Source organism: Amblyomma americanum, chromosome 4 (genome assembly GCF_052857255.1).
Source record: "Amblyomma americanum isolate KBUSLIRL-KWMA chromosome 4, ASM5285725v1, whole genome shotgun sequence".
Lineage (NCBI taxonomy): Eukaryota > Metazoa > Arthropoda > Arachnida > Ixodida > Ixodidae > Amblyomma > Amblyomma americanum.
The window spans coordinates 222,470,659-222,593,507 of record NC_135500.1 but is presented as its reverse complement, the minus strand read 5'-3'; the positions used below and the strand labels follow the sequence as shown (position 1 = coordinate 222,593,507).

Sequence of the window (122,849 nt, the reverse complement as noted above, 5' to 3'; positions counted from 1 at the left end):
GATGAAATTTGGCGGACTGGCTTGAAATAGCATCAAACAGACAGTTACAAAGTTTTACAATCATGTCTTCAGTAGTTTTTATTTTATCATTGCTTATATGTTGATCACACATTCCTTTGCTCATGGAAAGCCCAACGTGACAGCAAAATGTGTTATGTGTCTGTAAATTTTTGTAATAGCTACTAAGAAGTATGGTCTAAACCAAGATTCTCTGAATTTATTTTTAAATTTCTCGGCTGTTTTTCTAAACGACATAGTATGCACCTTCTGGTTTATGTTTAGAATGTATCATGCTCCAATTATTGTGCAATAAAAACGGTGAGCCTAAATGGTAAATCTGACTCTCTCTTGACGTAAGGCACATTTCAGTAATCACAACAAAACAAAAGGGATTAAAATCCATGCTCCCATTGCTGTGCTATGCTTTCCACGAGCAAGGTGATGAGCTCAAAACAAACTTTCGAGAAAACAAGCCTGAAAGTTCTAAACTAGTACACACTGTCTATGTGTAGATGCTCACAGATATATTTATTTTGACTGCTTAAGAGTTTATTTTCAGGTGAAATATTTCAGTACAACACAGAAAGAGTGTTGCAGCTACCAAAAAGTATACTTTTCAAAATCGACTTTTTGGGGATTTTTGCAATCTGATCCCCACATCCCCTCTTAATAACGGCATGGATTCCAAGAGAAGGCAAGCATAGCAGGGGACGGCAGAAAATTAGGTGGACAGATGAGATAAAAAGTTTACGGGGATACGGTGGGCACAGCTGGCAAAGGACAGGGTTAATTGGAGACACATGGGATAGGCCCCTGCCCTGCAGTGGGCGTAGTCAGGCTGATGATGATGATAAATGTGAAGAGACAGACAAGCTCACTCTATTTGCTGCTGCACTTGTTCAAGGCTTTGCTTAGGTGTGTTCCAGAATTTTGCTTCGAGATCAAAACTGAACTGCTTGAAACTGGCAAAACGCACTGCTCAGCTTGAATGAAACGTGTGGAATATAAAACAAGCAAATGCACACTGCTTTGCCTTTACAAGTCCAGTGATGTTGCCCAGTGGACACCTTGTGTTTCAGTGTATTCTTCACGCATATCAAAGAATGTACGAATGTTTCATTACAGATTCGAGCAATTAATGCACAGTGCATTTCACCCTGGCTCAGTAGTGCTGAAAAAATTTCACCACAAAGAAATAGGAATGAGACAGCCAGTGACCAGTGGCTCCGTTGTGAAAAATTTATTTCAACAGTGACTGAATGTACAGCTGGAGAACAAGGATGGTTTCGTCCAGCTGAACCTCGCTGAGCTCTATCTTGGAGGTCACATGTTTGACATAGGCCAGCTGCTTCCTTTCGGGAGGTGTGATCATTTCCTTCACCTGCCAGAAAAACAAATCCTCAGCATGGAAATCATTTGAACAGAACAGCATGATAGACACAATGCTTGAGGGAACACAAATACTGAAAATTTAATTTCTTCAGTGGCATACAATAACTGTTCCTGTCAAAATCACCTCTGCAAAAATGAGGGGATGCGATTAAAACATCAACCAAGTTTTTATTGCATGTGGCCACAGCATAATCCACGAAGCTTAAAAGCGCCAGTGCAGGGAGACAAGCTTGGGATTCGGCATTCACAAGGAGAAAGCCACCGCCTCGGATAATGGCAGTGGGGAGACAACATTTTGGGTCCCACAGAAGAAAATGGAAACTTTTGAAAAATGATGAGATTACTACTGCAACCTGGCACAAGTAAGCGTTGTTAACTCTTGAGGCACTTTGTACACAACAGTGCACATTACAAACTTTTTCAGGGAGTGCACAACAGCTAGTGGCGATTTTGTTGTTTCAGACGAATTTAGCACCATTTATACCCTAAACAGGGTGCTTTTTATGTCAACTTGCAAATGCAGTACATCGGTCGTATTTCTCAAAAGAGTGAGCTCGGTAGCACATCACCCGCTATTTTCAAGCAGATGGGTTTTTTCAGCAATAATATCACCTTTTTCTGCATTCCTAGAGAAATGTGCATCTTTGAAATAAACCATATGGACACCCTGATCCCTCGAGTACTGATCAGACAAAGCTTAGTGTTTCGATATTACATTTTCCGAACACTGTGAAACTTTGTATGAAGTTTGGTATGAAATGCCCATAAAAGAACTACCATTGGTGTTTTGCGGTGCAAACCAAACCAGTTCTCTTTCTTGAGGAAATCGTAAGCAGTGTCTGAAAGGGTTAAGCATGACACATTCAAAATCTGCATGCTGAGGAAGATACCCAAGCAGAACATTGCAGCTGACGTCAAAATTTGTACATCCCCACAGCTGCCAAAGTGGTCGAATAAAATCGGTGGTAATGTGCTACTACTGCAGAGAAGGAACTCAACGTTATGGACCATCATCATGACCATGGTTCTTACATCATACCAGAGGGGAAACTCGCTTGAAAAAGTGACTAGTCTCAGTAGCCACTGTCCAGAATGGACGCACGGATAAAGCTGAGCCCGTTAAACGGTGTGGCGGGTCACATCACCTAACCGTAACCCATAATATAATTTGTACTTAGATTGGAGACAGAGAATGCTCCTCTTCACGTTTAGCACGAACCAGTCCATGACCTTCCATGAAGTGCAGATGAAATCTCACTCTTGCCTTGATTTTAGCCACCAATCAGATAACCTTTGCTTGGTTACTTCTGCCTGTTTAAGATCTATTTTTCCTCCACTGTCCTTAAATCCGAACGCTTTGAATAAATCAGTCCCGTTGCTTTCCACTGTAGGGCGAAGCTCTTTACAGAAAAGTATACAGGTGTTCAGCCGTTTCCTCCTCCTCTCCACACGCACCAGGTAACGGGTCTGTCTCTCTGTGCTTGACTTGATACGACTTAGTTCGCAATACTCCTGTCCTCGTTTTGAACAACAAAAAGCTCTCCCTAGAAAAGTGCAATGGGGAACTACCTGGTACGACACTCTTCATGTCCGAAAAATTCACCTAGAATTACCGTATATATTTCCTGCTCTAATGTTCTGTATGTTCCCAGTGCTGATTTTGTGTGCAAACCTGTTTCCCACAGAGCCCTCTCGATTTCTTTAACCTTCTTCTTAAACAATAATTCCTTGTTTGCCCCCCCCCCCCCCCCCCCTCTTTTCTACTGCTGTGTAAATATTTGCTTGACCATTTTCAGGTTTGCTTTCTCCATTTTGTGTTGACATTCCTCATGCACAAGTAATTGGAAATTTTCTCTTACCCACGTCTCAAATCTTGCCTTCCTGATAGCTTTCCCGCTCTCGAATGCCGTCCATTCAATATCACACTGCAGCCCCCGATTTGGTGTATTGCCATGTGCTCCCAAAGCAAGTCTACGTGCCCCACGCTGCTTAATTTCTTACCTCGCTTGAACCTCTGATCTCATGCACAGGACTGCATTGCTACAAGTGAGACTAGGAACTAGCACCTCTTTCTAAATCCTTCACATCTATTCCATAGTGCCCTATTGATGGATGCTTAAGGACAGTGACGCCATCTGGGATAAGCCAATAAAAGCTGTTGCCATATGTCACCACTGTCCTCTGAAAAGCTTTTCTCTTTTTTTGCTTCTTTTACCTCCCAATTTATTTCACGGACTGCTAGATTTTAGTTAATGGGTCTGTTTCACTGATTTTGTTGCCAGGCAGTTGTGCGTTTATCAACAATCTCCAAGTCTGCAACTTGAACAGAGTTTACATTAGTGACTGCAGGCTAGGCATCGCAGCAATCTGTAGACAACGGAATTTAGGCCAACTCGGACGGCCGTTTTTGCAGCGTGAAGCACTCAAGTCAGCAAGAGGGCAAGGGCGCCAGCACGTGGGAAGGGGAGACTGAAAACAGACCCCTCGCCACCTGAAGCTCTTAGCGGCACCAATGATTCACCCCGTGGGGCATTCGCACCATGCTCTCTCTCACCACCCACCCTCTTGCGCCTTCTCCCCTGCTGCCTTCTTGGCCGTGGTGGGGAGAGCGGGTAAGTAAGCCGCCTGTCTTGTTGGGAGGCTTCGAATTCATCGACCGAGCCCATAACCCGAGCCGCTTGGGCAGCCATACTGAACTGCGGGCACTTTTGGAAGGCTCCTCTAAGCAGAGTGTGGTGCACATGGGCGCTTGTCCCCAAAGATAGCACGCGGAAAAAATAGAAAGCCGATGTTTGCATTCTCAGACAACCATAAGGCGGTCATACCGGAGGCTTGTACCACTCAAGTCTTTTCAGCCACTAATGCCAATCAGCTCACGCTAATTAATGTGCTACACCGCTAAGATTAGCCCGACCAGTTTTTTGATAAATGGACCCTATGGGAAGTTTTCAAACTGATAACATCAAGACCTCTGGGTCATAACAGGATGACCCGTGGAGGCAGCTGAGTTTGCAGGTTGCCATGCAGTGGGACATCCAAATCTCTCCCCGCGTGCCGCTGACTTGGTCCCTGTCTTCAGATTTTCTAAGCGGCGCGTCGTGTGGCCCCCACCCCGGTGACAGTCACCCGGCTGTTCTAAAACAAACACCAAATGCTGCTGGCAGAGGTCTGCTGAGCCAAAAAGTAAAAGCAGTAAAGGCAGCGAGGGGCGCCAGAATGGGACCCACTCTGCAGACAGTGCGTGCGCGTCGCACACCCCGGCGCATTGTCTGGGGTAAGTTTTATGGCTTCTGCAAACAGTGGTGTTTCGAGGAAAGCTCTGGGGATGCTTGAGGAATGAAGCTCGCATGAAAGGCTACTGGCAGCCACCCGCTGGGTGCTTGCGAGAATGGTCGTACAGACTCGTGCTGCTAGAAGGCAGTTATTGAGCTGTGTTTGCTCTCTTCTGGCCAGCGGAGCTCAGATGCCACCCTGTATCTGTGTTTGTGTGTAGTTTGCTGTCGTGTCAGTGTTGTTTTGGGACTTTGTGGAAAAGCACTTGGTGCTCGTGAGTAAACAAGCTCGTGGGCTCCGGCATGCCACAGGTCCGTTCAATTTGAAAGGAAATGCTCCATTTGGCTCTAAGAAACTCATTTCTGATTGGTCACTAAAATGGTCCCCAGAATGCTGGGCACAGGATTTAAGGAGGCGTTTTGGGGCCAAAAAAGGGTGACTTTGGCAGGGGCTCTAGGTGGAGAGTCGGAGTCGTGAAAGTGCAGACAGGGTCAAGCTTTGTGCTGGCCACGTTCCGAAGAATGAGGAACCCCTACACGTAGCACAATTTAGGTCGGTCAGGCAGGACAGAGTTTCGCAGGGCAACCTCTGGCCTGATGCTCCCAATTGCTCTTTATGTTAGCGACCACCATGGTCGATGTGTAAAGATTGTAAATAGTTTGTAAATAAATTAAGCTGTACATTTCTGCCAAGAAGTCTACGGCTCATCTCCCTCCTGCAACGTGTTGCGCCTAAACGGACCATCGTCTCCACCGAGGACCGACACTGCAAAGCAACTGCAATAAAACCACCACCCACCTGCACTGGCCCCCTGGGACAGTGGACACCTCAGTCGCACTTTAAGATACATGGCGGTAGTGACAGACGTGTGCTGCACGCGTTGGCATTCACAATGTTAGCAGAAACGCAGCACTGAAGCTATAGACCGTCGGCGTTCTTGTGTTCATTGACATTAGCGTTGACAACGTTCTAGACTTAAGTTTAAGTGAGGCATCTGGCTGTGAGAGCTCTAACAGGAGTACAGCGATGTGAGCACAATTGGAACTTATCTTGCATGGTGACAAATGGAGTCCTGCGTATGCCTGCATGGAAGCGGTAAAGGTGGTGGTGTCGCCCTTTATCTATGACGCCAATACGTAGGTGAGGTAATTGATGAGATTACTCCTGACATGGAATGTTTTGGATCGATACAAAAAATTTCATACTTGTTGTCCTCTACAGACAGCCAACTGGCTATAAGCGATATTTCTTGGCTAAATTAGAGAAGGCGCTGGAAATCTGTCAACCTTATGGAAAACCATTCTTTATAATATATTGGGTGATACTGTGATGAAGACGAAGCTGGCAGTGGTGCGGGATGGAGCGCTCGCGCTAGGCCAGCGGCCATGAAATCATCTCTTGTCCATCATTCATCACACCTCATTCTTCGGCTGGCCGCCACATAATATCAACACTAATACAGTTTCTAACGGCACTCATTCACGTGACTTTAAACAATCTTACTGCATCGTATGGCTATGTAAGCACTATAACAGGACCATCTCTAATTACTCCCAGTTGCTCTACATCTATTGTATAATTCTGGCACACTTTCGTGTGACATTAGTGATCAGTCGTTTACCTCTTTTCTTTGCAACGCATCCCCTGTCCCATAAGGCACAAGATGGCAATTATTTTCAACACAGCAATATAAATAGGATGTCACTGAGTAAATTTACAGCTTGAATTCAGCAAGCAGATTGGTCTCTGGTGTATCTAGAGCATGAAGCAAACAAAGCATATGACAGATTCTTAAAAAAATTCAGCAATTGCTATGACTCTGAATTTCCCCTCCAGAAATCAAAAAAGTGTAAAAAGATAAAAAAACCGTGGATCGACAGTGCACTATACAAAATGAATACAGCTAATAAAATGTTTCATCGATTTCTTTCCACTAAAGACGCGAGCTTCTTTGTTAAGTTCAAGAAATTTTTGAAACAGACTTACTGCTTATATAAAGAAGTCGAAGTTAAAATATTATGAAATCAAGGTTTCGAAAATAACAGACAATGCTGCAAAAATATGTTTACAAGTTAATTCCCTCAAAGGCAGAGGCCAAAACTCCCCACAAGAGGAGCAAATGCTGCTAAACAATGCGGTCCTTAGCGGAAAAGAGTAAGCAGATGAAATGAATAGTAAGTACTTTAGCAATACGGCAATGCATCCTCCAATACTAGGCACGGTGGCACTACCAGCATGTGGTGGCTTAATCCCTTTGTCTTCATTGTGCAGACTGTTATTGGAGTGCTGCTTCAAACCAGCACCAGCACCAGCAGCCTGCCCAAGGAAAATGTTTCTGACCGTGCATCCAGCAGCTCGAACTTCCACGTGCAAGACGCACTGACACAGCTTCTGGATTGCTGGCCGCAACGACCATCACCGGGCACATGCGTAGACCACTTCACATGCGGAATTCTACCAGCGCCACCGCAAATCAAGAGCATATATGGCCTCCCCGAATAGATCAGAAAAAACTTTGCTGTCCACCGATATAGGAGGCACCCCTACCTTCCCAACTCAGGTATGAGGTGCTTAACGGAACAATGGCGCAGATCAAGTGACAGGAAAGCAGGAGAGCACACACACACACAAGCGCCAACTTACAACAGGTATGAGGACCCGCGAGGGAGTAGGGGGCTCCACGCCTAGAGGCCTGTGTGGCGAACCTCTTAATTGTTCAAGGCCTCGGTCGCTAGACGGATGGCTTCGAACATCATGCTGACACTGGGCACGGCGACACTACCGGCATGCGGTGGCTTAACCCTATTGCCCTCGAAGGAAACCATTTGGAAAATGTTTCCGTTCAGATGTCCGCTTCCTACTAGCACTGCCATGCCCACAGCTTGAGTGTTTAGTGCCTGGCGCTACAGTGTTTCTTGGGAAACTGCTACTGTATTAGGAGGAGACACTAAAACCAACCCTGGCCCTGATCTGACAGAGATTGCAAAACAACTCAAGATCATTGCTAATGACATAAAGGAGAAATGACTAACAGAAATAGAGAAGAAATTAGATGCATTTTTTGTGTTAGAAAACAAGATAACATCCTGCCATAGTGAAGTCTCACGTACGTCGAAAATAACTGACACACTAGAAAAACGCACTGATGATTTGGAAAACCACAGCAGGAGATCGAATTTAATTGTGCATGGCTTAGAAGAAGTGGAAGGAGAGAACAATGAAACCCTTGAGCAGGCTGTCAACAAAACAATTATTGAAGATACCCTAGGGCTCGATCAGGTCACCATAGAACGAATTCACAGATTAGGCAAACCACAGAGCAGCAAGAGTCGACCGGTTATCTTTAAGCTGTTAGACTCAAGGCACAAAGCAGCAATATTGAAAAACAGTCACAGACTCAAAAACACGTTTTTCTATCAGTGAAGATTTTTCTCCCGGAATTCCTGGAATCGGAAAAAACCCCTGGGCGAGCGTGAAACAGGAGCGGGATAAAAAAGACAAGGTATCCGTAGCCTTCGACAAACTGTTCCGTCAACGGCCACGCATACATCTGGGACTACGAGAGCAATACCAGAGTGCCTCTGGAAAAAAAAAGATGAAAAGAATGATGAAATTCCGCAGCAAAAGAATACAGAACTAAGCCTGCCAATGACTCGATGGGGAACACGCGCAAGGAATTGAGGATTATCAATATCAATGCTAGAAGCGTTATAAAGTCGAATCCTTCGAGTGCATTATGCTTGAACACGAACCAGGTATAGCTGCGGTTACGGAAACTTGGCTCTCTCAAGATATCGGCAATGATGAAGTGGTTCCACCAAACTACGAAATCGTCCGAAAAGACCATGCTTCCCGTGGTGGTGGCATTGCTCTTATAATACAAAAACACATTCCATTTGTCATACTTTCTGAAGAAGCAGGTGCGGAAGCTGTTCTTTGCAACAACACTAACATTATTATCGGCAGCTTGTGCAGAAGCCCTTCCTCTGGTCACGATTGTATATCTGCAATTCAAGATTTCCTCCAGAGGTATCGTAACTCTCGAATCATTCTCATGGGCGATTTTAACCTACCAGATATCGAGTGGACCACCATGCATCATTCTTCACTTATCTCAGACGCGGTAATCAATTTGATGATAAACTTTAACCACCAAATAGTTCTGGATTCCACATGTGCACAAGGCTAAGCAAAAAACATTCTTAATTTGGTTCTAATCAGTGATCATTTCTCCGTGTTGCAACCCACATCATTGAAGGCATCTCGGATCACAGGATACCAGTTTGTCAATCACCTCTTGAGTGCACCATAACATGCCACTGTCCAACCACTACCATAAACAACTTTGCAAAGGCAGACAACAACAGAATACTAACCCATCTAGCACATGAATTCGACAGCTTTGCCGAAAGGGCATTAGACCGATCCACAGACCTATATAATATTTGGCTTAGTTTTAAGGACACTACTTTATGACTAGAAAGTACATTACTGTATGACTAACTTTATTCCGCTAAAGATCAAACGTGTAGGTAAAAATAACCCTTGGAACACAAGAATGCACAGTGTCAAGTACAGAGCTATCAAGACCAAGGGCAGAAGTGAGTGGAGGAAGAGCAAGCACTGTTTAAAAGCTGAAGCGAAGGACCACTATTTCAATGTGACTCTGCCAAGCTGTTTGAAAAATAATCCACACAGGTTTTGGAACCATTTTCGTGACTACAAAACAGTGCCTTCCGGGCTGTCTCTAGAAGAATTACTGCCAATATGTACAACGATTTTTCTTTTCAATTTTCACTAAAGGTAATGGTATAAGCCTTGACCCCTGCCTGCATTTCGCCACGTATAAATACTCGACATCTCTGAATTAGGGGAATTTTTTATCTCCTCAACCTAGATTCCTAAAAAGCAACCGGCCCAAATAATACTCCAAATTAGTTTGTAAAGAGGTATGCGGAATGGCGTAGCAAATACCACAGTGCTATCTTTTGAAGGTCTATTTCATCTTCAAAATTACCCAAAGGTTGGAAACTAGCAGATATTATACAAATTCATAAATCGGGAGACACTGCTTTACCCTCAAACTATAGACAAATCTCCCTTACAAGTACATCATGCAAAATTCTTGAACATGCCATTTCGAAGCATACAACCGCTTTTATAGATCGAAATAGTATAATGACACCTCACCAGCATGAATTTCGACGTGCACTATCTATCAACCATTATTCAATTAACGGAGGTCGTACATAATCTAGCACTCAGCATTAACAACGGTAGCCAGACAGATATTTTAATGCTTGATTCTTCTAAGGCATTTGACAGTGTATCGCACCATAAATTGCTAGGAAAACTAGAAAACGTTATCGGGGATGAGGAATTACTTTCTCGGTTAAGAGACTGTTTGTCACATCGTTCTCAGTTTGTAGTTTTCTAGAGTATGCCCCACCCAGAACAGTTCCCGCTACTTCAGGAGCTCCTCAGGGATCAGGCCTTGGCCCGCTGTTATTTCTGATTTTTATCAATGACATAACTAATGGCATCAATTGTAGCATTAAATTATTTGCAGATGACAGCATTCTTTACAGAACAATTAACTGCCTCGAAGACTATCTCTCGTTACACAGTTCATTAAAAAAAAATAACTGAATGGTGCACTCACTGCATGGCAAATGACAACAAACTTGCAAAAATCCGTTCGTATGACCATAACAAGAAAAAAACCCGTCATGCTTTTCTCACACTATAAACAGCACACCATTAACGAACGTTAAACACTGCAAATATCTTGAAGTCGCGCTGTGTCTTCTGACCCCAGGTGGGACTCTCACATTGCTAATATCACGTCTGCTGCTTTATGGAAACTTTCGTTTATGGCCTACACAAGCTTCATAAGGCCAGTTTTAGAATATGCAAACACAGTTTGTTTCCCCCAGTCAGTAAGTAACGTCGCAAAATTAGAGGCTATTCAATACAAGGCGTTACGAATATTACATAACAAATACAAGCACATCGATTCTCCGAATTTGCTTGCAGCTTCATTCGGCCTTGCCGTGTTATCACCAAAAGCCACAACTACGGTGAACACGCTACTACAACTCTTGTGTCTTTGAGAGCCACAAAAAGTTGGAGCTAGCGATACTGATGGCGATATGAATAACAGAAGCTCGCGGCAGAGGAAAAAAACTGTCAATGATGATGATTGATGATGACCCGTGGCCTCAAACGCCATCTGTGAGCGGCTCCTGGAAACTCCTGTGCGCGTGTGTGGCCTCCGCGATCAAGCACACTGTTGCTTGCAGCCGGAGCTGATCGCGGAGATGGCGCATGCATTTCGAAGGCTATTCCCGCGTAGGTTGTGGAAAGTTGGGGTGCGGCCTTTACATGGGCTCTTTTTTTTTTTTATACACATTTCCTTCCAGAAAACAGGGTGCAGCCCTTACACGCGTTTATACGATTGCTTAAGTGGCACCTTCACACAAAGGAGGAACGCAAAATGATTTCGTAAATTACAGAGCAATATCAGTTTTATCGGTTTTTGAAGTGAAAAGCTCCACTACGCCAGCTTTGCAAGTTTGACCTTGAATGTAGCCAGAGGTCAAACAAGGAAGTGACCCGAACCACGTTATAAGTGAAGGAAAATGAATGAAGGAAAATGAACGTTGGTTTTATGTCTCACATTGCGCCATTTCCCTTCCCCAAAAAACCAATTTCTTTTTCAATTTGGCTTTTTGAAATTATCTCCAGGGTTTGCGCCTCGTTCGGAACTGGATTTGTTTCCATAATACAATAATAAACAATGAGCAATAATAGTTGTAAATATCACTGAAGCTGTATTCAATATATACTGTCTTGTGTGAGCGTCTTTAATGTCGTTTCGAAGAAAGCAACACGTTTAAGAAATAAAAAAATCCCACTGCTGTGCATGTGTCAGTATGGCTATCTATGGAAACCACAAGTCGCTCCGTCGCGCCAATCAGTATGAGGCCGGCACGATGAAGGGAATGATTGATTTACTGGCTCAAGTGCTAGAACGTCTGATGGCGTGGAGCCGAACGACGTGTGCCGCTGGCACGTGGAGCGAGCTCGATTCCACCGCACTTTGGCGTCATCATCTTCGACGGCTGGTGCTGCTCCTGCTGCGTAAGGCCGTGGCTGCTGCTACAGCTCAACCGCAAGCGTAGCCAGGGAGATGCAGCTTTTCGCTTTCAACCAGGGTTAACCAGAGCTAAACCACCAGCAGTTTTTAAAAAGATATGGCAAATGTGCATAAATAATCATTTGAGTAAGTTCCTGCTAAAATATCATATAATCTCACCATTTCAATTTGGGCTTCAAAAATATAAGACACCTGAAGAGGCCCTACTCAATGTGAAATCATTAATTATAAAAAATTTTGAAGCAAAAATGTATACTCAGGGAACTTTTCTTGATTTAGTGAAGGCCTTTGATTCTGTTAGCCACGAAATTTTGCTTTATAAGCTCCACCAGTATGGAATTCAAGGTGTTGCATCAGACCTTATCAAAAGCTATTTGTCTTTAACATACCAGTTCGCAAACCCCAAAGGAGAACGCTCGGAAAACCTAGAAATAAAACTTGGGGCACCTCAAGGTTCCATATTAGGACCCAACCTTGTAGTTATGCATAAATTATATTACAGAGGTAAACTATACACCTGATATATCTTTGCTGGCAACACGTTTATTTTTTACAGGTGAATACAGTGAAATCCACTTATAACGATATTGAGAAAACCGAAAACCTGATCGTTATAACCAATTATCGTTATATCTGGACCGGCAAAAAAAAAAGCAAAAAGAACACACCTATGTACTCCCCAATGCATGTAGGTATTACCCGCATGCATGTAGCCACCGCCACCAGTGCTCCTGTTAAGGGCGCACAGCATCTTGGTGCTCTGCCAAGTTCGCCAAGGGAGCTACCCCCACCCCCTCCGGAGCTCCTGTCAAAAGGTAAATATGCTGCAATGTCATCAGCGCACAGCATCTTGGCGCGCTGCCAAGGACTGCACTACAATGCAAAACGGGGGAATGCGCAAGAAAAGGACACGCATAAAAAAAAAAGCTAATTCTCAATGATCTCGGGCGGAAACTACGGCTATGTGAGAGAGCGTTGTGTGGCAGTGGCCAAGCAAGCTCCTCCCTCCAGCGATTGTGACAACGATAGCACTTGGTTCCCAAGGCCGTAGGCAATCCCTCACGGATTTCGACACGCTGGTCTGTTCGGGGAGTTTTTACCTCATTCACTTCAAAGTATTTAATTTTTTTTATCAAAATTTCAGACATTTTGGTGCCAAACACGATATGGTCGACCAGAATCCTATTGTTGTATCCGTTATATCGCCGGTAATTGTAGTGTTATATAAGGTTTATTTTATATAGGAGCAATGGGAGAAATGATAAATCTAAAGAATTTGAAAATTATAAGTGATATATCGTTATATTTGGTATCGTTTAAGTGGATAACACTGTATATGCAGGATGTACAAAAGGCGCCAAAATTTTACCTGTCTCACTTGTCTAATTCACTCGAGGAAAATTGTTTACAACTGAACACGCACAAAACAAATTTTATATTTTTCAAACCCGTTACAAAGTTGGTAGGAAAGCATCAAACTTAAATTCAGTATGAAATATGTCGCTCAGGCATCAAGACAAATTTTTAGCTGTCTGGTTTCGTGAAGATTTGTCTTATATTAATCATCTTATAACTTATTTTGAAGCAAAAGCTTCACTACGCCAGGTTTTCAAGAGGTTAATGTAGTTCCGTTTATGACATTGAAAAGCTTTAGAGGTGACGGTGGAGCAGAGTCACGTAGGCCATGGTGGCGCATATATGCCAAACCAAGATGGTGGGCCACCACCCGAATCTCACGAAGGTCAAGGCCAAATTGAAGCGAACACTTCACTACGCCAGGCATAGGTAAAAAACCAGATGTATGTGTTAAAACGAGACAAGGAGGGCAATGCCATTAGCAATATGGGTAAGATAGTTAAAGTAGTCGAAGAGTTGTACACAAATCTGTACAGAAGCTGATGTAATCAGAACGTTAACAATAGAGGAAGTAAAGAAAGCCTTAGGAGCACTGCAAAGGGGAAAAGCAGCTGGTGAGGATCAGGTAACAGCAGATCTGTTGAAGGATGGAGGGGGGATTGTGCTAGAAAAACTAGCTACCCTGTATATGCAATCCCTTATGACCTCGACCGTACCAGAAACTTGGAAGAACGCAAACATAATCTTAATTCATAAGAAAGGAGACGCCAAGGGCTTCAAAAATTACAGACCGATCAGGTTACTGTCCATTGCCTAGAAGGTATTTACTAAGGTAATCGCTAACAGAGTCAGGGCAACCTTAGACTTTGATCAACCATATGATCAGGCAAGCTTTCGTAAAGGATATTCCACAATAGGTCATATTCACACTATCAATCAGGTGATAGAGAAATGGGCAGAATATAACCAACCCCTATATAGCCTTCATTGATTACGAGAAAGCATTTGGCTCGGTGGAAACCTCAGCAGTCATAAAGGCATTGCGGAATTAGGGTGTAGATTAGCCTTATGTCAAAATACTGGAAGATATACAGTAATCCCTCGCTATAACGAAGTCAGCAGGACGGCGAAAAAATTCGCTATAAGCGGTAATTCGATATAAACGACCACCCGAGAAAATCTAAAGCAGTCGAGCTTTAATTGCGCCGCAACAGCGAGGAAGTCAAAAATACAATGTATTCGGTGAAGCAAAACTTGATTCAGGTGCAAAAAAGGCAGTGAGTTTTGGCTGTTTCAAGTTCTTACCGGTCGTGTGCAACCCCTGCTCTAATCTGACCAAGCATTGCACGAGGCTGCGGTCGCCGCGCCCATGCATTCAACCTTTGGGGTATTTCAAATCGCAAAGGCAGTGGCCGCTTTTATGGAGGTATCTTGAGGTATTTCGAAGGCAGTGGCTGTTTTGATGTGGGGGGGGGGGGGGGGTCACGGAAATGCCGTGGCTCGAGTCTGAGGTTGTGTTTGCTGTGCTCAAAAATTAGCCGCTCATTGTAGGTACACAGTGCGATCATGAAAACTGAACGCTTTTGCAATAGGAGCTTCGTATGATTACTGGGCAATTTTTTTTCCCAATGTGTACAGCTGTGAAGTTTGCAATTGAGTTTTTCGGCGTGAGTTTTTTGGCGCACCGTTGTCGACGACACTGTGCTAATTCTACGGATCGAGTGTCAGTGTTCGCGCAGCGTCGCGTCGGCACCGTTGACAGATGTGTAGGAACAAAATTCAATAACCCTACCACACATTTAGACTGTTTGTCTAGTCGGATGGCACGAATCAAGCATGACCGGCTCGAGAAAATCGCAGGGGAAACACCGTGGTTGCTTTGACCCGCCATGTTGACAGCCTGACTCGCCGCTGGCGACGCTCGGATTTTTCATGTTTTCGGCAAGTTATCGATCTATTTGCACCGTAAAAAGTGCAACGAAGCTAGGAGCGGTGTTTTATTGCGATGCATGCCGATTATGACGAGCGGCAAGCAGATTTCTAGACCGGCTTCCCCAAAGTCGTCTTCCCGATTTGTTAAGGCGCGAATATTAACCGACGTAACGCAAGCGCGCGCGCGCGCGCGCACGCTGCGTTGCGTTGGTGAAACAGCCCCGTCTATAGTTCGACGCACTGCAGCGGCCAACGTAACCGGCGGCTGCCAGCGTGCCCCGACAGGCCCGGCGCAGATTTGGCTCCTGCTCCAATTGCGTGACGGCGCCGCCGACCGCGTCGACCTACAATGCATCGTGCGGAGAAAAATGGCGGATGCCAGTGCGAGCGACGTGAGTGGCACGAGCTGCCCGAATACTGAAATTGTGCGGGATATCATTGTGGAGCGGTTTATCGAAGCCATCAAACAACACCCTTGTGTATACGACACCAAACGGCTGGATTTCAGAGACCATTAGAACAAAGAGAACGCTTGGCAACAGAAGGCGAAGCACCGGTCTCTCCACGATTGAGTTGTTCCCGTGGAGAAAGCGATCTTTCGCACATACATCGAGCGCCTGCTCTTTCGCTGCAAGCGGCGGACTAGTAACACGAGAGCAAGTTTCTATCGCGCGGATAACACCCTAGCCATGTTTCATATAGAAGCCGCAATGCTCTGGATGGAACGAGAAACGGATCAGGCGACGCAGAAAACGGCGCAAACGGAATTCAAACTGCCCGCGTGTCGACGATCGGCGCACGAGGTGGCGGTCGTTCTGCGCATGCTCCGAAGCGGCGCGCGGCGCCTGAGCGCATCTAAGTACAGAGGGGGTGGCGCTTCGGCCAGCGCAGCGAAACCGGCGTATCACGACTGACTTCGAGCGACGCGCACCAGCGCGCTGAACACGTCAGACTATAAATGCGTTTCAATACCTCCTCGCGTCGAACACGGCAAAGGGCGTGCGACCAGGCAGCAGCTCGACAACGCTGTTGTTCACACTTGCAAGCCGCCTTCTCGTTTGAAGCGAAAACTCTCGGGAATGACGTTTTTGTGCGCTTTCGAGAGTTTCGTCTGCTTTCGCCGATGTGAAGCGGTTAGGCTTAGCGAGGACTACGACAGCCAGAGAGCAGCTAAGTTCGTCGCCGAAAGCTCACCTCGCTCGCTACTCGCAAGTGTGAATGGACTCATAATCAGAGGGACACTTTCGTGCTTCTTGGCATGTCTCAGTGCCAGAAATGTTCTTTAGAGCGGTAAAATTTTGCTCACCGAGCGCACCCCATGGAATGCTATGTCGCAAGTCTGCCCGCGGTCTTTTGGCCACTTTTCGGCATCGAAGAGACCACGGTTTTCTGGCATCGCAAAGCGCCACGAAAATTTTATTTTCGTTTGGATTCTATCACGGGGGACACCAGCGACGCGACTGCGACCGGTTCGGGCGCACTTCCGTTCGCATCCGCTGTAAACAGCTGGGGGCACTCGCTTACTCGTTACTACGCAGCTCATCGGTCGTAGGTTTGGTACTTTTGTGGCCTGTTCTGTGCCTGCCTGAGACTAATTCGTCGGCTTTATTAATTTGACACTGCATGCGCAAAAGGGTCGCCGCGGCGGCGGCGATGCCTCCGCTCGCCACTTCGCTTTAAGCGGGTCAAGCTCTTCGTGCGCTTCGAGTAATGCGACCTAAAATGCATGCATTTGGGTTGGGATTGGAAGAAATTTAGAATAAAACGATATTTCGAGTAAAGCGATTTCGTTATAAAGAGGGATTACTGTATATAGGAACTGCACAGCTGCCATAGTCCTCCATAAAGTCAGTAATAAAATTCCTATAAGGAAGGGTGTCAGGCAAGGAGATACATCTCGCCAATGCTATTCACGGCCTGTTTACAGGAGGTACTCAGAGGCCTGAATTGGGAACAGTTTGGGGATAAGAGTTAATGAAGAATACCTAAATAATCTGCGATTCACTGATGACATTGCCTTGCTGACTCACTCAGGAGGTGAACTGCAAAACATGATCAATGAGTTAGACAGTTGTGAAGGAATACGTCTACTTAGGGCAGGTAGTGACAGCTGATCCAGATCATGAGAGGGAGATAACTAGAAGTATAAGAATGGGGTGGAGTGCATATGGCAGGTTCTCTCAGATCATGAATAGCAGTTTACCAATATCCCTCATGAGAAAAGTGTACAACAGCTGTATCTTGCCGGAACTCACCTACAGGGCAGAAACGTGGAGGCTAACAAAAAGGGTTCAGCTTAAGTTAAGGACAACGCAGCGAGCTATGGAAAGAAAAATGATAGGTGTAACGTTAAGAGACCGGAAGCGGGCAGAGTGGGTGAGGGAACAAACGTGGGTTACTGCCATCATTGTCGAAATCAAGAGGAAGAAATGCGCTTGGGCAGGGCATGTAATGCGAAGGCCAGATAACCGTTGGTCCTTAAGGGTAATGGAGTGGATTCTAAGAGAAAGCAAGCGTAGCTGGGGGCGGCAGAAGGTTAAGTGGGCGGACGAGATTAAGAAGTTCGCAGGCATAGGGTGGGCGCAGCTGGCAAAGGACCAGGTTAATTAGAGAGACATGGGAGAGGGCTTTGCCCTGCAGTGGGTGTAGTCAGGCTGATGATGATGATGAGTGCAGTTCCGTTTATGACCTTGAAAAGATTTAGAGGTCAAACTGTGGAGCAAAGTCACGTAGGCCAAGGTGGTGCCTACATGCCAAACCAAGATGGTGGGCCACCCCGAAATCTCTCAAAGGTCAAGGTCAAAGTCATATAGAAGTCATATAGATGTCATATAGAATAAAAGGAATTTCAGTAAACAAGCACATCAATCATGAAGATAGATACTCTGCTTGACAACGGGTGCGGAGCCACCGTCTGTGACGTCAATGGAGAGCTGTGTATATATACCAACGGCGAGCCAGTGGGGGTAGAAACCGGTTTTGCGATGTAGGAGGAAGAACATTCTGCCGTGACAGCGCCGGAAAGCGAAGGTGCAACGTTTCAATGAGGCCAGGAAGAAACACCGTGCTGAAGAGACAGAAGAAGAACAAGTGACATGCGTCGAGAAACAACGGAAGAGCGCTACTGCGAAAAAACAGCAGAAAGTGCTTCAGGTGGTACGTCTTACCAGCTACGTAGAGTCAGAGGTTTCTTTCGCTTCTCACCAGGTTTAACCAAAGCTAAACCACAGCTAATTTTTTCACGTTCTGTCGGCTGCATGAGCTATATAGCTCCACTTATCTCTATTTGGCTGAAAAAAAACTTTATATTGCACATTATTTTACCCACGACTACTTTACGCAATATTAGTGTGGGGCATTACGATAAAAGAAAATTACGACAGGCTGCTTGTGCTGCAATAACGCATTCTACTTCTATCTGAGAGCTATAACGGAAGAATAAGTGACCTGCCAACCCCGCCGCTCTTCTTAAAATACGATTTACTACCGGCCAACACAGTATATTACTTTAAACTGATGCAATTAATTTACAGAAAAAACTTTACACTAGACATACAGATATAATCTCCAAAATATAATTTTCAAACCCATGCATATAGAACAAGAAGGGTTAGAGCTAATTATGGAAAACAGGACCATGATTATCAGGCAACGAGGCTACTTAATCATGAACGCCAAATCAATCTAACACTACCATTTAAGCCTTTCAAACTGCAGTATAAATCATTTTTAATGACCAGCGAACATATTTTATGTATACAGCGCACTCGTCCGAGCCTGCTATCAGGCTTCATATAATTTTTCCAGGTTTCTGTCCTGATGTTACGAGCTTCAAACCCTTTCCACATCCAGATGGATGCTGATCCTTTTTCTCACCAACACGTTGTAGTATTACATGTTTGTTTCACAGAATAATCCCTAGCCTGTATGTGTTTTTCATGTGTTCCTTATATTATATGTTGTACTGTTACACCGTGATTGCATTTCAAAGTTGTACCTGCTGTCAACTTCAGATGTAATTCAAGGCCTTGTTAGGCTTCAGGCCTTTTGCCTTGTCTTCCACTTACATTTGGAAGAAAAAAATACAGTGAACTGCACTGAAAAACTACCCTTCACGAGACATTTGTGTTTGGCAGGATGCACCGGAAAATTTTTTGTATTTGTGTCCCAATCATAGCTTTACGCCAGGGGTTCACAGTTCTTTTTAGCCAAAAGGTGCTGAAAAACTCCACGTCCCGGCTGCTGTCCCTCCCAGTCTCACATGCTTGTAAAAAAAGACACACACCCCATCAGAAAAATGCCCAAATTCAATTAAATAACGACTGGCAGTACAGTGAAACAGTCGTCTATAAGCAAGTACAGCATGAGTTAACTCCAAAATAAAGTGGGTAAAGGAAACACGGCAGGTGAGGCATGCATAAATTTAGCTTCTTGGAGAACCCAGTTTGAGAAGCCCTGCTACACCACAGATTTTGGGAATTCATCCACAGCACTACACTTCCTTAAATACACAGAGACAGCAATCTCACCTCCTCAATTTGCTCGGGCGCAGCGCTGTTCTGTTGCATGGAGAGCACAATGAGGTCCACCCGCTGCTTCTTGTCGACCAGCCTCCTGTGCTCTTGCGTGATGTGTTCCCTCCGCAGCACCAAGTTGGTCAGCGCCTGGTAGCACCACTCCAACACCTGACGAGTTAGCTGCGCAGAGAATATACGTCTCCGTTACAGCATGGGAGAATGAGATTTCCCGGAGTGAGCACCTTGGTGCGTAGCTTAGGCCACAACAAATGCCAGACATTGTTCTATGGCATTTTTTGCAGCTCATAAAGGCTACCTGAAGAAAGAAAAGGCTCACACTTCAGTTCTGCGCTTAAAGAGCGTGCGTTGCAAGCCATGTCACAGTTTAGCACCAAAGATCGTTCACAAGGCATGCGGAAGAACGCGTCCCCATCGTTTTCTGCAGGATCTGGCTTATTTCTTGCAGATGCCAACAACTGTATCATTATGAATCATCACGCCATGAACTGCTATGCCACCTTTAGGACTCAGCGAATGTGTAGCAGCAATTACAAAAGTGCACAAATTTCACTTTTGGGGTTAGTGCTGCGCCCTGAAGGTCAGAGAACCAGATTACGATGCAGGTGCTAAAGCCATTGCGCATTAATACTAGCAATACAGTATAACCTCGATTATATGGCTTTCACGGGGACCGCGCGAAACCATTGTATGATCTGGGCGTAGTATAATCGAAAATCTCGCACAAGTGATGTATTCGCATTAAGAAACGTGCCCGCAACTCTGGCTTTCAAAAATTAAGTTATTTTCCCCACGCATTACAAATGCACCCGTTTTCATTCTGCGAGGATTAGTTCTTAGACTGTGTGCAGCCAGGCCTTTTGGTGTCGAAGACACGGCTTTAGATGAAGCGCATGTGCGCTCCCGTCCTTGCACATAAAGTAGAAGTCACAAGCGCCTCGAAAACAGCGATTTGAACGACACATCAGAAATATGGCTGTTACAACCCTTCGAAGACGTTTTGCAGCAAGCAGTCTGACCAGATCAGCGACATGCCTCTCTGTTCAGAGTTCCTCTAGAACCGCCGCCACTACGCACCAGAAGGCAGCAGTGTCTGCAATAGTAATTCACATCATAAAGAAATAAAGAAAACACGATGTTCGCCTGCGATGTGAATGTGTCGGCGACGTGCTTTCTGCAGTGATGTGCGGCCCACTGGCTGACGCTGCGGCACTCGCTCCTGGCTCACTCGCTGTCGCTGAACCTAACGTATCCAGCACCGAAGCCAGAGCTGAAAGTGGTTTCTGTGATGTTTTCGAAGGTGAAAACGGAAGTCAAACTCCAGCCGTCCCGATGCATAAAAAAACCCGTTTATTCAAACATACAATCATGTATATATATAACGAAGAACAGAAGCGCCCCCTAGGGAATAAAGAATTCAAATGGAAACCGAAACTGAATACAACATACTCCCCCCCTTATTCTTACTGATTACAGTAAAGCCTCATTAATTCGGCCCCCGTTAATTTGGACGCGCCATCTGGTCCCGTCAAACATGTACATAACACTATGGCACGAAACTCCCGTTAATTTGGACATATTTGGCGTACTTCGGTTAATTCAGACAGTTTGTGAAGTCGTGTTTAAATCGCACCGCCAGCGATGGCGTCTCTGATTAGCGTGCACCGATCTCAAAGGCCATGCTTGCATGTGCTGGGAATGCCGAAAGGCCGGAAAGACGTCAAGGCCGCAGCTGAGTTTCCCCTTCCGGTGGCGATGAAAGGAAACTACTTGATGATGAAATCGGGGTTTCTTGATGACCCGGTGGTTCTACACCACCCACACCTTCCACACCTCCCAACCAAGAATGTCACGCGGACACTTGCTGTCAGTGTGACATAAAAGTTCAGTCACAATTTGCCGGAACACAAAAAAAATCACACAACCGTGCACACACACACGCATATTGTGGTTAATTCAATCCGCACACAGGGGTAGAACACCAGTCTGCACATTCCAGAACTTGCCATGTCCGTTCTCTGAAGATTAACTGCCAAACTAGCCTTCACTTCCCCCCGTGACTACCGCAGTAAGCTAACTAGTTACCCTAAAAAAAAAATTACACCTACTATTTAATCACTCGTTTGCGGCTATAGCAGAGGAAACTGACGCAAACACACATCAAAGAATTATCCTAATGTCATTGTTCCTGGCATTCTAGACAAGAGAGCGCATCAGCGCACTTGTTTAGTGACCCTTTAATATGCACGACCTCTAGGTCATACTTTTGTAATGCAAGCGACCAACGCATCAACCGCGCACTAGTGGGCGCTGAACGGGTCAGGTATGTGAGCGGGTTGTGGTCTGTTGCGACCTTCACTTTAACCCCAAATAACCAAGTATCCAGTTTCCCCAGTGCCCAAACGACTGCAAAAGCTTCTCTTTCGATTGCCGACCATTTGGTCTGAGCAGGGGTCAATTTCTTGCTCAGAAATGCAATCGGCTTCTGTTCCCCATCAACAGACTGCAACAGACATGCTCCTATCGCCACCTCCGAGGCATCCGTTGTGAGAAGGAACTCCTGGTTTTGATCAGGTGCGACCAGCTCCGGCAACAACGCCAGTACCCTTTTCACCTCACCAAACGCTTCCTCGGCCTTCTCATTCCAGGGAATGACATTCGGGACCCGCCTGTTGGTGAGGTCCGTCAATGGGCGAACTACCTTTGAATACTCCGGTACATATTCTCGGTAGTAGTTAAAGAGGCCCAATACGCTACGCAGCTCCTTCTTTGTTTTGGGTGCTTTCAGTTTTGTGATCGCGCTTACTCTCTCTGGGTCGGGAGCATGCTTGCCTGATCCTACTACATGGCCTAGGTATTTTACCGTTCTCTGCGCAAACTTGCATTTCGCAGAGTTTGCCGTTAAGCCTACTTCTCTCAGAGTCTCAAGTACTGCCTGTAGATGTTTGATGTGCTCCTCCCAGGTTCCCGAAAAGATGGCGATGTCGTCAATGTATGCCATTGCATAGGAGGAATGTTCTTGTAGGATTTCGTTCATAATCCTCTGAAAAGTTGCTGCCGAGTTTCGCAACCCGTACGGCATTACCTTCCAAGCATAGAGTCCTTGAGGTGTTGCAAACGCGGTATGCGACTGTTTGTCTAAGGCGATCTGCCAGTATCCGCGAGTCATGTCCAATACCGATATGTAGCTGGCACTTGCCACTTCGTAGAGCATCTCAGTCATATTAGCCATAGGGAAGCTGTCTGATTCAGTAACTGCATTCAATTTTCGGAAATCAATACACATCCTTACTGACCCATCCTTTTTGGCTACGCATACAACTGGATGTGCGTACGAGCTGTCAACTGGATAGACGAAGTCCCATTCTAGTAGTTGTGCTACCTGACGCTCTATCTCCTTTCTGAATGCGAAAGGTACCTTATACAGGTGTGACCTTTCTTGCTTGGTGTTGGGAAGCAGCGTTATTTTGTGGCAGCCCACTTTGCATCGACCTGGGCGCTCGGAAAAAACTTCAGACGCCCGCGTTATGACTTCACAAAGCTCAAGTCTTTGTTGCTGCGTCAACGCTTTATCTGAAATCTCGAACTTTAGGGATTGGTTCCGCATTCCGCGATGTGGAGTCTCATACACCTCACCAAACTTGCTGTCCGAGTCGAAGACAACTCCCACATTCTGGGTTCGTGCTACGTAGGGTCGCAGCCTATTTGCATGCACCCATCTGTTTCCCCCGTCAGTGTCAAGAATATAGCTGTTATCTCTCTTCCTTTCCTTTATAACAGCTGGTCCGCGCCACTTCGGCTGTAGTTTACCCACCTGGCCGCTTTCTAGTATGATGACTTTATCCCCTTCTCTGAACTCTTTTGGTCTGGCCCTAAGGTTGTATTTGGCTGCATACGACCTCTGTATGGCCTCTGCCCTTTCATCAACCCTTTTCGCGGCGTCATTCATCCGTTCCCTCAGCTCGAGCAGATATTGAGCGGCTGGTTTATTCAGTCCCGTCGGCGGAGTCCACTCACCAGTCCACGTTTTGTGGAGGATATTGAGTGGTCCATGTGGCGCCCGCCCGAACATTAGTTCAAATGGTGATTTGCCCGTTACGTCATGCGGTACCTCCCTGTATGCCCAAAGCATGCATGGAATGTGCCGGTCCCATTCTCTCTGATGATCATGTACGACATGTCGAAGCATAGCCTTAAACGTTCCGTTCCACCTTTCCACAATCCTGTTACTCTGAGGGTGTTCCGGAGTGGAAAACCGCATCTGCACCCCCAGCCTCTGCATGAATTCTTGAGTTAATTTGGACACAAAGTTGGTTCCTTGGTCACAGCAAATAAGTTCAGGAGTCCCATACCTAGTGAAAACCTCTATTAGTGCCTGGCATGTAGCCTTGGCTGTCAGATTTTTGAGTGGTATCACTTCTGCCCATCTCGTACACAAATCAACGACGCTCAGCGCATAGCGGTGTCCCTGTGCTGACCCGGGCTCAAGTGGTCCTATACAATCGAGGAACACTACCTGAAAAGGTGTCTCTGGTCTAGTTAGCGGTGTTATCGGCACTCGATCTCGAACAGTCGTACGTGAAAACACTTGGCACGTATGACAGCTGCGGCAGTGCTCCTTCACGTCAATTACCATCGTTGTCCAAAAGAACGCACTTCTAAGCCTCTGCTTGGTTTTCTTTTCTGAAAAATGCCCTCCACTTGGTCTGTCGTGCGCCAGTTCGAGCACTTCACGTCTTCGCGGCTCTGGCAGCACTAGCTGTTTGTATAACCTTCCATCAATCTTTTCTTCACGGAAAAGCATCTCCTCCTGCACTACCATCCCATGACTACCTTCTCTTGCCTGTCTCCACGCTTCTCTCAACGATAGATCGTCTCGCTGCTCCAGTTTGAAGTCTCGAACCCTCGACGTAGTTTCTACCACTACTTCTTCCTGACCTACTGCAAAAGCTGGCACAACTATTGGCTCCGCATTCTCGTTTTCCTCGAACTCGAGTGTAATCTCTGTTTTGTCCTCTTCCAATCCATGTGCCGTGTTTACCTCTCGTTCAAGAACAGCTCTCTCTTCAGCCACTGCCACCTGCTGCTTTTCCATCCCTTCTAGCATTGCATGCGTTTCGGGTGTGAGCAACGCAACTACACCTTCAGCTAGTTCTGCGGTGACTGCACATAGTATTGGCAACTGCTGATTGACTGTTTCTCCTTTCGGTACTAAAGACATAGGCACATATATTAAGTCTGCCTCCACGATCTGTCCAAAAGCACCCCTCAGTTTTATTTTATCGGAACAGTCATTTCGACACAATAGAGGCACCGTCTTTGCCCTTAACACTGTAATCTCCGCCCCTGAATCTACACAAGCTTCTGCCTGGTTATCTCCGATTTGTAACCTTACCCTGGTAAGAGAGTGAGCTTTACTCAATTGCTCAAGTTTAGCCGTCCTTTCCAGTTCGGATTCTAGCTTATCAGGAACCAACATTTGAGCTCGTGCTACTAGCTTGCTCGCGTCCTCCTTAGACTCTGTTGCGTCCTGTCTTTGCTGTGCACTTGGGCAGTGAATAGAGATGTGCCCATATTTCTTGCAGCGAAAGCACTTCGCCCCTGCGTGTCGATTTTTACCTCCGGAGTTAGGGCTTAGGATTGGCGTCTGTTTTTCCCATTTCTCCCCACCTTGATGTGGTGGTTTAACACCTTCGAACCGCTCCATCGGTTTGCCTACCCGTCGACTTTCCTCGAACGTCTCCGGTAATCCGGCAATCTCATCGGCCGTAAGCCAGTTCCGGTTCTCATTTTGCATGACATATCTCCTCACTTCGTCTGGCAGCACTTGTTTGAAACGATCTGCTATCATTAAGCCTTTCAAATCCTCCAGACTTTCAACCTCTCGACTATTCACATAGTACATGAACATTGTCTCGAGCTTGGTCGCTACCTGATGCCATGAGTCACCTTGCTCCTTACGTACCGCCATGAACAACCGTTTGTACTCATTCGGAGTCATTTTGAGCTCTTTTAGAACCCTTTCCTTAAGCTCCTCGTATGGCATTACCGTTCCGTTGGACTCGCTAGCTACAAATGCCCTCATTTTCTCAGTCAGAAATGGCAATAGGATAGCCCCGCAACTTTCTTTAGGAATCTTAAGGGTCTCTATCATTGTGTCTACACTTCTGAACCATGCGGGCACTAATGGGTCCTTTTCTGGCATAGGAGCCAGCACCGCTCTTAGTTCTTTTGCGTACTCGCCCAACTTTGGACCTGACCGCTGTCCATGCTGCGCATCCAGTTGCGGTGGAAGTTGCCTTTGCCTCAATTTTATTTTTTCCAATTCAATTTGGAGCTTCAATTTTTCAATTTCGAACATTTGAACCTTCTGCTCTTTTTCCATTAGCAAAGCTTGCGTCATATTTCCCAGTGTCCGCTCTGTCGTTAGCACCGACTCTGATGACACGAGTTGCTCAACAGGCTCTAGACCATTCCCCCCTCCAGCATCCATCTCTGCATCAGTCATTATAGCGCTACCCTATAGCGAACGACTACTACACAGACATGGCAGTTTCGGAGAAAGCAAACAGGTGTCCTACCTCTTTCGATGCTCCGACGACCGCAGCGCTGTCAATCTCAGCGTGATGTCAGCGTGATGTCAGCGTGATGGCAGTCGCGCCTTCGTGCGCGTGATACCTGGATGTGTCTCGTGCGCGGTGGCGATGATCTGAGCCGTGAGGGAGGACGGAACAACGAGGCGCTCTGCACGCAGTAGCAGGTTGCCAACAACAAAAAGTTCTTTACGAATAGGGAAGAATGGTTTCGCCTTTTCTGGTATGGTGTTCTTTGATGGCCAGGAACTCAGCATGAATGACTTAATGGTTTCCAGGCAACCGTCGAGGGCAGCCTGCCTGAACTTCTCCTTTGTCATGCAGGCTGGCTCAATGAACGAGACAATTTCTTCCTCCTTAGCAGTCTCTGCCTCTGAGGTGGGTGCTGGCAGCCGAGAAAGTGCATCTGCTACAGTGTTTGTGGACACCTTGCGGTATTCAACAGTGAAATTGTAGCAAAGCAGTCGTGCACTCCACCGTGCGATTCGGAGTGGGCGTCTTCCACGTCCTTGTGACAACAGCGAGGACACCAGTGCCTGGTGATCTGTCCGAATTGTGAAATGGCGACCCCAAAGGTACGTGTGCCCAAACACATGCAAGTGCTTCTCTTTCACCGACTGAATATTTCTCTCCATAGGCGACAGTGTACGAGATGTGAAAGCGACTGTGCGGAGCTTGTGGCCACTTTGTTGCTGCAGGACTGCTCCCAGCCCACAGTCGGACGCGTCGATCGACACAATGACCGGAAGTGACAGATCGAACATCTGGAGGACTGTACTCGACGATAGCATTTCCTTAACCCTCCTGAAACTGCTGTCTGCTTCGGCTGACCAGATGAACGGCTCATTTTTGCGAAGTAAGATTCTCATAGGGTCGACCACTTGTGCCAAGTGTGGAACAAACTTTGAGTAGTATTCTACGATACCCAGGAACGAACGGAGGGCGGCGACATCAGTTGGCACTGGTGTGTTAACTATGGAGTCTACTTTCTCTGGAAGTGGCGATATACCACGTGCAGTGACCTTATGCCCTAGAAACACAAGTTCTGGAACGTCGAAGAGCATTTGTTCAGTTTCAGACCTGCATTCTTGATCTTTCGCAGCACGGTCTTCAAGTTTTAAAGGTGTTCTTCTGCGGTCTTGCCAAAAATGAACACATCATCAATGTAGAACAACACGCCAGGGCAGCGGTCGAGGATTGTTGCCATCACCTTCTGAAATGCCGGTGGGGCAGAAGCCAACCCAAAGCAAACTCTTTTAAAACGGAAAAGCCCGTCATGAGTGATGAACGCTGTCAGATCCCTGCTGTCAGGGTGCAAGGGAACCTGATGGTATGCAGAAGCCAAGTCAAGTTTTGAGAAGTGTGCAGCGCCTACCAAAGCGTGAAGCAGCTGCTCTGTGTGGGGCAATGGGAAACTGTCTGGAACAATAGCTTTGTTCGGCTCTCGAAGGTCTACACATATCCTGATGCTACCATCTTTCTTGTCAACAACAACAATGGGGGACACCCATTCAGAAGCATCGATGCGCTCGATAATGTCAAGGCTCAGCAACCTCTGAAGCTTGGAAGCTACAGGCTGCACGCCTTGCCGCGTCTTGATGCGATGCGTGAACCCCTTAGCAAGACCCAGCTCGGGGCTGAAAAGCGAACTGAACTCATGTGCTAAGGCTGGTGGAAGATCTTTGTTACGGGGCTTTTAATTAAGAGCATTTAAGAGCAGAACCCTCAATGCAAAGATTCAAGGCTTTAATGCCGTCAAGACCGATCAGACAAGTTCCTCGGTGAACAACATAAAAACGTAGTGACACTGTGCGGCCTTTAAACCGAACATCTGCCTGGAAACAACCTAGCACGGAAATCGGTCGTTGAGAGTAGTCAAACAGAGTGACATGTGGAGCAGGCAGGAGCAGAACGCTCTGAAAATATCGACTGAATTCTTGCTCCGACAGGATTGAAACAGACGACCCTGAATCGACAAGGAATGTCAAAGTGACATTCGCGACTTGCACTTGAATATGAATTCCGCTACGCGCGGAATGTTGCACAGTGAAGACTTGCTCAGCACTGCTAGATGACGAAACATCTTCATGAAATTCAACTTCCCATCCTCGTCGCCAATGTGACGTTTTCGAAGGTGAAAACGGAAGTCCGACTCCAGCCGTCCCGATGCATAAAAAACCCGTTTATTCAAACATACAATCACATATATATATATATATTTAACGAAGAACAGAAGCGCCCCCTGGGGAATAAAGAATTCAAATGGAAACCGAAACTGAATACAACAGTTTCGAACTAGCTGCCGATGACCACAGAAATGTATGATCTTGTTACTGCCTATACAATAACTTCGTGCTGGTATGAACGTACAGTTCACTTCCCTAATGCCTTTGCCAGCGAAGCGTGTGGCATCTCTCATTCCGGATGGCTCCCACAGGCCATCGTATGAAGCGGGGCATGCATATTTTTACAATGTATAACTGACGCTTTTAATGCATTATCTTTATGGGAAATTCACTGGGCCCATGCCAATTCATCGTAAATTCGGGTCATTACATGAACGGGGGATGCATAATTGGGGTTCCAATGTACCAGCGCAAACGTGGATGGTCCCAAGCTCTAGTGAGCACCATGTTCAGCAGCACAGGTTATGCTCATTAAAGTGGTCCTTGCAAATGTTCCCATTTTTCACTTTTACACATACTTACATTAGAGGACTGCAAAACCGATGTCAACTCCTGGTTATTTACTTTATTCAGTGTCCAGGAGTATAGTTGGGCCTATTGCAATAATCTTCCCATTTGTCTTGATGTGAAAAGCTGAGTTTGGTTAAGGAACTTGAAACTGAATGAGCAACCTTGATTTTGCACCATGACAGTTGAATGCATAATGTCAAGCACAACTAATTATGGACATAGGCCTTGACTGGGGTGGCTGCAACAAATATGAGATTTTCTTCTCATGTTGCCTTCAAGAAATTTGTGCTTTGCATTCTATTTTTCAGATGACCACTATTGGTTTGGTTTGGTTTGGTTTGTGGGGCTTATGGTTTATGGGGGTTTAACGTTCCAAAGCGACCCAGGCTATGAGAAACGCCGTAATGAAGGGCTCCGGAAATTTCGACCACCTGGGGTTCTTTAACGTGCACTGACAAAGCACAGTACACGGGCCTCTAGAATTTCGCCTCCATCGAAATTCGACCGCTGTGGCCGGGATCGAACCCGCGTTTGTGGGGCTTAACAGTGGCACAGGTCATAGTGGAAGGCTCTGGATAACTTTGACCACCTGGAGTTCTTAACATTCACTGACAATACACAGTACACAGGCTAAAGGCCTGTGTACTGCGTATCAAACCCGCATCTTTTGGGTCAGCAGCTGAGCACCATAAACACTGAGCCACCGCCGTGGCTCATCTAATTGCTTTTGTAAAACCACTCCAGACAGTAAAACATGGACAACATGGTGAACTTGGTTAATTCAATACACCAGATAATTTGAAGAACTTCTGCGGTCCCATAATTCTTAATGTTAACTTTACCCGATGATTCGAAGCAGCGACCTGCCCGGCTGAAACAAAGATATGGGGTGCTATGAGGGAGTGCCCGAAACCCAATTTCATCGGGAACCCAGTGAAGCGACAGCTCATTGGAGCCACGAGGCGATGCTGCAGAGCGATGCCTCAGCTCCCCATACTTTCAGCACAGAAACTGGCCCACGATATATGGTCACGAACTGTAAAAGACAGCGTCAGCAGATGAGAAGACGTGCTTCACTGCAAAGCAGCAGACACAATAACAAGTTTGAATATACCCGATGGTCAAATCCATCATCTTTTTTCATCTTCAAAAACCCATTGACTTCGAAATTAACGAGGTTTTACTGGGGCTCAGCAGAAAAAGGTAGAATGCAAGAGCAGAGACAAAATGTAGAATGTAACTTCTTGCTGTACCTGGGGTATGTCGACGTGGAACAAGTATATCATCCTGGAAGGGGCATAATCCAGTGTTCTTGGAAGTTCCTGCATGAAAAGGGTAGGAGGCAAGTAAAAGCTCCGACCTCTGAGAGACACTAAGGACAACTCCATCCTGTCGTAAAAATCAAATCAGTGCTTCTTTCCGGCTATGGTCCCAGAGCAAAAGATGCTAAATCGCATTTCAAAGCTACTCTATTCAAACTTGTGATGTCCGCACTGAAAAGGAAGTGTAGCCTAGCCTCAAGGATCTTTGCCACTAGAACATCGTAATCAATTGATACAGGCCAACACAAATCTGTCCTCAGTGTCCCTTTAATTGGTCACATCCTGAAGAATACTCTTAAACCCTTGTTTGCCAAAAGTGCACAGAATTTTAAACACTGAGCTGTGAATAAAAATGAACTGCGGTGAAATCTGGACCTTGTATTTTGCATGGATAAGATAGTTAAAGTAGCCGAAGTGTTCTACACAAATCTATACAGTAGTGAATGTAATCAGAGCGTTAATGAGAGAGACAGTAGCGCACAGCAATGCATCATCCTGCCAGTAATGAAAGAGGAAGTATAGAAAGCCTTAGGAGCAATGCAAAGGGGAAAAGCAGCTGGTGAGGATCACGTAAAAGCAGATCTGTTGAAGGACGGAGGGGGGATTGTGCTAGAAAAACAAGCCACCCTGTATACACAATCCCTTATGACCTCGACCATATCAGAAACTTGGAAGGACGCAAACATAATCTTAATTCATAAGAAAGGAGACGCCAAGGGCTTGAAAAATTACAGACCGATCAGCTTACTGTCCGTTTCCTGCAATGTATTTACTAAGGTAATCGCTAATAAAGTCAGGGCAACCTTAGACTTTAATCAACCAAATGATCAGGCAGGCTTTCGTAAAGGGTATTCATGATGATAGTGGATTTTTACGATGCAAGGGCACCTGCGGCCAAAGAGCACCATTGCACAAGGCATTTTCGACTTCTCAAGGTGGGGTCAAAGACCCATGTCCCAAGCATTTCACCCTAAATAAGCCGAGCACCAGACGAAGGGAAAGCTTGTACCCACTGTATCACCGGTGTGTAGCCGGCGGCACTGGGGATCGAACCCCGCACCTTCCGCATGAGAGGCGGATGCTCAAACACTCGGCCACCACTGCGGTGTAAAGGGTATTCAACAATAGGTCATATTCACACTATCAATCAGGTGATAGAGAAGTGCGCTGAATATAACCAACCCCTATATATAGCCTTCATTGATTACGAGAAAGCATTCGACTTTGTGGAAACCTCAGCTGTCATACAGGCATTGCGGAATCAGGGTGTAGAAGAGCCTTATGTGAAAATACTGGAAGATATCTATAGCAACTGCACAGCTACCATAGTCCTCCATAAAGTCAGCAATAAAATTCCAATAAGGAAGGGTGTCAGGCAAGGAGATACATCTCGCCAATGCTATTCACGGCCTGTTTACAGGAGGTACTCAGAGGCCTGAATTGGGAACAGTTTGGGGATAAGAGTTAATGGAGAATACCTAAATAATCTGCAATTCACTGATGACATTCCTTGCTGGGTCACTCAGGAGATGAACTGCAGTCCATGACCCATGAGTTAGACAGACAGAGCAGCATGGTGGGTCTAAAAATTAACATGCAGAAAACCAAAGTAATGTTCATCAGTCTAGCAAGGAAACAGTGGTTCAGAATTGACAATGAGGTGCTGGAAGTGGTAAAAGAATACGTCTACTTAGGGCAGGTAGTGACCGCTGATCCGGACCATGAGAGGGAAATAACTAGAAGGATAAGAATGGGGTGGAGCGCATATGGCAGGTTCTCTCAGACCATGAATAGCAGTTTACCAATATCCCTCATGAGAAAAGTGTACAACAGCTGTATCTTGCCGGAACTCACCTACAGGGCAGAAACGTGGAGGCTAACGAAAAGGGTTCAGCTTAAGTTAAGGACAACGCAGTGAGCCATGGAAAGAAAAATGATAGGTGTAATGTTAAGAGACCGGAAGCGGGCAGAGTGGGTGAGGGAACAAACGCGGGTTAATGATATCTTAGTAGAAATCAAGAGGAAGAAATGGGCTTGGGCAGGGCATGTGATGCGAAGGCAAGACAACCGCTGATCCTTAAGGGTAACGGAGTGGATTCCAAGAGAAGGCAAGCGTAGCAGGGGGCGGCAGAAGGTTAGGTGGCCGGATGAGATTAAGAAGTTCGCAGGCATAGGGTGGGCGCAACTAGGAAAGGACCAGGTTAATTAGGGAGACATGGGAGAGGCCGTTGCCCTGCTGTGGGTGTAGTCAGGCTACTGCTGATAGTGGTGATGATGTATTTTGCAGTCAGTTCCGCATGTTGCAGGTAGCGCTTAAAACACCGCCACGCCTATTTTCCAGCAATATCTTCTGCTACACTGGTCTCTGAACATGGTTCATGAAATATTCGCCTTGTCAGGAAACAGTCATAACACCTCAATAAGCCTAGGGTTCCATAGATGGCAGTGTTAAGCTGGCTGCCATAGTCATTTTTCATTCGTTCTGTGGTGGGTTCACCTAACTACCTTGCTATATACTACAGCAATTTTGAACATTTTTGTGTCCTGACCAGTTGGCCATGAAATGTGGCCCCAGTCTTGAGGCATGGCCACTACCAGACAGCTCAGCTAGACACAACAGCTCAGCTTTGGAGAGCCACAGAATTTAAGTAAGTGAAAGCTCGTTAATTCGAACCTTTATAATTTGAACTTCTGGATAAGTCGAACTGTACGTTTTGGTTCGGCCGCACTCCATAGGAGCCTATGTAAAACATAGCTCGTCAATTCGAACCTGAATGGGCTGCGCCACCGATAATTCTAACTATGCACTGCCACACCTGGGTGGCCTGCGCACGTGACAACCAAGGGTGGCCTGCGCACGTGACAACCACCTCTTTGGAGGAGATGTGGAGAGGGCAAAAAAGGTCACTGGCGAGGCGCTATACCGTGTAAACAGTTGAGGGTGGGAATCGGTTGCGTCACAGCATCTCCGGCACTTCGAACCCGAAACTACGCAGTTGGGCTTCGGGAAATCTAGACTGCCTAGACTTCTGCGAAACCAACGATTTGGAGTTCACGCAGATGTTTGCTACGCGTCTTTGTCTTGGTTTTCCGGTTCCCTTTACGTCACATTCCGTGCAATTAGCTGCAGCCATAGTGATCAAGTTTCGTGGTATGCCTTGGTGTAATGATTTAGAAGTGTCATCCGTTAGCGGTAATTACGACAAAATGCTTCAAGAGGAGACTGAAACCATGCGTGAAGTCGGCACCGGTGTGTTACTGAAACAGAATATCGCCAAAAAGCATGCTCATTGGTTTGGCAATTAGTGACTCGGGGCCTGTAAGGCTGGAAAATTGGGCCACGTACGTGCAGCTGTACTAGCGACTTCCGCCTTTCGACCTAAACCGGCGTGCATCCTCAGTGACTAGCAAGTGTGAATTTGCGAGTCCTGGAGGTTGCAAAAAAAGCGGCAGCCGCAGGACGGTTGTGCGCTGCTAGATTTTTTTTAGCCTTTCGACCTCACGCTCAAAGGTGACTGCATGCCCTTCGCGACTCCGGTGCGGCCCTCCCTTGCGCAAGTTCGAATGCGCTGAACGCGGCCCGCCTCTTCTTCACTTTTAAAGGCGAAGTACAGGTCCTGCAATAAGTTCGGGCTTTAGAACAGAAGGTGTTGGCCGTTGCCTTCCACAAAAAAAAAATTGCAGGTGATCAGAGAATGTTTTAGAACAATACACAAGGATAATTTCACTACACGACTCTTCCCAATCACAGAGTACCGCATATTCTGATCACTTTCGTTAGTTCGAACTTCGGTTAATTCGAACTGCGTTAGTGTTCCCATGGAGTTTGAAATAATGAGCTTGTACTAAAGTGACGTATAGTCACGCCCGGATATTTGGAGTTACTGGCTATATCGGACACACACATCACCCCCTTGAAAATCATGTGCATAGGGAAGTCGTGTATTATATCGAGCTCCAATTTCGTCGGTCGTTCCATTTACCGAACAGCGCTCTGCACCCCTGAAAATTGCGCTTCTCCAAACAGTGCTCTTCGGTGACTTTTTGAGCATGGCGGCAGGTTGGCTGCGCAGCTTTGGGCATCTGGCGGCAGTGTTTACGCTGTGAAACTGCGCAATGGGGCGAATGCGAGGTGTCCTTGAGGGTGTTCTTAGTTCCCTTGCAAGAATTCATTTTTCACACTACATTGCTGTCATGCTTTGAAGTCAGCCCAACTCCATGTGGTGTGCTTCGCTGCTGAAGGCATTGCGCAAACCAACTGTACTTTAATGAGATTATTTTGTTTATAGTGCACTGGTAACAGGATTTGTCACCTCATGACAGGCAGTGGCTAGTTCCAAAGCACCGTCTGCAGTGGCTTCGATGTGAAGCAGGTTAGGCCTAGCAACACTTAGTGAGGCAGTGCGCAGCCAGCAAGTCACTAGCGTGGGTGCAATGTATTTTTGCTTCTCAGTTACAGATCAGCTTACCTATTGCCATTTTTATATATCGAATTTTTGATACGTTCAACTACGTATTTCACGATCCCCTTCGTGTCTGACATATCTGTGTTCGATTGTATGAATCTCCTTGAATTAATCACAGAAGTTAACAGTATCACTTTCACAGCACGCCTCTTGCGTTCAGCAATAAAAACTTGACATGGCAAAAGAAATTAGCAGACCTGCACACATACTGCTCACATTTAATTCAAGATCACACAGCTGATGAGTGCACTACTCATGGATTGCAAAAAAATAAAAAGCAGCACTGTATTTTACAGCTTTGATTTCAAGCAGTCAAGTGGCTACCTATCACTGCACCATCACTGTCTCTAATACCCGTGCCAAAAGCCCATGAGAAACGCTAGTAAATGCTTAATGTCTTTTTGCTAATGCCATTATTTTCGGAGTTCATGCTACAAGTACAGATTTAATGTCATTATATGTATGCCATGATGACGATAACGGCTACAAGCGAGTCAAATATAAACAGTCCTAATGAGCAAAAATTCTCGGGAAAGTTGTCCAAATGCAGCATAAAGACTATATTGCACAAAAATTTGCTGTTCTTGGCTGTCAAGTCAAAAAAGTAGCCTTAAGGGGAGACGCAGGTCTTGAAATCATCAAAAAATGCGAAAATTTCGATTTTGCAAAAACGGCACATTCGGGATCAATACACTCTAAAGTTCTTGCCTAAAAAGTTTAAAGGCCTAAATTCAACCTCCAACTACTAAAATATCTATATATTTTGCGACTAAAGCATAGAAATCGTGATTTCGGAGTGAAATGAGGCAGGACTTCGCGCCCCTGCCATCCCACGACCACGTGCCCGATGGACGCCATCTTGGTTTTGTTTGAAATAAGGGCCCTTTCCCCATTACCTGGCATTACTCACTACTGTGAAATATTTTTGGAACGTTCACATTCCGCAGTTTTTTGAGGCCTCTACAACGACCACCGAATGGCTGGCGTGCGCACTTCAAATGCGATTTTCTCAGCTTCGAGTTTTTTGAAACATGATTGTCCTTACGGAGGTTTTTATAATGTTATCATGGTGCAACTTCAATACATTTTACATTGTTGATTCAGAAATAACTATAATGTGGAGCTATTCTGTTTTTGTTTGGCTGAGTGAAACATTACAAATTTTGTGAACCATAATGTGAGCTAACTATACTTCATAATTATGGTGCTTGAACGAAATTTAACATTTTTAAAGATGATGTACTTCAACAACAATATAATTAGCATAGCTCCAGATGGCAGATATTTGCCTACAGCCCCATTTCAATCACAACCAAAAAATGTTGAAACAAAGTGTCATAATGACCAGCAAGAATTTAATTAGTTAATCTTCAGTTATCTTTCTATAATATGGGAACTAATTGAGACACTAATATTTTTGAAAACAGGAAGAAGAAACACATACACACCTAATTTCATTACGATATCTTTAATAGAAAGTTCATTTCAAGATCCGCATCTCCCCTTACGTTCGCACGTCAGCCAGCAATGTCAGCACACAAGGCGAGGGTACGTCAGAAGTGCCAGCCAAAATGGCGCCATTTGCATCGAAAATGCAGTAATAGATACCTCATCTAAATGAAAATTATCAATAAATAATTTGCTTCTTGTTAGGAAGCTGCCTGCTTTTCTGCGCATAGAATGGGGTCGAGAGTACGCATTTCTTGGGCGAATGGGTTGTGGCGAACTCGGTAAGTTGCGAATGGCGGCAAGGCTAATGTCATTAAATTTTCGCGTGCGGCACCCTGTGAATGCCATTAGAACTTAAGGCAGTAAATACTTGCTGGCATTAAATTTGCCTCATATGGCACAGGTATTAGTTGTGGTTGGTCATTTGACAGAAAGGTCAAAGTGGAAAATCAGAAAATTACCTGAATGCATCAGGAATACACCAGACGCAACATAACAAAGTGACCACATGGCATGTCGAAAATTGTCTGCACAATGAAGCAGCTCACAGCTGTTTCGTACCTGTGCCATGATGAACTTTTCCTGGAGCATTTTGTACGTCCACTCCTTTGCATCCCGAGCAGGAATCATTGCAAGCTCTTCGATCTGTTTCTGCTCAATGTACTTTTTTTCAAGCAGCAACCTGGTTAGCAGAGAACGGCAAGAAGCAGCATGATACAGTAGAGACGAACTTGAAGGGACCAGAAAATTTGTCTTAAGTTCGTCTTACAGAAGTGCCCTTAAAAAAGATAAGTGAGCATGCTACCTGCTACACGAAAAAAATTAATACAGTTAAACCTGGATGTAACAAACCTCCATATAGAGAATTCCTCGACATTACGAAGTTTCCGAATTCCCCAAAGTCGCCTCCTTTGAAGCGCGTGTATTCCAGACCTCCATGTAACGAAGGTGTTGCGGCGGCTGACCTTGATATAACGAACTCGCTACGCCGACTATCGGTGAGCTAGTGCTGAGCTACTCAAAATTTAGAACCAGGCAAAAGTTTCATGATGATAAAGCACAAACTGACGTGAGAAGTACACTTAGTGCAACGAGTGACCGCAGCTGACAGAACGCGCTGTGAACTAGCGTCGTTGGCGCATCTCCAGTGCTCTCTATTGGAACGTCATACCACGTGGCATTACAACCGCTCATGCTCAGAAGCAGCAAAAAATAGGGCATAGCAAAAAGGAAACAAAATGAGCAGTGCATGCCCATCGCCACCGCGCGGTTGCTCGCATCAGTCCAGCGCCAATAGCTCTCGCTCATCGGGAACGGGGAGGGCGAACAGCGCCACGATGCAAGGTGAGGAGTCCGTTCCCTGGGGCAACAGCAACAGAGATGGGCAGACCGAGAGAGGGAACATGCAGGAAGAAGCATATGGCCCCTAGATCTACAGTGGCAACGCGACCGCGCGCGCTCTCCTCTAGCACGGTTGCAGTGTCCCTGCATCCCCCACCCTGCCCACCACACTTGTAGTGGTGTTGTGCGAGCCGCGGCAGAGGTGGGGGTGTCTCCGCGTTTATGACTTTGAGTAACGGGATTTTCTGTAAACATTTTCAAGGTGTTTTTACCTACATTTATTGCTTATCTTGGTTTCCATTATGCATTGTCTTTTCGAGTCTTCTCGCAAAAACTGCATGTAATGTAAACCTGAATGTAACAAAAATATTGGGACTTTTTAAAATTTCGCTAAGTTGAATTGCACAATAGCCTTTCATTGCGAGGATAATTGCAAAAATAGAATTTATTGAAGTTGTGCATGAAGCGAGGTGACGAAAGAGCATAAAATAAGCTCATGTTACACTACTAGAAAATGGCACTGGTCTAGCTTTTTTTCATGTCTTGTTTTCTCACTGTATTCCCAGCTATTTGTGCATGTGTGTGCGTGTGGTTTTCTGATTCTTGCTTTCCATTCTGTTTGAAGTGCCTCAAAGGAGCCCAGCAGGGTAGCCGTAAGTCTGTCACTTAAACTAAAGAGCATTCCGAAAAGCTTCGTCTTTGGTTTTAGTTATTTTTTTTCGGTTTCCATGAATAAACACTAACAGCCGCAGACAACACAGCCCCAAATTATGCCCATGGAAATAAAAATACCCAAGATATCTTTGCTTTGGCGATACTGCTGTCACAGGGTGTTGTGCCCCACCGCGTGCTCTGGCAGTAGCGAACGCTTCACTTCTTTCCTTGTGGTGCGTCAGTCATCACGGTTCCCATTTCTTGAAAATCTGTCTTTTGCCTCCCTGCGCTTAGTTCAAAAACATCCAAAGCGAGGAGTGCCCTTCAAATAGTCACGTGGTGGCTTGCCGCTCTGCCATAATATGTAGAAATATGCAGAGTGAGCTTTGAAATAGTGTGGTTTGCTCACAAACCGAAGAACACTTGCAACAAAACACGATGGCGTCTCACAGATCACGCGAAAAAGTGTAGGTCCATGGATGTCATGGGACTGCAAAACTGGGGAGTGAGGCAGACACGAGACCTTTGAGAAAGGGGAATGCTCTTTAGTGCACCTTTAACTTGCTCCTCCTGTAGCATAGCCATTACCAACTCCACAAGCAAGCACACCATGCGCAGTGCTGATATCTGGCCATCTCTGCGCCGCCATAATATGTGTTGCGATGCTGCGTCAGTTGAAAATGCGGCGTCGGAGTTCTTAAGCCGCAAGTCAATGAGCGGGTGCACCTCATGTGTATGCACATTTTACAGAAGGCAACGCGCAGCACATGATGCACATGCGATGCCAGCAAGATGCACCCTGCCTTTTTTGCACCAGCAAAAAGCTTCCACCCAAGAGAACACACTTCCTCAAGATGGCTTCTCCGCAGTTTTGTGCGAAAGAGCATGGAGACCATCTTACGGTGGTGCCACTCAGACTCCACCTGAATGCCATCATTCTGGTTTGATGGTTTGCGATCATTGCAAAAGTTCATCTAAACTGAAAGACCCACAAAGCAACTCGTCTTATGCGGATTTTAAAAAAAAATTGAGTTCTATGGGAAACTGACCAAATGGTTATACACTGTTCACCTTTTCTGAGAATTCATCTTAACAAGAGTCTAGTATATTATAGTTTGTCAACCAACCTTTGGTGCACGTTTGTCCAATCCCACACGCGATAAATGCTACTTTAAGCCAAGCCAGTAAGGTTACAAACCGTCTGAACACTTGCTGATGCTGAATGTGTTAGTCACAAAAAGACTACTAGTCTTACGTGCTGCATAACAAAGGGCTTACTCTTCACTAAAGCAGAAATTGCCCAAAGCACAACCCAATAAGCTCAAAAACTTCATCAATGGTTTCAACAGCTGTTCCAACAACAGTTTCAACAAATGATTTCAAGAGGATCAATTGCTAAGACGACAATCAAATGACTGAAGCTCAAACTTCTGGGTGTAGTGCAAGCACATAACCTCCTAGAACTCTGTGCCGCAAACTATGAAAGTCACTGCTTTTGACAACGCCAAGAAGCAGACATCATCAGCATCACCATTTGATGCTCAAACGCATGCCATGATTCAGTAGGTGGCTGAACAAGGTTTGTAGAGATGTATCTTTGAATTAACAACAAATTAAAGAGCAATACAGTACTTCAGAAAATGTGTGCTGATAATATGTGCTATGTGAAGTTTGTTTCAGTCACATTTCCTTTTTCCTTTATCACTCTTGGCATACCCCTTGGTAGAACACATATTTTCAAATGGCAATTGAGTCGACAGTCATCACGACTCTCAGACTAGAATCCAAAACGTCACTGCAACATCGTGAAGTCAACTGCTATTAACCAGTTCAGTAATCTCAAACCAAGGAGTTTTCTGCACATTTCAGAGTTCTGAACAACCAAGAACTACCCGGATACAGTGACACAAATCTAATCTAAGAAGGTGGAAACCAAAGTGCTTACTTTTAAGAACTGCTTTTGCTCTTCATTAACGCTGCACTTCAGAAATGCCATAATTGTACTTGTGCTCTTTTGTAGAGACAAATACTATACGCTTCTTCTTTTGACTCTGGCACCAGAGACATCCAACAAGCTGCACTGTTTTTCTGACCACAGTATTTTTTTTTTCTACAAAATAAGCTACCTTTATAAATTACATAATTTGACACCAATTATGCTGCTATGACTGTTAATATGAAACACACAGCTGTGAGTACGCTGCACTTGAGAGCATACGGTGCTCCACTGACCTGAATGACCAGTGACATGATGGCTACTGGGCTGCCTGGGCAGCTATGCTCAATCAGTTGTGGAGTCATTATTAGTTCCAGGCCAACACAGGTAAAACTTAACATTGCTATGGTGACACTGACGCTGCAGATCAAAGATAACACCCTCTTTCAGGCACAGTGTTCAGCAGCTCACAAAAGGCATAAGCCCATGCATGATGGTACACATATGAAACCTAGCAGCCTGAATAAACTTGAGTTTCCCACCAGTAATTCTGCTTCAAACCCAGAGCTCCTACGTCTGGTATCTGTAAACTAGAAGACACATGCCTCACTCACAAGCTATGGCATCAGCTACTGGCAACAATCTCTGAGTTTTTGTTTAGTTTTGAGCACTAACTGCCACAGGTGAGGTCTTACTTTGAACATGTCCAATATTTGAACCCACCAGCCACCAGTTTTTTGAGCGCCAGTGGAAAGACTCACAACATGCATGACTCCAATAATAAGGCAGTGACATGACACACCTAAATATACGGCAGCTTTTGGCTCCAAAGCGGTCCTGAACAATGGACGTAAGGACAGCCTCAGCAAGAAGGCGCATTGCACGTTCCAAGTTGACACTGAACATGCCGCCCCGCTCATCCGTACGCCGCACCAGGAGCAAAGCATCATCCGCAATGAGACTCAGGTATGAATCTAGCTCCTGTAGGAAAAGAACAAGTGTACAAGTAAGCATGTTGAAATAGCACCCTTTCCGAAACACTCCATTGGAGAGAATAGACAGTCACAAAAATTAGTCCATTGTTGAAATGAGTGAAACTGCACTACAAAAACTGCTGGCGGTTTAGTATTGCTAACCACGAAATGTTGTGCGAAAGCAGTTTTTTCCAAGTGGACACCAAAGCCACGTACCTGAAAGCGCGACTGAAAGAGTGTTTCCTCTCTTTCATGACTTGCGCGCAGATGGAAGTCGAAGACAACGACATGCAATGCACAGCGCGAGACTGTGCTGCAGTGTAACACGAGACATGATTGGCTGCGGCAATAGCGTAGTGCTTTTGTGCAGTGGCCAGCGAAGCTGATCTGTTCACGCTGCCACGGGTTTGAAATGCAATATTTATTTAATTTCTCTAAGTTGGCCAAGGCCACCCTCATTCAAAGTCTCGTTTATTTCCCTCCATTCTCTGCATCATGTGACTAACTTCAGAGGTTTCATCACACACTGGCATTTTCCAGGTTAGGAGGCCAATAGTGCTTTTGTACTAAAAATTCAGTAAAGTAGGGCTTTGGAAAAAATACACCTTCCAGTAAGCCTGAATAGACTACAACATTCTACATCAACGCTGATGTTTCTAACAATAGTATTCATCCCAAAAGAACTCCCGTATGCATCCAACACTGTGGAACACGTTCCTTAATCTAAACCAAACATGCACTCACAACAGCTGAATCAACAACCACTTGCATTAGTCTAAACATGATAAGAGCCTGGTGCTGTCACAGACTAAAGCCCATCATTGTTCTGATACCAGGCATTTCAAATTCCCCAATGATGACGTCGTCACGATTATTAGTTTCTAAGTTAAGTTCAAGGAAACATGCAAAACAACTTTGACTGCAAATGCGCATGTTGAACAATAAGCTGTAAAAGGCATAAACTCCAAGATACAAGGCGCAACTTCCCCAACAGTCAATTCTTCTGAAAAGGCATAAGTACAGACCCTTCCTGAAACAAAAGCGCGCAGTAGAATGCACTTCACAGCTAAATCGGAGAACTGTTCGAGCTCAAATTTCGCGGAAAAAAAGCACTTGGTAGGCAGAATTGGTTTATACCACATTTGTTCGGGCTTCTTGCCTAACTCAATAAGAAAAGGTCGAATATTCGCATTGTCTGCGGCGATGACGAAACGAAACGGGTCGCTTTTTCAGCGATTGCACTGGTGGCGCCATCTTGTTTGTCGGCCATGGAGATCCAGCAAAGGAGGTGGGTGAGTGTTTTGCGGGAGGTTTGAAGATGCTGTAGCCCGGAAGACTTCAAACTTGGTGCGGTTTTGACCAAAATAAGCTTTCTGTGATCACTGATGAAGTAGTTGCTTAAGTCCTCAAACCTCCTATAAAAGACCCCGATCCTTCACCTGATCTCCATGGCCTACCAATGGGATGGCGCCGCCGTAGCAATCGCTGAGAGAGTGGCCTGTTTCGTTTCGGCATCGCCACAGACGATGCGAACATGAGACTTCTTATTGATTTAGGCAAGTACCCCAAACAAATGTGATATAAAACAATTCTGCTGACCAAATGCCATTTCTGTGCGAAATCTGTGCTTGACCAATTCACCAGTTCAGCTGTGAGGAGCATTCTATGGTGCGCGTTTAAGTGTGGAACAGTCTGTAAATTGAAGCCCAATAAAGCACACCATCCGCGCGAGATAGTAGCCGGGAAGTGCTCACAAAAAAATGTAGTGTTGTTTTATAGTTTTCTTTTTTACTTATGGCAGAGTCCTTAAATGCTCTTCAGCTTATGGTAAAGGCTAGGGTGCCTTGATGGCCAGTGCTTTCAGGGTGAAGACACCACTCTCGGCGGGGGCAAGTTGGGTCCCACTCTCCCATTCGGCTGCACTGAGCGCAATGCAGCGGCGTGCCGTTTCAAAGAGAAAACGGCAGCTGCCGTGTGGAATTCAGAAAATTCGGTATTCTACCAAGACAGAGTGGTACTAGAGATTGTTTAAAAAGTGAATTGGATTAGTTACTCCAAAGTATACAATCTTTCGCAGCTAATCTATTGATAAAATCAGCGCCTTGTGAAGAGTCAGTGCGCTGAAGTGTGTAGGTTCTCTTCCGTCCTGTTCCTTTTGCGCTGTGTTCCGTCATAATAGCATTCTTCCAACGTACCTAGCATATTTTAGTGCAATCTCTTGACCCGGAAACTCTACATTTTGATTACTTTTCCAACAATCAGGATTACTTATTTCGAGCAGCAGTTGCATATTCGCCAAAGACAGCCATTAAACAGCTTCTCGTTCGCCTTGAAATCAATTCGAGAAGGCGCCTTGTATGGCTGCTAATTTCAATAATTATGAAGAAGATGATGATGATAGCGAATTTTTATGGCACAAGGACATCTGCGGCCAAAGAGCGCCATGGCACAAGGTATTTTTCGTTTGCTCAAGGTGGGGGTGAAAGACCCATTTCCAAAGCATTTCACCCTGCCGAGCACCCTGCCGAGCACCTGGTGCCGAGCACCAGGGCCAGGGGAAGCTTGTACCCATTGTATTACCATGGGCACCCAACAATTATGAAGATTCAAAGTTAAGTTGTGCATTATACCTCCGTCCCCAGCAGAAACTGTTCTGGAAAGCAAGCATTTAGCATGCTTTATCTCGCATACTTTAAAGTTAACTGTTGGTCCAGCCGTCTGGTTTGACCAACGATTGCCATTTTTTTTTGGCGCACTGTCACAAACAAAGCGAAATAGCCAGTGCCCTTTACTAGTATGGGCAGAACACCCGGAAACACAACAGTCGCACATAGCTTGATCTCTGACTGCTGCATCACAGAACACGAGCTCACTTCAAGCAAAGGGGCGTGGCCCGATGGGCGAAATCGCCTGTTTTCATCTCATTTTCACATGTTTCGTGCGTTCTCCACCGCCCTTCTTCTCCCAATTAGACGCGCCTTGTTGTCATTACGCGTCGTGGCCTTTCTCCTCCCGATTACAGCCGCCTCGGTACACATCGCACCTTCTCCACCTCGCTGTTAGAAGTCGCACATTTTGTCTACCAGACCAGAAGCACTTGCGCCGATAACGTAGGCCAGGAAAGCTGAAAGGCGAGTGTTAAAACCTGCCAGGCCACATCAAAATTCGCCGAGTGCCTTCTACACAACCTGACCGCGAAGACGTTTCTCAATAAGGCAGCCATATTGTTTAGGCGCTCTTGCGGGTAAGCGAGTATGTGAAGCTCTTGTCACAGTGTTTTGTTCAGTTTTATCTTAATGCCACGAAGATTATAACCCCTCACCTCTCTCTACTTCTTTCCACCAGCTCACTACGAATATCCTGGCACCAAACCTATCTTCTGTGCATCAGTAAGCAAAGAAGTCGTGGCTGTGTGATGCCAACTAAAGGTGGCTTTTTTTCCAGTAGTGGTTTTTCCTTCCTTTTTGTGTCGCTTTTAAAGAAACAACTGCGCAAAAAAAGCTCTTTGCATTGCCGTCACGCAGCCACATCAGTAAAATTCGTCACACGTGTTTCTGGGCAACCATGTCCTAGAGATTACTTTATTTATTTTCTTGCCTCTTTCGATGACAGCAGCAGAGATGAGAGCTTGTCTGTCGTGTTCAATAGCCCGCGTCTTCCTGCACACTTCACCTCAAACGTGGTTTTCCAACTAGCCCAGACCCATTCGTTAATGAGAGATCTATTGCCCTCCCCGACGACTATCGAGTGATGCAACAAGCCAGCGTCTCTTGGAAACTGGCGCAGACGGTTCCGTGGAAGCGAGTAAGGCTTCGGCTCCTCTTTGTCAGTTTAGCCTGGCGGGGCAATGGTATTCAAAATAAGTAGTTATCAGAGGCTGATTTTGTGAGGTCTCTTTGTGAATCAGTCCCTTTTAATAATTTTTCTTCATGTTTTGAAATAAAGAAAATAAACTGTTTAGTCGGGGTGTGCAAATACTGTATTGAAATTTTCAAATACGAATCGAATACAAACATGAAGAAAAAATGGCTTCGAATATCGAATCGAATATCTGGTCAGCACAAACAATAAATTCAAAAAAGATAAACAAGCAAACATTGTTGCTCATATTTTTTTCAAAATAGTGTATGGCCTTTGCAACTGAAATGAACAAAACTAGACTGCCTGAGCACCCTATAAAAAAACAAAAAACATGGTGTGCACAGAAATGTATCCTGCTTAATTGAACAGAATAACAGTATCCGACCTGTAATGTGGTCATGCAAAATGAAATCCATAACATAAAAAGACTCGAAACAGGCCAGTAAAACCTCATTAATTCGGAGTTCAAAGAATCGACAGAAATGCCCGGGTTATTCGAAGGTTGATTTATAAAATGCCCTGTGGCCCAGAAAAAAAAAACTGCCGAAAATGCGGTAGTCTTATGAGGCGGCTCTATCGTGCAAACACCTGTAAGCCCGTGACGAGCACCGAGTTTCGGCATGCTAGAAGACATCGCGAACGTAAGCGAGGTGGGAACACACACTGACATCGGAATGGCGAGACTGCTTCTAAAAAGGACAAAAAAAATGACCAGCGATGTATCAGCCAGTGTCTGAAAGCAGCACGGTGCTGAGATTGGACTACTGGCGAATGCACGAGCCGACAGTTTCCATTGCCAAGGGACAGTGGCAAAGCTCAGAAACCAAAACTACGTGGCCAGGTTATTTTTTTAACCTAGTGACAGGGGTCCTTCGAACGTTGTCACACATGCTGTTACACCCACTTAAGAGGTGCAAGGGTTACAGTGCACCATGCAATAGGCGGGATTTTTACAGGATCGCTTGCGCTGTTTCGACACCTCGACTCGCCCCTGCGGGAGCCTCACGTGAAATTCCACAAGTAGGCTTTCCCGCATAGCGTAGTTGACCAAAACAAGATGGTGGCGGTCACGCTCAGAGAGTTATTAAGGTGACAGGACGAATGCCATGGGTGTGGGCATTCATTATAAAACATATTACGGAAGGATAAAAAATGGCAGTGGCTTAGCTCGGCTATGCCAGAATATACGTAGTGAGAGGTACGTTTCCCTGGCTAAGCTTGTTGTGGTCACTGTTAGGTTTAGCAATGAGAGCAGCTATGCTGCTCGGCAGTCTGGCATCTTTGTTTGGCAAGCCGTTCCTCTCTCTGTTCGAGCGTCTCCGCTGCTCTCTTAGCCTTCTTATGCTCATTCTCTCTTTGTTGAGTAGCCAACTGCCAGGCGACAACCTCAGGATCGAAAGAGTTAATGTTCTCTTGTCTATATCGCCGTTTAGCAGCGGCTGGACTCTTCTTCTCTGCATCAATGTCAAATGTTGTGATACAGCCGCCCATACATCTCCGCCCTTTATACGCAATGCTACGCATGCGAAGCGCGGTTCGGGTGATAGAGTGGCGTGCGTCGAGGCGGCGATGAAGTGCGCGGCCACAGCGATGGCTAAGCGCACGGTGCACCTGCTGCTCTTCTCCAGTTGCCATGGTAATGGCGCATGCGCACAATTGGCCTCTCCCATGCACCACGAAATGCTCGACTGGTAGACCAGTGTAGCTCTCGCTACAATAAACGCGGTTTCGCATTGCAATTGTTAGAAGCGGATCGTCCCCCATCTTGTTCGCAGCACGTGCGGTATGTGGGAAAGCCCACTTGCAGAATTGTGCACGAGGTCAAGCCTAGCGGCATCGCAATGCGATCGGTCCACGCGATAAACGACGGGGAAGAAAGAGAACAGGGACTTTGTATTGTTTTCCTGGAACATTGAACTCTATATTCAGATAATTTACCCAGATACTGCAGTTTTGCCACAATCGAATTTACGAAAGTGGCTTCTCGGTACGTGTGGCCGCAAATGAATGCCAATGTTCGGGACTGGGTGCATGCCTGTGCTACTTGTCAACGAGCCAAGGTCTACCGCCACCCTGTTCCGCCTGCCACGTTTTTTCTCCCACCTGATGCCCACTTTGACACGGTCGACGTAGTGGGACCCCTCCTGCCTTTTCAGGGTCAACGCTACTTACTTACCTACGTGGACCGGTACACTCAGTAGCTTGAAGCTACACCGCTTCCTGATACTTCGGCCTCCACCATCGCATCTGCTTTCCTGTCCTCCTGGGTGGCCTGCTTTGGCTGTCCATCTACCATTATCACAGACCATGGTCCCCACTTCGAATCATCCCTCTTTGCTGAACTCCTTCACCTTGCCGGCATGATTCGCCTGCGCACCACAACCTACCACGCCTAGACCAATGGCCTGGTCAAATGATTTCACCGCTTCCTCAAGGAGGCCCTCACCACCCAAGCATCGCCAATGCAATGGGTTCAGCACTTGCCTATTGCCTTACTGGGCATAGCTCTGCCTGCAAACAAGACCTCTGCTGTTCCACGGCTGAGCTTGTTTATGGCACTTCCTTACGCCTCCCGAATGACTTCCTCGGTCGGCCATTCACCCTCACCTCCCCATCCCACCGACTACAAACAACTTCCTCATGAAGTATTTCGCAACCATCAACCTCAACCGCTGCATCCTGGGCCCACTCATCAAACTTGCATCTCCTCTGACCTCAGGACGGCTACGCATGTTTTTGTGTAGCACGACTCCCGCCGGCGCCCACTTCAGCCGCAATGCCGCGAGCCGTTTCGTGTTCTAGATCTCCGTCTCAACTCATACAATCATAGATATGGACGGCTTGTCCGATGCTATAGCCTTGGAACGGCTGAAGCCTGCCTGCCTCCTTAACAACACCGCCTCTCCTTCCACCACCACTCGTCTCTCCGCCACTACCATGGTACCGCGCAGTGTTCAATGGCACCCCAGTATAACTCTCACTCCTCGCTTTGGGCGGAGCCCTGTAGCAGCACCCTCTCTGGATGAGTGAAGCGGCCGAAAAAGACGAAGTGATACAAGCAGCTCGTGCTCCGAGATGGCACTCGGATGATGAAGAGGAATTAAAAAAACCTGTTCTTGAGTCCGCGACCGACTGATTCGGGTCCTTCCTCCCGACGGGGCTCAACAACAGCATCCAGAATCTGTAGGGCTTTATAGTTCTCATAATCCTCTGCATGTACCACATGTCTTAAACATCCTGTGATGGCTTTCCGTCCGCATGAGCAGCTGTCGATGGAAGTGAGGCAGCAATGATGGGGGCACGCAGAATGGGCGTAATTACAGCAAGTGTGCAAGATTCTGCGCTGTTTTCACGACAGCCACTTGAATCCTGCACAATACTTGTCTGTTGGGATCTATAAATTGTGTTTTTAAGCTGTAGGCGAAAAGGCAAACTTGGATGACAGAAAAATTTCTAACATCTCTAACTGGTTTGGCCAGTGCTCTATCAATTCTGGAAAGATAGCTGCTTGACATGCCACTGCTGTAGAGGAAGAGAGAGAAAAAATTGCATTTCACAAAGGAGGAGACTGAGTGCTCGCAACTGGAATTTCCTCAGCAAGGCATTCAAGCTTAGCTGCATGGCTTGCAAGCCGCAGATTTTTGTTTAAAATTATAATAAATTTAAGCTCCCTCAAGTCATACCAAAGACAGGATTATGCTTACCACAGAAACCGGCTGTAAACTAACACATAATGGCACATTTAACCTGCGATCAGAACATTGTACTAGTAATGTCGGTCCTCAACACTGCTGCATAAAATTTTGATATTTGATCCAACTTTCTCCTTCAAGGAAAAGTCATGTCTCTGGGAAACATTTTCATCGCAAAGAACACTTAATATTTCCTAGCTGAGTCATGTCATTCAATATAAAAAAAAAAGGAAAAAAGAGGCAGACAGCTTGGATTAAAATGATATAGCAGCTATGTGTTAAGGTTCCACAAGGTGATAGCCACCAATGGTTCACTCTGTGAATCTCAAGAGTTGCAGCGCTCTTTACAGACACTTATGCACCCTTCAAGCTTCGACAATAAACCAAGCCATCTAGGGATTTCCCAGCGCTAAGCAAATGCTTTGGTTCAGCAGCTTTTTATCACTGAAATTTTGCTCACACTGCTCATAAGGAAGCGAAGGGTAGCATATAGATTATAGTCTTTTTTCCTTCTTTATTCATACTGTCAGCCCTGTTGAAGGGCCATTACAGGAGTGGAAACCACGCACAGAAAAAAGAAAAAACAAAAAATCCAACAAATCAAATAAGGTTAACATGCAATGCATACAAACAACTGATCACACTGGATAGCAGATACGTATGAATTAACACTGATTACACAGGACAGCAGCAATGTATGCAATCCATACAGCTCACTATGGCACACACAGACACAATGCGAAACTCAAGCTTTCTTAAAGATAATTGAAAGATAATGCTACTTAACACAGACAAACAATAAGTGAAAAGCGCATATTGGTAATACCCTGCACTCCCGGAGTATGTAACACTGTGTTAATTATTCAAAAAAGCATTGAGGGAATCAGACTTAACTAGTGAATCAGGAAGCACGTTCTATTCCTTAATAGTTCTAGGAAAGAAACTATACTTAAATGCCCCGCTATGGGTTACTGGAGGCGGAATATACCGTATTTGCACGATTGTAAGTCGACCTATTTCTCAAAATTTGAAAATAAGAAGTGGGGGGGGAGGGGGGGGGGTCTACTTACAATCAAAACGAAAACATGGCACTATAAGTAAAGGCGAGACAAACGAGATGTCGGGCATGCTACAGCGTGGTTGCATTTTTGCTGCGCGGCTCCGTCACATCGCTCTTGGTGCTGGCCTTGAGCAGCTGCTATGTCAACGCGCAGAAATGGCATCTCCTCCCCCCGTGGGCAGCGGCCGATGGCGTCTATCGATAAGCATCAAACTGGCACCCAACACTCCCTACACGTGGCTGCAGACTGCGGCTGCTGATACGCGGCGGCGGCCCGATAACGCAATCGCCTTCTACAAGAAGCTAAAGCATCCAACACATTTTCTTTTTACTTTCAAATGCGTGCTCGGCGCTCAAAGGAGCGCTGATAGTTGATGGAAGGGCCGCTGTACCAATAGAGGCGGCGCCCCCCCTCGGAATCGCAGCGGCACCGGGGAGTGTCGGTAGCCGACGGAAGAGCTGACGCCATTCACACGTAGTTTCTCTTTGGTTCTGACACATTTGACTACTGCCGGTCGTGTTTCACAAGTTTTAATGTAGTGCTTCGTCAGTCATCATTTGTGCTCCATGTCCAGTATGCCACCAGCGCTGTTCACGGCTACATTCAAGATGGCTGTCATTCTTTACGCCGAATAAACGAACAAATGCGCGCCGGACCACAAGTTCGACGTTCGCAACGGGTGATACAGGTGTGGCAGCTGCAGCGAGGAAAATTTTCAGCTGTTCCACGCGATGCCGTGATGTGGCTGTTTGCGAAGTGCGGAATTTTGCTGGACGACGATGTTAGAATGACGTGCTGTGGGACCGCAGCAGCGATCAAGACGGCAGCGCTAGTGAGGACGATGGCGAAAGTGTGGACGAGTAGTCCAGTGACTAACACATTTTTGTTTTCGAATGTGCCCATGGGCATGGCCGCGCGCGGCAGCCGATAGCGGCTGGCGATAAACGGCGGCCGCTGTATCATGCTATCGCGTTCAACTATTCAAGGCCAAGCTCAAACAACCTCGAAGTTTTTTTTTTTTTTTTTCGAAAATGTGATTTGGGAGGGTCGACTTAAATTCAAGTCGACTTACTATCGTGTAAATACGGTACACGCTGTGGCGGTGTCTAGAGGTTTCATTAGTAAGAATAACAAAATATCTGGCCCTGTTGATGTTTATTTCGTCATTTACAGTCGAGCCCACATATAACGGCCCCACTTAAGACGAACTTTCGCTTATGACGAACGAGACCTGCGCGACCGTCAAAATATGCATTGTTTCAATGGCACGAAATCACACATATAACGAACGTCATTAAGCCCCGCTGATCGGTTACAGCGAACGGACGGCGTAAACCCGGCGCCATGATGCGAGATAACCTGCCTCCAACCCCTTTGTGCGCCCGCAGCGCGACATGATTTCCCGAGCCTCATCGTGGGCGAACTGCCCGCCCCGTTTCGTACCGCTTTAAAGTCAGCTACCCTTCCCCCGCCCCCAACAAGACCCTTCCAAGATCGCCCTCCCGCCCCTCCTCGCAACTCCGCTCCCCTCTCCTCACTCTTTTGCAAATCCGCGCGTGGCCTCCGCGATCAACCACGCTGCCGCCGGTGCCGACTGTGGAGACCACGATCCGTGAAGCAGGCCTTCTGTGGGAGCCAAGAGGTGGCCGCACTGACGCTCACGGACGCCCCTCGTTGGTCTCTCTGCTGGCGCTGTGCGTCTGTTTCTTTAGCTTGATTGGCTTGATTGCCGCCTGTGCACGTTGCACGTCTACCCCATCGCGCGCTTTTGTCACTCTTGTTGCGGTGCGGACGTTTCGTTGGCTTCGTTCAAATCTCGGGCCCTGGTTGTAATTCGGGATGGCGGACGGCAACACCGTGCCCATTTCCATTGTATTCAGCGGTAAATGAAGATGTCTTTTTTGCAAATTTGTAACCCCCCTGCTGTAACACCTTCGGGCAATGCAGGGTAATTATTGAATAAAGAATAAAGAGATGATGAAAGCAGCCAGGTGACGTCCACTGGCGTGCGGAACTGCTTCCGCAATGCTGGCTTCGTCGACAGTGTCTGATGCCGAGCCTGATGCTTCGGAAGATGACCAGCCCAGTGGCGATTTGTGGCAGCGCGTTGTCGACTCCGACATGGGGGGTCATGACATTGGTTGGGGTGATTTTATTTCTGCCGATGACGTCAGCGACACCGTGGAACCGTGCACGGATGAGGGCATCGTTTCTGAAGTGCGGGACGAGAGTGACGCGGAGGAATCAGATGAGGATGAAACTTCGGAGCCAGCACCCATAAGCGCACCTGTAGCAATGGGCTACATAGAGAACCTCAGACAACTTTTCTATGCCAAGGGCCTCAGCGAAGAGCACGCTTCTGCTTTAAATAAACTGGAAACCTCCCTCATCGGATCTACGCTGCAAAAACAGACGTCCGGCACGAGCTTTTTCGCAAAGAGAAAATTGTTTTTTGACAAGCAACTGTCTTTAAAGCTGTGGTCCACTGACTACGAACTTCGGGATATAACGAACAGACGCCGCGTGACGCTCATGTTCGTTGTAAGCGGGCTCAACTGTATAAGAAGAAACAGAAATATCACCCTGTCATACTTGCTCCTTATTTCTAAATTGGGGAAGTTTGCAAGATGACATAACTTTAAAGGGGAGTGAAATCGACCATATTCGTTCAAGATAAACCGTGAAGCTAACCACAGAACATTTTCCACTTTGTTACGGTTTTTCTCTGTGTAAGGATCCCAAACAATTTTCGCGTACTCAATTATAGGTCTAACCAATGTCCTATAAGCTAAATTTTTAATTTCAGGCGATGCACTCTTGAAATTGCGCCTTAGACTCCAAAGCGCTTTGGCAGCCTTATTACATGTTTCCTCTGTGTGTCTATCTATTCCATCTCAAGTCGCTTCTAAAATTATTAAACCAAGATATTTATGCTCCTCTACCCTTCCAAGCTCTTTTTCGTACATGCGGTACGAAAATTGCAGGATCATATTTTTCCTAGTAATAGACATGCATACCAAATTTATGGGATTGATTACCATTTACCAAACATACCAAAATTTCCTCATCAAAGCCGGTCCTAATGAGAAACAAATTAAACAGAAGCACTGCTTTAGATAAGCACTGTCAAAATCCACTGAAAAAACAAGTCAAACAAAATTTCTGAAATCTGCTTGACACTGCCTAAAGTATAATTTTATCTCCAATCAATGAAACAAGAAAAGCTGCTGGCACAAACATCACCTGTGAGGAGATGTTGATCTCTTTCTTGAGAGCCAGGTGGATCTCACTGCGGCTGACAGGGGCACTGAACACGTCCTTTGGATGGGACCGGGTCTCCGACAGCCGCAGTATGGTGCGCACGACTTCTGCGGCCTTGCTGCCCATCCGCTTTGACACTGCCTGTACTACCGCCTGGTCTCTGCAACAACAGCATTGCTTTGAGAGGTTATTAATGTGACATCACTTGCATGGCATGCCTAGGAGCGCTGCAGTGTTTCCCTTTCACCTGAGCACTAGTGGATCCTTGTATAACAAGGTACAATTTCTACAAATGCCAATGCAGTAAAATGCGCTGAAATTTCAAAAATCTTACACAGAAAGGTATCATGCCAAGCCTGTGAAGTGAAGTGAACATAGCGTGAAGAAGAAGAAGGGCATTAGCCTAGCCGCACTGCCATTGCTCACAGCGAGAGCCCACTGACTCTGACAGACCAGGGACAGTTTCGCCGCTGCCCAAGCGCTAACCTAAGCCCCAGTTACATTTGGTGGAGGTTCAGTTTCCCATCCTCTTACTGCCCTGGACCTTTGCAGCTGCACGCTACCGGCCCCCAGTATGCCCAAAGACGCCAACTGCCAAGCCATGCACGTGGGCTCAGCAGACCTCTGTTCCAGCTCCCTCCAGCAGCGGGACCCCGCCCTCTTCAGCGGACCCAACAATCATGACGTTGAAGACTGGCTCACATCAGCAGTCTTTCAGATGCTGCTGTCGCAAGATCTCTGCAGAGTTGCTGAAGTTGTCAGTCTCTGCCACAGCTACGACGAGCTGTGCAAGCAGAGGCCACTCGCTCGCCAGCACGCCATGCCTGTCAGTTGCACCCCACCACTCGGCGCTAATCACACGCATTAGACTTAGTGCGTGAGAAAGTTGCAAGTCAGCTCTCACTTCTGCCATCCCACTCCAGGCCATCTCCATACCTGGCGCCTGAACTGTGCAATGTCATCAGCGAACAAGTGGCTTAGGCCTTTCCACGGGTCCTTCCGCCTGCATAAGCACAGCCACCCGCACCTGTCGCTGTGCCCCTGACCTACGCTGCTGCCATCGCAAGGCCGAGGCCACCTAACTACCGCAAAACACACGCTCCTCTTCCAGCACCTGTGCCTCAAGTTCCTCACGCGCCGACGCCTTTTTTCCGACCGCTTCGACAATTCGGCAATCCATGGTGTATTGATGACAATCGGCCTATTTGTTACTCGTGCGGATTACCTGGTCATGTGGCCCGGCTTTGCCGTCGTTGTGTGCCAGTATCCGGAGTTACCGGTTACTGGCCTCCTCCAAATGGATATCGAAAACCTGCCGAGCCGCACACAGAGCCGCCCCCTTTCACCTGATCGCACCGCCTTCTCCACATCGCCGCTCCCTTTCTCCCATGTGTCAGCGCCCAGATCTTTCGCAAGAGGAAAAATAGATGCCACAGTTCCCGAGGCAAAAACACCGCCTCGACCGAAATGTGAAAGGCCTCAGTTATCTCCCACAAACATGATCGCAGTTTCTGTAGAGGGCGTTTGTTTTGGTGTTTGTCTACACCGGTGCTGCTGTTTCTGCCATGGCTGCAACCTTTTGCCGCTCCTTGCGAAAAGTGACGACCCCATTTTCTGGATTCTCACTGTGCATCGTAAGCGCGCGCAGGCTATTGCACCGTTCGCGACGTGCACGGCTCGTGTCGTTATTCAGGAGATTCTTTACATAATTAAATTCAGCATTTTGCCAACTTGTTCTCGTGAAATCATCTTGGGTTGGGACTTCCAGCCTCACCATAATGCAGTCATCAATTGTGCTCGTGCTGAACTCTAGTTCTTTGCACTCAGCGGTTCATCGAACCATGTGCCTTCTGCTGCTTCTGACAAAGCCGTCATTGTCAAAGACACTGACCTGCCAGCATGCTCTTCTGTTCTTGTGCCCATCACATCTGACCTTGTTCGTGATAGCAACGTATGTTTTATGCGCCGCAAGTACCTGCCCCGCAAGTACTCACCCTATCCGCTGGTCCTACCACATTGTTTGTGACCAATCCGTTTCTATATGCTTCCGCTTTGCATCGCGATGAGTGCCTCGGTACCGTCCAGTCATTCTCCATTGCGATGAGAATGACGATTCACAGCCCTCGACGTAGATGCCCTCAGCCCGCCAATTCCCGCGCTCGACACTTCGCCTACAGAGGTTTTCCTTTGCTCCATCGACACCACTCTTCCTGCACCTCAACGCACTAAACTTCTTGCACTGCTTCATCAGTTTTGTTCCTCCTTCAATTCACACCAACCCGCTTTGACCCGCATGCAGACTATCGCTAACCACATCGACACCGGTCGGCATGCCCCTCTGCGTCAGCGCCCATACCGTGTCAAGTTATTCAAGACCAGGTTGGCACCATGCTTCAGAGTGGCGTGACTGGGGCCTCTTACAATCCATGGGCCTCACAATCCATGGGCCTGTGGTTTTCGTGAAAAAGAAAGATGGCTCTATTCGTTTCTGCGCTGATTACCACCACCTTAATAAGATCATGCGAAAAGATGTTTACCCTCTCCCCCGTATTGATGATGCTCTGGACTACTTACAAGGAGTGGAGCTCTTCTCTCGATTTACACGCTCATTACTGCTGGTCCCCGTGGCAGCCGAAGATCGCCCAAAAACCACATTCGTGACCCCTGACAGCCCTATATGAACTTAACGTAATGCCTTTCAGCCTCTGTAATGCTCCGGCTACTTTAGAGCGCATGATGGACAACATTCTGCGTGGCCTGAAGTGGAAGTCCTGCCTGTGCTAACTGGAAGACGTGATCTTTTCGCCCGACTTTGAGACTCATATGTCCCGGCTCAAGCCTGTGTTGACCTGCCGAATTGCGGGCGCCGGCCTGCTGGTCAACTTAAAAAAGTGTCGATTTGATGCCTTTGCAGTTGTGGTTGTGAATGAGAATGGTGACCACATCGTCTCGGCGACAATCAAAACGAAATCCTCTGAAACGGCAGAAGAGGCGGCTATAGCCCTCGCCCTAGCACATACCCAAGGGAACATCATCCTCAGCGATTCCAAAATGGGTATGAATAATTTCGCTAAAGGGCGAATTACAAACACCTCCCTTAGAATCCTTAACGCAACCAAATTCTCACCAAATTATTCCGAATTGATATGGGTCCCAGCCCATTCGGGGAATCCGGGGAACGAGGCAGCCCACAATAAAGCCCGAGGTTTCGTCGACCGGGCAGTGGATGAGTCTGGCTCCCTGAATTTCACGAAGGATTCAATGATCACATATCATGATCTCACCAATCATTTTAAACTAAAGAGGAGAATTTTCCCCCCTCCAGACAAGACTTACTAAAGAACAAGAGGTTACGTGGCGTCGTCTACAGACGAGATTGATACGCACCCCATCACTCCTCGCGCACATTTATCCAGATCTTTACAACCCAAACTGCAAACACTGTGGCCAACGTGCTACCTACGATCACATCCTGTGGGACTGCAAAATAGAGCCACCTCCGGGTGATCTAGTTACAGCTCCTTCTCTCGAGCGGTGGGAGACCGTGCTAGCTAGCTCTGACCCCAGAACGCAAGTTTTGGCGGTGGAGTGGGCTGACAAAGTCGTCGAGGGCTATGTACTCTCGACCACTTAACGCGACCTCTTGCCAAGCTCTTCCCGGCGAATAAAATGTTTTACAATCAATTGCTGCTCGTGAACTGACAATTTTAGGCCACGTTGTGTCAAAAGCGGGTGTTCGTCCCGACACCACCAAAGTTCGTGCTGTGACTGCGTTTCCAAAACCTGTTTCCGTTAACGAATTGCGCAGCTTCCTAGGCCTCTGTTCCTATTTTCGACGTTATATTTGCAACTTTGCCACCATTGTTGCCCCTTTAACTCAGCTTCTCGGCAGCAATGTGGATTTCTCAAGTTGGTCGCCTGCATGCAACGAAGCCTACAACACCTTGTGCTGTCTCCTTACGGCATCATCGATCTTGTGCCGCTTTGACCCGCAAGCCCCGACCGAAGTACACACGGATGCCAGTGGCATTGGCCCCCGAGGCTGTGCTCGCCCAGTGCAAGTCTTGATTCAAGGAATATGTAGTTGCTTACGCCAGCTGCGCCCTCACAAAAGCCGAATCCAACTACTCCTTAACGGAAAAAAAAGATTGCTTGGCAATTGTCTGGGCCAAGGGCAATTGTCTGGGCCAAGGGCCCAGACAATTGCCGACCAGTTTCGACCTTATCTCAATGGCCGTCCTTTTGACGTGGTCACCTACCACCCTGCTCTTTGTTGGTTTTCTTCGTTAAAAGATACCTCCGGCTGCCTGGCTCAATGGGCTCTCCATCTACAAGAATATAACATACGCGTCGGCTGCAAGCATCACTCCCTGCTACCGGCCGAGATGGTCAGCATCTCCACCCTCGAATCTGCTGCACCTTTGCTCACCACCAGCGACATTCCTTCCGAGCAGCGTAAAGATCAATGGATTGTCTTTCTTCTCGACTTTGTGGAGAACCTGTTTCCCCCCTCTGTTTCAACGCGGCTGACCATCTCCATCGTCGTGCGTCAGGACAGCACCGGCTGGGCGAGGAGAGAAGTCATCCACATGGGGGGAAGTGGAAACAGCGACGGGAGCGCCACCTCATAGGTTACGCGAAATTCTGCGGAACCGGAGAGGGTCTCTTTGGGATCCGGTCAGCGTCACGAGAAGTTGCCGCCACACGTTCTCGTCACCTTCCGCAGCAGGCGCACGGAGATCCGTCGTGCCTTGCCGCTGGACTTCTGGTTCCAGGCAGCGAAGCGAGCACAGCAAAAGCGCGCTCTCATCACCTTCCCCAGCAAATGCTCAGGGATGGCTTTGTGCCAAGAATGCGGCGCGCACGGGAAAACCCAGCTGCCATTGTCGGCGCGTACAAATGTTCGCCGCCGATACTTCCGAAGTTGAGCCCTAAACCCAGCCGGTAAGTCGGAAGCACTTCTTATGTAGCCTTCTATTTCCGAGGAATGCCTCTTTGATGTTTTGTAGCTAGCTGGCCTGCTCTGTGTATTAATTGCAAGTGTAATAAATAGCATATGAGTGTGAACGCTTTGTCATCCTTCCCTTTGTCGCCCATATTTCCACAATGGCAGCCCAACATGTGGCAAGCTCTTGGGATGAGGGACGACAGTCAGTTCGGTTCATGGAATGCCCGCCCGGATTTGGAACAGCGTTAGGCCTGCCCCGATTTCGGAGTTGCTAGCAAGGCTAACATGCTTTCTTGATAGCGAGATGAGCGGAATAGCAGCATGAGGGAATTGCCGTGCATGCTACGCTTTTGATGAGTACTTCATCGATACACCTTTGGAAGGTGAACCTACGAGGTCCGCACATGGAGAGCGAGACCCGAGCCGTCCACGAAGAACAAGCCAAAAGAGAGTGAATGCGGAAGCTTGAAGGGTGGCCCGATTTTTCTTGTATATAGTTGTAAATATTTTCTGTTCTGTCTCTTTGGCTCTGGTAGCTGGGTGCCGTAATCAGCTGACTTGCATTGCAGCCGTGATTGCAGGAAAAGCACCGGGGCACTCCGACACTGCGGGAAGCGGTGGGCGTCGTTTCGCTCTGAAGTTGCTGGTATAGTAGCGAGCGAGTTAGGGTCACCTTGGTAGAAACTAACACCTCGTGGCGTTGTGTTCTAGCTATTGTCCTGGGCCCTTTGTTGGCACTGACAAGTGTCAGAGCGAGTAGGCCTAAGGCTCTTCGGGAGCTGCCTGTCGCTTTTGGAAGGACATAGTCATACCGTGGCACAAGCACGTGCAAATGGGTTTTCTTGTTTGATATGAATCTCACTAGAGCTGAGAAGTCTCGCTCAACTATAGAATACTTACTTTGTTCAAACGAACTTCGTATTTTTTTTGGCTGCGAAGCGAATTGATGATTTTGCGGAACCAGAGACGCTAATACAGTTCAAGTGAGCTTAACACCACCGTGCCGGAAAGCGAACCGCGAATGTGCCTCGGCCGAAGAGAGTCAGCTACATTCAAATGAACCGAGCGTTTGGGCGAAGCCAGATAGAATTGTTTGACACTTGCATTGCTCCGCATTTTACCAAATCGTCAGTTTGCGCGGTCTCCATTGCCCTTGATTCAAACTTTTGGAGATCATAGGAGCGATATGCAGAGTTCGAGAGAAGCTGCCCCGGCCTGCTGTCCATTGTATGGGTCCCTGCCTGCTGCCTTACGGCCGTGAGTCATCGAGCTGCAGAGTCTCCGGCGAGCAGTTCGCAGCGGCTAGGAGAGCGGGGGGCCAGCCCCCCTACCTTCTAACAAAGGCGCGTCAGCGCAAACAACACGCTCCCGGCACGCTAATTTTGCATGCCTACCGCGGGACAAGGATGGCTGCCCGGTGACCTTGCTGCTCATCGGATGACCCCAGCACCCCACCTGTACGGGCTGGTTTGCAGTCGTCACCGCAGTGCTCGTGGACACTTCGTCGTTGGCATCTATGAATGAGTTCAACCGCAGGCCAACATTTAAGGAGGGAGGGATGTGGAGAACCTGCTTTTCACCTTTGTTTCAACACGGCCAACCATCTCCATCGTCGTGCGTCAGGACAGCACCGGCTGGGCGATGAGGGAAGTCTCCCTCATGGGGGGAAGCGGAAACAGCGATGGGAGCGCCACCTCATAGCTTACGCGCAATTCTGCAGAACCGGAGAGGGTCTCTTCAGGATCCGGACAGCATCACGGGTGGTTGCAGCCACACGTTCTCGCCACCTTCCGCGGCAGGCGCATGAAGATCAGTCGTGCCTTGTCGCTGGACTTCCGGTTCCAGGCAGCGAAGCGGGCGCAGAAAATGCGCGCTCTCGTCCCCTTCCCCAGCAAATGCTCAGGGATGGCTTTGTGCCAAGAATGTGGCACACACGGGAAAGCCCGGCCGCCATTGTTGGCGCATACAAATGTTCGCCACCGATACTTCCGAAGTCGTGCCCCTGCCCCAGCCGGTAAGTTGGAAGCCCTTCTTACGTAGCCTTATATTTCCGAGGAATGCCTCGTTGATGTTTTGTAGCTAGCTGGCCCGCTCTGTGTATTAATTGCAAGTGTAATAAATAGCATATGAGTGTTAACGCTTTGTCGTCCCCTCCCTTTGTTTCCCTCGAGCATGAACCCCTCTGCGGTTAGCGAGCGGGAACGCTGCATCCGTGGAGTGGGAGTGCGGGGGGACGGAAGGCTGTCCCCTTATATTTCCACAACTTTCGCTCTGCCCATCTGCAGTTCCAGCGTCCCGTGCCCTCCGTTACCAAGCTTCACATTTTGCAATTCGTGATAATCTGTTTTATCAGTGTAACTATAACTCTGATGGACAGAAATGGCTTCTCGTCATTCCCCGACATCTACGGTCCCAAAACTGCACCTATTTCCACGCTGACCCGCAATGCGGCCACCCGGGATATTCAAGACATTCACTTGCATCCGTCTCCGGTACTACTGGCGAGGCATGTATAAGTTCATTCTCAAGTACATCCACGCCTGCCCGGCCTGCCAACGCCATAAACAATTGCCTCATCACGCTGCTGGCGAGTTGCAACCGCTACATTGACCATCTTGCCCCTCTGACCGTGTTGGCAGCGGTTTATACGGCCCTCTGCCGTACACCGCTGCTGACAACCATTGGGTCATTGTTGCCACTGATCACCTGACCCGGTATGCTGAAACCGCCGTGCTCCCAGCTTCTACAGCTCGTGATGTGGCGTCCTGCATTTTTTTAGTGCTTCATACTTAACCACGGTGCTCCTCGTGAGCCCTCAGTGACAAAGGAGGCATCTTCTTGTCTGGCATCATTAAAGCTCTGCTTGTCAAGAGTAATATAGCTCAGCGGACTTGTACAGCCTACCATCCACAAATGAATGGTCCAACCAAACACTGTAACCACACTCTGGGCAACATGCTGGCCATGTACGTTGCTGCCAACCACACAAACTGGGACCTCCTGCTACCACGCCTACATCACTGCTACCCAGTCCACAACCGGTTTCTCCCCATTTTTTCTGCTTCACGACCGGTATCCATCCGCCCCAATCAACACAGTTCTCCCATACCGCCCTGCCTCATCTGAGTGTACAACTGCTTCTAAAGCTGCCCAGCACGCAGAAGACTGCCGCCAGATTGCACAGTCGCTCACGACAGACACTCAGGGCCACCAAAAACACCGCCATGATGAAGGTCAGCTTGACGTGCCTATCCCACCTGGATCACTCTCCGGCTGTGGATATCTTCCACAGCTGCCGGCCTCTCCAAGAAATTTCTTTCGAAGTAGCATGGCCCCTACCGAGTCCTGGAGTGCACATCCTTAGTCAACTACATTATTTAGCGCCTCACACCATCTTCTGATCTCTGTCAACGTGGCTGCGAGACTGTGCCTGTTAAATGACTCAAGCTGTACTACGACCCGGTTGCGTTGTCAGCTCCACAAGTCGTTGCTGACAGCTAGCTGAGCACAGTCAAGAAAACACAGACAGGCAGAGAGCATTGGATACGTGCCTGACTTAGACCTTGAAAGCAGCACTGAGTCCCGATGTGGATAGATGAGGACACAAGTGAAATCGCGTTGTTAATCCTTGGGAAAGGTGGGAATTTTCTCTGTGCAATCTTCGCATGCTCCTTAGAAAAATTTTAAGTTTGAAAAATTTTCCCCCTACTGGATCATAATCAGTGCCTGTAGGGGCCACACAAGCAACAACAGTTGTGTAGCAACATGGCATCTGAAAGCAGAGACAGTTCCCTTGCCTTTCCTCACGATCACAGCAGAGTATTGCCAGGAAAAAGCACTTGCAGGGTACAAGCATATTGCAGAATGGCTGAGTGAAAGCGTCACTGATAAGTGCAGGTGTTTACTCGTCACTCAGCTGGCATGTGGCGTGACTGTGGCACAATTAAAGCCTCCAGTTGGAACTTTTAGTTGAGACCTCGCCAATAATATGGAACTTGCCGGGACCATCATCACATGGGAGCCCACACCAGCCATAAATCCTTCAGAATGAACAATTCAGTCTCTGGAAACCCTAATTTCAAAGTGATTCATGAAGAACCTCACATGTCTTGACTTTTGTCTTTTTCTACCTGGCATGCATGCAGATGCACAGCCCCTCAGAAAATGCCCAAAATCTACCAATTATTTTTATTCAAGGGTAGGAATATGGTGAAATTTTCGGATTTTTCTGAGCAGCATGCAAAGATTGTACTACAAAAAAAAAAATTCTATCCTACCACATATTTATTCGTGTAATTTTTTTCAAGACCTTGTATCTTCACAACATTACTCAACAATGGTTTCAGTGTCAGAGCTACTATTCTTCTGCCTCATTCCTGCCATAAGATCTCGGCATGTACACAATCAGCACATTTCAAGCATTTCAAGCCTCTCACACTAGCAAAACAAAGAAAAGGCGCACTAATTAGGGCCATACCAGAGCTGCTGTAAAATGCAGAGATGTCCATCTTAAAGGGGCTCTAATAAATTTGCGGTATTCCTGGGATGTTAAAGCACGCCACTTCACAAATATCGTCCAGCAAGAATTTTTTAATGTGCTTTGTAAAAGTCGAGTTATCTGTAGTCAAATTTGAATTTCAGCGTCTTCGCACCTTTCCCTCTCCTCTCATCACTTTTTTTGCACACAGGAAAGCCGGCGCTCCTTCGCCGGCCTCACCTCCGAAGGCAGAGCTTCCTGACCTGCCGGGGCTATGCGGCTAATTGACTGCGGCCATGGTAGCTGCTTGACATCTGAAAGAATCTAAGCAATAGCCACCTTTCAACTTGTATACGCAGGTGCGAGCGACATAGGAAGCTGCGAGCATGAAAAAGTCACCGAGAAGGGATCGCCAACTTTCGCGCGTGATTGCAGGTTCTCTGCTTTGTGAAGCAGTGTATTATTTGGCTCAGGTGTTCATGACGAAAGAACGCAGTGACTGAGCGAGCTTTTGTTCTCTCCTCAGAAGGCCTTTCAGAGCTCCTTAACAAACGCTTTTTGCGTTCATCTCACATGCTTGGCTTGAAATGGTTTTATGAAAGTATTCGCACATGCAGCTTTTTTTTTTTTACAGGTGCTTAATTGTGGCCACTGCACCTTGAGCATGTTGATTTGACAATGTTCAGGTCACGTGCGCTAATGTACAGGGTTGATCAAAAGCTCCCTAGCCACAAGTTCTGCTTCTATTCGGTATATCCTGACACTTCAAATGCTGATAAAGCTATCAAGGTTGTACGAGGTTAGAACGATGCTTCTTCTACACTATTTTGAGCTTTACAGGTGTCGTAACTGCCCGACTGTAGTGCTCAAAAGCAGACCCTGTGGCCTAGGAACTTTTGACCGACCCCGTACAAGCAGCCCCTAAAGAGGTAACTGAAACAATCTGCTTAGAGTAAGCAATTACAGTATGACTAACCTTTTAATAAGGTGGGTAAAAGAACTTGGGGATTGAGGCCCGTATCAATTTAGGTGCTCAGGGAACCCAGTACAAGAACCCCTGCTAAAGACCATAGATAGAAGTCTTAACTACAACAAACCGTTGCCTGCAACAAACTCGCCTGCTTGCGACATTTCAGTAAATTTACCTTTGTTCAATATTTTTCCTGCATATTCGCACTATGCATTAGTGCTAAAGGCAACACTCAACAGAACCTGTTCCAATGCACCCAAGAACAAGTAATCATAATCATGCTGTAAACCATAATCGTGCTGAGACACACACACCAGCATTATCGCTCACCAAACTTCTAAACGGCAGCATCAAAAATCAATGTCATCCCAGATTTTCTGGTTCTGTTATTTTTCAGCACGTGTGGTAGCACTGTTCCTAAATCTACCCGACCATGAAGACACAGCCTTGTTTTTTAAACCTTCGCTCATTTCATTGCTTTTTGCTTGTATGCATAAGTATGCGCTCAGCTGCCAGTGACAGTGGTACTCTTATTGATTCTGGCATTCTTCGGAATTCTTCTCTGAAATGCTTTTTTTTTGGGTAAATTCACAAGCAGTGCACTTATATTTTGCTGTTTCCAATCCCGCTATCATCACCTGTGCATTAGATTTACAACTCTTTGTAATTCTTGCATGGAATATTGCCTTCCAAATTCTCTACACACGTGATTGTAAGTCGATACCCCCCCCCCCCCCCCATAACGCATCAGGAAAAAAAAAAAAGAAACTGGGGGACGCTTAAGCATCGTCTTTAAGAGTAGAACGCAACAGAGTTATCAGGCCACTGCCGCTTATCAGCTGCTGCAATCAGCCGCCGCAATCAGCGACCACGCGCAGGGAGGCGGTGGGAGTTGCCAGTTTGCTGCTTACCGACAGCCACCATCAGCCGCCGTGTGCGGGAAGGGGGCGCCTGTTGTGCGCGTTGACAGAGCAGCTGCTCAAGGCCAGCAACAAGAGGGATACGACAGAGCCCCACAGCAAAAATGCAACTACATTGTAGCATCCCTGATATCTCGTTTGTCTCACCTTTATTTACTCAACCATGCTCTGATTACGATTGTAAGTCAACCACCCCACTTCAGATTTTCAAGTTTTAGAAAATAGGTCGACCTACAGTCGTGCAGGTACGGGAAGGAATGTGAGTTAGTGCTACAACAATAGCGCGTGCATTTTCTAACGCGACATTGTTAAGGGTACCGTGCAGCAGGAATCCTGCGGTGGTACTGTGAATGAAAAATCACAAGAGGCGTCACGCATCCTTGAGAGAGGAGTTGAAGGTTTCCACTCGTTGCGGAGGCCGCTAAGGAGCGCTGCAGAGCAGTGACGTCACCGCTGGTGCATAAAGGAGTAGGAGTGCGCGTGTTTTCTGAGACGTGTTGTGCTCTGTATGCCTGCAATGTTGTTGTCTTCGTCAACTGCCTGCATTCTTGCGTGTTCAACAGGCTCTTTCTCAAGCCATGCTTTGCAAGCCACCGTCGTCATCTGCACACCTGCAGCAATGCTCTTGCACTGTCTGCAGTTAATGGTAGTTAATCAACTTAAAAACAATTTGAATAGGCTACCGCATCACACCCTTGAGGTGGAGCTTAAGTGTCCCCAATGAAACACACACACAAAAACAAACAAAGTTTTTTTTTTTTCTTTGATGAGGTACACAAGCCATTTTTTCACTTGCTATGAACTACAGTCAACGACCGATTTTTTCGGACTCTCTTAGGACCGTGAAAACGACCGAAAAATCAGGCAGTTCGGAAAATCAAATTTCACCGAAAAAATCACGACTTATTATCAGTATGCCGGAGGAAGGCGTCAGTTATATTGCACATATTCTAAAGCTCCTCATGACTAAATTTTGCCCCGTGACATGTGCACAGACAACGGGCGGCGGCTGCTTTCACGAGCCTGGCCTGGCTGTGCTGCCCTCGGCATGTCGCCGATTAACGCATGGGCTGGGACAAAGTCTAAACGGGAAAGCAAACACGCCGCTGCGGGAACTGCACTGTGCCCGCACTACGATGGGCCCAGAATGAGATTGCGATGATGGCGAAACAATAAGAACCTAGAAACAGCTGAAGCAAGCGCTCCATCGGCGTTGGCCTTCGTCATTAGGCCTAGTAACTTGAGCCAAAAGCGCCATCACATCCGGCGATACCACTCTGCGGCGGCTTGCGTATAATGAGAGGCATCTTGCCTGTCAACAAAACGCCAGTTGTTTACGGTTTTGCGACAGAAAGGTCAGGGTTTCGTGCATTTTGCCGCGAGTACGCTGACCTCACTTTGAAATGCACCACCATTTCCTCCCGCGCTCGCCGTGAAGCCATACGCCTCTCACACGCTTTGCTGCTGCTTCTTTCCCTATTCAGGACGAAACACATGGAACAGATGAGTTCTGCGAACTCTGACTACTGTTCAAGTTCGTGCGGCGAAACACATTCAAGAACAGTACGAATTCGAAACCACACGGGCGCAATGTGCCGACTCGCGCAGAATTTCAGCATCGCAAGTTAAGAGGCTCCCTTTAAGCTTGAAGTTTGTTTCCTTTGATCAAGTTTTCGATCTCTCCTGCAGTTTGAATTAATGAGGTCCCACTGCACAAATTATATGGCAGCTTCGGTACTGGTGGCAAGTGCAAACGAGGTCCAAAAAATCGAGCAATCAGTTGCGGTGCGTCCGAAATTTTAGACACTCTTTACATTGGCTCTATGGGCCATGTCGCGGTGTTGCGAAAAAGTCCGAATAATCAAGCATGTCCGAAAAATCAGGCGTCCGAATTTTCGGTCGTCGACTGTATTTACAGAAGGAGGTATTCTGCGAGACTAAAATCAAAGGCCTGAAGCATCAAATCTGTTCACACGTGCATCCACTACAGTAAGGTCATCGCTGTCGTACAGAGGATTTCTTTGCTTCATTGTCCTCTAACTGCTCGGTACTGATATGTACTAATACAGTCAACGACCGAAAATTCGGATGCCTGATTTTTCAGACATGCTTGATTGTTCGGACTTTTTCGCGGCACCGGGACATGGTCCATGGAGCCAATGTATAAGAGCGCCTGAAATTTCGGACGCACTGCAACGGATAACTCGATTTTTCGGACCTCGTACGCCTTCGCCGCCAATACCAAAGCCGCCATTTAATGTGTACAGTAGGACTTTATTAATTCAAACTGCAGGAGAGATCGAAAACTTGATCAAACAAATCGAAATTCATGCTTAAAAGGAGCCTCTTAAATTGCGACGCTGAAATTCTGCGCGAGTCGGCACATTGCGCCCACGTGGTTTCGAATTCGTACAGTTCTTGAACGTCTTCCGCCGCACAAACTTGAACAGTAGCGACAGCAGTCACAGTTTGCTGAATTCATCTGTGCCGAGTCTCTCGTCCCGAACGCGGCAAGAGGTAGTAGCGAATCACGTGGGAGGCGTACGGCTTCACGTGTAAACGGCAAGCGTGGAAGGAAATACTGGTGCATCTCAAAGCGAGGTCAGCGTACTCGTGGCAAAACGTACCACAACTGAACTCTGAATTTTCAATCAAAAAACCGTAAACAACTACCGTTTCGATGATAGGCAAGATGCCTCTCATTATACACAAGCCACTGCAGAATGCATATCGCTGGATGCGATGCTGATTTTGGCTCTAGTCACTAGGCCTAATGATGAAGGCCAACGCCGACGGAGTGCTTGCTTCGGCCGTTTCTCGGTTCGTATTGTTTCACGATCCTCACATTGTCGTTCCGGGCCCATCGTACTGCGGGCGCAGCGCAGTTCCTGCAGCGACATGTTCACTTTCCCATCTAGACTTTGCCCCAACCTGTGCGTTTATCGGCGACATGCCGAGGGCAGCACACCAAGGCAGAGGTCATGAAAGCGGTCGCCGCCCGTTGTCTGTTTGTCTGTGCACATGGCGCGCTGCGAAAGTTGGTCATGAACAGCTTATTTCAGAATGTGTGCAATATAACTGATCCCTTCCTCTGGAATATTGGCAATAGGTTCGTGATTTTTTCGGTGAAATTTGATTTTCCAGACAGCCAGATTTTTCGATCGTCGACTGTAATATGTAAAAACTGACATCAATAGAAAAAAATATATAGTCAAATACATTTGTATAGGCATGTGCAAAAAGTGTTCTTTTTTTTTTGGTCTGAAGAGAAAAAAAAAAGTTTTTTTGGTCTGTAGCGAGGGGTGGGGGGCTTCTACTGCAGCACCTCTTTCTTCCTTTCGTTCATTCCCTCCCTTATCCCTTCCCATACAGCACCTTTCAGGTGTCCGCCGACTTGTGAGAGAGATACTGCACCATTTCCTTTCCCCAAAAACTAATTTTTTGGTCTGAGGCGAATACGAAGCACATGATAATTCTTCTGGAATAACTTCTAAGCATATATTTTGAATACTTCTGGCACACAAAAAAGTTTGAACGGCAAAATAGGCAGGACCATCTGCATTGGGTGCGCCAAACATATGTGTTTTTCGGCAGAATTCACGGCGTGCCGTCAAATTGTGGTGCGGTTGATTGAGCCGCAATGCAAAATCCCGCATTTTCAAATACACAAGGCCATTACATAAAAAAAAGAATGCATCGAAGCTTTGTCACACTTACTGAAGCTGTGTCGACTTTCTGCGAAAATGGCCATTGGAAATTGGAGGAGCCAACCTGCATGCGGTGCCGATGTATCTGTGGGGTGTGAGACCTATGGACAAGTGTCAGGCCATGACATCAAAGAGATGCAGCAGCACTGGCGTCAGCAGCGACTTTCGTTGTGTAGGCAGAAGACAGGACCGTCCGCATTGAGTGCATCACACATGCGTGTTTTAGGGCAGAATTCGCAGCATGCCGACAAATTGTGGTACGGTTGGTTGAACCGCAATGCAAAAGAAAGGAAGCGGCATATGTTTCCACGAGTTTATTGTAGTCAAATAGGCACGAAAGCAATGGGTAGGGTCCGAGGAGCAAGACAAGTTCGGCGACGGATTGGCTTCACGGCTACCATTGCGTTGTAAGTTGAACGCAGGGGGCCATTTTCAGATGCTAATCACCCGGACAAAGACCCAAGCATCACTTTTCGCAAAAAGAAAAACGAAAAAAAATCTGCCACCAGTAGCCTTCAGCGTTCACAGTGTGCCGCGCTTGCAGCAGCACCGAACTCGGGTTGTAGCATGCACGACGTTTGTTTTCTCTGTTTTTATTTTCGCGAACTTCAACAAGTGTGTCATTTAAACACTGGTTCAACGACGCTAACATCTCGGCGAAGTCGCGCAGTGTTATTTCCCAAATTATTTGAATTTTCATATTGTAGGTTGATTAGAAACTGGCGAACACACAAATACCATGCCAAAAGCCACTCCGATGAAGCAGAATGCGCACACACAAATGTAAATTATAAAACAAGAAGCAAAACTTTATAGCTGAGCAGAGTGAGTGTAAATATCATTTGGAGCTCGTGAAAAACGTCTAAGCATGCACTCGTGCAGCTCTCGGATCGCATCTGCCTTATTCAAAGCAGCTATATGACTTAAGTTTTCATTAATTTCCACGGTCTCCAGAGTGACGCGGCTCAGTGAAAATAGGAAGCACATCACAAGGTCTTCATGTGAAAAAGCTGCTTCGCGCTGTGCATCACATTGTCCTATCTTGCACTAGCGATCGGATATGCTTTATCAGCCCAGAAGTTGTGAACTGTGGCTAATTACAACCTATGTCCGTAAAGTTCAGAGACAGAGTCCATTAAAAAAAAAATTCATTTAACATTTAGGGAGATTACCCCTTCAAGGTAATCTCCCTTACAGTCTATACACAGCTTCCAACGCTTCTTGAAGTCTTGGAAACAGTTGGAAAACCCTTCTTTTGGCAGGGCTGTAAGCTCCTTCATTGTGGCGTCTTGAATGGCCTCCACGCTCCCCGTCCAGCGGCCGACTGTTTAGGGCTCTCTCCATGCAAGGAAACAGGAAAAAATTGCATGGGGAGAGGTCAGGAGAGTATGGCGGATGGGGAAGTAAAGTAATGCTGTGCTTGGGGAGAAATTTTGTCACACTGAGAGAAGTGTGCGGCCTTGCGTTATCGTGGAGAAGGCTCCATTGTCCAGATGCCCATAAGTCAGGGCGACGGCATCGCAGTGCATCACGCACGTGTTGGAACAGGCGTATATAAAACTCATGATTCACCGTCTGCCCTTGTGGGACGAACTCGTGGTGTACGACACCTCTGGCATCGAAAAAGAGCTGTCAGTACCGTCTTTGTTTTGGTCTTCTGTCGCCGTACCTTTCTCGACGCCAAAGAGCTTGTGGACCGCCATTCTTGCGCTCTGTCTCTTTGTTTGAGGATCGTATAGAAAACACCATGTTTCGTCTTCACCAATGATGCTGTCGACGCTCATCGCGCATCAGCCTCGTTCCCATCCGACTCTGCAGTTTCACAAAGTCAGGCACATTGCTTTACAAAAGAGTCAGTCGATATTTGGTTCGCAGCACCCCCCGCGCGCTTGTCATGGGAGCTGCCTCCTTCGTCGTCCACTCCAGGGCCGTGAAACCCGAGCGCCTATGAAATTTGGTGCCCTCTGTCGGCATCAGATGGAGTCTCTGACATAACATCACCAGGTGCTCTATAGTCTCCTCCGTATCGCCGCACACTCAGCATAAGGCTGCCTGTGCTTCTGGTGTTGTATCGAAGCGACGGCGGTACACCAATGTTTGGAGCGCTCCGGCACGGGCCCCAAACAATGCGCTTGAACAGGCTGTTGTCAGATATCTTTTCGGGTCCGATGCTGTTCTTGAACTCGCAGTATACATCCAAAGTCGGCTTTTCGGCGAGCGCCTGCATCCATTGCTTGTTTTATTCTTCCTGGACCCGTCTCTCCTTTCCTCCTGTTTCTATTCGTTGCTGATTAGGCATTTATGGGTGCCTGGAAAAGGCCACACTTGCCTTCTATCCTGTGGAGGCACTTCACCCATGTAGTGCGCATACATGCTGCAGCAAGGTATTCAAAAATGCACCTTGCCCACCGGTCGCAGCTCATGAATTGGAGTCTACCGCGGTACTCTAGTTTGCTGCATGCCTCCTTCAAAACTGGACCATCCAAGGCTGCATTAGCCAACCGTCCATGACATCCGACCTCTGTTTGTCCGCGCTCCAGACAATTCCTGGCGGCTGATGGGAGGCAGACCACTGCATTGGCGAACGTGAGTCCTCGGACATACGCAAGCTTCCAGAGGTCGCACCCCCACAGACACCGACATCTGGGGATGCATTGCGCTCCGAGTGCTGGTTGACGGACCTTGGCCTCGTGCAGCCTGAACATGTCAGCCTCAGCGCACAAATTTATGCCCAGGTATTTGTACAATGTCGCATAACTATGAACTTTCGATGGTTGAACTTGAGGGCAAGGCTCTTGAGCTCCAAGGCACAAATGTAGAGCATTTTTTGAACGTCCTGTGAGGTTTCTCTCACAACTACCAAGTCATCAGCAAAGACAGCTATTGATTCCTCTGGTGCTGTACTTAAGGCCGAATCCCAGGTTTGCCTGTAGAAGCACCTGCAAGAACATAGCGCCCGCTTGCGGTGGTGTTGGTAGCTTCTTGCGGCACACCACAAGGTGTTCTGCAGTCAGCGTTGTCTCGACCTGCATCCCACACACCCAACACAGAGTGCAATCAACTGCAGGGTTGAAGCGCTTGTGGTAGGTAAGCACTGGCATGGCACCTGCTTGTGCCTCGAACAACAAGGATCTACCAACGCTGTTATCATAGAGGCTTTCGACACAGATGTCTTGCTTGCCTGTCCGCTACAGCTCCAGCGTCGGTTTCGTCTCCATGGCCACTCTCCACAACTACAGCATCAACCGCCTCGGCCCATTTCTTCACGCTGCCGCCCTGCGCCTCATTGCTGAAGAAACCAAACTTGCGACGAAGGTGCTGGAGTCGCTTAACCCACTTCGTCCGCAGGCAGTTTTGGCCGTAATAATCAAAAACTGTGCGCGCCCACCTGTCCTTTTGCATGAGTCGTAGCCTACCGTCATAGGCTACCTTGCTCCGTGCCTCGCGGGCCTCAAAGGTTGACCAGCTGAGATCACCCTGCGCAGCCTCATTAGCCACATGTCCATTGGCACCCTGGCACAAGACGTCCCACCGCTTACTGGCTGCACTCAAGCCATTCCCGTGCGGGCGATGTCAAGCAGCTCACGGCATTTGCAAACGTCAGTGCGGGCACATGGACTGCTTTTTGAAACCCCATAGGCACTGCTTTCGCAGTATGTTCCCCACCCGTCGTGCAGCTTGTTTCAGGTGATCCTCATGTCTTGCAGCGTAATTGGGCTCTGTGCTGAACCTGATGTTGAGGTACCTGTATTCCATAGCCTTCTCGATGACGTCCCCACTGGGCATGTAAACAAGCTGTTCGGCATCCAAAGGCATTTAGAAAAACAGCACCACCGACTTCTTTGCGTTGAAGTTCAATTCAAGTGGTGTCATGGTTTCCACGCATTGATCGACGAGTGCCTGGAGCTCCGAATTTGTTCCTGCCATTAACACCACATCGTCAGAAAATACCAGGCCTAGGGGGAAGACCCATCGGTCTTTCACGCCATTGCTGATGTAACTGAGCATGAATCCGAGCTGCGAATTTAAGAGCTGGCGTGCCACCTGTGCAACACACAGCATATACAAAAGGGGGGATAAAGGACAGCCCTGCCCCTTCTGTACCACCACTGGCTCAGAGCTGGCGCCGCACACTGTGGCTACTACTGTGCAGCTTGTACAAAGGCGACGAAGCCCGCCGATCTAGGTGGAGGGCATCTCCATGGACTCGAGACGTCACTGCCGACCGCAGCGCCACCTTTGTTTACAAACATCACGCTTGTCTATATATAGAGCCTCCTATTGCTGCTCTTAATTGCGACTGGTGCTTTGGGAAGTGGTGAATCCATAACAACTACTAGATGCATGCATCGCACCACCAATGGTCAGCGCCACACTGCGTTAGGCTTCGGAGGGGGCCATGTGTCTCGTGCTTGCACCATCAGGCATGTTTAGCATATTTCATGTATGAGCAGCTGCAGTCAGCTCAGACTTGTTCCCTCAGGGTTCGATCCTGGCCACAGCGGTCGCATTTTGATGCAGGCAAAATTCTAGAGGCCCATGTATTGTGTGATGTCAGTGCAAGTTAAAGAACCCCAGGTTGCCAAATTTCCGAAGCCCTCCACTACGACGTCCCCCTTGGTTTATAGGTTTATGGGGGACGTTAAACTACCATAGACCATAGCCTCGTTCCGCGAAGTCAAGGGAGCCCCCGATTAAACAAATAAGCATAGCACAATTTGCTGCCGCGGGGAGCCACTGCACATGTGCAGATCACCCTGAGAACGCCACAAGGAGCCAGGCAGTGGGCAGCTGTTTTGCACGCCTGCCCAGTCAAAACCAATCAGCGCGTAAGTGGATCGCCCTATCGCTCTACAGATGCACGCTGCCAAGATAGTTACGGTGCGTGCACACACCTGGCAGGTACAGATCTGGGCGCCAAGCTTCTGCCGTCTCTTGCTGCAAACATGCGCACACCGGCTTAGGCACACATGCCAGCACAGGGAATGGAGTCGGTGCTTTGGCTGCGTGAGCACCGTGGTTCCATCCAGGAAGAGGTACATTGATTCGAAAGCATACCCAATAAGAGTTCCAGAAACATTACTTACTCAAGACGAATCCTTAAAAATTGTGAATACCTAATATTCGGATATCGAATACTTTACCATTCGACCGAATATTCGCACATGCCTACCTCTGTATTATGCATCCTAATAAATGAGGCAAGGAAGACTGGTGCTTTTTGCTGCCAAGGCAAACGTCACGAGTTTGGAGAATGCTACCTAAAGACACCTCCAGATCACATCATGGAAACATAGAATACATATTTTTAATGCACTGAGAATGTAAGTACAAATATGCTTCTACAAGAATGCTGTCTGATTTTCCTTGTGGTTACATGCTCAGCCCAAATATTCCCCTACTTTAATTTTAAATTTATGCCACATGGCATACCAAAACAAATTTTAAAAAATAAATAATGGCTGACACAATTTTTTTTTCAAAATCAAGCCTAACTGGGGTCATCGCACTTTCTCAGAGACAATGGCAGGTGCTGTAGAGACTATTACGTTGCCCAGCTATTTCCGAAAAATCAATTTAGATTTTAGGTTTATAATGCTTAGATGCCAAGGAGGAAATTCAATGAAACCGAAGTGAACCTGGCAGCTCAAGTGAAAATGTGCTCGTCCCCGAGGCTGTCAAAGTTGTTGCTGATGATTGCTAACCAAGCCGCAGCTGCGAGGGCTGTAGCAAGGGTACAGACTTGATGGCACATGCAAAGCAGAAAAGTTTGTCTGCATTGTGCCAGACAGGGCTAAGCTAAGTGCACCAAAGCTTCTTGGTGCACAACAAGATGACATTAAGCTAAGCCTCCTCCCTTCAATCAATGTGGCATGCCACAGCCACACAGCAGCAAGACATTCAGCACATAAGGCCCAGCCACTGGGTCTCACCTTAGGTGCTGGTGGAAGCGGTCGACATTGACGCGCCAGTATTGCTTTTCATCCGGCTGCCTTTCCCCGTCGAGATTCTCTGTCTTGATCTTTTTTGCTGGTGGCTCCATGGGTGCCTCGCCCGAGTTCTGCTTCAACAAGTACAATCTGACCTGCAAAAAATTGAAAAATGAGGGCTAAGCCAAAACAGACATGAGCTATCAAGTTCTTGGGTATGAGAACACTTTTGTGGAAAAAATTTTTAATAGCAGATAAGGACAGGAAAATAGTAGCCTGTCTTAAAAATTATGTTGGTTTATCCTAATCAAAACATCAAACCAGATGAAAAACTATATTTTTTTAAATGTACAAAGTACACCTCAGATGCCAGCAGTCGTTAACTTTAATTTAGTTCATCCCAAGTCAAATAGTAGCGGTTTTTGAGAAAAAGATATAACTGTCTCACTTGTCAGTGGACACCTTAACCACCCCATGAGAGAAGGGAGGGAAGGAGGGAGTGAAAGAGGTGCTGTAGTGGAGGTCTCCGGAATAATTTGTACCACTTGGGGATCTTAAACAGTTGCCTCTTACGCTTCACCTCCACCACCACTACACTTCGATGGAGGAGAAGCACAAAATGTTTTGCTGTTATGCCCATAAACGCAGGATCTGTGCAATGAAAGATAATAATTACGATACCATGAACTGTCAATGCATAACAGCGGAATAACAAAAGACAATGGTTTTCGTATAGACATCTGTTGCGACAAAATGCAGCAGTAAGAAAAGAAATTGCGTGACCGAGTTTTGAGACGAGAAAGATTTGGAGTAACTACAAATGCCACAAGCCAATGTCCAGGACGGTTAAAATCCCATATTTGTAGCTAAGCTCCTCCATAGTCTTATGTTTCCTTAATGTTACTTATGTGGCATCAAGATAAACTGTTGGTCACATGTCGGGCAAGGACCAGGTTGGATCCCAATGTGCTTCAAAATGTCTCAAGTAGCGCTGTGACCAACACACACCGTCACACAAACCAAACTTCAGTGTCCCTCCTATGTGTTCTAAACATCTTGCACCGCTTTTGAGAGCGTTTTAGTTATTACTTTATTTTATTTACAGTACTGTTAAGCCCTTGCGGGGCTGCTACAGAGTGGGAAAAAGAGAACACTCCAAATATGTTTATAGGAAAAGCATTTCCAGCCTCTGCTGAAACATTTCAGCTGCCTGAAATTACCTGAGAACACACTGGTATCGAGTCTGTTCCAGTCAAAAATGGTTAAAAACGAGACAAAAATTTGAATGTATCAACCCTTGGCATATAAGGCTGTATGGCATAAGGGAAACTTGCACGTGCGGGTACTCGTAGTGGACGTCATAAATATACATCGGGATCTAACTTTAGGTATTTGTTATAAAGTTCGTAAAGGAATTCCACCACCACTACACTTCGATGGAGGAGAAGCACAAAATGTTTTGCTGTTATGCCCATAAACGCAGGATCTGTGCAATGAAAGATAATAATTACGATACCATGAACTGTCAATGCATAACAGCGGAATAACAAAAGACAATGGTTTTCGTATAGACATCTGTTGCGACAAAATGCAGCAGTAAGAAAAGAAATTGCGTGACCGAGTTTTGAGACGAGAAAGATTTGGAGTAACTACAAATGCCACAAGCCAATGTCCAGGACGGTTAAAATCCCATATTTGTAGCTAAGCTCCTCCATAGTCTTATGTTTCCTTGATGTTACTTATGTGGCATCAAGATAAACTGTTGGTCACATGTCGGGCAAGGACCAGGTTGGATCCCAATGTGCTTCAAAATGTCTCAAGTAGCGCTGTGACCAACACACACCGTCACACAAACCAAACTTCAGTGTCCCTCCTATGTGTTCTAAACATCTTGCACCGCTTTTGAGTGCGTTTTAGTTATTACTTTATTTAATTTACAGTACTGTTAAGCCCTTGCGGGGCTGCTACAGAGTGGGAAAAAGAGAACACTCCAAATATGTTTACAGGAAAAGCATTTCCAGCCTCTTCTGAAACATTTCAGCTGCCTGAAATTACCTGAGAACACACTGGTATCGAGTCTGTTCCAGTCAAAAATGGTTAAAAACGAGACAAAAATTTGAATGTATCAACCCTTGGCATATAAGGCTGTATGGCATAAGGGAAACTTGCACGTGCGGGTACTCGTAGTGGACGTCATAAATATACATCGGGATCTAACTTTAGGTATTTGTTATAAAGTTCGTAAAGGAATTTCAGCCGCTTTTTTTCTTCTCAGGGACAAGGGCGGTAGACCGGCCCTGCCAAGGAGTGCAGTCACAAATTGCTTTCCATCGTAGCTCGAAAAAAATGAGCTGGGCTGCTAACCTTTGGACCCTCTCTAATTTGCTAATTCCGGTTTGACTGTGACGGTCCCAAACTGCACCTGCATATTCCAGTGCTGTTCTTACCACAGTTTTACATGCCTCAAGTTTGACACTGGGAGTGGCATTCTGTAGTTTCCTTTTTAGGAGACCAAGCTTACATTGGGCGAATGCACAAATGTTCTCGACATGTTTGTCCCACTCCAAATTATCGGCAATTGGGACACCGAGGTATTTTAGATGCTTAGAACGCTCGATTTCTTTCTGATTAATGGTATATGTATACTGTAGTGGGGATTCCTTATTCGTAACTGTCATACAAGTAGTTTTTCCGAAGTTAATTTTCATGTGGTACACCAGTCACTGATAACTCTTAAAGGCTCACTAAAAATTATTTGGTCATTGACACTTTTCACTCAACAACACGAAATACAAACATCCACGAACGGTACCACGTCAACCAACGGATGGACACCAGTTCCAATATCGTTGATGAACAATAAAAATAATACAGGTCCCAAAACCGACCTTTCCGGCATACGAGATAACACAAACCAGATTAGATATAAATGGCAAGAAACAGTTATTATGAGTCTAAACTGAAAATAAAGAAAAAAATGCCAAACAATGAAAAAATTAGGCTTTTAATTGGCTTGAGAACTTCTTTTTGGTTTCGAGAGATGCGCAGGGGGTTACAACTTTGGCTGCATTTTTGCAATGGTGTTAAATATAAACATAATTTCTGCTGCAGTTCATTCAGGAATGAACCAGCATTTTGATGAAACAAAATTTGAAAAATTGAATTTCATCAAAAATATTGCTCTTCAAAAGTGGCCTCATACGTTAAGGCATCGAGAGTAGCATCGCCAATGGAAACTAGCACTCATGTGCACTTAAATGCAGTGCACAGGTAGTATTTGAAAAGGAATTCATTTGAAGCAACAAGCGATAACAGTTGACTACTCCATCTGAAATTAACAAGAAACCTAAATACATCTACAGCTACACTTGGGCCAAAATGTGTTAAGTTACCGGAATGATGGCACACGTGTCTAAAAAGAAAAATGTGTTGTGTTGGGTTTTATGGCACATAGGCAGCTAAGGCCGAAAAGAAAGATGTTTGACAGAAGAGGAGGCTGGCTAGCACTGGAAGTTTCACATTATTAGTGAGAGGTGCTGTCTTATGTGTTAAGGAGGAGAATCAAACACATCTGGCCTCGCACTGCTGGCAAACACAACGCCTTTTCTTAAAAAAAAAAAGCAGAGAAATGCCAGGGCTAAAAACAGCATTATATTAATCTCTAGCGGAAAGGGTTCAGCTTAGGTACAGTGCAGCGAGCTATGGAAAGGAAAATGGAAGGTGTAATGTTAAGAGACAGGAAGAGAGCCGAGTGGGTCAGGGAACAACATCCTAGCCGCTATCAAGGAGAAGAAATAGGCATAGGCAGAGCATATACAGCAGAACCTCACTGTTACGTTTTACAGAGGACCGCAAAAAAAAAAATCATACCAGCTGGGAAACATAGCAGGCGGGAAGCGCGCATGTAGAGAGATGTAATATCATTGTCCATCATTTCCTTTCTTTCTTTTTTTTCACCAAGGGCAGCATGCTTCTCTGAAATTTTTGAGGCCTTGCAGCTCCCGCAAAATGTTCGAATGAGCAGAAAACACTGTGTGCACTTCTGTACTATTTTCACGGCACCTGCTTTAACCTTACACAACCCTCGCCTACAGCATTCCAGAAATTATATTTTTAAGCTGCAAGCAACAAGGAAAATACGGATGATAGAAACATGCATCACAGCCAGCCCATGCATTTGTATCATGCAGTACTACCCACGCAACGTTTGCCGCAGCAAAGTTTCGTTTTGCACCTTCGATCGTTCACGGTCACACCGCAGCAGTGATGGAACTGCACCAACAGCCACAACAAAATTCACACCGTGTGCTCGGCATCGGTGTGTGTTTAACACACCGGAAGGCCCCGAACATGGTGCAACGTAGGCTATGAAAATTCCAGCATGGGGTAAACCACCATCGCAAAGTGACATCTGCAAATCAGCAGGTGGGAACGCTGCACAGTTGCCACTTAACAGCTAAGTTTGTATTGCATGTGTTTCTATGCGAATTTGCACGGGACTGGCTCACAACAATGTTACAGCCAAGAAAACGCAGTATCAGGGAACGTAACAGTGGGGTTCTACTGTAATGCTGGCCATTAAGAGCAGCGGACTGGATTCTAAGAGAAGGCAAGCATAGCAGAAGGTGGCAGAAAATTAAGTGTGCGGATGAGATTAGGAAGTTTGCGGGGATAAGGTGGCCGCAGCTGGCACAGGATGAGATATGGGAGCGGCCTCTGCCTTACAGTGGACGTAGTCCTACTGATGGTGATGATGATGAATGAGCTGACTTTTCAAAATATTGATGTCGGGAATAAAGTGTTAATGCACAAGTTGTAGAATGTATTGAGAAAAAGCCAGCTGAAACATTCGCACTAAGGCACCAATTATACAGCATTTTTTAAAGGGCTGCTGAGGCCAACTACACCCAATTTTTGTTCTTGATAGTTAATGTTTGTCCGGCAGTAAATATACTCCTACTGAGCATTTACGGCTGAGAAAAGTGCACTTCAAAATATTTCCGCCACTCAATTCAAACTGGTGACTTCTGCACTGAAAGGGACTCTGTGAGTACTGTTTTTGAGCGGCTGGCAGTGTACTCTAAGAGCCTTAGGGGTCCACACTAAACAGCTGTACCGATGAACGTAGTTTACTCGCAAAAGCGGCTGGGGATTCTTTGGCAATTTCTCGCTCAAAAAAGCCCCAATTTCATTGCAAGCAGCGTCTTGATTGTTAGAATGCGGTAATCTCCCATACAGGCCAACTCCATTTAAAAGAAAGCCTGCAAGATACAAAAGCTCCAGCAACCCAAGAAGCATCTCACAGAACAAAATGTGCTTGCCCAAAGGGCCTTGTGTGGAGGTACTGTAAGAGAGAGACGTGCCAGCAGCTGTCATATGGTGGTACCTTCCCGATTTCATGGGCTTTGTCTTTAAAGGGTAAGACCTGGGTTTTTTGTCTGCATTTCACTGCAACTTTAATGGTAGGTTCTCCGCAGTCTCCTGATTCTTTGTGCCAAAGTACTGTTTCAGTGGAAATACAATTTAAGAAAAGCATTACTTTCTGGGCACTCCTCATAATGCTCTATGCATGCCTGTGGTCTGGAAACACAAAATTTGCCTTCATTAAAGTGCAAACACTACATGCACAGTCCCATTGGAAGCACTGGCCACCGCAATGATAAAAAAATTGGAAGGCACATTCAAGCTCTGCCTTAAGTGTAGGACGCAATAGCGTAATGGGTTAATTCCTATATATGCAGAAGGTCATTCTCTACTTCACATTCATTACATTCATTCTACTTTACATTTACATTCTCCTGCTTGGACCATATTTAGTCCGCAGTATGTGATAAATAAAATAAAAAAATAAAAAGATCCGTGGGAGTGCTCATACCCCTCTTGGCGCAGTGGTGGTGTAGCGAAGCAGCACTGCCCTGGGCCTTGTGCTGCCCTGGTTGCTCTTCCCAAGCGATCAATAATTAATTTAAATGTCATCTGACACGGTGAGCAAACTCAGGTGGGCAGGCTGTGATTACGCCACAAGGACACGTGACCTAGGTGGTAAACCTGCCTCCTAGGTTGCTCTCTGGGCACCACTTGCCAGAGTCATGCTTGTGATTTCCAGCTCACAATGCCGACACCGACAACGGGACCTTTAACACTGCCGCGTTAAAATGCTTGCAAAGCAAGAACTGCACCTAGCTGGCTACCATCACTAGAACCCAGTCTACCGCGAGTTATCAATACACCACGCTCTCCTTAAATACTGCTAGTATGAGACCTTCAAGCTCTAGTGCCACTGATGACAACACCGACTGACCCTGAAAGGCTTCTCTGCTTCGGCAGCACTGGGAAAACTGAACAAGGACACAAGGCACACACACACACATAAAGAGGTCCATGACATAGGCACATGCATTTGGCAGCTGCAAAGCCGCTCGGAAGAAGCAAAAACTGAGAACTGTTGCTCTGAAAATGAGCAGAAAAGAGGGAAGTACAGGGAAACTACCACTAGACTGGCCATGGAGTTTTCCAGTGGAAAGGAGTATGCAACACTGGAATCATAAATCTAATCTTTGTTTCTTTACTCAAAAAGCGATTACTGCACTAAAGATAAGGAAGGTGGACCCAGAATAATGATAGAGCTGTTCGTTTCCTAAACTCTTATTCTAAGGAAAAAAATAACTGAAATATTTGAAAATCCCTTCACATATTATATTGCTTGAAAAACTGTCACAATTCACTTTAGTTTCAAAGAAGGGTCTTCCTAAGCAATCATACTCAATTGTAACTTACAGAAATTATAACTATTCTGAATAATAATCAGCAGCGATGTTTTTAGTAACAGGGGAGGACACTGCTGACTTAAACTGCTCCACCATATTTAATTAAGCTTTTTGGCTATGTCCCCATTTAAATAAAACTACGTCCTTTATTTATGAATAAAATTCGCACAGAGAAGCACCAAAGCTTTTGTAACAGCAATCTGTCAATCTGATACTTGATGAGCTCCGTAATTATGTAAAAGGCACACACATCAAACTTATTCGTAGTCAACAGACACTATTGTTTGCCTGCACTACCTCATGCATTTCAGTAATGTTTATCAGCAATTACTGAGTTGTATTACTACACTTCCACACAAAAACAAATGAAATGTGAGCCCACCTCTGGAATCTCATGTATGTCATCTTCACGCAGAACAAGGGTGGGAATTTTTGTGTCCTCAACATTAGGGTCAGGATACGGAACTCTGCACAAAAAGTTGGTCTTGACAAGGTCGACAAATTTCTGTTTCACCTCTTCTGCAGTACTGCTTCCTGGAGGAACAAAACACCTCAAGTAAGTCAAACATTCCAAATTTGCTGAGCAACATGAATAGCAAATCTGAAGAACGAAGCTCAGCTATACTATATAAATAGCCACGAAATGGGTAGGGTCATTGAGCACACGAAAAAGTCAGCATCGCGATTTGCTTATTTATTATGCTTAGCATCCACTTATCTGTCAGTTTTCTTGCACAACAAAGTACCATACAGCTAAGAAACAAGTTATTTTCGATTTATGGCTGCTTGCTTGCAATGTCTTCCCCATTTCCTCCAGTTTTTTTTTTTCCTCTTGCTTTTCGACTGGCATGAAGAGATAAGAAAATGACGCGAAACACAAGATGCCATGCAAATTCGTACCAACAAAAATAAACAGAAAACAAACACTGCATGCAACGCAAAAACTGAGCCGTATGAACGTAAGGTCCTTTACAATTTCTTTTATGTAATGCTATGGATGTTACCACATCGTGCCTAATCGCAATTATTTTCATCTATGTGACCTTTATAGAGGCAGCTTTTTTTTTTTTACTTCCGCTACGCGCCAGCTGCTGCTTGTTTCGCGGTGATTATGTTAACACGTTAAATTATTACGTCACATGAACCTCTGTTTTGCCTTATTACAGCCACGGCAGTACCTTGTAGCCTCTCCAGCACTCTCTGGAGGACAGCAGACATACACAGCCTTCCGTTCAGCAAAACCTCTTCGATAATGAATTCGCCTGCGTCGCCATATCTAGAAAAAACATGCCAAAGTCACAACAACGACTTTAATTCAAAGTTTTGCACTGAAAAGAGGATTGGATGGCATGGCTATTACTTACAGTAATTTAGCGCAGTATATGTATCGTGGATACCGCAGCATAAACAGAACGCGGTCAGCGTTAATCGAGTACTTGGCAAACCCTTTTGCATGAGCATGAAACTCCACCAAGTTTTGATGAATCAAGACCACCAAGGACTTCTTGATCTGAGCGAAAAATGAAAGCAAGCAAACAAAATTTTGAACAATAATCTTGCAATCAGAACGTTGAATACCTTGGAAAGTGGCAAGTTGGTTGCTCTCGCTATCTCTGCCAGGCTTCTCGACGACACTTTGAGCAGTGATTCGCCTACAGACTGCACAACGGCGCCAAAGTGTTCTTTCAGGATTAAAGAGCAAGCTCTAATTTTTAAATGCGACATTGTTCTTAGCTTTAAGTTGCAGCAGATGACCCATCCAGTGGTCGCAGTGGTGCCAAAGTATAGCCAAAGGTTGTGCCCTTCCTATGATTGGCCGGCGGCCGTCACAGGAAAGGCCGTCACGTGACATTTTTGAAGCCGGAAATCCGGAAACGAGCTCTCCGAAGCTTCGCGGCCTGCGCGATTGCGCGCGCGTTTCAAACCCATCGAAGGAACTGGCCTAAAGAGATTCCGCAATAATTTCGACCACCTGGGGATCTTTAACGTACACTGACAGCGCACAGCACATGGGCGCCTTAGCGTTTCGCCTCCATCGAAACCCAATGTAAGTATACCAGCATATTTCGCCAAGTGCAACCTGCAAGGACCCCAAGGGAGGCATGGCCTCCGCCGTCGCAAAACGACGCAGGCAAACGCGTCAGGATTCTCCTGGGGCTAAATCACAAAGCATCCCAGACCTTGCCACCTGGGAAGAGCTGATCCGGAGCCACGACCCGGATCAACAAAGACTCCTCATCCGTCAGGCGGAGACAGCTTACTACAAGACTCTCTCCGCGGTCTCCGGTGCTTAGAGCCGGCCGGGAGGCACCCCCTCCTAATTGCTGGGCCCGACCGTAAGGCCCCATGATGACGGGAATAAAGTTCATTCATTCATTCATTCATTCATTCATTCATTCATTCATAAAGAGACTCCAGTGCGAGCGGCGCTTGGTTTCTGGCCGTTGTTCATATACAGGAGACCTCGGAAATATTCGTGCGAGACATTCGGCTGCTTCCAGTTATTGCTCTTCGCCGCGTCATACCCGCTTTGTCGGAACGAAACAGTCCGGCCTTGCATGCTCATAATCAGGTAGCATTCGGCGAAGGCGCTAATCGCAACTGCGGTAAACGCGGGAAGGAACTTTCACAATTATTGCGGTGGCCCACCATGGTACGCAGTGCCTTTCGCCGCTTTTAATAATAATTGGTTTTTGGAGAAGGAAACGGCGAAGTATCTGTCTCATATATCGGCGGACACCTGAACCGCGCCGCAAGGGAAGGGATAAAGGAGGGAGTGAAAGAAGAAAGGAAAAAAGAGGTGCAGTAGTGGAGGGCTCCGGAATAATTTCGACCCCCTGGGGATCTTTAGCGTGCACTGACATCGCACAGCACACGGGCGCCTTAGCGTTTTGCCTCCATAAAAACGCAGCCGCCGCGGTCGGATTCGAACCCGGGAACTCCGGCTCAGTGGTTAGGAGGAGAACATCCCATTTCCGTTTTTAGAAACTGGGTGGAGCGAAGACTTTTCGCGTTATAGCCTAAAAAGCGACCATGTATGGCAATACCTGCACTCTACTACCTAATCGGATTGCCGAATGACCAAATGAAAATGTGCATGAATGTGCGCCTATGCGCGGGCGAGTGTAACGATGCCCTTCCCTAATGCGCACAGACGTTTATGTTTGCGCGTCCTTGGTAGGGCAGGAGTTTCTGCTAACTTCATGCAGCACCTTTTGCCGCAGGCCACACTTAAGAGATTAGTAAACGACCCCTTGTACTATCTCAATCCCGACTCGTGCTGATACAGCAGAGCGTTGCTTTGCGTGCTAACGGGCCGAATGCGCGGATATACGCAAGGCTGTGCTCTGCCGTGCTCCCGCTGTTCAGATATAGCACAGCTTGACATTGTAGAATTTATGGTTAATGATCATACTAGTATATATATCATTCGGTTTTCACCGAATACGCATGCACGTGCGTCGATGCCAAAACTCTTCTAGAACGACCGAGCTGTGTATAGACTAGGCAGCAAGTGCGAAATGTAGCAAGAACACACGTTTCGAAACGTGCTGGATGCGCGCTTTACTGGCTCCATCAACGGCTTAGTGTTTTGCGTCTTGTATCTCGTCCCAGCTTTTATTACGTCCAAGTCTCGCAGTTGCAAAACACGTGGTTAGTTTAGATATAAAAACGTTGCAGTTACATGGCGGTTACGCGGCAGTTACAGCTCACATCAGTCGCCGCACTACAGCGCAGGAATGCACGGCCGGCTCATGTTTTCCAACCAAAACCAAATCGCCTACAGAGGGCGCTGGCTGCGCCTTCACCGCGCATGCGCAGAGACTTTTCCGAAAATGGTCAATTGCGTGCAAGCTTCCACAGCATGTGTGAAAAGCGGAATGCGTGAGGAACCTTCTGACAAGTGAGAAATTATATATATATATATATATATATATATATATATATATATATATATATATATATATATATATATATATATATATATATATATATATATATATATATATATATATCTCCCAATGCCGCTTCCAGCGCAAGAAAGCAGCCAAAGGCAATGGGAATGCTCAAGTGCCTCAGTAAGAAAATTTTATTTCTTTCAGGTTTGTCCTTTATTGTGAAAAGGTTCCCGATCGACGCTACTTTCCATTCGCCGTATTGCCTTAACGGCTACGAAAGTGGCTCTCTGCAACTAGCGATACCCTGATCCCCGCGTTCAGCCGCTGTCATCCGACAGGGTACAGATATGTACTAGCTACTAGATTAGCTACTATGTCCTACTAGCTGATTTTTGCCATGAAGCACGTTTAAACATTAGCAATACCTAACTTACTGAAAAGTGTAACAAGATTTGCTTGTGTGAGCTTGACTTAAACAACACTTGAAGCGCCTCATACTTCAAGCTTAGAGGTGTGATTGCTTTCATGCGCTTATTTTTTCTTCTAGTCTTTCTTTCAGAAGATGCCTCCTTTGATATCGTGCTTTTTAACCAGAGATAGCATGACATTGCTGTATGTTGACAGCAAAGCATTTCACCGTGCTCTGCTTGCTTGCAAATGTGGCATCTCAATTTTCATTCGTTTGGGTATTTCAAATTGAATACCGAAACAGAGCATAGGTCAAGAAACTTCTCTTATTCTCTACAAGGGCCATGGCGTTGGTTCTCTGTAAACATCGAAAGCAAGCTCCGGGACATTTGGCTCGAATGTTTTGTACTCAATAAAGATATTGTTTGAAATCAGTCACAGCTATTTCGTTGTCGCATTTATTGTGCAACACAAAGCTATAAAATAAGGCTTCCATAGGAGTACTGCATTTAAAATGGGCTTCCTCATCAAAAGAAATATACTCGTCTAGGCACCAAAGATTCCTCTCTGTACGTGAGTGTAAAGCAGGTACTAAAAGGAGCATTAATACTCCTTGATTATTAAAACATTTACTCCAAAAAGAACCCCCGTCCTAAGAGGAGTAAAATTTGTACTCCTTTGAACACCAAAGATACCTCTCCGTTATGTGAGAGTAAAGCAGGTACTAAAAGGAGCACTAATACTCCTTGATGATCGCAACATTTACTCCAAAAATAACCCCCGTCCTGAGAAGAGTAAAAGTTTTACTCCTCAGGGAACACCAAACCTACTCCTTCGTACGTGAGAGTATAGCAAATACTCCTGTCTTGAGAAGTAAATGAAACACCTTTTCGGGAGTGCGCTAGGCGACGAGCCATTTACTCCTTTCTGGGGGTTTTCCGTTTGCAGTGTGCCCGGGTTCGAATCCGACCACGACGGCTGCGTTCCTATGGAGGCGAAACGCAAAAAGGCGCCCGTGTGCTGTTTGTTGTCAGTACACGTTAAGGATCCCCAGGTGGTCGAAATTATTCCGGAGCCCTCCACTACGGCACCTCTTTCTTCCTTTCTTCTTTCCCTCCCTCCCTTATCCCATCCCTTACGGCGCGTTTAGGGTGTCCATCCAGGTATGTGAGACAGATACTGCGCCATTTCCTTTCCTCAAGAACCAATTTCTGGCCTGCACAATGGCGGCGCTGGACAGTGCTGCTAAAACTCGCTGTAGCTCTAGACAGCGTTGCTGGCATTTATGCAACCCGTCTATACAAACTGAATAAAACTAGCGCCAAAAACCCGGACCAAAAGACTAAGGGACAAACACAGCGCTGGTTTTATTCAATATGAATCTATAACTATAAGCAGAGTTTTCCGTCCTAACTGTCTACATAACCGGAACTGTAAACACTGTGGCCAACGAGCCAGCTGCGATCACATCCTATGGGACAGCAAAACAGAGCCAGCCCGGGTGACCTAGTTACCGATCGTTCTCTCGGGCGATGGGAGACCGTGCCGGCTCGCTCTGACCCCAGAACCCAAGGTTATGGCTTGTCGAGGGCTGAATGTACTCTCGACCTCTTGACGCGATCGCTTAGCACCCAGCTCTTTCCGACGAATAAAATGTTTTACAATCAAAATCACTGTATCGAGTCGGAAGCTCCGCCCACATTCAGGACCGCCGCACGGCAGAAAAGTAGTCCATAGTTGAAGCGTTTCTTGCTAGCTGAGCAGGGCGGTATACCAACCAGACGAAATCACTGGCTCAAGAATTTTGATGCCTCTGTCTTGTTAACAGTGAAACGTTGCTAGTTGGTGGAGGTCTTTTAATGCATTACTGGCAGCGGTGATCGATTCACCCCTGCGCCACACAAACAGAAAAAAAAAGTTCCGCGGGTCGGATTCGAACCGACGACTTTCTCGTAGGAAACGAGTACGGAACGATATAACAAAGACGGCTTTTTGTAGCGAAAGCTACATTGGCCACGAACTCGCAGTTTCGCCGTGCTCGCAGTCCTGGCGTGTCTTGCAGCGTATGCCACACCGTGTTTCATGTAGGCAAATGTGCAGGTGTGTCTGAAGCGACACTGAAATCTAAAAAAGACTATCGGAAAACCTGGAGGTGTCCTAAATGCAGATGACTAAAATCCAGCGCGCTTGCGCCTGAGAAAGCTGCAGAAGAGCCAAACATACAGAACATGTGGCATATGCTACAAGCCATTGACAAAAAACTTGAAGTGTTATTGCCGCTGAAACGTACCGTTGACGATATGGAAACAGCTCTGAAATTTATGTCTGATCAACTGACTGGTTTAGTTAACCGTGTACAAAAAAAAAAACGAGCAAGATATCACGGAAATCAGAACGAGAGTTGAAAAACTAGAAGGAATAGAACCTACTGAATCCCTGGTAACTCAGCTTGACGAGTTGGAATGGCGGAATAGGCGAGCAAACCTACAGTTTCATGAAATACCTCAATCTGAAAAAGAAGACTCATTGGAGGTGGTTGGAAAAAATTAATGCCATCGCTGCTATGATTGAGCTCCCAGAACTAACCTGTGATGACGTGGACAATATACATCGGCTGCCCTCGAGATCAGATAAGATTCCAACTATTATTTGCCGGTTCACAACACAAAAAACCCGGGACCTGTGGTGGGCATACAGGAATAAGATAGCAAATCAAGGTAGCAAAGTGCATGTGCTTGAGAACCTGACCAAAAGGAGCCGGGAACTGCTGAAAAAAACGAAGGAATGGGCAAAACAACAAGACTTCAAATATGTCTGGCACACAAATGGAAAAATACTGGTAAGTAAATCTGATGGCGCATCAGCGATAGTCATTTCCAAGGAAAGTACACTTGACACACTGCTTTAGGGGCTAGGCCCTTGCTCAGAAATGCACTTTTCGCACCCCTGATGGACCTGCCGCCCCCCCCCCCCCCCCCCCCCCAATTTTAAACCAAACAAAGTCTCAGTTCTTCCTGCCATCTGCTGTAAACACTGCGTCTGCTCAGAAGAAGAGCCGCATGTCTTTTTTTCACGTCAATGCACAGTCCCTGCGCAACAAAGGTGACGAGTTCGAATCTTTCCTTTCTGCACTTAACGTCCACTTCAACATAATAATGGTTACTGAAACTTAGTACCAAGATAGCGGTGAAGCCTTACATTTGCCAAACTACACTACATATGTGCAAAATCGTATTAACAAACGAGGTGGGGGCATGATGATAGCGATAGAAAACAAATTTAAATGCCGCCTTCTTGTCGATTTCACGTTAACTCATGATTACTATGAAATACTCTCCTTACAAAGTGGTAGAAACGTCTTTTCTGTATTTTACCGACCTCCAAAAAGCAACTTCTCGAATTTTACCTGCTTCCTTGATGAATACCTCCAATGGGTCACAGAGAACAACCTTAACCTTGTTTTAGGGGGTGACATTAACATAGATTTTCTATCACAATCAGTTATTAAGTTAAAGGTTGAGTCGATATTGGAATGCAATGGCTTCATTAACGTTATAAATGTCCCCACACGATTATAAGCAGCGACAGCAATCGACGTCTTTTTTACTAACTCCCCACCGAATCGCCTGAACTCTGGAGTAATTAATGGCCACATAAGTGACCATCTTCCAATATACCTGGTCGTCCAGAGTCCCCCCTCTACTAAAAATCGTATGCCTCCAAGTATTACACACCGACGCATTAATCATGACACACTAAATCACTTTAGGGCAGCCCTATCAAATTTTGACTGCAGTGTTGTGCAAAACAAGGACCCAGAAGATGCTTACAATGTCTTTATTACCATATTTAAATCCATATATGAACAAAGCTTTCCTCTCGTAACCTCAAAGAAACCCCGCAAAGCTTGCAAACCATGGATAACCGCCGAATGCCTCAAAATGATAAAAACAAAAACAGACCTTTACAACCGCTTTATCCAAACCAGGTCACTAGATGACCTTCAACAATTTAAAACATACCAGAACAAAGTTACGTATGTTCTTCGACAGGCGGAAAAAGAGTACATGGAAAATCTGTTCAACCAAGACTTAATAAAAAGGAGCGATCTTGTGTGGAAAAACATCAACAAAATTTTAAATCGAGGTACAACTATTCCTAGTGCACTTGAAAGTTTAGTCAACAATGAAACAGTGAATGGGAAACGACTAAGCAGATGATTTCAATAACTATTTTGTGTCTCAGGCAGACGTGAGCTACAATTTTATGAACATGAAGTGTCTTGACTCGCGGGTTGTTTGCAGTGCTTTCTTGTCTCCAACTGATGCGAACGAAATCAAAATTTGTCTTCTAGCTTTGCGTAACAGCAAGTCGTGTGATATTGATGACTTGAAAATTTCACCAGTAAAATATGTCGCTGATGTAATTAGTCCTGTGTAAGAATGTATTTTCAATAGCTGTATTGCACACGCAGTGTTCCCTAAGAAATCAGTTTGCCAAGGTCACAGTTATTCACAAAGGTGGAGACAAAAACAGTCGGTCAAATTATCGTCCAATATCTATTCTACCTGTTTTTTCAAAGTGTTTTGAAAAGATCTTGTTCAGCCAGATATCTAGTTTTTGTGATAAAAATAACATAATAACGCCCAGTCAGCATGGGTTTAGGAAGAACCTTTCGACGGAAACCGCGCTGCTGACACAAAAAGAGCTAATTTTAGAGTCCTTCGAGCAGAAACTTCTCACTCTTGGCATATTCATCAATTTTTCAAAAGAGTTTGACCGCATTAACCACAAAATAATGTTAACTAAGCTCGAGCATTACGGTTTCCGCGGACAGTTTCTTGACATAATTCAGTCTTACTTAAGTGCTCGATCGCAACAAGTAAAAATAAACAATGATTTATCTGATATTAGACACATCGTTTCTGGTGCCCCGCAAGGTAGCATCTTGGGACCATTGCTCTTTCTTCTTTATGGTAATGACATCGTCTGTATTAGTAATCTTCCAACCTTTGTGATTTACGCTGATGACACCACTTTATTCTTTAGAGCTGCACAGCTGCCAGATCTTGAGAAACAAGCCACAAAATGTTTACAGTCACTCCAAGAATGGCCTCAAAATAATTTATTAAACATAAACACTGCAAAAACGAAGGCCGTGCTTTTCCGGCCTCGTAACAAGTTGACAAATATGCCACCACTCTGTTTAAGGATCGGTAAGTCGCTCATCGAAACGGTCCCTGCGGTCAAAAGTTTAGGTGTTATTTTTAATGAGCATTTGAGTTGGAATGATCACGTTGACATGGTGATGAACAAGCTGTCAAAGGTTGTCGGTATTTTGTGTCGACTGAGATATTTCATGCCGAAGAGTATCAAGAAAATGTTGTATAGTGCACTTTTTTCCTCTGTTGTAAATTATTGTTTTTTGGTGTGTGGTACCACGTCTTTTACAAATATTAACCGCTTGTATCTTCTTCAAAAGAAAGCTGTTCGAAATATTATGAATGCTCCTCGACTAGAACACACCGAACCGTTTTTCAATGAACTTCGAATCATCCGTTTGCCACAGCTGTACGAAGTTTTACTTCTACAACGGTATATATATAAAACCGGTGTTAATCACAATAATTGCAATATGCTAAATCTGCCAGGATTACAATGCAATGAGCCAAAGTACACTACACGTGCGACACCCAAATGGTATGTGCCTAGGATGCGAACAAATTATGGTTATCAAATGTTGAGCTACACTCTCCCACATCAACTAAATAAGGAGTCCGAGTTGATGTACAGCTAATGCCAAATATGTTACTTTTGTTCATTTTCTTTTTTCTTTTTTTTATCCCTGGAAGTGCTACCATGTTGTGTACCACTGCAATGCCCTTGTGGGGTGCGTCGGCCTCGTCAAGCCTTCCCAATGGCTTTTTGTCGGCGCACCCAACATCGTCATGATGTTAAATAAACATGATTGATTGATTGATTGATTACCGTGGTCGCACCGCACCACGTGGCCAACCACGTGACCAACCGCGTGACCAGCCACGGCGCCGGCAGCTGCTCCGCACCACGTGACCGACCACGTGGTCGGTGGCGGGAGCCACTGAAAGCCCCGCACACTCATTGAATAAAAAAAGACTCTGTGTAGACACTGGGAATCGAACCAGGGCATTCGGCGTTTGAGAGGTGGAGACGCTACCACTCCGCCACGACGGCGCTTTTTGTCTCTATTGCATGGAAATAGTGCCGAAAAGAAAAGTCTAAGCACGCTTAGGCCACAAAACACCAGGCCACCATACCTCTGCGTGACCCCTCCTTCCAAAACATCAAAATCCTGGGAGGCACACACATGCATGCATACAGATAGGGGAGCCAGCTAGGCGGCTCTTGCAGGGCAGCATATACTCCCCGCACCAAAGCGCATTGATCACGAACCAAAAATTTCTACGACCGTGGTGACTCGACGTGGCGGTCCATCATGCGGCTCTTCCAAAGACTAAATAGCCCCAACAACATAAACGGATCATATGGCACAACACAGTTTTTCTCCACAGGCAAAAAACGGATACTGTAGGGCGTGATGTCAATGTCCTTCTGAATTGTTCGTTGTAATATATCCCAGAAGAACACAGCATCAATGCACAGAATAAAACAATGACCATTTGTCTCCGGTGTACTGCACAGGCGGCAGATCACCGACCATGGCGCAAGGATCCCCTTAGCACGAAGCCATGCCTTCACAGGCAGCGTACACGTGTGCATTTTAAAGAAGAATGTTTTTGCAGCAGAAGAAATGCACATTCGCCTAACCCGTTTTAAAACACTGGTGTCAAGGAGCTCCAGAAAAGGTTGCGATACAATGGTACAGGGAACAAATACTCTGTAAGTGCCTGAGTCGTCTGCCTTCTGGAGAGGCTATACGAATAGTCTAAAGAAAAGCGCACAGTGAGGAAATTGGAGGTGTCAGCAACTTCCTTAAGGAATCCCCATAAAGGCCCCTGACGAGTGTGTCCAGTCGGCGCTAATAGGAAAGGCAAATGAGCACTGAGACGCCCAATAAGCACAGCTACTAAAAAAAGGTGATTTGACGATTTAAAAAAAAACGCGAAACAAGCTGATGCACGAATAAGTGAACAAGCCCGATTACATCATACTCTAGAGAAATAAATAGGTTATCGCGACGCATGGGTTCCCATTGGGAACGCCATACGATTGCAGCAAATATTCTGTGCATCACCTGCACTTTCTTCCTGGCACAGTGGAGAACCTGCAACACATAAGCAAATTTTGTTGCAGTCTTGAGCCCGAGCAAACACTGACAGTTCCCTACCCATCCAAGCCTGGGTTTGTCGCCTCATGGAGACTGTCTGCGAATTCCAGTAGGCGCCACTGTTGCGAATTTGGTGAAGAGGAACCCCTATGTAGTGAAGGGTCCCGCAGTCCCAGCTTATGCCGCCATAATGACTTGGCGCTGTACCCTAATGGCCCAACGAAAACCCTTTGGATTTATCTAGATTAAAAGCCGCACCTGATACCTCGCAAAACTGTTCAGTCAAATGTAATGCCTCAAGCATACTATTTTTGCCAGAACAAAAGAGGGCGACATCATCTGCATAGGCTAAAATCTTAATTTCACGCTGCCCCAGCGAGAAACCACGGATAGCTGTGCAGTGAATAATACCTAGGAAAAGGGGTTCAAGATAGGGGGAAAAATTGTTTTACAGCAGCGCAAGGGACTTGTGCAGTTGGAAGACAAGAAGAAAGAAGCAAGATCGTCGCGCGCCGGCCGGCGGCCGAGTGGAGATCATGCCGACCTCGTACCGGGGCTAGCCATGGACTGCGGCAACCCGCAAGACCCGACGTACTCGGCATACTACGAAGCGCAATATTATGCCCTGGCCGCCGACAAAGATACAGGGTCGCTGCTGGAGCCCTGGTACGCAGCAAGTCCCGCCACCCAGAGGCGCCGCTCGAGCGGCCAGACGCAAGTGTCGCTGTTCTCGGAGGACGAGCTGGACCGCTATGCCATCATTCGGCCTTCTACCACGCGTCCAGGAGTCCCGCCCGGCTCGCCCCTCTACGGCGGGCTGCGGCGCAAGTCGACGAATCTTGACAGGTACATCAGCCTGAGCGAAAGCGCTAACACGGTTGTCGACTACGCCGCGGTGTCCGAGCAGATGCTGCAACACCATCAGCAGCCTCGCTACCTTTCGCACTTGGCCCAGATACCCGAGGTACCGCCGCCGAGGCTGGCCGTTAGCGAAGCAGCCGCGTTCGAGCCTCCGCCACCACTGGCGCAACTGTCCGCTGGAGTAGGAGAGCCGCCAGAAGAGAAATCGGAGAGGTGGCCGCTCTCCCAGTCGCCAGCTGTGGTGAGATCCAGCCCGAAAGAAATCAGCAGCCTGGTGGTCTCCAACTTGCTGAGGACAAAGAAAATGTTTCGCTCCGACGAGTGCGGCGACCGCAGCTGGGCATCACGGCGGCAAGATGCGACGGCGCACTCTCTTCCCGTGGCCAGCATGGAAGAGCTGCCGGACGAAGTGCCGAAAGTGGAAGAGCTTTCGTGTCCCGCTAGGGTAGAAGAGGAGGACCTGCTGCCGCCGCCAATGGAACTGAGCCGCTCCCAGAGTTCGCACGCTTCGGAATCGTCATCGGAGCCATCGTCGACAGCCAGCTCGTCGACCGAGTCTTCGGAGGAGGACAGCGAAGCGTCGCGAAGTGCATCGGGTTACGGTGAGACTGTATCCAAATCCACACGGTTTTCAAACAACGGAAAATCACCAGCCTCATGCTATGGTACGCCTTCGTCTCTGCCTACGCCATCGTCAACCAGCGTGACTACCGCGGCGATGAAGACGCCGGAGGAAATCGCGGTCTTGAAGAACTCGCCGTCAGCTTCGAAGAAGTCCCGGGAGCATCGGTCATCCTTGAAAACTCCGCCGTCAAATGCGAGAACTCCTCCAGAGCTCCGCTCTAAATCCAAGACGCCGCCGTCCATCGCAGCCACCAGGGAGCCACTGAGCTTCCATTCGCAGTTGAGATCGCCTGTTTCATCAGCGAAGACGTACTCTGCTCCAAGGTCTCTGTCAAGAACGCCGACATCTCTGCCCAAAACGCCTCCAGTATCGGTGAATACGGCAACACCGCCACCTACTCCAAGAACACCGCCATCTATACTGAGGTTGCCTCAGCGCTCGTCGGCTAAGACTGTCTCTTCGCGGACTCAGGCTATGGTTGCTGAGGCTCCAGGGTGGATGTTAAGGCCTGGTTTATACGAGTCTGTTATCGAAGCAGTGGGAACTGAATACAGAGTGCCGGAAATTACCAAAGATCGGAGCAACTCTAGCAGGAACCAAGATCAAGACAGCGAGCTGAGTGCTCAGTACAGCATGCAGCCTCCTGTTCTCCAACGAGTGAGCCAAAACAATGAACGAAAAAGCAAGCTCATCAGTGTGGACCGCTTTCCATCTAACGTTAATCCAGCTTCCCACTCGCTGCCGCCTGAATCATCTAGCCACAGAGAAGTGGTTATGCCCAAGTACATTCCGCACAGCATCGCGCTCATCCAACGCGATGCGGCGGTGTCCGTGACCAAGGTGCCGGCCACGTCCTTGTCCGTGCCTGTGACTAAGGGTGCGCAAGCCGCCAAGGATCATGCGGGGGCATCTCGGCTCATGCGAGCGAACTATTCATCATCAGTGGGAAGAGACAGTCTTATTATGTGCATGAACAAGTTCCCCGCGACCGTGAAGGAAAACAGAAGGCACACGCCGAAGGGGGTGTCCGCGCAGACGACGTCTAAGAAGAAGTCGCGTTCGTCCAAAGGAATCCAGCATCCAGACCTCATGGGTGGCGTGAAGCTGCCTTATGTAGAAACACTGGAATCCTCGAACTTCCAGTCGAGCGAAGCGTCTACCGGCCGGCCCCTTATATCCCCCACAAAGGAGAGGTCCAAATCGGATGGCTCGATGCTCATGCATCTGTGCGTTGCGATCAACGTCATTCTGTTCAGTGCACTCAGTGGCATTGTGTTTGCTTACTTTTTGCACGTAGGGGCGATTAAAAAGATGTAGGTACAATTAAGTAGACCCAGAGATACTCGCACGGCCATCAAGCATGTCTTGTGGAAACATAATAAAGCGCAGACGCGGCACGAACTGTCCTGTCTTTCTTGCATTGCAAAACAAGGAAATAACTGAAACGGTCATCCAAATCTTATGTGCGACAGTGCACATCCACTATATAGTATAGGATAAAACTTAGCAGTTTGAAACATTTCACTCACCCTGTGCTGAGATTGGGCACTATCAGTCAGAACCGCGCCTTCCACAAGCTCAGCACCCGCCGCGGTGGCTCAGTGGTTAGGGCGCTCGACTACTGATCCGGAGTTCCCGGGTTCGATCCCGACCGCGGCGGCTGCGTTTTTATGAAGGAAAAACGCTAAGACGCCCGTGTGCTGTGCGATGTCAGTGCACGTTAAAGATCCCCAGGTGGTCGAAATTATTCCGGAGCCCTCCACTACGGCACCTATTTCTCTCTTTCTTCTTTCACTCCCTCCTTTATCCCTTCCCTTACGGCGCGGTTCAGGTGTCCAACGATATATGAGACAGATACTGCGCCATTTCCTTTCCACCAAAAAACCAATTATTATTATCACAAGCTCAGCGGAAGCTTGCGTCCCCCCGTGGACGCGCCGTAGAGAGGGCACGGGTGACTTACAAGAAAGCTCCCTGACCGTGGTTCATTCAGAGTGCGACTCCGATCCCCAACAGTGCATAACTGGCTCCCTGGATATGCGGACGCCTCATTCGTGTTTTGATACATGTGACGGTGGTGAGAGAGAGATGTGGCCTGAATGCATTAACTCTGACAGCGTTGTGGCTGACATGCGGCACTGCAGCAATAGCTAGGCCGCAGCGTTCATTTGGAGATCAATCTCTCGCGATCAACCTCCTAGGGTGGCAGGGAGGGCGCGCTGCCTATCTAGTGTGCGGAACGCAATCAAAGCAGGCTTTTGCAATTGGACACCAACACCACCTACATGAAAGCGAGATTGAGGTCTCCACTGACCCACAGAGCCGGTTGTGCGCCTTTCCTTTCGTGAAAATTAACGGCCTTTGCAAAGTTGTCAACTCTATGAACGCCGTCGGCTCACTTGTCTTGTTTGGTTTTTGAGGAAAGGAAATGGCACAGTAACCATCTCACATATCTCGGTGGACACCCAAACCACGCCGTAAAGGAAGGGATCTTGACAGCAGAATTCTCCTTGCTCGTCATCAACGCCTGGTCACGGCTTTGGTTACGTTCGACGTCGCCAAAGCTTACGACAGTGTGTTTCCTGATACATAGGCTACAGTCTCTTCAATTTCCAGATTATATAGTTGCACGGATATCTGCATTTCTTTATAACAGGGAATTATTTTGGGTCCATAATGGTGTTCATTCAGAGAGGTACAGACAAACGCGAGATGTACCGCAAGGAGCTGTTCTTTCTCCTGTGCTCTTTAATATTATTTTGAGCTCAATTCCTCTCCACCGCCATGTACGCACTTACGTCTATGCGGACGACATGAGTTTTTTGCTGCTGCGCCGGATATACATTCCCTGTATGGTCTGTTGCAGTTACATTTGAATACACTTGAGCACTGTTTGAGGGCATTACACCTGAAGTTAAATGTTGGCAAGTGCGCCACCCTTGTTTTCCCTCTACACTCCTGTAGTGGTCTCTCTCACTTGCCAGTTAAAAATAATACCGCAGGTTCAATCCCTAAAATACCTAGAGGTCATTTATGACAACAAACTCACCTGGCGACCTCACATTGACCATGTCGCGGCGAAAGGGGCTCGTGCCGTGGGCATGTTACGGAGATTATGTCATCACCGGTAAGGCATGCGCAGAGATGCGCTATTAATGATCTACACTGTGTATGTCAGGCCAATTTTAAAATTTGGATCAGTGTTGTTTTCAGGCTCGGCTACATATAAACTTCGTCCTCTCGTCCTTTTATAGAGGGAAGCACTTCGCATGTGCCTCGGCCTTCCAGAATTTGTGGCTACCAATGTGCTGTACCTTGGAGCCGACATTCCGCCTCTCTTATCACGACTTCAATTTTTAACTGTGCAAACTTACCTCAGGATCTATGAATCCCATTTCCACCGTTCCCAGAGCATTTTCTGTTGTCAGCCGGCCTTCTTTTTTGGTGTCCCCTGGTCTCGTTTCAATTCTCCTCAGGTAGTGCTTGTGCAAAGATTACTTCAGCCTTTAGATGTAAAAATTTATGATATCCTTCCTGCGCTTCGCAATGGGCCCGCTATCCACATTGTTTTCGACGACATATTCCTAAAAAATGCAAAACTTTTGCATCCGGGTATTCTAAATGGTCTTCTAGAAGATCATCTGAGGACCCTACCTACATATATAGCAATAGCCACTGACCCATCGCAATGCAATGAAAAAGCAGGAGTGGGAATATTTTGCTCGCATTTAGACTGGTCCTTTTCACTGCACCTTCCGGATTTCACCCCTATTTTTCAAGCAGAGTTACTAGCAGTTGTACATGCTCTACGCAAGCTAGACCCCTCTATTAGAGCAGTTGCAGTAATTACTGATTCTTTATCTTTGTGTTCGTCCCTCGCTGCACATGTTGACGGTCCCGTTTTAACAACTTTCTTATCCCTACTTCCTCTGCATTTGAGCCTTGTTCATTTAGTATGGGTTCCCGGTCACAGCAGTGAGACAGTAAATGAGATTGCTGACAATCTCGCAAAGGCTTCCCTCAGCGGCCCCGTGTTGCCAATCATCCCGGCTACAGCTTATATTAAAGCATCTAGATTTCGGCGACGTGTGATTTTAAGCACGCAAGACACAACACTTTTAACATCGGCGGATTATGAGCACCTTAAATATTATTGGAACAGGAAAATTTGTTGCTCTCGACAGCTTGAAGTATCCCTGACGAAGCTGCGCTGCCGCATCCCCCCTCTAAATTTCTATTTACACAAGTCGGGTTTGGCGCTCTCTCCCCTTTGTGAACTTTGCCGTGAGCCTGAATCTATAGAACATTTTTGGCTCTATTGTCGCCGATTCAACTCTCTGAGAAAAAGGTTACTGGAGGAGCCCTTGCAGCATCTTGGCCTTAGTTTGAGCAGACCGCTCTTGCTATCATTTGGCGCCACCACATTTGGGTTCAGCCACAGATATGTTTGTACTGCTGTTCTAAATTTCCTGATAGAATCTCACCGACTGCCTTGCTAAGTGTTTCAAAATTTTCTTTTCTAAGAATTATTACATTTTGACTTAATCATTATTATTTAATCCCTCTCATTATTATTATTCTTATAATTTTGAATTCAAAACTCTCATCATTATTACATTTTGACTTAATCATTATTATTTAATCCCTCTCATTATTATTCTTATAATTTTGAATTCAAAACTCTCATCCCTTTTCTGTTCATGACGAAGGATTCACCGGTGTTGCGTTCCCACGTGCTTTTCCTTTTCATTAACTGCGTTCAGGTGAATAGCCACCCGATTCTTGGCCGATCCCCCCGTGTGGGTATGTGCCATCTTTTGATAGGCAAACAACAACAACAAGAAAGGCGCGGCGCTGCGCAGCGGCGGAACACCTGTGGCTCGGCGCTGCTAGTGGCGCATGCGCAGTAGTGACTAGGGAGCGAGAGAGAGAAATATCTGCGGCGAGGCGCGCGTTGTGACGTCATGTGCCTCCTCAGGGCACCGCCACGGCGAAATCGCAAGTTCGCGGCCAGTAAAGCTTTCGCTTTAAAATTGGAGGACGCTTAAGCTTCGCCTTTAAGAGTGAAACGCGACAGCGTGTTGCAGCACTGCCAGGCAGTCCACGGAACGCCATCGCCCGTTCGGCGCGACGCCTTGCCCGTTAGACAAATCGCTCTGCTACGTACAGTGAAACGGACGCGCGGAGCGGCAAACCACGTAGAAGCGCTGCCAGGCACCTTGCCGAAACGCGCGGGGCTATAGTTGCAGTCGTAGTTCGTTGGCACATCGTTCTCGACAAACCCGATGCCACGAACGCCAGCATAGCTTCCACGCCGAATGAACGGCTAGCAAGCCGCAAGCTTCGTGGTGAACACAATTCGGATGTGCGCTGCGTTGTTCGCCGCTCACCGCGTGATTCCTGCGTGCACGCACGGCCCCACTGCGCCCGAACGAGACGAGCGGGAGGCGCTGCCGTCGCGCGCCATCTGTTGGGGCAGTGGCGTACATTGCGAGGAGGAGGAGGAGGGAGAAGAGAATGAATGAATGAAAAACTTTATTGAATTCTTTTGGTCAGTTCCGGAGAGTCTCCTTGCAGCTGCGTCTTGGCGCTTGCCGCAGCCGCCGCCGCCGTCGGGTGCTCCTTAGCAAGGGTTGTCCCTCATTCCAGGGCTCCACTGGTCCTGGCCACCTCGCACGCGTGCCGCACCAATGCCCTTTGGGCGGTGAGCTCGCTGCTGGTGAGCAGGCCCTCCCATGGCTCCGCACTCGGGTTAGTCTGTTTGTGGAAGGTGTAATTGTGTTTACACTCCCATGTGACGTGGTAAAGTGTCGGGACGTCCCCGCACCAGGGGCAGCTGTCGCTGTACTGGGTGGGGAACATTTTGCTTAGGACGTGTAAGTTAAAGAAAGTGCCAGTCTGCAGCCTCCTCCAGCTGACCGCTTCTTGCTGTGTGAGGAGTTTGTGGGGCGGGGGATACTTGAACATGCAGCCTCTGTAGTGATTTAGGATGTCTGCGTACGTCGGGTCCACCATCGAGGGGTTCTCGAGGTCCTCCGTCAGCAAGGCTCGGTGCGTGATCTCGCGAACCTGGCTGTCAGCCCTCGAGTTGCCCTCGACTCCGGTGTGTGCCGGTACCCAGAAGACCTTTTGCTTCGCTTTGAATCCCGAGGCTCTCGCGCCGAGGAGGATGCGTAGGGCCTCCCTGCAGATCCTTCCTTGCTGATATCGTCTGCAGGCCGTTTTGGAGTCCGTTATTATAATCTGTGGCTTGTTTCTGCGGTAGCCTTCGACCGCTGCAAGCGTCACAGCGATCTCCTCCCCTTCTGCCACCGTACGTCCTCTCGCGGATGCGCAGCTGATCGTGTCGCCCGTGTGGTCTACGACCGCCACCGCCACTCTCGTGATGTTGTTGCGTCTATCCCTCGGATATAGTCCTGTTTCATGCGTGGCTAGGTGTCTCTCCACGTATTCTGCTCTTGCTTGTCTTCTGGCCGCGTGTAGGTTGGGGTCCATGTTGCGCGGCAGTGGGCTGATTCTGAGGGTTTGCCGGATTTCGTCCGGAATGTTCTCGTCCGGATCTGCTGTGGTTTCCACTCTGTGGCCAAGTCTTCTCAGGAGTTGCCTGCCTGTTTCTGTAAGTTCTAGTCTTTCTAGCTGTGCGTTCAGCTGGGCCGCGGCCAACTCCTCGAAGGTGTTGTGGACTCCCAGCTGTAGTAGCTTGTCGTTCGGGGTGTTTCTCGGTAGGTTTAGTGCGGTCTTGTAGGCTTTCCTTATTAATGACTCGATCTGTTCTTTTGCCCTCTTGATCGCCGGGTGGTAGGGGAGGGAGTACGTCACCCTACTGACTACCAGGCTCCTGACTAGTTTGAGGGTGTCCTCTTCCTTCATGCCGTGTCTTCTGCTGGAGACTCTCTTTATCATTCTGCCGACTTGTTCGGTCGATTTCTGTAGCAGGCTGATCGTGTGGCTGCATTTGCCGCTGCTCTGCAGCCACATGCCCAGAATCCTTATGGTGCTTCTTTCTGGTATGTTTTGGCCTTCGAGCTTGATCTCTAGGCTCGCCTCCGTGGGTTTCCTCGCTACTCTGAGTAGCTCTGACTTGTCTGTCGAGCACGCTAGACCCCTTGCCTTCACGTATTCTTCTATGCAGGTCGCGGCTCTCTGTAGTCTCTCATTTTTCTCCTAGCGATCCACAGTTGGTCCACACCGTGATGTCGTCCGCATACATGGCATGTTGTGTGCCTTCGATTTCCCCCAATCTTTTGGCCAGGCCGATCATGGCTAGGTTGAAGAGCACGGGCGAAATCACCGACCCCTGTGGGGTTCCTTTGTGGGGGGTGTTAAAGGGTTGGCTTCTCACGTGTCCCAGCCCCACGGTGGCAGTCCTGCCTGCGAGAAAGGCCCTCACGTAGTTGTGAGTTCTTTCTCCGCAATTTATGTTCTGGAGGCCCTCCATTATTGCCGGGTGGGTGACGTTGTCAAAGGCCCCCTTGATGTCTAGGGCCATGACAACATTCTCTCCAGCCTTCGGGATGTTGGCGAGAACGTCCTCCTTGAGTTGTAGGAGAACGTCTTGCGTAGACAGCTTTGACCTGAATCCAACCATGCTGTGTGGATAGAGTTGTTCTCGCTCCATCCATAGCTGGATTCTTTTCGTAATTATTCTTTCGTACAGCTTTCCCAGGCACGAGGTGAGGGAGATCGGTCGTAGGTTTTCGATCTGCAGCTTTTTGCCCGGTTTGGGGATCATCACTACCTCCGCGTGTTTCCATTCGGCCGGAATCGAGCCCTCGGCCCAGAGTTGGTTGAGGTAGTCTGTCAGCTGGTTTACCGCTTCCTCACTGAGGTTGCGTATGAGGGAATTGCGTATTCTGTCTCCCCCAGCTGCCGTGTTCTTAGTGAGGGCCCCCATCGCCTCGTGCACTTCTGCCAGCGTGATCGGCCTGTCCATCTCGGGGTTTTCTTTGCCTTGATAGGTTCCTCTATATTCTTCGGGGCGTTCCTTCCCGTAACACTTGGTTTTGAGGTCCTCTATAATTTGGTCCTCCGTTCCTTCGTACTGGTGGATCAGTCTTTGTATCGTTTTACTGCTTTCGGTCTTCGTCTTTCCCGGATCCATCATCGCTTTCAGAATTCGCCACGTTTTGGCCGTGTTCAGGGTGCCGTTTAGCGAGCTGCTGAACTGCTGCCACCCTTGCCTTGCCAGTTGTGTAGCGTATTCTTCTGCCTTGGCCGTGATTTCCGCTATCTTCTTCTTTAGCTTCCTGTTTAGCTTTTGTTTCCTCCATCGTTTGGTGAGCCCGCGCCTTGCCTCCCATAGCCTGAGCAGGCGCTTGTCCACCTCCGGTATTTGCTCGGTTCTGTCTACCTCTTGCGTGTAGGTCTCCTGTATCTGTTTGAGCTGTTGGCACCACTCTTGGATGTTTGTGATCTGCCCGGTCAGATCCCTGCTTCCTTGCCGAAAGGCGTCCCAGTCGGTGAGGCGGGCTTTCCCATGTTTTCGTTTGGTGGACTCCGCTGCCATCGTGAGTTGGATTATGCAGTGGTCGCTCCCCAGGTTTTCTAGGGTGTTTTCCCACTCTACTTGGCTCGTGCCCTTCACGAAGGTGAGGTCCGGGCACGTGTCTGCGCTGACGCTGTTGCCTATCCTTGTAGGTTGGTCTTCGTCCGTTACTAGTTTGTACCCCAGGTTCTCCGCGGCGTCCCATATGCCTTGGCCTTTGCGGTCGGACGATGGGTATCCTCAGTTCGGACTCTTGGCGTTAAAGTCTCCCGCTACCACTACGGCGTTCGTTTTGGCCATTTTGCTTACTTCCGTAAACAGCTTTCCAAAATCGCCGTCCTTTTGTTTCGGGGAGCTGTATAGGTTCACTATGTATGTGCTCTTCGCGCTGAACTTCTTCTTTGGGATTATTTCGGTGATTACGTGTTCTATCCCTGTGCCCTCGATCTCTTTGTGTGCTATGGTGGCTATTTTGTTGTTTACGAGGGTTGCGGCTCTTTTCCCGCCTTCCTCACATGTGTATCCATTTAGCGTGGGTGTGCTGTTGGTTTCTTGTAGCAGAATTACGTCTGGCTGCTTCCCCTGGGCGTTTATGTACTGCTGCAGGAGGTTCTGCTTCCTCTTGTACCCCCTGCAGTTCCACTGCCAAATGCTTAGTTGCTGATGTCCTGCCATGATGAGTTACCGTTGTTGTTTGCCCCTTGGTTTTCTGATCCGCCGAAGCGTCTCTCGCAGAATAGTCTGTCTCTGGCCTCGTTAATGGCTCTAGTTGAGTTCCTTTTACCCCTTTCTCTTCCTTGATGTCAGCCCGAAGGGGAAAGGTAGAAGTTGTTGGATGCCGACGTCTTGAGGTTCTAAACTTGCTCAGTCACATTACTCGGGGAACTTCAGGAAGTAAACTGTTTAATCACACATAAAATAGTTAAGACAGAACGGAAGGTACAACAAGGAGAATAACTATGTACATAGTGATTGATCCGCAGAGTGACCAGACGAAATCAACCCCCGGTCCCACCAAAACGTCTTCTTTTAATCCCTAAGTCCCCGCCCTCAGTGGGGACATCAACCAATTAGGTCAAAACACAAGCACGTATCCAATCAAGGACCGGGGAAAGGAAAACACATCCAATAAAACACATGGGAGAGGAAAACACATTGAAAAAGAGACAGAGGAGCGTAAAACACGCCCAATCAAAGATTGGGGAGAGGGGACAGGTCATTGTCACGAATACTAACAATTCCCCTCTCGGATCACTCCATCCTCCCCCGCGGGGCGGCATGATTACTCGCTTAAAGAGCATGCGAGGGCCGCACAGATCGTCGAAAGCCGTGCCACTTAAGGCGTCATCGCTCCCCAATTCTTCCTGATGCCCCACGTGTACAGGAAGTGCCTGGCAGTCATATGGAGCTGATAAGCACTCACAGTGGACATGAGGAACGCGTCTTCAAAATTGCCTCCTAGCCACACACTGAACGACCGCCGCCCGGGTAATGGCCTTGGGCAGCGTCGCCGCGGTAGGGATTAAAGGGGACGCGCCTTCGTTGCTGCTTCTCGGAGCGGGCTGCGAACAATGGGGCCCGGCCAAGCTGGGTCGTCTGCGCACCCCGAACTCCCCTCCGTCGCCGTCCGCTTGACTCGTTAGTTCCATGTGGAGTCAAAAGGAAATGGATCACAGCGTACGCACTCTTGTCCACATACAGGCGGCGTTCCGTACGTGATTACTTGAGGCTCCGGATGTGTCCAAGCCAGCCGCGCACGACACCTCCCCACCAAGTGTGCTGCATAACATCTTGGAATGAAGCACACACAGAAAACCGAAACAGACCAACGTGCCGCGGGCCCGGAGCCGAAGAAGCACCATCTGCCGCTGCCGAACCATATGCGTTGCCAAAGCCTCAGGGTACACCTCCATACATGACATAACTCCAGGCCCCGGATACCCCCACGCCTCCAGTTGGCAGCTACGAGTCGCGACATTGCATCGGCATTAGCGTTTTGCTCCCCCTTTTTGTGCTCGACCCGGATATCGAATCTCTGCAGAGCGAGTGCCCAGCGTGTCAGCTTGGCGCTGTGCGGACTACTCAGAGTCAAATATTTGAGCGGGTTATGGTCCGTTATGACCCTAATTTGTGCGCCACACAACCAGACTTCAAGTCGCCCTAATGCCCAAATGATGGCATAAGCCTCCTTCTCGATAGTCGCCCAGCGGGTCTGAGCCGGGCTTAGCTTTTTGCTCAGAAAAGCGATAGGCTGCTCGCGGCCCTCGTCATCGCACTGGGCAAGGCAGGCACCCACCGCGCAGTCCGAAGCATCGGTTGCGAGCACGAACTCCTTACTTGGGTCAGGCGCATGAAGTGAGGATGCGCTCTTCAAGCAAGCTTTCACCTCATCAAAAGCCTTCTGCGCCTCGTCATCCCATGGGAGCCGCTGCGGTGTCCGCCTGTTAGTTAAGCTCGTCAGTGGGAGCACGACGCGAGAATAGTCGGGGACATATTGTCGGTAATAGTTGGCTAAGCCCAGAAAGCCTCTGAGCTCCTTCTTTGTTTGGGGCCTCGGCATCTCGTCTATTGCCTTGACCTTTCCTGGATTAGCGCTGTGCTTCCCCGACCCAACCACATGGCCCAAAAATTCGACTTCTCGTCTCGCGAAATGACATTTGCCTGCGTTCACGGTGAACCCGGCGGCTGCGATCGAAGCGAGCACCGCCCGAACGTGCCTCAAATGCTCCTCCCAGGTGTCTGAATAAATCGCGAGGTCATCTATGTAGGCGCATGCGTACTCGCGGTGCGGTGCTAGTACCTGGTTTATGACCCTCGGAAATGTCGAACTCGCATTTCGAAGGCCGAAGGGCATGACCCTCCATGCGTACTGCCCCACCGGAGTGACGAATGCCGTGAGGGCCTGTGCCTGCTCGTCAAGGGATATTTGCCAATAGCCTCTCAGCATGTCTGTTAGGCTGATGAAGTTGGCCTTCGCTACTCGGAACAGCAGCTCGGACGGTAGGCTCATCGGAAAGGCGTCCTGCTCGGTTATCGCATTCAACTTCCGATAATCGCAGCACAGGCGCAGCCCCCCATCTTTTTTAGCGACGCAAACCACTGGGTGAGCATGAGGACTCTCAACGGGATATATTAGTCCCCACTCCAGGAGCTCATCTACTTGCCTCTCCACTTCCTTCCGATACGCCATCGGGACCTTGTACGCATGGCCAGCCCGTGGCTGAGCACCCTCCTTTAGCACGATTTTGTGCGCTCCTAGCGTGCATTTGCCGGGCCTACTGCTGAAAACCTGGCCATTCTCCTCGATCAGTGCCTCTAGATCTCGGCGCTGCGCTATTTTTAACACCTCTGCGCGTCGCTCGGTTGGGAGGACAAGCTGAGTACATGGATGCCCAGCAACAGGCTCCTGGTGGAACAAAAGCTCGTCCCGGACCGCCATGCCGTGTGTTCCCTCTCTAGCCTGAGCCCACGCTTCCTGGAGTGATTCGTCTCCAATCTGCGCCTCGCGAAACCGTTGCCGCGTCGTCTGTGCCACCGCGGTTTCCCCTTCGCTGCAATCTGCTGCTACCGCGCCCGCTAGAACCTCGTCAACCCGCTTCTCCCTCTCTTCGATTTCTTCGTCAGAACCCTCGGCTTCTCCATGTTCTTGCGCATGGACACGATCGCTCAGAAGCCGCTCATAGTCTTCGGGAGTGATTAACGCGCTTATCCCAGTTATAAGCTCGTCTGTGACTGCACACAGTATGCCCCGCTCCGACGGGTCAAATGATACTCGCGGTGCTCCCTGAGTTGTTACTAGGGGAACGTACGCCAGCTCCGCGACAACCTGCTTTCCGAAAGCCCCGGTGAGTTTTATTGTTGCCCCCGCGCATTCATATCGCGGCACGAGCGACCTGCGGATGACCGTGATGTCGGCCCCTGAGTCAATGCGCGCACTTATAGCGTTCCCGCTACTCAACAATGTCACCTCTCCGGCGCTGACCTTCTCCTCCGCGGGCTGCCTTTCCACTGAGCCGTGCACTGTCTCCCTGTCATGCAAGGGGACCGATATTCGGGCGATTACTGATTTCTGGTCTGCGCGTCCGCCCCCCATGTCTGGCTTTTCCGCGGTTTGTCTTTTCTGGCAAAATCTTGCGATGTGCCCATGCCCGTGGCAATGAAAGCACTGTCCACGTCCCCGGGGCCGCGTGTTGTTTGGTCGGGACTGGGTTCCGTCGCGCTGTGTTACCTCGACTGCCTCGTTCGTCGCCACCGCCGCGCTCGCTGCTTTCCCGACCTTATATCTTCGGCTTTCGTCGTGGTTTTCTGCCAGCGTGACAATCTCACTAGGTTTTAGGAACCCTGGCTTACCATTTAGAGCAACGTGCGCTCTCGCCTCTGCACTGAGGGCTTCCTTTAGTCGGTCCGCGACGGCTAGCAGTTTGAACTCCTCTAACGAAGTTACCTGACAGCTGTTTAAATAGTATTCCAGGTAGTTCTGCAGGCGTACCGCAAACTGCTCCCACGTCTCATTTGGGTTTTTGTTCGCGGATGAGTAAAGACGCTTGTATTCGGCCGCAGTGAGCCTCAAGCCGTCTAACACTTTAGCTTTCAGGAGTGCGTACTCGCTCCTTTCCTCTGCGGACAACCGCGTGAGTAGCATGCGTGCCCTCTCGCTTAGGTGTGGCAAAACTAGTCCAGCCCACCACTGGGTTGGAGCTTCGTATGACCCCAACGTGGCCTCTACGTCCTCGAACCACCCTGGTACCAGGGCTTCTTGAAGCGGCATCGGCGTGAGGACGCCTTTCATAAGGTTAGCAAATTTCAACCTTTTGTCCTCGTCCATTCTTCCGCTCGCTCCCGCGCTCTCACCAAGCCCACCCGCTGTTCCGCTCTGCTTAAGATTCAGCCTTGTATTTTCCAAAGCCAACCGCTCCTTTTCCCCCGCTAGTTCAGCAATTCGTAATTGCACTTGCAACTCGGTCATTTGTTGCACCGGCGCGCTAACTGTCAGAGGGTACGTCGGACCCTCAGCTGCATGACTCGCGGCTGCCAACTCTCCGTTTCCTGCCCCGTTCTCCATCTCTTTCTGTTTAACACTGTCACTTCTCAAAACCCAAGGCTTTGGCATAAGCACAAGCCCGACAGAAACAGAAAGGTACTCGCCTGGCTACCGAAGCTCCGCTTTACGAGGCTGCCGGTGCCCCAGCATGGAAGACTGGCCCGGAAGTTGGTCGCTGCGCCGCACGGTCCCGGTTGGAACTCGTCTCCTTGATCCGCGTCGTCGTCGGCTCCTCCTGATCAACAGCGCCCTCCTTGACTCTGGTCACCTGGTTCCTTCAGCTGCCCGCTGACTTGGACCTTCAGCGTCACGTCGGCGTTGACCAGCTGTCACTCTTGAAATCTTCTCCTCTGGACGTGCCACGCTATAGCTCGTCCGCCGCCTTGTACTTCCGCCCTCCTTCAGTTGCCTCGAGTAGGAAGACGTCGCATTTCTGTCGACTGCGCCAGTTGAGTTCCTTTTACCCCTTTCTCTTCCTTGATGTCAGCCCGAAGGGGAAAGGTAGAAGTTGTTGGATGCCGACGTCTTGAGGTTCTAAACTTGCTCAGTCACATTACTCGGGGAACTTCAGGAAGTAAACTGTTTAATCACACATAAAATAGTTAAGACAGAACGGAAGGTACAACAAGGAGAACAACTATGTACATAGTGATTGATCCGCAGAGTGACCAGACGAAATCAACCCCCGGTCCCACCAAAACGTCTTCTTTTAATCCCTAAGTCCCCGCCCTCAGTGGGGACACCAACCAATTAGGTCAAAACACAAGCACGCATCCAATCAAGGACCGGGGAAAGGAAAACACATCCAATAAAACACATGGGAGAGGAAAACACATTGAAAAAGAGACAGAGGAGCGTAAAACACGCCCAATCAAAGATTGGGGAGAGGGGACAGGTCATTGTCACGAATACTAACAATTCCCCTCTCGGATCACTCCATCCTCCCCCGCGGGGCGGCATGATTACTCGCTTAAAGAGCATGCGAGGGCCGCACAGATCGTCGAAAGCCGTGCCACTTAAGGCGTCATCGCTCCCCAATTCTTGCTGATGCCCCACGTGTACAGGAAGTGCCTGGCAGTCATATGGAGCTGATAAGCGCTCACAGTGGACATGAGGAACGCGTCTTCAAAATTGCCTCCTAGCCACACACTGAACGACCGCCGCCCGGGTAATGGCCTTGGGCAGCGTCGCCGCGGTAGGGATTAAAGGGGACGCGCCTTCGTTGCTGCTTCTCGGAGCGGGCTGCGAACAATGGGGCCCGGCCAAGCTGGGTCGTCTGCGCACCCCGAACTCCCCTCCGTCGCCGTCCGCTTGACTCGTTAGTTCCATGTGGAGTCAAAAGGAAATGGATCACAGCGTACGCACTCTTGTCCACATACAGGCGGCGTTCCGTACGTGATTACTTGAGGCTCCGGATGTGTCCAAGCCAGCCGCGCACGACAGCTCTGCTGTTTTGATTCTTGACGTAGCTGCGGAAGCTTTGGCCCTGCATAGCTTGTTTCTGCTGGAGTTCGTGCATTTGCTTCTGTACGGTCAGCATAAAACTTTTTACTTCGTTCCACCTTTGTTCTTCCGATTGTTTCTGTGCCTCCTCGGGCGGTGGCGAAGGGGGGGGGGGGGGTCGGCCTGCTGTTGCCTGCCTCACTTCTGCCCTGTCGTTGCCATTGCAGTTCTCTGATGAGTTCGTCTAGCTTCTGCTTAATCTGTCTAGTCTCCTCTCGGCTCTTTTCTAGCTCCTGCCTCAGAGCCCTGTTTTCTTCTTCTAGCTTTTTCTCTTTGTGTGAGGGTGTGTTTGTGTTTGAGTGTGTGTTTGAGTGCGGAAAAAGCGACTTGGGGGGGGCCGCTCCCCAGCTCACCTTGACTCCGCCGCTCTTCTTCTGCTGTTGTTGTTGCTGCCTCGGTCCGGGTCCCCCGTGCTTCACCAGCGGCGGGTAGGACTCGTCCCGCTGTCCGTCCCGGCTCTTGCTTCTCCCCCGGCTCCGGCTCCTCGACTTGCTTCCTCCGCTCCGTGGCTGGAAGGAGGAGTCCTCTTCCTCCCCAAACCACCTTGGCACGCGGCCTCTGCTGCGGCTCCTGCTTCGTCCCTGTCTCAGCAGCTGCTGTTGCTGCTGTCGGTTCCTGAAGGCAGGTCGCCCCCGCAGTTCCTCCGCTGACTTCAGTCTTTGTTTGCATTCCTTGGTGTCTGTTTTGTGGCCCTCGCCGCAGACCAGGCACTTCGGGGTGCATTGGTGTTCTTTGGTTGGGTCCTGCTCCCCACACTGCTTGCAGGCCTTGCTGTCCGGGGTCGGGCAGGCGTCGGATCTGTGGCCCTGCTTGCAGCACACGTAGCAGACCTGGCGGGTGGGGAGGTATGGGTAGCACCACATCTCCCCTCCGTAGTACAGGACTTGTCGGGGCTTCGTGTGGCCGTCAAAGGTGATTACTGCCGTGCTCGACTTGCCCAGCATACGAGCGCTGTGGATCTTGACTCCCTGGGTGCGCACCCTCAGGTTGGCTTTCAGTTCTTCGGGCGTCGTTCCGGGCGCGATGCCGTGGACCACCCCTCGTATCGTGTCTTCCGGTACCGCCACGTGTGCGTTCACCGCGTAGGACGTCTCTCCGAACGTGAGGTGGGAGATGCGCCTCACGTGTTGGCCGCCTCTTCGTTGTCGGTGCTCACGATGATTATGTTGGAGCCGTTTCGTAGTCTGATGATCAGGTCCTCGCCCTTGCACCTCGAGCCGGTCGCCGCGACCACCGCCCGAGCCACTTGGTGGGTCTGCAGGTTTCTCACGATGAGGCCTCTGGGTCTCACAACGATTTTCAGGTCGTACTTGGGTAGGGGAGGAAGTCGTTTCCTCGCCGATTCCCTGCGCTTCTCCTCGGCAGTGGTTTCCGTGTCGGGCCCGCTGACCGCGGGTCTCTGCGGTCCCGCTCGACTTGCCGCTGCGCAGGACGACTCGCTGCCGCCGCCGTTTCCTTGTTGTTTCTCTCGCAGGCGTCTCGCTTGCCTTCTCGACATTGCAATCTCCCAGTTTTGGTTGTCATCCTCTTGTGTGCTTGGGTCGGATGAGGGGCTGCTTCTTCTCGGGACTTCGTTGCCGACCGAGCCGGTTAGGCCTAGGTCCTCGGCCTCGGTCGCCACGTGGTAGTCCATTTCCTGTGCGTCTGCCAGGTCCCTGGGTAGTCCCTCCATCGTATTTCTCGGTTCAGAGTGTTCGCGTGTCCGGGGGGAGGTCTCTTCGGGCCTCAGGTGCCCTCTCTGCCGCGGCCGGGCCGCCCGCCGTCCCCGGTACTCGTTAAGCCTAGATTAGGCTTAGGTCTCGGCGGCCACGTGGGAGCACCAAAAGTCCGATAAAATCCAAAAAAGTGGACCCACCGGCTTGATTTTGGTGTCCTTGTGCTCCGCTTCGGTTCTTCTTCCTTTCCGCTCGAAAATTTCGGCGATCCGGTCGGAATTGTGGGTCAGAGACTTCGAAAATTTCGGAGCGCATGTGCCGCACGTCCGCTCTCCTCGACAGATCGCAGCGCCCCCCAGGGAGAAGAGAGATTTTTTTTTTTCGCTCACGGCCAACGCAGCCGACGCCGACGACACCGGCTTTTCTGCGACACGGGGCCCTTAAAGGGACTAGGCAATAAGTTAAATGAGATTACGTAAAGCAGACGAGAGATAGGCATTCGATCACTCGTCACCCCAGTGCAAGAATTTCTGAGCTAGCATAAATAACAGCGAAGATATAGACGATTAAAAATTACCCTCCTCCTCTCCCCTCAACTTGTACACGAGGAGCACCAAAAAAAAATAAAAACAGCTTTGAGAATGGGCCCCGCCCATGAATACGTCACCCGCTGACGTTTAATTTGCCACTTCCGGTTGTCGCTCCTAGCCCCCCAGCAGCAGCGTCGGCGGCGTGGCGGCATCTCTCCGGTCTCTTCTCCTTCCTGGATTCCGGCGCCCGTCGGGTTTCTTTGCTTGTCATCTGTGGTAATTAGCAGTAATAAACCCCGACATCGAGGTGCGACTGCTCGCTTTTACGGCCGCGATGGGCACAGAGCCCTATGCGTGCGCACGAAGAGCCGTGCGAGTGGCTCCGGAACTCCCGACAGAAGGAGGCGGCCGAGGAAAATTGAAACCATATGTGCGAAGGCAATGCCCTGGCTCGCGCTTGCCCGAGAGGGTCGCGCGGCGGTACGAGCAGACGATTTTCACGGCTACCGGAAGTGTGCTCGTGACGTCGTGGCTGCCGTGGCTCCAGCGAATGAGAGCGTGTGGTGGCCTGGTGACGTCATGGGTAGTGTGACGTCTTTCTTCCACGATTTTAGTTCCAAAATCGGTCACTACGAGCGCACCAATCGGCCCGCGAATTTAAAAAAAAAGCATGGTTTTTAAATGTTCATAATAAATTGCACATTAAAAACCATGTTTTTTTTAAATGTTTATAATAAATTGCTCGACTACTGATCCGGAGTTCCCGGGTTCGAACCCGACCGCGGCGGCTGCGTTTTTATGGAGGAAAAACGCTAAGGCGCCCGTGTGCTGTGCGATGTCAGTGCGCGTTAAAGATTCCCAGGTGGTCGAAATTATTCCGGAGCCCTCCACTACGGCACCTCTTTCTTCCTTTCTTCTTTCACTCCCTCCTTTATCCCTTCCCTTACGGCGCGGTTCAGGTGTCCAACGATATATGAGACAGATACTGCGCCATTTCCTTTCCCCCAAAACCAATTATTATTATTATCATAATAAATTGCCGGCTCAGTCCTGAAGACTCATACTTGGTGTGAATGCTTCTTAGCATCATTTCTAAGCATTCGTTGCATAGTCCCTTTAACGCTGCCGCGTTAAAAGCGTCATGAAAAGGAATGCGAACAGCGGAGCACCTAGGCTCCGCTCTGTTCGCGTTTCTTTCCATCGCCGCTGGAGAATAAGCAAATTGGTATTTTCGCAGTTATTTTTTAAAGCTAACACGAGCCAAGCCAAATGTGATACCTCTGTCTTCCCCGTACGCGGTAGCGGTACGCGCTATGCTAAGTGAAAAAAAAAATGGAGGACGCTTAGGGCTCATTGACACTTGAGAGTCGCAGAAGTCGCGCGACCAGCAGTCGCCGGCAATTACACCGCAGTTCGACGACACCGATGTTCACACTTCCAAAGGCGACCTGCGGGTCGCCTTCTCGTTCTATTCTCGTTTGAAATGAGAACTCTTGGGAATGACGCCGTTCGTGCGCTTTCGAGAGTTTCGTCTGCTTTGGCCGCGTCTCCTGCGCTCGTGCTTGGCCCTCCAATGTGCTCTGGTCCCTCGATATTAGCAATGTACTGCGACGACCTGAGCGAAGAGGAAGATATAGCGGCAATGTGCACCGCGGCCGTACAAGCGGCCTGCCAGCCAGCCTGGATGCCGGCCGCTAGCGTCAGAAAAAATGCGCTAGTATGTTTGTTCCCGTTCATACCATGTTCTGGGAAGTCAAAATTAAAAAAAAATGAATCAATTTTGAGGATCGTTGGCCCATACCGAGCCGCTGGATACAAGCAAATTTCTTCTCATAGCCGCTTTGCTGCTGCTGCCCAAAGCGGCTCGATCGCCTGGCGTCTGTTTTCTCCGCTGCTGAAGGCGTCGCGGAAATCGAGCATATTTTTATGTTACCATGACACAGGCTTCACAATAAAGCCGTGACGAAAGTAGCATAGCATCTTGGTTACAGCTCTGGTCAGTTCCGAAACGCCCTCAGCTGCGGCATCGATGTGAAGCCGGCTAGGCTTACCGACGACTACGCAGCCAAGGAGCAGATAGCGCAGTTCATCGTTCGGCGCAACCGCGAGCGGCGTCGTTGCCGAAAGCTCGGCTCGCTCGCTGATTGGTTCAGCGGTTTGCGACTCACAGTCGCGGGGCTGCAAAATCGAGCAGCGAGCGACTGACCTGCGACTGTCGCTTTTCGACCAACGCGACCGTTTGCGACTGTCGCTTTTCGACCAAAACAGTCGCGCGATTTCTGCGACTCTTAAGTGGGAATGAGCCCTTAAGCTTCGTCTTTAAGGGTGAGACGCGGCAGCGTCCCGCCGCGTTGCCGCGGAGTACACGGAACGCCATTGCAGAGATTCCACTGAAAGGCCCAAGGAAGAAAAAAGAAAGTATGTGGTTATTCCTTATCTACACCGCATTTCACATAATCTGAAAAGGGTGGGAGCACGTGCCGATGTAAACGTCGCTTTTTCCGCGCCCGATAAGCTCTCCAAACTCTGCCATATTGTAAACAGCAGCAATGAAAGGACGGTTGGCTGCGATAAGAAACACCAAAAAGGTTTTGTACCATGTAGCAGCAAGGTTGTGTACAGGTTTCCGCTTACATGTGGCAAGCACTACACGGGGCAAACTGGCCGTTGCCTCAACGACCGGCTGCGGGAACACAACAACAACGTGAGCGGCACCGCTTCCCGTCACCTTGGCATTCATTGCAGAGACTGCACAGAGGAAAGAAAAAAGAACAAAAAACCGCCGTGTTATCCTGTTTTCACTCAGTGTCGAGTGCTGTCAGATAATAGAACAAAAATCACTCGTGAAATCGTTGAAGCTCATGAAATCCATAAATTCAAAGATGAATGCGTAAGCGTTGCCTCAATAGCTCTGTCCGATAAAGAACTACGTCTCCTTGATGAGAATAGAAAAACGTGCGCAGCTGGTCTTGTGCCACTGTAGACCTGTGATCAGGAATTGTCATTCTCGTCAATCTGTTTTTGTGTATCTGTCTTTTTCTTTTGAGATTGGTTGCCACTGTATTTAAGTAGTAAAAATCACCTCAATAAACCAGTTGTAAGTTCAGCGCCGTGTCTGTGCACTTGTCACGTCCTTTGTCCCCTGCGCTGCTGAAAAACCCATGTCACACCAACTTGCCCAAGCTTCCACAGTACCTGAACCGCGCCGTAAGGGAAGGGATAAAGGAGGGAGTGAAGGGGCAAAAGGAGAAAGGGGTGCCGTAGTGGAGGAATAATTCAGACCACCTGGGGATCTTTAACGTGCACTGACATAGCACAGCCCACGGGAGCCTTTTGCGTTTCGCCTCCATCGAAACGCGGCCGCCGCGGTCGGGTTCGAACCCGAGTACTCCGGCTCAGTAGAGGAGCCACCGCGGCAGGGCGCGCTATGCCCGCTCGCTCGCCTCCGCTTTCAGCTCGTGTTATGTGCGTGATGCAGCAGTCGGAGATCAAGCTATGAGGGAGTGTTTCCCGGGTGTTCTGGAGGACAGCAGCCATTTCGCTTTGCTCGGCCGGGAGACCGCGCGCAGAAAAAAGCGGGAATCGCAGGCCAAGCGAGACGGCTGAAAACCGAAAGAACTCGAAAGTATGCGAGGCAGGGCATGCGACATGCTTGCATAGAACAGTTTTTGCTGGGAATGGAGGTACAATGCGCACTTTAACGTTCCATTTTCGTCAAACGTCACTTGTCGCACTTGACTTAACAGCGAACGAGAAGCTGTTTGAATGTCAGTCTTTTAAGAACATGAAAATGCAGCTCGAAATAAGTAATACTGTTTGTTTGAAACTTAATGAAATGGCAAGTATCCGTGTCAACAGATTCCACTGCGCTACGCTACTCCCGTTGTGAGGATGCAACGACAGTTCGCAACGCGCCGATTTTCTCGGCAGATCAGCTGCGAAAGAATGCACATTTCTGCGTAACTAACTCTGATTCACTTTCTAAACAATGTATGTTATCGCCCTAGCTGTCTTGAGAGGACACCAAATCAACGGAATATAATGCGGTAGAGGCACTTTCTCTTTGAAACGGGCCGCTGCCGCTTTGCGCTTTATGCAGCTGAACGGAATGCAACATGCCCCCGCCGGCGTCTTCACGCTGAAAGCGGCGCTGGCCATCGAGGTACCCTCAAAGTAGCGATTTCTAGTACCGCCGTACGGTAAACACAGTGAGTGCTGCCGTACGGCAAATGTGGCAACGGCAAGCCTGGCAACGGTAGCACCACAGCGCGTTACCGTGTTTTCCGTACGGCAAACACGGCATAACCGTACGGCAAACACGGTAACGCGCTGCGTCGCTACCGTTGCCAGGCTTGCCTAGCCACTTTTGCAGTATGGCACCACTCACCGTGTTACCGTACAGCGGTGCTAAAAATCGCAAGTTTTAGCATAGCGCGTACCGCCACCGCTAACCGCGCCCCGCTACAGCCCATGCGCAGATCGCCCTGAGGGCGCCAGATGGCGCCATGTTCCACAACACAGTTAAACGAAAATAAAGGGGAAAAAAAGCTGAGCATGGTGGCTACTGCCATCACCCCAGTTCAAAGGGGATGCTCCTACCTTCCCTCCCTCCCTCCAATAGGGTGCCTGGATACCCGCTCACCTCCGCTTTCTGGGTGGGGACACCCCGCGCCGCCGTTTCCCTTAGCAGCGGCATGTTGGGTCCCATGCATCAGTTGCGTGCAGTGTGCTATGCGTCTGGCACGGTTTCTCTGCGGTCGCGTGGCGACTGTAATAATACTACTGAACTGGAAATAGACAGTGCATACTTGTTTCACTCGTGTGAGTAGTTTTTTTGCAGTTTTGAGCGTATTTTATGCATGATGCAATCGCTCCAACTACACAATAATCGAAAAGTTATGACGGACCGCTGTGTTTACCAGTCAACGGCTGCACTTTAAAAGAACAGCAATTATTTGTGTTCCTTGATGGTGATAATATGGACTATATTAGGGTCACCGAATTCCATAGAATTATGCTGTTTTTGTTGTTTTGAACGTAAAGACTGTTCACAAGGCCCCAAGTTTCTCTTGCATACAAGCAGCGCGGAGCATGTATGACCTGCCAAATATAATATCTTTGCGCAGCCAACATCCACTTTTCCAACATTCTCTGAAGTGCCTTTGTCTTGTTGCTGCACCGTATGTGAAAAATTCCACGTAATAATGCCAAATTTCTCTTCAAAGTATTCTGTCGCCTCACTGCTCTGGAGTGAAAAGCTGAGGACACGTCTGAAACCAAATGGTGATATTTACGGAACTGCTTCCCTTAGGGGAATTGCTTTGCCGGCGCCGTACGCCTGCAAAGCAGTTTGGGTACTAGTTTTGGTGGGCGCTCGCTGCTCCCACGTGACCCTACGACAGTGCTTTTTTGAAGCGGTAGCTTCACTACTAGAGGCAACGGGCTGAGATCGTCGTGTACTTCCCATGAGCTTCAAGGCTCTGCCAAAGTCAAGCCTTCAAGTTATAATTTTGGAGAACCAGTGAATGGACAGTGGTCAGACCAATTGTCAAGCCATTGCAAAGGTCAGCCATTTCAAGGTGAAGTCAAGGTCAACCAAAATAGAGTCACGTGATCGACTTATGGCTCGCTGAGGAGCCGAAACACAGCGTTTACGTGATAGGGCGTGACGTCGCGCCCTCCTTAACCGAGTACATAACGGGAAGAGTGCCTGTTTTTTCCTAGTAATATGAGCAAAAAATTGAGCTGTTACAGTGCTGTCATTGTCGCCAGGGTGGTTGGAGCTTTCTCAAGCTGCTATTGTGCAGATTTTTCTCCTACCACCCTTTTTCGCCATGTATATTTTATTTTGGTGAAAATAAAATTGATTGATTGACGTAGTGTTACAACGAGAGCCATTCCGATACTGGCTAAGTCTTTCCAAGATTAGCACCAAGACGAAGTTTTTTACCGACCACCATAGTTTAATCATAGCCATCACCAAGACTGAACAACAATAAAAGACATTGCTTCACATTACAACTGTCGTGTCTTCATTAGTTAAACTAGTTCGATATTTTTATAAAGAAAATTAACGGTGGTTTAGCTTTGATTAAACCGAGGGAGACCGTTAATTTTTTTGGTTTGCCTCCTGATTACCATTTTTACTGTTCAGCCGCGTTCTGTGTTGGCCACAAAAATGTATAAGCGCCTGTCTTGTGTTTCTCTGTTTCTGCTGTGTTTTGTGCCGTTCTTTCGCGCTGCTCTCTAATGTGTCGAACATTACTTAGGTTTCCTGCATGTTAATATTTAGACCCACCGCTCTGCTCTGCCTGTCTGATGTTTTAGGTACGTTTGGTCGAAACAGCATGGGCCTCACCTTCACTCACGAACTGCCTAGCAGTAATAACCAATTACAGTTTTTAGACCTCAACCTAACCTTTCACCCTTCCCATGTTTGCTGGCGATACTGTCCACGCGCCAAGAAAGATTTGTTGCCATTTCATTCAAACCATTCTAAGACCGTTAAGAGGGCTATCGCTTCCCAGTGCCTAGCGTCCGCACTAAAGAAGTCCTGCCACCATGCCATGCGCACCAGCTTTGCATCTCAGGTGTCCAGGTTGCAGAATGCAGGCTTCCCGGCTCCCCTGGTTCGCTCCGTGACGCAGACCTTGCTGAAAAAGCTGAAGGGCAGCAATTAAAACAACAGACCTAAAGAAAAAAGGCTGGAAAGGCCGGAAGTTGTACCCTACGTACACCACACCTCTCATAACCTCAAGAAGGTGGCGAATAAGTACGGCGTCAACGTGGTATTTTCAGCGCCGCGAAAACTAGCCAGAATGTGCTCACGTATTGGGAGAAAGGAAATGCAAGAGTGCGCCATCAGACACCGAACGCCACTTGTTGGCTGCAAGAAAGGAGTGGTGTACGAGTTCCCGCTTACATGCGGGAAGGTGTACGTTGGACAGACCGGCCGGTGTCTTAATGAGCGCCTGCTTGAACACAAGAATTCATTGAATAAGAAAGGAGCCCATCTTCCAGACCACTGCCAAGCATGCTCGAAAGAGAAACGTTTAGTCTGCAAGCCCCGACTGCCTGAATGCAAAGTGCTACTGAAAAGCCGAGATAAGACCGAACGTGAGCTCGTGGAAGCCTTTTATATCAAGAAACGAGGTGACAATTGCATCAATGATACCTCGGTTATTATCCGGCACAGTGAAATGATGTTTCTTGAGCCATATCTGTGAAAGGTAGATGTTTGTCAAATTGAGATTAAGAGCATGGATAAGGTCAGAGGCTATATATACGCTCTTCCCTGAATAAACCCTGTTGAAAGTGTAGCGCTCGTCCTGTTTCCTTCTTCGTCCGTGTTGCCAGTTTGCGCTCTTATGTCTTTCACGAATATGCACCAACAAGCCCAGTTGCAAGTACTTCTTAACCGAATATACGCTTCCGTTTCTGACAATTCTTCCACAACGTACCACTTCAGAACGCAAAGAAAACTGGTTCCTAGAATCTGGTCTAATTACGGTAAACAGACACTATACTACCAAGTTCCTACAGCTATTAATAGTTTACCTCCACCTGTTCCCTTCAATTCTTCCACAACATGGTCTGATAAGAACGTTAAACAATACTTGATGAATGGTAGCATTCAATTTCCATAACATCACTCGAGATTTCCATACAGTTCTAGTGTGTGTTCTGTGTATCATGCTGCTTTGTTTGATGATTATGTATCCTGATACATAAATCATGGTTGTGCTGTGTATTCTGTGAACTTTATGTAGAAAAGTGAGGGTTAAAATTGTTTTCGTGGATCATTGTGTTGCTTATACATCTTCTTTTTCCCGAACTTGTATTTTGGTTGAACTGATATGTACACATAAGACTAAAGAAATTTTTTTTTGCCACTGTCTTGCAAACTGTACATGGGTGCGGAGGCCTTCGTCAGGCAAGCCAGCCTTTTGCCTCAGCTCCCCCTTTTCGCGGAAAGAAAATAAAGAATAGAATCTTTGAGCGTGGTGTGATAACAAAGAATTTGTGACCCAAGCGGCGATGGGTTTCGAAGCAACGCCCAACCTCTTCCCTCTCCCGCTTTCTATCTCCCCTCTCCACCTGGCAACAGAGGCAGGCGGCGCTGCGGACGCCGACGAGGGTGTGAAATGAGGGACGAGCTAGTAGCTATAAGAAAATCAATCGCGAAAAGGTAAATGAAATGAAGAAAATATTTAAAGGCCGCCACCGTCTGGAAGACGTTGAAGTAACGAGCGTTAGCTGTTTAATTTACTAGATGAAGAAAGCGAAGAAGAACGCGCCGCTCGTCTAGAGAAACGGAATGTAATACCTTTTGAAATGGGGTGGATTGCCACCATGCTCGGGGAACAATGAATAACTGCGCAAAAAGGACGGGACAAGCGAGAAGAACCACACGAGACTTCGCTTGCCTCGTGTGGTTCTTCTCGCTTGTCCCGTCCTTTTTGCGCAGTTATTCATTGTTCCCATAAATTCGTACCAACTAGCCCCTCACTGCACTCTTCTAGATCGCCACCATGCTCGGCTACGCGTGCACGCACGCCGCCTAGCGGAACGATCGCCACCTAGCGCCATCTATCAGAGAAATTACGATGCACGTCTACCATTGAAGAGTTGCACCCCCTCAAGATACATCCCAAACGGAATTTGCTTTGTTTGGGTGGTCAGGGTGGGCCTAGAATTTGGCTTGCGGTGCGAGATGGTAACGCTTCAATTAGTATTTGCATGTATACAATGCTTACCTATTATGTAATTGTGGTTTTATTTCTATACAACAACCCATAGGATTTTATTTGCCTACCAAATTCGGTGTACAACAGTACCTGGATGGGTGCCCGTTGTTGTCGGAGTATATAGAGCGGAACGAATGTATACATGTATAGCGGTACCGTAATGGGACAGTTTTCCTACCCGTTTTAAGATATTTTTTGATGAGGGGGAAGGGATGAGAGGGCACAACCAATTTTAATGGCTGCGATCTTAGATTCGAGAAACCAAAACTATGCCGCCATTTCGTCCCCTGACGTCATACTCACATAGCACCTCTATCCACCATATTGAACCGTGACGTCATCACTGGCACGCGGCAGATAGTCGTTTCTACAATGCTATTGTAGATGGCGCTACAAGTCTCAATGCGAGATGCGCTGTTTTCTATTTGCAGCCACAGATGGCGCTTTGATCTCAGGGTATAGAGGTAACAGAGTGCTCATAAAATGGGAAAAAAATGTATCAGGGCCTGTAGAGATACAGCGGGGGCTTAGACAAGGATGTCCTCTGTCCCCTTTGTTGTTCATGTTGTACCTGCAAGGTTTGGAGGCCAAGCTAGAGGGGAGCGGACTAGGTTTCAGCCTATCTTTTTTCAAGCAAGGGGAATTGATTAAACAGACATTACCGGGACTAATATATGCGGACGATATAGTGATAATGGCTGACAACAAGGAAGACCTGCAGAAGTTGTTAGACATATGCAGTACAGAGGGAGATAGATTAGGCTTCAAGTATAGTAAGGAAAAATCTGCAGTCATGACATTTAATGAAGAGGGCGGCGAGCATAGAATACAGGAGTTCGTGCTAAAGGTAGTGAATGAGTACAAGTATCTTGGGGTATGGATAAATAACAGAGTTGAGTATCTGACAGAGCATGAAAAATATGTAATGAATAAAGCTAGTAGGAATGCAGCTGTCATGAAAAATAGGGCACTGTGGAATTACAATAGGTATGAGGTGGTAAGAGGGATCTGGAAAGGGGTGATGGTCCCTAGCCTGACCTTCGGGAATGCGGTCCTGTGTATGAGGCCAGATGTTCAAGCAAGGCTGGAAATTAGGCAACGGGGAGTAGGGAGGTTAGCTTTGGGAGCACATGGCAATACACCAAATCAGGGGGTACAGGGTGATATGGGATGGGCGTCTTTCGAGAGCAGAGAGGCTAGCAGTAAGATAGCATTTGAGGAACGATTGAGAAGGATGGAGGAAAAGCGGTGGGCTAGGAAAGTTTTCAGATACCTGTATATAAAGAATGTTGACACGAAATGGAGAAAGCGAACTAGAAAATTGACAAGCAAATATCTGGACAGCAGTAAGGGGGCAAATCAGCAATTATCGGTTAAGAAAAAGGTTAAAGGAACAGAGAGAGCTTTGTGGAAAACAGGGATGCTGACGAAATCGGCACTAGAAACATACCGGACCTTTAAACAGGAAATTGTCAAAGAAAATATCTATGATAATTGTAGGGGAAGTTCTTTGTTGTTTGAGGCCAGGACTGGAGTTTTGCGGACTAAGAAGTATAGAGTCAGGTACCAGGGGATAGACACTTTGTGCATTGCGTGCGGAGAGGAGGAGGAAACGGCTGAACACTTGATACTTTTCTGTAAAGGGCTTCACCCTACAGTGGAAGGCAGCGGGGCTGACTTACCCAAGGCATTGGGGTTTAGGGATAGTGAAGGGAAAGTGAATTTTAAGAGGTTAGAAGTAACCAAGCGAAGGTTATCTGATTGGTGGCTAAAAGCAAGACAGGAGTAAAATTTCACAAGACATGGCTAGGTGGCTTGAGCCACCGCCCGATGTAAAGGGTTCAGCCGTATCCATCCATCCATCCATCCATCCATCCATCCATCCATCCATCCATCCATCCATCCATCCATCGTAAGAGACTTCATGAAATCTCGAAACGTGTTGAGTAGTCGCTGCCACAGATGGCGCTGGGATCATGGGTAGTAGTAGACCCCACGAAATCTCGAAACGTGATAAGTAAGAGGGCGCCGAATGAGGCGAGGCCGGCCTGTCCTATCCTAGGTGCGAAACTTCTCGCTCTGCTAAAGTGGAAACCAGCAGAAGACCCCTGATGCGTGAAAAGTCTTAGGACCTAAGAATGTGTCTCAAATTTCGTGTGCAGCACTTACAAGGTGGTCAGACAAGATGCTTAGGAACATCCAGGGGAACGCTCTTTTGAGCTCCGGTTCACAGCCCTAGCGCAGACGCGGATGAGGCTGCAGACGAATGCCGTGGGGTCCACGGGACGGGGACACGCTGGCCCCTAGACTGACGTTCAAATTGTTGCTGGCTCTTGTGGAAAGCGGACTCGCTAGAGGAATTCGCTCACAACTAGCACACGTGCAGATTCATTGTGCGGGACGGATGCTGCAGCCTGAAGAAGCTTCAGCCGGGGTGCATAATCGCCGCCGTACAGGGTATTCCCAAGCAGCACAGGTCATCGGCCCAATATTGCAACAGGTTGGTCCCATCCTGGTCCTTTGTAGCGCCGGCTTTGCCAATACAGTTCCAATGCTGGGCCAATTACTTGTGCTGCTTGGGTTTGCTCCGTTGTTTTGAAAACTACATGCGCGCAACTAGACCATTTTGTCCCAAGCTAATTTTGACATATCAGGTACTAATGCTTTGAAAGAGCACATAAAATTTGGGTGCCGTCAACACAAGCATGCTAACTCAATCAAATGTACACGGTCAAACTTCATGTATAAATAACACTGAATAGTGTATGCGTTGTACCAATGAGGTGAACAGATCGGTAGTTGTTTGCGCGGCTGCCCTCCAAAATGACGAGAAGCTCAGCGAAAGAACACCCCTTGAGGCACAGGGCCTGTCATGGTTGTTGAAGTTTTGCCTCGAAAACACGTACTTCGTTTTTCGAGGTTCGTTCTATAAGCAGGTGCACGGAACTGCAATGGGCGCTTCCATTTCTGTCACGGCCGCCAACCTGACCATGGAAGCCATCGAAAAACGGGCTCTGGCCTCCTTCCATCCACGACCTAATGTGTTCCTGCGGTACATCGACGACTGTTTCTGTATAGTCAAGAATGACGCACTTGCCGCGTTCACCAGGCACATTAACAGCATAGAAAAGGCCATACAGTTCATTGTCGAGGAGG

General features: G+C 47.8%; 1 protein-coding gene across 1 annotated transcript; it reads right to left on the bottom strand.

Moving 5' to 3' along the window:
• Positions 1-1,225: 1,225 nt before the first annotated feature.
• Positions 1,226-82,492, bottom strand: Polr3C (RNA polymerase III subunit C). The gene is made up of 11 exons (XM_077663608.1): positions 82,251-82,492; positions 82,037-82,182; positions 81,851-81,948; positions 81,055-81,206; positions 73,909-74,060; positions 52,936-53,113; positions 40,907-41,085; positions 36,735-36,855; positions 30,190-30,258; positions 19,642-19,809; positions 1,226-1,381 (listed from the first exon to the last, which is right to left on the bottom strand). Exons 1-11 carry the CDS (start codon positions 82,395-82,397, stop codon positions 1,241-1,243), a joined length of 1,551 nt encoding a protein of 516 aa, XP_077519734.1. The 5' UTR covers positions 82,398-82,492; the 3' UTR covers positions 1,226-1,240.
• Between the last annotated feature and the right edge of the window lie 40,357 nt (positions 82,493-122,849).

Excerpts from the sequence above, each read along its gene's own strand:
- Polr3C (XM_077663608.1), bottom strand. The coding sequence starts at position 82,397 with ATGTCGCATTTAAAAATTAGAGCTTGCTCTTTAATCCTGAAAGAACAC. Across the intron at positions 81,949-82,036 it reads ATATACTGCGCTAAATTACT|ATATGGCGACGCAGGCGAAT; the intron begins GTAAGTAATAGC and ends TGTTTTTTCTAG. Across the intron at positions 81,207-81,850 it reads AGTGCTGGAGAGGCTACAAG|GAAGCAGTACTGCAGAAGAG; the intron begins GTACTGCCGTGG and ends TTGTTCCTCCAG.